The sequence below is a fragment of the Numida meleagris genome, chromosome 2 (genome assembly GCF_002078875.1).
Source record: "Numida meleagris isolate 19003 breed g44 Domestic line chromosome 2, NumMel1.0, whole genome shotgun sequence".
In the NCBI taxonomy this organism is placed as follows: Eukaryota; Metazoa; Chordata; class Aves; order Galliformes; family Numididae; genus Numida; species Numida meleagris.
In genome coordinates, this window is record NC_034410.1 from 127664056 (window position 1) to 127794625 (window position 130570).

General features: G+C 40.7%; 2 protein-coding genes across 2 annotated transcripts; both read right to left on the reverse strand.

Moving 5' to 3' along the window:
- On the reverse strand, positions 28497-44259 carry RRM2B (ribonucleotide reductase regulatory TP53 inducible subunit M2B). Its single transcript, XM_021385559.1, has 9 exons — positions 44115-44259; positions 40193-40348; positions 38485-38601; positions 37443-37576; positions 36361-36455; positions 34012-34145; positions 32197-32301; positions 31077-31190; positions 28497-30622 (listed from the first exon to the last, which is right to left on the reverse strand). The coding sequence occupies exons 1-9, from the start codon at positions 44166-44168 to the stop codon at positions 30470-30472; spliced, it is 1062 nt and encodes a 353-aa protein (XP_021241234.1). The 5' UTR covers positions 44169-44259; the 3' UTR covers positions 28497-30469.
- UBR5 (ubiquitin protein ligase E3 component n-recognin 5) lies at positions 48621-121093 on the reverse strand. The gene is made up of 60 exons (XM_021385558.1): positions 121087-121093; positions 118568-118612; positions 117967-118048; positions 117704-117780; positions 116810-116929; positions 113380-113569; positions 111174-111333; positions 105043-105192; positions 102851-103044; positions 98970-99086; positions 98778-98888; positions 97915-98069; positions 95154-95271; positions 94102-94286; positions 93225-93334; positions 91732-91844; positions 89295-89438; positions 89093-89204; positions 88747-88901; positions 87621-87818; positions 86353-86563; positions 85691-85735; positions 82977-83103; positions 80093-80244; positions 79618-79713; positions 79129-79252; positions 78693-78790; positions 77260-77408; positions 76783-76874; positions 75724-75870; positions 75506-75624; positions 75283-75409; positions 75053-75182; positions 74469-74629; positions 73236-73475; positions 72234-72357; positions 71437-71548; positions 70183-70314; positions 69026-69283; positions 68380-68648; positions 67077-67288; positions 66488-66718; positions 64881-64954; positions 64208-64380; positions 63995-64129; positions 63239-63459; positions 61385-61505; positions 61197-61295; positions 60660-60903; positions 59972-60083; positions 59318-59462; positions 58894-59024; positions 58601-58661; positions 58100-58275; positions 57661-57745; positions 56193-56348; positions 54720-54833; positions 53363-53507; positions 52694-52779; positions 48621-51528 (listed from the first exon to the last, which is right to left on the reverse strand). Exons 8-60 carry the CDS (start codon positions 105182-105184, stop codon positions 51316-51318), a joined length of 7701 nt encoding a protein of 2566 aa, XP_021241233.1. The 5' UTR covers positions 105185-105192; positions 111174-111333; positions 113380-113569; positions 116810-116929; positions 117704-117780; positions 117967-118048; positions 118568-118612; positions 121087-121093; the 3' UTR covers positions 48621-51315.

Sequence of the window (130570 nt, forward strand, 5' to 3'; positions counted from 1 at the left end):
ATCTATTTTTCTTTAGAGAACAGACCTCATAGCCACAGGGCTAGGAGAAACATGTCAGTAAGCCGTTTTCATTGCCATGTGTCAAGGAGAGCTATTTAAAGCGTTGAAAGGGATGGCCAACAGGGAGAGGCACTCGCCCCCTGCTCCGCGCAAATGGCAAGGTTAGGCAGAGCTGGTGGCTCCTGCCTGCTGCCCAGATCACATCGTTTTCTTGCAGCATTTTTCAGTGAAGCTTTCAGAGCACCCCCTGCAGCCTGCCCCTCCAGACGGACGAGGACACAGGCTCAGCACAAACCTGCTAAAAAGGGCCATTTCAATTCACAGAAAATCCACCCTATTAGCAGGTCTGTCTCAATGCATATGGTAATTTAAAGGCCATTATTGCACCATTTAATAGGCTCTCAGCTAGTCACAGCAGAAATCAGTTCTTGTGACAGATTTCTCATTAGGAAATAAACATACTTCATTAGGAAAGCCTCTGCTGGATGTACATTGATACAAAGCCTGGGAGGGAGTATAAGTACAAATGCAGAGTTGCTCAGTACTGGGTTGTAGGAAATCTACTCTATTTCCCAGTTATTTAGAGGGTCTGGTCTGAAGAGAATCTATACAGAAACGTGGTGAGCATTTCTGGCAACCCTGTTTTCAATGATTTCTTCATGACTGCTTATTCAAAATGTTAATGAAAAGTTCAAATCAAGCATCTCAAGAAGGAAGGATGTAAATCTGATGGTTTGAGCCCCTCTGTATAAGAAATGAGGTCTCCCCACAGCCTTCTCTTCTCTGAGCTGAACATGCCCAACTCCCTCAACCTTTCTTCATAGGACAGGTGCTCCAGCTCTCTGAGCATCTTTGTGGCCCTTCCCTGGCCCCATTCCAACAGCTCCGCATCTTTCCTGTGCTGGAGGCCCCAGAACTGGACACAATACTCCAGATGGTGCCTCATGAGGGCAGAGCAGAGAGGGACAATCCCTTCCCTCTCCCTTCTGCCATCCTCTGTTGATGCAGCCCAGGATACCATTTCCTTCTGGGCTGCAAGTGTGCACTGCTGGCTAATGTCCAGCTTTTCATCCATTAGAACAACTAAGTCCTTCTTCACAGGGCTGCTCTCAAGAAGCTCTTCTGTCTGTACTCATATCTAGAATAGCCCTAACCCAGCTGCAACACTTTGCACTTGGCCTTGTTGAATCTTATGGAGTTCACATGAGTTTACTTTTCAAGCTTGTTCAGGTCCCTTTGGTTAGTGTTCTTTCCTTCCATTGTATCAATTGCACCACTCAGCTTGGTGTCATCAGCAAACTTGCTCAGGGTGCACTCGATCCCTTTTGGTCTCCCATGTGTGTCACCTACACAGCATCCTAGAGATATTCACACAGCTGGGATATTTACAGTATCTACCAAACTCCATACATGATCTCTGGCTGCTGACAGGACACAGGCTTTCACACCATCCTTTTCCCTTGTGGATCTCTATCAGGTTTCTCTTCTACCTGGTCCCACATTTACATCGAACTTGTGGGTATCTAATAGCTCTGAGGTGACTGCTTCCACAAAATCTTTGTTTGAAATGTGTAAACAGTTTCAAAGTTGACTGTGGATATGGGAAACATACCGAGCATTCTCCTCAAAGCCATGGAAAACAAGGCTAAGAATTCAAGTACACATTGAATGGTCCATGGAAAGAAGAAGAATTCAGGGGAAATTGTGTTGGGAAGATACCCCTAGGCGACATGCCTACTAATAACCATATGGATATTTTCTGGCACTGAAGTCTGCTGACACAGAGCAGCTTTTACTGACTCATCAATGCATTTAAACACACTCAAGCTCTAAAACAAGAGGGTCACAGACATAATGAAACAGGAAGGCTATTCATCACTAATTTGGAAAGGTTTTGGCATTCCTGGGCTGTGCCTGGGAGTTCTTTGGGTTGTTCCATGGCATGGCTTGGGCAGGGACTGTGCTGGTGATTGAAACAGCAAGCATGTGTGTTCCTGTACCAGTGGAGTTCATATTTGGAGACCTCAAATCCTATTACAGCTGGCAAAAATTCTGCTCTGATAAGCCACACAGCTGGGCTCTGATGATACGGCAGAGGCCTCAGCATGGTGCTGCGTGTTGGAGTCCAATTGTCCATCCCATTTCTTAAGTTTGGTAAGGAAAAAAATGGATGAGTGGGACTTAACGCTGACCCCTGCAAATCTCAGAAACTCTGCTTTGAGTGAGAATAAGTACAGAAAGTTTCAGACCAAGTGATAAGCTTGACAGCATATCAAGACAACTTGTTTAGATGAACACTGCCATGTCGTGCTGCACTGTGCTATGTAGTGATGTGATGTGCTTTTCCTGCATGCCACAGGCAGAACAAATGCCAGGACTGCTCCACACAAGACAGGACAGGTACATGGAAATGAGGGAATGCTGGCTGCTATTTTGAAATTAAAATGGGCCTTTTGAGATTTCTATATTCAGAAACAGTACAAAACCACAACTTTGAATAGTTATGGGAATTAATTTGTAGAAATTCTATTACTGATATGCTGGAATATTAATTTCACTCTCCCACAGCCTTACAATGCATGAGGCTGGGGCTGCCGTGGTGTCCTCACTGCACCCTGATACCATCATTTATTTCAGAAAAAGAAAGCCTGGATAGGTCAGGAAACCTCAGCAATCTCCAGCAGTGTTCCAGCATAAGGAATGCCACCCATCAGACTCTTCACACTCTTTTTATAGGAGAAGCTGAAAGTATGCAATATTATTCAAACTACACTTTATTATGGGTCCACCCAATCTTTGTCTCCTAGCTTTCACAGGTATATCTCTACAACATGTTCACCTTGATGTTGCTAAATGAGAGTGATCTCAACAAGCACAAGAAGGACAGAAAGTAATTTAACAAAACTGTTGTGTTTTCTTGGGGACACTGATTTTACTTCCAAATTGATTGTAAAAAACAAATTAAAATACACAAATAACAAGCTCTGAATGAGAGAAAAACGCAGCTGCCTCCCACATTTCCCTCCCTGCAGGATGGAAACCTTCAGAGCCCACTGCTGCTGGATGGAGAACAATGCCATGAGAACGCATGGAAGCACTGGGGCAAGTCAGGGAAGCTGGTGTTACCTTGTGTTTCTCTCAGGAGGTGCACATGGCTCCTAATATCAGCCCATTGCCCAGCTTGGGTGTGATGTAAATGGGAGGGGAGAAGAAGAGCTGTCCAGAGATCTCCTCCTCTTTAAATTAACTTTATGTTCATTGCCATGAAAGTGGTTGTTTTTGCCCTATGATGTACAATGCAGAATACATACACACCAAGATCAAAATTCCATTTTTGGCACTTGAGAAGAGGCAGCCCAAGATCTCCCACCCCATGTTGGAGGCAGCCCTGGGCCTGCACTGCCTGTAGCTGGTAGGCTCTGCAGCTGGTGGGCTGGGCTCAGCCAGGCTGCCAGGCCTTGGTCTCAGTGGGGGAAACTCTCCTGGCACTCTGGCTTGGCCCCCATGCCCTAACCCTACAGGGTCCCACCAGCAGCCTGAGGGCACTTCCCAGGCCCCACTGGAGATCCTGAGGATGCCTTCACAGGGGTGCCTGACATCTGAACTCGCCCTACCAGACTGAGAGGAAGAGCTGACACTAAAAATAGAAGTAAAATTTCTACGAGGCCCGAGCATGCATCTCCTGTTTGCTTGTTTAAATTACTTCCAGCTGAAAAGGCAGTTCCCCTGACAGCTTTGAGTGACAGGAACTTCGTGCTGAGAAGCCCATGTGAGCTTTGGCAACATTCAGAAAGATGCTTTGAAATTAACACAGAGCTGATGTCTCGTGGGAACAGCCTTAGGCGTTGTCTTTACAAAGGGAAAAATGTGTCACGGCCGAGCTACCGTGCACACTTACAACACAAATGTTGCTCAAAGACAGAGCATGGCCTATGCGCATGCACGGGGAACCTGAACCAACCTCCAAGCACTGCCCTTCTCCCTGAGCCACACCGCAGCAGCAGGTGCAGAGGGGCTGCCCCGTGCCTTAAGGATGTGCCATACAGCAAAGGCTGCCACAATCAGAATGATCAGCTGAGCCCCTGCCTGCCTGCCTGAATTTGTGTTAACTGATCTGCAGTCCTGACAGTGAGTTTTCCATCTCATGAGGCCGTGCTGTTTTCAGTGGCGGGCTGGGAAGCTTTGATCCAGAGACACCTTGCACTCCAAGTGCCTTCATTCAGACACCTTTAGGACACAAGAAACAGCACAAGATTGGCCCTGAGAGGTGCATGCCATGCAGCAACATCCCTAGCAACATCTCTGTCCTTAATAAAACATCAAGAATGGGTTCTTGAGGCCCATGAGAAGAAGAAAATGGGCACAATATTTTTGCTTATCTCCTGGAGGTGTATGAGTGATATATTGTAACCTTCACCTGGGCACCACACTGATAATTCACAGCGACAGGCAATCTCATCAGCTCCCTGGGAAGATCATTTCCTCTACTCCAGAAAGCCCCTCATCCACTTGGATGCCCTTTTCCAGCCCTGTAGCATTAATCAGCTGCAAAGTACTCCATGAGAAAATGGGAATTTGGGTCTTTAATTGGATCAGATTTCTTTTTTCAGACATTGTCTGAAAAAGTGATTCCATACTCCATTGTATGGACAGGAAATACAGGAAGAAAGAATTTATTTTCATCATTGGCTTTCTCCGTGAGCTGGGTTCTGGCAAAAAAAAAAAAAGAAAAGAAAAAGAAAGAAAGAGAAAGGAAAAAGAGAACAGAGAAAGGAAAAAGAGAACAGAGAAAGGAAAAAGAGAATAGAGAAAGGGGAAAGGGAAAAGGGGAAGGGAAAAGGAGAAGGAAGGGAAAAGGGGAGGGGAAAAGGAGAGGGAGAGAGGGGAGGGGGAAGGGGGAAAAGGAAGGGGAGGGGAGACCTCATGTGGTAACTAATGTGTAAAAATAGAGCTTCTTGAATGTATTCTGAAAGCTAGTTAAGCTAATTGTAAAATCACAGGTGGAGATAACTAACACCACAGCTCTGTGACATGAATTCGTTCACCCTAACAGGGCACTGAGTGCTGCTAAGAGTCACTGTTGACCATTTAGTTAATGGTCACAGGATGAAATGAGTGAGGTATCATTCTGATGTCAAAAACACATGATATTTGGGAGAGAGAACCACAGAGTATTATCAGGAACAGCTGCAGATTTGACATAGACAAACCCCTACTGATAGCAGCAAAGTGATTCCTGTGAACTCCTGCTCATCATTAGGGAACAAAAAGTCCCCAGACTACAGATTTCACAAATCTTTATTGATTTAATGGGAGAAATAAATGGCTCTGCCTTAGGCAGCAGAGCTGAATGATGAAGAGATACTTTTGCGGGTTAACGAGAAAATCACCCAAAGCAGAAATGCAGTAAGCTGTTGAATGTGTTTCCCTTCACTCCTTCCTACCACGTTTTGGTTCTGATCAAGCGTTGCACAGAAGAGAACACCCCCAACATTCACCATCTGAACCCCACTTCTCAGAACACACAGCCCTTTGGTTTTGCTGTACTGGAAGCCAGAGAGCGGCAGCTGGGCAGGAATCCTGTGGGAATGGAGCTCAGTTCCAGCCCCATTCATCCCTGTGTCCCAGGCAAGCAGTGATGTGCTCCCCATGCCTGGGTGGTGACAGCCAGGAAAGATGCTCCGCTCTTCCCTTCACAATGAGGAGCTGCAATGTGAGTCCTTTCCCATGTTATGTCTGTTAGTAATACTTTCCTCTCAACCTCTCTACCCCGTGATCACATACATATGCTCTGCAAAACCCTAACAGCAGGACAGCTCCACGCTTTGCCTTGGAGGCATGAAACACCGAAAGGAAGCTTTTACTTGCATCTCTTCTTTTGCTCAATAATCCTTTGAAAAACATCCAGAAATCATTGTTTTCCTTTCTCCCTTTGTGTTCAGCAGCCCCAACATAACCACTGTATGTAGGGGTGGTGGAGCTCTGGGTCAGCCAGTGAGGATCTGCTCTTATCTCTGCTTTTTGCATTCCTGCCTACAGCTGCTAATACTGCACACTCGGCACATTATTCTTGCAGAGGCTGAACATGTAAACGCAGAGACCTGGAAAGGAAAACTATTTTTCAAGGTTGCTTCCAAAAAGTTTTTATTTATTCTTTTCATCCAGAAGCTTCCTCAACATTGGAAAGAAACAAAGGATGACACTTGAGAAAACAGCAAGTTGCTGCTCACTGAATCATAGAATATCGCAAGCTGGAAGGGCCCCACAAGGATCACTGAGTCAAACTCACAGCTCCACACAGGACTGCCCCAAATTCATACCCCGTGTATGAGATTGTTGTCCAAACACTTCATTTTCATGAATTTTGGGTGCAGTGTGCCTCTCCCTGTGACCTTCCATGCACCATTATTATGCCCTTTTTGTGCAGCTCCCGTTTGCTAAGTCCTATTTTTCCCCACAGGAATTTCTCCACCTTTAAATAGATTTCACCGTTGCCATTACAAACACCTGACATTTTTGATATGTTTTTCTTTAGGACTACCAGCAGTAAATGCCATATTCCAGATGAAGGTCTCCATGAGTTTATGGGTTATCACGGAAATCTGGAGTTTTTTTTCACTCTTTAGTCCAGCATTTTCCTTTTTTTTTTTACTTTTTCTTTTTAGGAATTGAACCGGATCCAGTCCTATCACCAGGAATATTTCCAAACTATAGATGAAACTCTGTGATTCCTACTGACAAGCAGTCCTGCATGTAGGCCTGCCCACGGCATGGCTAGTAACTTTTGGGAAAGCAATATTTCCCTGTCTGAAGCATAAGCTGATACACGTTGCCCTCCTCTTTGTGATTTCTACTGGTGAGATGGAGTGGAGTTGAAAAATCACAGTAATACTGCTGGGATATTCAGACTCTCAGATCCTCTTTCCTCTTGGGACAAGTAGTACATCCCCAAACCTATTGATCCCACCTTCTCCTTTCAGGAGAACAGCATGGTCAGCCATGACAATCCAATACCTGAACACCAAAATGGTACGCTTAGCAATAAAATAGCCAATAGCCAATTTCTGTTGCTTTCAAAACACAGGATAAGCCACATTAGTAGTGCAGCCTCTTTCATTGCCTCCTGCAGCTGCATGTGTTTTAAAAAAATGGTGTGAGTATGCACCCTTTGTATGGATTTCATCGTTCCTTGAGTGGACTTGATCATTCCTTGCATAGACTTTATTGTTCCTTTTGTGGACTTCATCATTCCATGCTCTATTTTCAGGATGTCAAGATAGTTCAGTGACAGACACCTTGGAAATAAAGAACAAATCACCTCTTCATAGCAGGAAATTATAGAAAGTCTCTTAAACCAGTTGACTGCAGCATGGTAGAAGCACCCCATTTCTTCAGAACTCACCATTGCTTTTGGCACTGCTGGTTGTGTGCACACTAGGGGAAGTTTAATTTTGAAAAACATGGTAAACTCATCAAGTTAAGAGCTTTAAAATGACATTGCTCTGAATGATGCAGTTGTTTTTAAGTTTGCCTATACTAACAAAGGCTTTTGAACAATACAGAAGTTGCATAAGTGCTGTATAATCCTGCTTTATAACCTTTTAGAAAGCACAGTACATTTTTTCTTCTCTTCTCTTAAAATGTTGCTATGGACTGAAAATAAAGAAAAAAAATCCTTCAAGTATTTTACTGTTGATTTTGTAGATTTCAGAATTCGCAATGTCACAATCCCATGCAGCTCTTTACAGATGTTCTCGATGGAAGGTCGCAGCCAGACGACTGTGGTCAATGGCTGTGTTCAGATGGAGGCTAGTGACGAGTGGTGTCCCCCGGGGATCTGACTTTGGACTGGCACTGTTTAACATCTTTAACTATGACATAGATGATGGGATTGAGTGCCCCTTCAGCAAGTTTGCTGATGACATCAAGCTGAGTAGTACAATTGACACAGCAGAAGGAAGGGATGCCATCCAGAGGGACCTTGACAAACTTGAAAGCTGGGCCCATATGAACCTAATGAAGTTCAAGAGCAAGGTTTTGCATTTGGGTTGGGATTATCCCAGTTATGTATACAGACTGGGAGAAGAACTTCTTGAGAGTAGCCCTGCTGAGAAGGACTTGGGGGTCCTGGTAGATGAAAAACTTAACATGAGCCAGCAGTGCACACTTGCATCCCAGAAGGACAATGGTATCCTGGGCTGCATCAACAGAGGGCGGCAGCAAGGGATTGTCCCCCTCTGCTCTGCCCTCGTGAGGCCCCTTCTGGAGTAACGTGTCCAGTTCTGGGGCCTCCAGCACAGGAAAGATGTGGAGCTGTTAGAATGGGGCCAAGGGAGGGCCACAAAGATGCTCAGAGAGCTGGAGCTGTCTTCTATGAAGACGGGCTGAAGAGAAAGGCTTGTTTAGTCTGGAGAAGAGAAGGCTGCAGAGAGAGCTCATTATGGCCTCCCAGTATTTAAAGGGAGACTATAAACAGGAGGGAAATCGATTTTTTAGACAAATAGGTAGTGATAGGACAAGAGGGAATGGTTTTAAATTAAAGGAGGGGAGATTTAGTTTAGAAGTGAGGGGGAAGTTTTTACTGAGAGGGTGGTGAGGCACTGGCACAGGCTGCCCAGAGAGGCCGTAAATGCCCCATCTCTGGAGGTGTTTAAGGCCAGGTTGGATAGAGAGCTGGGCAATCTGATCCAGTACTTGCTCTAGCAGTTGGCAACCCTGCCTGTGGCAGGGAGGTTAGAACTTGATGGTCCCTGAGGTCCCATCCAACCCAAGCCATTCTATGATTCTGTGATTTACAACATAGGGAATACTGACATGTCAAGATCTGAGCACAAATGAAGAAGCTCCAGGGCATTTCAATTATGAAATCACTGAAATTATTGCAGTTTGATGACATTTTGAAGAAAAATTGTAAATATATCTTACGTAGTTGATTAACCCCAGTGAAGTGATGAATGCCTTGAAATCATATTAAAATCACAGCAGTTTAGACTTAGCATGACTCAGGATCAGTTCATACTTTGGCCTAGAAACATGAGGCAATTTTCATAAAAAACAGCCGGAGCAACGCTAATGACAGTTCCTGTACTGAGCATTGGAAGAGTTCCGTCAAAGGTTTAATGAAAATCAATGAGAACAGGTAAAATATCATACTCAAATACAGCATTACTTTTTGAGAACAAAAAAATCTAAAAATCAATACTAAGTAGCAAATAGCTATAATCAGAAAAAGAAAATCTAAAAAACACCTTCCTGTGCTAAAACGTTAAAAAAGCAGATTCTCATATCAGTCTGAATTAGCCACGCATTGCTAGGGACAGGGTCGAAATACTAACGAAGACAACTTTGCCTGGCTTTGATTTAAGTTTAATTGCAGTCTATCTACAGGTTTTGGTAAGATCTGTGACCACGTGCTGAAAGTGGTTTTCACCATTGCCAGTCACAGGTACAGCTCCACCTTTACTACAGTTAGAAACAAGAGTCCCCAAATTTGCAAGCACACTGAAATCTTCCAGTAGATTCTGCTTCTAGATTTGTCCTGGAGCCAATAATGTATTTTTTTCCTTCTTTTTTTTCTTTTTCTTTCTTTCAGTGAGCTGGGCAGTTTTCCACCAGCACTAAATTCTACTGAAATTTCCACCAAGGCTTTGTTTCCCTGTATTTCCACTCCATCTGAAAACAACAACCAGAAGGGAAAACAATATGAGGCCCTTGCACAGGCTGGTATGAAATAGCATTTAATCTTCAGTGATCAGGATGAGATATAAGGAAGAGGCGCAGAGGGAAGAGGTCAAAGCAGGTTGAGAAGAGGTCAAGAAAAGCAGCATTAGCCAGGAGCGGGAGGAAAGGAGGAAGAAGCTGCCATGTACGGTGGGCAGACTGTTTGCAGGTGTCTTCCTCTGAGGAGCACAGATCTTCAAGGCAAGTCCTGTGAGCCACTAGCTATGCTGTTGAATATTTCTGCACTTCTCTTACTTTTTGATTTCCCACTCTAAATGCATCAAACCGCCTTTTTCATACAAAGATTGTCAGAGATGTGCTTTAATTTTTCCATTTGTCTGAAGAAATTCCCAAGAGCAGCCTGTTCTCTCCTGCAGCAGGAGCCATCCTCTACCCTCCCTGCTCCCTGCATCCTCCATCTGCCTCCCACAGCCTTTTCTCTCCCCTCAGCCTGCCTCTTGGCAATACATCGCTCACCACATCACCCTGTGAACCCACTATGCAATGGCTGAGCAGGGCTGGCAGTGACATGTGCTGCTGCAAAGCGCTAACGAGCACCGCCAGCTCCTGCAGACATCAACAGGGATGATGGCAGAAGGCTGATGTGCCCTGTGCAGGGGGCACACAGTGGTTCGCTCTTCCCCTCCTCACTTTGTGATGTGGTGCCCTCAGCAGCCCCCACGCTGTGATGGCTGGTTGCCCACCCACAAGACAAAGGTTTTATTCCGTTCAGGTGGGAGGTTTCTATAAACCGGCAGTCAATGGACAGGTCTTTAAAACTTGCTGGAGGAGATGCGGATGGGAATCGGTCCGCAAGTATGGCAAGGGCATCCAGAAAGACATCACAGCGTGTGTGAAAAACTGAGCAGGGACCAAAGAAAAGAGCAAATGGATGAGGGAAGGATGATAATGCCAAGGAGCTGCGTGAAGTGAAAGACACCAAGGCAAACAAAATGAACGTTGATTTGCTCAAGGAAGGTCAGGACTGAAAGAGAAATTGTCAGGAAGAAACAGAAAAGAGCAGGAAGATTACACAAAGATAAGGACTGAGAAATAATGGGGGAGGCCATGAGTGGGTGAACATGTGGTGCAAAGAGAAAACAACCCACTTTCAGGAACCAGGCACCAGAACAGTAGGAAAACTGGTGCTTCAGCTGAGATAATCTCAGAGCTTTCCCAGAGACCGGATGAACTGTCATGAACGGGAGCTGAAACGATGTGTAAAACGGAGACAAATTGGTCTTGCTGGTTGGAAAGCACTCTGCTTCATGGCGCAATAGCATCAAGATGCTTTTCCAGTAAAAAAAAAAAAACATGGAGCATAGAAAAGGTATAACATGGCCATGACACATGCTGAGAACCAGGTAGCTCAAGAAGCACCTTATTTGTGTAGACATCAGCCTGTTTAACACTTACACTGCTCTGGTATGCCAGACCTCAAGGGAAATGGAGACTGATTCGTCTGGCCACCACACTGCAGAACACTGACTTCATTAATTGTCAGGAATTTTTTCAGTTATTAGGCAGTATCAATCCTCCTTCAGTTACAGTCTTTTTCAGAGAGTCAAGAAAATGGATCAACTGAACAGAAACTACAACCCAGTTCCCCTGATTTTTGGGACTGAGAAGATAAGCTAAACAGACATCTCTAATGTAGCATGAAAATCTGTCACAGAGAAGTATTTGTGGGCACAAGAAGACTTTGAAAAACTTTGGCACCAAATATGAGAGCACAACTGCATTGTGAGATAGTGAGTGAGGGCCATCAGCAGGTTGGCCTGATCTGGGTGCGACACACAGGAACAGACTTTTGCCATCACTCTCCATCTTGGTCCGTGTTGTGCTTGTTCATCAATGCCAGAGAGACCTCCAGGCAATGAGGGGAAGGGACCATGGCTGTGTGATTGAGTGGTGTGTGTGATGAGGGGGCCTGGGTGGGTGGGCCTGGGGCAGAAGGGCCATGACACCTTCAGACCCACTACATCATGTGCTTGCAGAGCTTGCCAAAATCACGTCAGTAACAGGATAGTTTGGTCTTGCTTGATCATTGCAGCTCTCCCTTTGGATCAGGGCACACTGGGCCTTTGTTCAAGGGAACAACTCGATAACACTAGCAGGTTTTCCAATCTTTGCAATGGTGTCAGTGGAAATGAGTCTGATTATTGCTCTGTGACAGACTTCTGCTTTTATGGGCCCAAGGAGATCTCTCTCTCCAATGTATTTTCAGATCTCTGTGTCTTCCAGGAAAGTAAGGCAGGCCTGCACATCTTTGCTTATCAAGCAAAGTGTTGCTCATCAGGGTGTGGATTTCAGATAATGTTTTCACAAGTTCTGACGGCTCCAAGGCATTTATGTGAAGTTCTGCCTGTGTCAGATTTACTGCCTTTTTTCTTTCTTTTTACTACCCGAGCCCAGTCTCAGAGATGGACGTATCTACCTCACAGCAATGAGCAGTGCTGAGTTTACTTCGGTCTTGCTGTTACATGCACAGCATGATGCAAATAGGCAGGACCTTAAATCAAACTCTCCTCAGTCTACAGCAGCTCTAGCTGTCCACTCAGCCACATTCAAGAAAAGGTGTTCAAAATGGAAGTGGTGAAGAAAAGGGGAATTGCTGGGGAAACTGAGGGTGATTGTCTTGCTTAGCCTAACAGAACAAAAGCTGAAAGGTGAGAGGACAGCTTTTTATAAATATCCCTGGGGGAAGGGCAATACCAGGGAATAAGAGGAGCTGTTTGTACTAAAAGATAGCTTTATCACAATAAAAAAAAAACGGGGATAGAAACTGGTCCCAAGTGTATCTAGGATGGAAATAATTTATTTATCAAATGGAGCAATGAGGTTCTGGGACCATCAAGTCTATGAGCTGTGGACTGAGGCAAACGACTCGCTGCCTGTGTGGTAGTAACATTCCTTCTGTCCTTAACTCCTTCTGACAATTTAAATTCAAGGAAACTGGGGGACAGGGGGGACAAGAAGAAGCCCTCCCCCTAAGTCAGGTGGGAAAAAAACACTGTGGCCCTCAAACAACAGAAATGAAATTACTCTATGACTTCTTCAGGCACCTAATCTTCCCAAAATCAAAGATGCTGAAAGAGTAACATCAACAAATATGACTACAGATCCAGAACTTATTTGGCACTCACTGGGCTTAAATATTTTTTCCTCATATTTACATTCATAATTTCCAAATTAACGTTTAATGCAGTCTTTTTTCACCTCAAGAATAATAATCTTACGCAAAGATGCTCATTGCTGCTTCCAATCCTTCTGCCAACTGCTCTTGAATTTGCCTTCATTTTTTTTGTAAATATTTGAAGGGCAGCTATCTCCCTGTAAACAAAACACAAGGCTTCCCCTATTTTCCTTGGCTAGGATAACTGTGTTTATGAATGTGGTTAAACCTCTGCTTTATGACTATATAATATCCTCAATTTTAATCTTTCTGCTGGTAAACAAAATTTTTTGCATTTGGAAGGACAGCAGGAAGACACTGCCAAAAAATAAAAATACTCCAAAGTAGCATCTTTTGCAATATTCCTTAAATTTTTTATCACTTCTACATTACTTCTATTCATTTCTAAGACAACTCTATGTACTTCTGAAGTTGGCAGGGAATGTGCTTGAAAGGTCACAATATGTCTTGCTAAACTACAGAGACAACTCTTGATTTACAGCCCTTCATCCACATTCCAGAAAAAGAGACTTACATGGCTGGGAATTGGTCTTAAAAGTGAAGTCTGAAAGCTTACGTGTGTTTTTCCTTCTCTCCCCCATAAACCCTGACAATACCCTGACTGTTCCAGGAGCTATTGTGTTCTATCAGGAATTGTGAATTTACTTGCAACATTGCTATGTGGTGACCACTGCCTGCAGAAAACCACCAAAATTAAGAAACCTACATCAACATTGCTCTGCTCATCAAGCCGCTCTAAATCCAACCATGAGCAGAAGCCATAGCTTTGCCCCAGTTGCAACATGACACAGCATTACGGACCAGTGCCATGGCCTGAGATCAGAGCAAAGTCCCTGTGTAGACCAGGCTGATGGCTCTGCTCTGCTCTCTGGGAGAAGAACACAAGGGATCCAGATGAAGTAGCCATTTTGGGGGCTTTGGGAAAGCTCCTGGTTTCAGGCCGGTGCACCTCAAACAACCAAGCCCTGTGTGGCCACCCTGTGCTCCTCCAGCTTCAGCTGTTCAGACCATGTAGACAAGTAGATATTATGAGTGTCTTTTAAAGATGCTTCTTCGTGTCTCTCTCCATAAGTCCTTGAACAAGATCAAAACAGGGGCTCCAGTGACAAATCCACATTCTCTGGGGGTTGGAACTAGATGATCTTTGAGGTCTCTTCCAACCCAAGCAATTTTATGATTAATGTGAGGTCCTGCCAGCCTCCAAAGCATGCTAATCACTGCAGCTGCACACAGGGCTGTCCCAAAATGTCATCAAAGCCAGAGTGGCTTTTTCTATGAACAACATATCTACACAGAGGGGAGCCCAGTTCGTTTCTGAATGCTTACTGGGGAAGCTGTAGTGCAGCTGTATGCTATTGACATGTTCATCTACAGGAAGAGTCCCGAACTGGCCATCCAAAGAATGGGTAGGAGTCATTCACACATGCAGTATGGTGTCTGTGCTTCTCTTGCTTACATCGACCCTTTCCCCACAGTCCCCAGGCTGGAGATATCACCTCCCTAGGGCAGAACACCTCCACTTCATTACAGAGCAGCAATGTAATGACTCTCTTTCTGATGGTTTATTGTACCAAGTGAGATTTAAAAAGTGTTCCTTGGAAGCTATCATTGCATTAATAGTACAATTCAGCTGTGTAATTCATTAGGTCATTTCTGTCACTTCCTGTCACCTTTAACAGCTTTCTACTGCTCCAGAGCTTGGCAGTCTGAACAGCTGCAACTGTCTGATCAGAGGCTTGAAAATGTAAGTGCATCTAATGGACCTGCCGTGTTCAGCCTGTGATGGACTTTTGGGTTTTCTTTGCATTTATTCTGCATTCTATATTCAGCAAATCCAGTAGCATCTGTAGCCGATACCCACTGGGTTCTTTCCCAAAATCTACAAGTAGTTTCTTGGGCAGTTTTCCACCAAAAATTCTTCACATAAAATGCTCTTGTAAATATTTTAAGAGGGAAAAAATAGAGTTTGTGCAAACAGAGATCAGTAGAAACAGTCTTTTTTTTTTTTTTGCTTAAAGAGTACAATTAGAATTCATTTGTAAGAGATGGTATTGCCAACATTAGGAGCTAGTTTTGTACAGAAAGATCTTTAACCAATAGTTCTGGGTATACTTGTCCAAATTTCACTCCATCTTTGCTAACAACCAAATATCCATGAACTAAAGAAAAAAAAAATCACAGTGCTACAGCCATTAAATTTTATTATAGCAGCTTTGAGTAGTTGCCATCTAGGGAAGGGGAGATGGTTAATCTAAGAACTGAAATTAATTTATTTTACATTATCCTTCAAACTGGAAAACTACTTTGGCATACCAAGATTATTATCACATTCCCAGAGTGCATATAAATGTCACTTTCTGAAAGTCAAAGCTGGAAATGTAAACCACAAAAATCCAATATTGCTACCACAACTTTTATTACAGCCACATATCTTTATACTGCCGTTATAACTGTTACACTGTTATTCCCTTGCTTCCTAAACATCTGCTGAGTGCTGGAGGTACAAAGGAAGATGAGGTGTCTGCCTTGGGGCGGCCATGCGTTCAGACAGATACCAAATCCCACCAGGAATGCAGAGGCAGCACATTGTAAGTCCCATGATTATAGAATCATAAAATCATTAAGGTTGGAAAAGACAACTAAGATCATCAAGTCCAGTTGCCAGCCCATCCGCACCATGCCCACTGAACCATGTCCCTAAGTACCACATCTCCACATTTCTTGATCACCTCTAGGGATGGTGACCACCGCATCCCTGGGCAGGCTGTGCCAATGCATTCCCAGAAAGTCACTGGGGGAAAGACCGCCCTGCTGTATTGTAGCTGTTCTGTTGTAACCCGCTGGTATAAACATTGGTGTGAAATAAAAGCTTGCATGGGGAATTATTCCAAAATCTCTTTGACAAATGGTTGTTAATAAATGGTTCGCTTGTTAGTTCAGTTCTACAAACTGCCTCTTAGCGTGTGTGTATATGTATGTGCTTAGGAGAGGAGAGTGAGTCTTCTCTACCGACCCAGGATATCCTGAGAGAGAAGGGAATGGGACTGGCAGCCAAGACCTGAATGTAGATGCCAGTTAACGCTCTGCAAGTACTTTAGCTAAAATCTGATACATAAATAATTCTAATTCCTGTACTAGATATCAAAGCTCATAGATGGCAGGGGACTTAAAATAAGATTCTGAGCTTAAAGCATGGAAATGTCACCAGGGCTTTAAAGGTGCTGCTCCTCTTTGCAAGACGGGCAACAGTTAAAAGGGTTTTTCGTGCAGTGATTAAGACTTCTCTGTCATCTCTTTATGTAACCCTACTGCCAGGCAGGGTGGGCTGTTCACACAGGAATGTGCATAATCATTTCCGTGCTGCTGCAAGAGTACATCTGATGTGTGTGGGAAGAGGTGCCATGGGAAGCTATCACAGTCACCGCTGAGCCGGGCACCGCAGCACGGTGAGGACAGGCTAAATCCGAGTGGTCGCAAAACACTGAAATGTGCCATAGCATCGCGTCCTCTCCTCTGCAGGGAGGGGATGAGGAGGGTCTGCAATGTCATCTCCTGCTTCATGTCTAGGGGCTGCTTTTGGTAACAGCTCCTTTGCTTTGGCTATATTTGTCAAGCCAAAAGGAAAGTAAATTGCAAGTAATTTGCATTAGGACAGAGCTATGAGAAAACTTTCACCTACCCAGGCAGAGTTATGTAAGCCTTGTTTTTCTTCAAATCATTTGCCAGAAAAACAAACCATTTGGAAAGGGCTCAGCCTCTTTCTTCATGGGATGCAATCCGCATTGAATCCACACTTCCTACCATTATTCCTCGCTGTGTTTTCGCAGCCTGGCAGAAGACAGGAATTAACTTCTGCCCTGGCTGGAAAGGAGCACACATGGCTGCGCCAGGGGCTCAGTACTGGCATGGGCAGCTCCTGGGAGCAGCCACAGTGCTTTGGCTGGTGAGATTTCAGCAGGAGGGAGCCAGGCCCCTGCACCAGCTGGCCTTGGTGGGAGAGGATGTGCCTTGGTGGAGCTCAGGGATGCCCAGCAGGGGAAGGGAGCAGGAAGGAGTCTGTCTTGCAGGAGCACACCAATGTGTATCCTTATAAACGTTCAACACATCTGTCAGGGAGGTTTCCAACATCACACTTGCTGTACGGAGAGGAAAGAGGTCCTCCCATCCATGTCCAGGTCCATGCCTACAGCCATATTCATGTCTATGTCCATGCCCATGACTATGACCATGACCGTCCCCATGACCACCCCCATGCCCATATTCCTGCCCATATCCATGACTATGACCATCCCCATGGCCATGACTGTCCCCATGCCCATGACCATCCCCATGCCCATGCCCATATTCCTGTTGATGTCCACACCCATGCCCAGGTGAACACCAAGCCCTTCAGTATAGAAATTTCAGGTTCTAGCAGGGAAAGGCTTCTACCTGTACAGATGTTATCACAGCACAGAGACATCTTTGAGATGACAGAGCTGCTGTGTGGTAACCCTCACTTCCACCTTTCTAAATGCTCTCCCTGACCAAGGGACATTTTAAACCTGGAGCCAAATCTGACTTGTAAAGGCTTCTGCTGTAAACTAAGGCATAGCCAGCAGCCTCCAGGTCATCATGGGAACTTCTCTGGTGGTTTGTCCAGCCTGCTCCTCGTGCCAAGTTGGTGGAAGGCAGATAATATAAATTCAAAGAAGGCAATTTTCATTCCTTAAAATATTATTGCACAAAATGTAAATACTGTTAACATTTTCACTGTTAGAGGTTTTGCTATGCATGTATACGCATTCAGAGACCTAGTTCTGACCAATACCATGAAGTTTTTCTGTGAAAATTGCTGGTCTGGGGAATATCCCTGTCTGTAGGCTGAAAGGGATGACTGCCTGACTGAGAGTAACGGCCAGCTCTTGGGCCCTGTGGATGCTGACTGGTGTACATTCAGCTTGGGGAAATCAGGCTGGGAGGGCTGTATTTGGATAATGGAGAAGGGTGACACGAAAACCTTTACCTGAAAACAGGGAAGGAATGACTGATGGCCAAAGCTGCCTTGCAGGCAGAGATGTATTTTCTGGTGCTGTGAGAAGAATGTGGTCAAGGAGTGCCCCAGGCTGTGGGGCCTACACAGGTGGAAGTTACACTTATAGGTGTCACTCACTGGCTGATTTGTGTCCCTGGGTCTGAGACCTGTTATTTTTATTTTGTTCATTACAGCTCCCTCAAAAAAAAAAAAAAAAGAGGGAAAGAAAAGAAAATGAGTATTTATACTCTTTAGTGTACATATATATATATGTCTGGCTAAAGGTCAGTACTGCTAATGACTAGCTCCAGATGTGTACAATGCACGCAGTGTGCCTGTCTGTAAGCAAATGCGTTGCATCAGCTGGCAGACCCCAGGTGAAATGGCAGCATCCTGGCCTCTGAGGTCAAAGCTGAGCCTTCTTCATCAGCTTCAGTATTTGCTCTGATAATACAAAGTTCTGCCTGGACCCCTGGGCTTCAGATGTTTCTGAGGATGCTTTCATCTTTAGACCCTGCACCAATGGTTCACAACTAGCATGCCTTTATGGGAAAAGCACTCAAACTGTGCAAGAAAATGAAGAGAAACATCATAGGTGTGCTGAGAAGATGCAAGGTAAGAGTCCTACTGCTTTTGGATGGAGTCCTGTTCTCTGCCCTCTCCTCATGTACTCTGAACCCAAGGATGGAGAGGAGTCCATGGCACTGCATAGCCCATAGTGCCCTTTACACCTGTCCCCATCACACCCCTGACAGATCCTGCAGTCAGTGGGGAAGGGTGCTGAAAGCAAAGAATAAGCAGTCTGAGAAATAATGATACAGGGAATCCTGAATAGCATGAGGTAAATCCTTAATGCAAAGACAGAGCTGCCTCCCACTCCCAGAGACTGTATCTCACACTGCATTGTCTTTAATCATTACCCAGCAGCTATGACATGCAGTAATCTACTTCTTCAGCTTCATTTAGGACTTACGTGACAAAGTCTTATCAAACTAGAACTACAGGAAACGCAAAACAAACACTTAATTAATGCAGAGTATTTCTAATTAAATCCAGTAGGATGAACACATTACATGAATGTCATTTCCAATGGTGCCCTGAGAAGTGACAAAGCAAAGTGGCCATGAGGTGCACACCCCATGGAGCATCACCGTGCTCTGGTTTCCATCAGAGATATCTCCAGAAGCTGCTGGCAAACCACAGCTGGCAGCACGGCCTCTGAGAACAGCACTTCTCTGAGTTGTCACCATCACAGTCGGCTTCGTTCTGCAAGAGAGTCTGGGTGAAGGGAGAGATTAAGAATGGGAAAGTAACCTGCATATCCCTTGCAGCTGCAGCTGAACATGAGTTACAGTGGCCAATTTCAGTGCACAGACCTGGAATCATATACATCTTGTTCTCAGAAAATGTGTGTTCATAGACTAAAAAAAGGGATTAGCTGCAGAGACAGGGACTGAGGCAAGCTTTTGAGGAGAATCTTTCGGACATCCTTCCAGAAAAATACCCAAAATTGTTTTTTTCAGGAATGTATCTGTTTGATTCTGTTGGTGAGGAGCCAGTGGCTGAGTAGGTCCAGAAGGATTAAGTCAGTGGTGTTTGTGTAGTCTATGGCAGTGCGGTGGTAATTTCTTTCAAAAATAATGTCCCCCACCTTAAAAGAAGATCTTCACAAAGTACACTGGAAGCTGTATTTCCTCTCCAGCAAAGCATAGATTTCAAATAAAACCAGCCCAGAGTGCTCCCATTAGGACCAGCTTTAGAATACTTGTAGTCAGTCACTCAGAGAAACTTGTTCTGGGAGGTTCATGTTTCAGTTTTTGTTCTCTCTCTGTGTTCACTTTTTCTTCTTTTCCACTGTTTGAGGGATCCAGTGCTGGAGGTTGTGTTACCCTGCAGTGAATACTGGATGGCACATACAAACAGCAGGAGTGTTCTTCACCCTGCCTTGCTCCAAAAGAAGGACTGGGGTGATAACAAGGCCCCAGGAAATCCTATTTTTCCCTGCCTTGCAGTTGTTGTTTTTCTACCCCTTGTGCCCAGTTGCAAGAAGACAACATTGTTCATCGCTGTTCACCTCATGCTGCTCTGTTTCTCCACACTGCATGAGAACTGCACTAAAATCAAGTCTCTACTGATGACAAATTTGCCAGCATGCCAATGGGACTTGAAGACTCTGTATCATTGTATCTGTACTGCAGAAAAGACTGGCAGCAAGATATTTATAGTAAGTCCATATGTAGAAGAATATTGTAATGCACTGGAAATAGACTTCTGACAAAGAAATGACCTTTATTCACATATTCTATACTGTAATCTTCACTAGACCATCAAATGAGGCCAGCCCCTATAATGTCCATCACCAGGCAGTGATGCTGAGCTCCCTGACCAGGAAGATGGGATTGGAGCCACCATGGAGCCTGGGGTCAGCAAGGGATGAGCCATTTTTTGTTAAGTCCGAGTAAGGTATCAAACCAACCATAATGTCAGGGGGAAATGTGTGGTGAAGCCATCACAAGATTAAAGAGAAAATACCAGAACTACTATTTTTAATCTTGGTTATCTGCAAGACGCTAAGAAGTGTCTGATAGGTGGCAAACTAAACAAAAAAGGCACAAACAGATGTCACTTGACCATGAAGAAAACACCCCTGGGCACCTTTAAGGAGTGTAGGTGCAGCCTGAAAGCCTACACTGGAATGAGTGAACTTCATGAAGCCAACAGGACTTCACTGCAGCACAGAGAAAGAGGCCAGTCCTGGGGACAAGAGAGGTGGGAATTTCTGGCTTAGTAGCACTTATGCTGAGCAGTTAATCACAGTATGTTTCTAAAAACTCAAATGTGGCTTTCAAGGCAGGAGTTCATGCAATAACGAGCCTTTGTGGGACACAAACATTAAAGGTGTCAAAGACCATTCTTCGTGCCGCAAAGATCTTGTGTACTAATTATTTACTTTGTGCTGAGATCTTTTGTGATTGAGTCAAGAAGTGTTTGGACAACCGTCTCAGATGTAGGGTTTGAATTTTGAGTGGTCCTGTGTGGAGCCAGGGGTTGGACTCAATGATCCTTGGGAGTCTCACCCAACTCGGGCTATGCTATGGTTCTCTCTATGACTTGAAGATCTTCCTATTGGCATTTGGAAAGGACTGCTACCAGTCGTGGTGTGGTACCAGCGTGCTCTCAGCTCAAAAGCTCCAGCTTTGCACCACCACCCTGCAACATCAAGGATGAGCCTGTGCTGCATGCATGCAAGCTGGCATTGTAGACAAACCCAAAATCTGACTCATTGTATAATTACTTTTAGGAGATAAAAATCTGCTCTTAATGCAAAATTAATTTTCAGTGACTCACAACTCCATTGAAGCCTATAGAAATCTTTGTGGTGGTGACATTTATTACCAAAGTAACAGATATCACCTTGATTATTTAGGGCCAGTTAGAATAATCTTAATGAGTGCTCTTGTCAGGATTTCTCGGATAAACTTCTCCGCACAAGAGCAGTTCACACTTGCAGACCGAAATAGACCTCCATCAGCCCACAGACTCCAATTATAGGCTTATGGATTTGGACACTGCCTTGAGGCTGAGCTATCAACAGTTTTATTAACAAATTGTGATGATAAAAGTACACCTGTGTTGAAAGATTTTCCATTTTATTTTTTTTCTTTTCTACCATGTTATTTTCTTCAAAATAAAAGGTATAATTTTCTCTGTTCTTTCACAGCATATTGTTCTAGTCAACGCTATTTACCTTTCCTTTCGTCTATTTGCACCTCAGAAGATTGATGAAAACAAAAACAATATTTTACCAGATAACAATTGACAGTGGATAGTTTTAATTTAATACAACCATGGCATTATTAGTCTGGATAAGACAATTTAGCACCACCATGTTCTTACCCAGGAGGGTTATTACAGACCTAGCAAAAACTGCACATATAACAGGGTAGATCAGATTTAATCCTATGAACTTGTGCTCCAGTTGGAACAACACTTCTTACTGAACCTCTCTGACGTCACTGCAGGAAACTCGTGTTCAGACCAACACTTAACAGTTAATTGTATTTCTGAGCACTTTTAAAAAACCAGGCTATCTGTGCCACACTTTACCCAAAGAGTTACATTCCACTTAAGAGTTTTAAGTAAAAAAACATATCTATTAGTCTATTAGAAAGATAGTTCAGAAACATCTTAGGTGAAAGGAATAACATAAATAAATATTTTTTAGGTTACATCAAATATTTTCCTTTGGGCATATGTTCTTTTACAGGGAAGTAAAAATTCTATGGCTCTCCAAGAAAGATACCAAAGGGGATTACTCTCTGCTTTCCTTGTCCCATGGTTTGTGCAATGTGTTTTTACATTAACCTCAAAAAGACAATGAACCATAACAACTTTGAAATTTGTTTCGCATGAGTAGAAAATTCATTTGAAGTCTAATGAGAAATTAAATTATGACTTGTTCATGCAATTTCATCTTGTTAGCCAGCACACACAGTTCTTCAAACTTAATCAAATACACGTATTGAATTTTTAAAATGGATGCTACTTATAACAGCTAATTTGAGATTTCACTTTAAGTTGCAGTGGCTTTGCAACCTTAAAACCCACCAAGAAAGGAATAGCAGATCTTAGATGCACTTTATTTTCGTTTTCCATGGTTTCCATGGCTTGAACTATGTCAGTGATAATGAGGATGACCCTAAAAGCATGAGCAGATTGCCTTGTCCCTAGCCTGTAGGCAGTGAGGAAACAGCCAGCTGAGGCAGCCAAAGCCTCACTGTTAGGGGCTCCTCTGTTGGTTGGCAGCTTACACTTACCTGAGACCCTTTTCAACTTACTGAAGCAAACATACTTCTGCAAAAATCAAAACAAAACCTGAATCACTGCAGGTGGCCATGGTGTCCTTCTCGTGCATGTCTTCCCATGTAGCTGCACCAGGAAGAGGAAGTGGACCTGGGAAGGAAAAGAGATGCAGAGATAGAAAATTGTTGTTTAGAAAAAGGATGTTTTGGAGAAAGAAAAGATCTATCAAAATGGTAATAACAACCATCTTACAATTCAAATATGTATGAAGTGAAGCGTTATAGTCTTGTAAAATTACATACAACATAGTTCACTAATGCATACAATAAAAAGCCTTGGATTTAATTGTGACAGTGAAATGGAAGTTCTGCATGGAAGAGGTAAAGCCCTTCCAGTATCCTGCAGCATCCATGGGCTTCTCCCCAGCTTACACTACTGTAGGCAGAGGTGGACAGGTCAGATAGCCAAGTATTAGATACATTCTTTTCTCCCTCTACAGCATACCGATATCTTCACTTTCCAAAAGAGTATGAGAATTTGGAGTTTTTTTCCTTTAGATGGAAGTGACTGCTCAGAATAGTGGCAGGTAACATGTCATGTGCAGAGGTAATTCCCAACTCTCCTCTGAGCTCCATCCCTGAGGAGCAAACACAGGAGCTGCCAAAGCCACTGAGCTAAAAGGTAGGGAAGCAGGAAGCTCAGGAAGAGCTGACACCCCACCGTGATAAACACTTGGAAGTATCAGACAGACAGTAGATTCCCGGTGTGGAAATCTATGCAATCCAAAATAAGCTCCCTGAGCACTTACTCTGTGCAGAGACAAGTCTTTGCCATGCAGCTCATCTAACAGACCAGATGAGGCTGATGTGACAGAGCTAATAAGTTGAGATATGCAGCAGGAAACTGGGGAAAAAGGCATTGCCTTGAATGACCCAGGGTAGAGCTGTACTGTAAGAAGAGATTTGGGGCTTTTTTTAAAAATTACTTTCTTTCTGAAGAGCATTGTTTGCTCATCTCCTAAGCAAACAACTGCCTTCCAAGCAAAGCCAGGAGACACACAGAGCAGAAAGTGAATTCCTCCATGTACAATGCCCTGACTGTACTCAAGCCCCGGTGTCCCTAAGACCTGCAGCTGGGGAGCCCATCAGGGGGTCACTGAAAGTTAAGTTGGGTCAGCCTTGAAATCATCCTCACCATGAGACATTTCTGTTTATGAAGGTTCTCCATCATGGACTGATAAATTTTTAAACCAGATGCTGACCATCTGCTCTGATTTCCAGTATGACTTAGGACCAAAAATGCATACAGGAGATTTCAAGTCCAGTCCAGCAGCTCATGATTAAACACAGGCTGATCTCCAGGAATCCATTCTCTTCATTGGCTTGATGCAGAGCCAGTGCCAGACATATGGGCTGTATACCTCAGTGTACAAAGGGAGTTGAACAGTTCCAAGCTCTGTCCTGCAGCACCTGCAGTACTTAACCACCAGCACAGACTCAGCCCCTGCCCAGCACGAGCACAGAGCAGACCTACTTCTGGTGAGGAACATGAGCACAGTCACTGTGGGTGTGGGACTGGAGAAGGGAAAGGTTTGACCATATGGGCATGAGCCATGTTTTCTCATTCCCATGGAAGAATATAAAGAGAAAGAATTTGCTGAACAGATGATGGCAATGTGATGACTACAGTGCAACCGCAGCTGGTGTACTTGATACCTACAGCTCCAAATTGATGTAGCCCTTGGCAAACATTTCATGATTTCTTTCTGGAGCTTCTAACACAATAAATGCTGCTCCCTCATGCCACTTTCAGGAATGGCAAAGTTCTGCCAGTGAACACCAAAGACACTGTCAGAAAGACCCAAAAGTACAGCAGCTTCTCCTCAGTGGTGAACAGCACCGGTCTTTCAGAAAACCCAGGAGATATATATCAAACCTGCTGCATACTCATCAATGCCCCAGCTTCCATCAGGCTCTTGCAGGATCCCTCAGTCTGGAGACAGAGGCCTGCACACCATGCAGTGCTGGGGCTGTGGGCTGGATGTGGCCCACAAATGCAAGAGGAGGATAATGCATACCCCAAGGGAACCAGAGTTAATGAGCTATAACTTCACCCTGATCTCTCTGTGTTGAGAGTTCCATGAATTGTATTCATCAACAGATGTGATTTACAGCAAGATTGTACTGCACCTCGCTGACACTCTTGAGCTTGGAAGAGAGCTGCGCGGATGTGAGCAAGGTGCCAATTACAGCGCGTCACATCGGGACTCCTCTCATTCACCTCTCCTGGTGCTTGCAGAGCTGGCTTCCGCTGCAGCTCCCAGCCCATAATTCACACTAATTAGGCTCCTAGTGCAAGACTCACGTTATCAAGTGGGTAGGAATACAGATGCAACATGACTTTTCCTACTGTCCAGCCCGGCACCTGCCCCCAGTGCACTCCGTGGCTTCACCCTCCCCACTGCAGCCCCATCTCTGGCTGTTCCCACCCTGAGCAGGAGCTCTCTCTACCCCAAGCAGCCGGTGGCTGTGTCCCCAGGAAAAACAACAAAAAATAACCACCCGTCAGTGGCAGGGCCACTGAGATGCTGCTGCTGTGTGGGAGCGGATACCAGGGAACAGCTGAGCAGGGGGCTGGGGTTTATTTTTAATTTGTAAAGTAAATTTGCCTTCTGCATGATTCTCTCTTTTTCTCTCACAGGAGATGTAAGCAGAGAGTCAGTGAATGGCACAGACCGAGCCCCAGCACAGAGCTGCTGCAAATCATGGTGCTTGCCATCGCCACCACACCCACAGACAGCAGCTGCCTTCATGCCACCCCTTGAGCTGACACCACGGCCCACTCAGCCCTGCTCTGCCCATAGGTCTGCACTTGCTCACCAGTGCCCAGTCCATGAAGCACGGCCCCACAGCACAGTCTGCTTGGCCAGAGGGAACCCTCGGGATGCAACCCTTTACCCAGAAGAACCATGTCTGCGAGACCCCTGGAAAGTTTATTGGCTAATCTAAAAATCCCTCAGATACATTTATGGGCCTGTAAATGTTCCGCGTCACGGAAGCGGCCCCAGGAGCCAAGAGCAAAGTACATGGGGTTTCCTGCCAGCCCTCTCTGCGGGGCTGTGTGCCGGCAGCTGGTGCCCCGCGGGATGGACGCAGCCCCGGTCATCCCGAGCCAAAGGCCCTCTTTTATGGCTTCATGTTTCCCCCTTTCATCCCAGTCGCCATAAAATCAGGACAGCTGCTGCTGACAATTAATCAGCTCCAGATGAGGTCTTCAGGGTGGCCACTGGGAACTAAAGGAACCCCCTCCCAGCTGCGCAGCCCCTTTGGTAGCCACCTGCCCTGTGGGGCAGGGCACGCATGGCCTGGTATGGCTCAGCAGGGCCCAGGCCAGCTCATGGACTGCGGGCCTCCTCATGGGATTCTGCTTTAAAAAAAATTCTGCAGCTCTGCTCTATTGTGCTCTGAAACACTGCTGGGACTTTGGAAGGGCAAACACAGGCCAGCGTGGTGCAAACCATGCCTCCATCCCAGATTTGGCAGCATGGGAAGTGCTGCTGTCTGTGCCATGGTGGCAGGCCCTAGGCAGAAAAGTCCGCTGGTCGGGCACTGTGCTGCAGCCAGGCGGCTCCTGCGCCCCAGCCACTGCCAGACAGAGGGATCCCCCCTTCCTCATAACACAACTCGAAGGCAGTCCCTCCTGAGGCTCAGCTGTGCCCAACGCTGAGCATCACAGGGAAGTGCTTGGACAGTGCAAAATTTGGAGCTGCGCTAAGAAATTTCTCTGGGCAGCCAAAAGTCTCCTGCAGCTCTGAAGTTCAAGTTCACTGTGGTGCCAGAGGCTTTCAGCAAACGAATAGTAACTATTTGCCTATTAAGTGTTGTTCTTAACGATTCTCCTGGATCTGCCAACTGCTAAGAAGAGAAAAAAAATCCCACCAACTGCTCTGCCGCTCCTCTGGGGCCTGCTTCTTCCCCCAGCTCTGATTTCAGGTACAGGTAATGGCTACCAATACATGCACTGTGCTTCCCTACCTGTACGTACTGACATGCACTTTATTGTGCATATATGCATATTTCTGCAGAACGTAGTGCAGAGAGCCATCCCCATCACACAAGCAGCCCCTCTGGCAAACACACACTTGTCTACGGGTATTGTTAATGCACGGGCATCTTCAGCCAGTTTCTCTCTCAGAACCAGCCCTGGAGAACTTAGCAGCTGACAGATGAGTATTTGCTGACTCGAGGGCTCCACCAGGAGGAAAACTAGCCCGGGTCAGCTCTCAGCCTACCAAGACGGATGGGAGTGGTGTCAGCTTGCCAGGGCTGGCTGCGGCTCAGGGTACAGCTACGCACACTATCCTCACCCCACAACTCTGTCCTCCTTTCCAGCAAGAGCTGGGAATTATCACCCACCTACAGAACTCCACAGCTGTTTCATGATGACTGGGAGCATGCCATCAGCTTATATCAAGCATCTGTGGCTACTGTTGATCTGTTTTTCCTCGGACCCACGTTTCTCTGCTTGAAGGAAAACAAGAGGAGTTGCAAAGGTGGCTGTGGATGTTAAAAGCAGGGGTTGGCCTTACTCAAGGCTTCTGAACAGCTGCACCTCAGCCCACAGAAAGTGGCTGGCATGGGGCAAGCAGCAAGGCCTCATGTGGGATGGCAGGGCAGGAGACGATGCTCGAGGACTGCCTGGTGCCACACAGCACTAACCCATCCCAGCAGCACAGGACAGAGCCCACAGCTCCCCTACAGGTGTCCCTTCACAGATGGCAAGGCACAATGCTTCATTTCCTCTGACATCTCCTTGTAGCAGCAGCACGGTGTTCACTCCTGTTGAGTTCGGGCTCCTTCCCGTAGCACTGCTCTTGAACCCAGCAGACTCCAGCACTCCCGGATCATGCCATTCCAGGCACAGGATCTGATGCCTGTTTTTGCTGACCTTCACATGGTTCTGGTTGGCTCGCTCCCCTAGCCTGTCAAGGTCTTGCTGTAGGGTGGCTCTCCCTTCAGAGGTGTCTGCTTCCCCACTTAATTTGGTGTCACCAGCAAACTTCATTGGGGCACATTCAATCCCACCATCCAGACAGTTTATGAAGATACTGAATAGCACAGGGCTTAGTATCAGTCGCTGGGGCACCCCACTCCTAACGGGCTGCCAGCTTGAAGAGAAGACATTGAGATCACAACCTCAGTCAACCACATCTGTCTCCTGAGATCTGGGCATTTTTCCCCAAACAGGCAAACATGTTTTCTGAGACACTGAACTGAGAGGAGTACCAACTGCCCTAAAAGGCAGAGGGCTGCTCCCCTCCAGCTCCAGGTATCAGACACCGCACAGTGAAATTACATTTCTGGAGTCCTTCTTCTTTGAATCTGAAGGACTCCCAAGAGATTTCTCCTTAATCCAGAAAATTCCAGGACAAAAAATGTTCTCTGTTCCCTAGACTGCATACCCTGGAACAAGAAATGGCAAGCTGAGGGCTCACAGAGCACAAGACAGCATACAGGCACAAGTAGCTTTGTCCCAGAAACCATCAGCTAAGAACACCAAGTTTCTCTGCCTTGGCCTAATTTTGTCCTTTTAGACAACAATAAAGCACACAACTAGCAAATAAAGGCACGTTCCTGTTCACATTCAAGTGTTTTTGAGACTACACAGATATTTTACGCGTAAACAGAGTATAAGCTGTGGTCACTTTGGTATCTCATGTACATGTAGAGAATCTGAGCACAGAACAGTTTCATATTTGAACCGTTTGCATACTCTCAGTTGACAGCACTCAAAACAAATGCTTTTTATTTCTTTCAGTGACATCAAAACACTTTCCATTCCTCCAACAACTGAACCATTTACAGCATCTCCAAAATCAATACAGTATTTGCAAAAGGTGCAGGATTTTAACTCTCGATTCCACAGTTCTCTTGCCGTTATAGAACATTACTCAGCAACAGCAGATCTGTTTTTTCTCTGCATTCTCCAGGTTTCCCTCTCTCCCCACAAGTACCTCATGTCAAATGATGCAGGCTCTTCTCTAGGAAAAAAACAAAAAGCTGTCATGCTCATATGCTCGCTACCTATTCCATGATCTTACTGCAGCCAAACAAAAAGTCAGTTTTGCTGCTAATGTTCACAGCAAAGAAAGAGGTTCACTAGGATCTACGCTATCGCAGTGAACCCACTTCATGGAGTGCAGCTACCTGGGGCTATGGCTAATCTGGGCTGGTGGGGAAATAACCCTATACCACCCCCCCAACCACTAAATGCTGCCAGCTCATCTCATGCCAGGTATATTTAAAGCAGCACAAGGTGTTTGCAACAACAGAAAGGACTTATAAAAGCTCTTAAGCAAATTGCTTAATCTTGTGAAAAAATGCTTGAGTTTAATAAGGTAGAACTCTTTGTCTATCTCATGTACACTTATGTCATCCTAGGTAAAAAAAAAAAGCTCTCTATTTGCAAACAATCCACCTGTACATGAATACTACCCCTTCCATTCTGAGTATCACTGCAATATTTTAAGGTTGTCTTCAAATGCTCCATTCTCTGCATGCAGTATAAAGAAACTTACAATCTTGGGGGCACAAACTGGAACGCGCTAAAAAACCAACAGCAGTCCTTTGTAAGATGCTGCCAATCCGTAGTACTTCAAGACTTGTTTCTGAAAGGTTTAATACCTTCCTGCAGAAGCTTTGCTGTGACAATACTTTTAATGGTTCACATTAAACAAACAAGCTGAAGTACCTCCAGTACATTACTGGTGTTTCTCCACAGCTCAAGCAGCATCGTTTGTAGCACCCCAAGGAACCATCCCTTACAACAATATGCCTTCTCCCTCTCATCAGTGCACAACAAAATGGAGGAGAGAACATCCAACCGTCTAGCACAACAGAGAGAGGACAGACAACACCCAGTGCTCGCTGCTCCAGCTGCGCAGCACAGCAGAATCACAAACTGTGTTATAAGGCACTTGTTCATAGAAGCAGTGAAAAACAGCACAAGCCAGAGAACTACAGGATGCGTTTTTTCTCCACGATTAACAGGCTTGCCTTGTCAAGGACCATTCAAGGTCCGCTGACATGCTTGATAACAGCTGCAATACAAAACTCATATATATTGTTTTGTACTCCTACCAACAGCCATCATGTTTGCCAACTGAGTAAAAACTTTTGCAGGTAACAAGGGATAGCTCCTACCCTATTGAACTCATGTCTTCTCAGAGTCCCCTATTACTCTACCTGCAGCAGGACAAAAGGGAAGAGCTTTTACTGTTGATCAGATTTATAAACATGAAAATGTAACCATGAAAATAATTTATAGCAACATATATACATAGAGTGATACCTCATCTGTTTTTCAGACTAAAGTACTACAATATGAAGTAAATAAGCTGCTCGCTTTCTTAAAACACTACTGAAGTCTTTAAAAAAGTAGCAGTACCCAGATCATCTTTAAAGACAGCAGTTACAGCAGATTAACCACGGGAATCTTAAAAAGGCCGTCCTTTTAAAAAGCTTTATAAATTTTTTAAAAAGAACCCCTTTCTCTTTTTTTCTTTTTTTTAAAGACACAGAGCAAAATGCATTTACTCTTAAAAAAAAAAAAAAACAACATGAAAACCCAGGAAAAAATCCCAGTAGACTCCAACTCCAGCAGAGGAAATGGAGACAACTTCACAGCAGAAAGTGAGATGGGGAGAGGGAAACAGTCACTGTTAGTTTGCCAAGGCATCAAAAATCTGCATCCAGAGTGAAAACATTGTCCATTGTTTCTGCCATAACAGCAAAACGTTGATACTCCGAAACTCGCTTCTCAAAGAAATTCGTTTTTCCTTCCAGAGAAATATTCTCCATGAAATCAAAAGGATTTTCCGCATGAAAGACCTGGGGAAAATAAACATCATTACACTGCTGATTCTGAAAAGGTAACAATGCTTAACAACAACAACAACAACAAAAATTCAGATTAGATCATCCCTCACTGTCTTACGCTGTAGAATTTATGGGCACAACGTAGGCAAATCCAGTACTGTGAGCCCCCAGAAGTTTGAAGTTCACTCGTGCAAGGCACTCATCAGCCTTCTATGAGCACAGCACATGAGCACAGCCTAATTTCCCAACAAACCTGCAGAGCAGCTGAAGAGAAACAATGGCCTAAATTGTTCTTGCTCTTTTAAATAGGGAAGCACATATATTAATGTTGCGGTTTCATCTGTCACTCACAGAAGCACAAGCACTAAAAGCAACCTGCTCGCAGGTACGTCAGGAAAGCACCTTGTGCTGACAGCTCTCCTGGGCTGTTCCAGCAGGCCAGCATTTCTGCAGTTTCATCCCTTACCTTCGAGAACCCGAGCTCCATTAGTAACCGGTCTGCGACAAATTCAATATACTGCTTCATCAAAGTGCAATTCATTCCAATCAGACCTACAGGTAATGCCTCTGTGAGAAACTCCTAGAAGTTAAAATACAGATGACATTTAGAGAAATGAAATTTAAGAGGAGAAAAAGGAGAGAAGACACCTGTGTTTCACAGTAACACAATTTGTGATATTCCAGGCTCCCCAGGCAGTTGTCTGAATAAATAACTTGAATCACTAAATTCAACAAGTGCCTTCTGCTTTCAGTAGTTGCCTGTATCTTCCTTTATTTTTAGCACGTTTTTTCTGGAAAAGGTACAAGAATTTTTATTAGTGCTCCCCTTCTTTTTTTTTTCCCACAAGATCCCAAGCTTCAGTGAAAGCTTGAGCTCCAACTTCAACAAAACCTACAGACCAGAGGAGTGGGAGAAGGAATAGATCCAGAAATGTTCAGTTTTCCTTGGCTTCCAGCCATTATAGAACAACAAACCAGAGGACAGTGATACACAGCACTGACCTCAGCCATGTGCATGTTTAGGCACTGCTGCAAGACCTTTCATTGCTGTAAGGCAAGGCCAGGGCATTTGTCATCATCACAGCAGTTAGATGACAACAGAAAAGAAAGAGTAAACTACAATCCTTCAAAACACTCTGCAATGCAGAAACGTGTAGCTGAAGTTGGGTAGCACTTCCTGTGAAGGAACAGCGATATTTTTTAAAGTTAGAACACAGCATTGTGCCCACATCTAGAACAGACCCTGTGCTCTCACAGGGGACAAACAAGTATGCGTATATGAGTAGGGAGAGACAAAGATCCTAAAGGTCAGAGGTAAACCAACTCTTCTCCAAGAGAGAATGCTTTCTTCTATTTGGTTTTTAAGGAAGAAAACAGCCTGCCAGCTTCAGCTTCTCACAGTTACTTGACAGCTGTACCAGGAAGCGTCTGCTTTTTATTATCACAGTTAAGGAACAGCAAAAGGATAGTATAATGCATCAGGGATCCAAGCATTAAATATGAAATTCCAAAAGTTAGAAGTTAATTTATTTTTGCATGTACAGTTCTTGCTGTGCTGCTCATGACGCTGTCCTGGCCAGGCTTACCTGTTCAATTTCAACAGCGTTAACAATGATCTCCCGGACTCTCTCTTCTGATGGTCTGTTCACTAAATAATGGAACATTAGACAAGCAAAATCACAGTGTAGACCCTGAAATAACAGAGAACAACAACAAAGAGAGTTTTTCTGAACTGCACACAGTTTGCTCTTAATTAGAGGCAGCCTCAGTTCAGGTTTCAGCCTCCTACACATTTGATTCTTGACAGTCTTAATGTTACTACATGTACATAAGGGCATTTTTGGGTTAAAAACTCCGTTAGTAACATCTGAAATCCAACACACGCCACACAGACTTGAGAGTTAAAACAAAATCAAGAAGCAAAAAGTTTTTCAAAAAGGCTACGAAATCTGCATTGCTTCAGGTCATGAAGTAGTCCTGAAGCCATATAATTTGGCACACACATCCCTGCCACGGACACATCAGCTGTCTGCTGCAGGGCAGAACCATCAGCAGGATGTGACTGGCTTCTTGGCCAAACCAGTGTGCTTTGCTGATCTGTGCTCCAGGCAGCTTGGCACCTCTAAGAATGAGGAGCAGCTCGAAACCATACTGAGCATTAACCATCTATCTGCTCAGATGCATCAGAAAACACTCATGTTGTAATTTTCCAGTGTAGATTCTTTTACTGTCACTGCTTTTATAACAGTATTTCCTGTTTTTTGACGCAGGTGCTCTGTGTGCACCGTGCCTTACTCTTCATAATTAACAGCTCTGCAGTTGGAAATATGCCAGCGGAGCTCAAAAAACCCTACACCTTTCTGTGTTCAACACTATAGAGAAGAAGTTGTACTGCTGTAAAGGGGAACTTGCATCCCATTCATCTGCAACTCATCTTTCCAATGAATAAATACTTCCTTATTTGAATGGATCAGCTCATGATGGTGACTCACAGAAACAAAAGACACAAGGAAATCAAGGCTGAGGAATTGTTTGGCTATGTTTACCTGTCGTAGCATTTTCTTCAACAAATGTCTCTCAAATTAAAGGCATCTCACAAGATGCTTCCTTTCAAATCAGTTTATCTAACCCACAGAGATTACTTTCATGATGATAAAGCTCTTTATTCTTTTAGACCTTTAAAGTTCTGATAAGTTCAACCATTGGTATTTATCTTGCAAATAAAACTGATCTTGCTGCTTTTTCAGCGCTGACAGTGCCATAAACTGTGTGCTGCCTTACAGACAGGCCTCAGCCATAGGGAACTGCTGCCAGCTGGTAGACAGCAGTGAAAAGAAAGAGCACTTGTGAGGACACTCCCTGACAACTCACCTTCAGTGTGCTGAGATGCACCTCTCAGACACCTCACATCTGCAACTGAAAGGCAGTCTCCGCTAACACAGACCTGCAGTTGCTCCCTCCCAGGAGATTTCATCCTTGTGTAGTAGCATAAGGACATAGAGGGGAACAATATCCGCTGTTTCTTCAGCAGCTCGCCTACAGCTGGCCAGGTGATGGAGGTAGGTGGCTGTCTGCAAGCTCTGGGATCCATAATTGGGGGGAAATGGGAGTGGGACAAGAGACCTTGCCCCCCGGCACTTTCAGCTGGGTTCCACCACACCCAGACATGCATCCCCTACTCACTGCTGGATTCGCTTTTTGACCTGTCCTGCCCAAACGCTACTTCCGTACCCACTCACCTGCTTCATTCTCTTTCTGCTTTTCAGCCTGCTCCATGCTTACCTACCTCCACAGAGGTGACCTGCTCTTGCAAAACTGTGGATTATTTACAAATGCAGTTCTGCCCTTCTCCTTGAAACTCACTTTTCTTCATAGACAATACATAGGACACAATACATTACCTCATCTCTGCTAATAAGTTCATTGGAGAAAGTCAATCCAGGCATCAGGCCCCTCTTCTTCAGCCAAAATATAGCAGCAAATGAACCCGAAAAGAAGATGCCTTCAACTGCAGCAAAGGCAACCACTCTCTCACCTGTTTAACGTAACACATTTTCCGTTAGACATGAAAGAGTGGATTGCCAGTCAGCACAGTGCACCATTTGCATCAAACAGATCAATGCTGGAGGGGAGGTATCTGCTGCCACAACAGGTGCTGCAGCCAACCACATCTTTCAGCAGATCCTATGGCACAGTAGGTCGACACGTGCAACAGCACTTAGCCACAGGCAACCCTAGCAGAACAGAAGCAGGGCACCCACTGAAACTGCCGCAGGAAAATCAGAAGGGAAAGGCCACAAGTGTCAGAGGTGGCTAAGGTATTAGTAAAGCTTTATCTCTTACTCCAAAGAGGCAGGAAAATGGCTGTGTAACTAATATACAGAATGGGGAAAAGCTCCCAGAGATAAACAAAAAAACCTCCACCAAGTCACAAACAAACATTTATGTTATCCCACCTTTCATCCAAGAAAATCACAGCGTTATCAGTCCCAGTTCTTTCTGTTCCCTACAGGAGTGTGTTTCTTAAGACTACAAGACTATCTGATTGCATATGCTCTACTTTAAACAACTCCACAAGATTCCTGAGTATATTCCAATATGCAGAACTTTTGCATTAAATGCTGCTGTCTTTTTTACCACTGAGAACCGCACAGATTTTTGTTTTTAAAAAATAATAATAAAAAACCACCAAATTCCGTCTGTTCCGCTTCCTCAAATGAGATGCAAATGCCACCTGCTGGTTTATCTGAAGAAATTCAAGTTAGGAGAGAGGCACGAAGAGCAACATGCACTTAAAAGTATCACATAAGTTACCACGGAAAGAATTTGTCTGACAACACTGAAACCTCCGTGGTCAGCTCTAGACAGGAGGAGAGATGCGCTGCGTTAAACACTCCCTGGACACCAATATGTTTTTTACTACATTCCACCTGACTAACAATCATATAAGTGAGTTACGCTGAAACAAAATCTCCTGTTAGTGGCACCACGTAATGACTGCGCACACTGAGAGGCTGAGAGTCCACAAAATAAACACAGCAACTGAACCCTCAGCATAAGAAATCAAACACAGCTACCCTGTTGAAGGCCAGCCTTCCAGTCCGGAAGGAAGCACTAAGCGTGCCACTTTCAGATAACGTATCTCACAACCCATATGAGTAAGGCCTGAGCCCCCAGAATGTTTTAATATTGGCTAATTTTCTCAGAAAGATTAAAAAAGCAGAAGAGCAGAAACACACTTTACAAAACTTGGACAGGATGAAGTTTAGAGAGAAGGAATTAAAAATGGAAAGAAAGGAAAAGGACATTGCTTTTTCAGTTAGGGAACCTTCTGATTCCTCGCACACCCCATGCTGACAGGAGCTGAATGAAGGAGATGAGGAGGCTCAACATAAAGCAAGCAAAGCCAGACTAAGGAGGCAGAAGGACACTCCAAGACAGCAGAATCTACCGCTCTGAAAAGAACCACACTCAAAACAAGGGCCGCAAACAATGGATGTTGCAAAACAATGATATGTAGAATTACATTCATTTTCTTAGTCTTGCTGAATCTCACCGTCTCCTACACTTTCTTCAAGTATAGAGGACATTTCTTTTAGAAAATTCACCTGTCTGCCTATCACTCACTTCAGCTACAACACATACTTTAAAGTTAACATTGCAAGCTGAACACTGGCACAGATGTCCTGCACCTATGCTGATGGAAACTGACTTAGTGACCCAGCTCTGAGATGAGACACGATAGCTGGAAACCTAGTCACAACAGTAAGCCAGAAAAGAGAGAGAGAGAGATGACTCTTGAATCTTTTTCATAATGTTGTAAAAAAAATGCTATCATCACACACAAATTTGTCTATCTGAGTGTGCGCACAAAGAAAGCCTGGACTTGAAAGACTTCAGCTGTTCAGTTCTTAACACTGGAGTTCAAAATAGGAACCAACTGGAACTGACAATCAAAAGTCCTAGAAAACAAGACCTACCTTAGAAAAAATTGAAGAAATTAAGGTTGTTTAGTATGAAGTAAAAAAAAAAAAAGCATAGCATTCTAGTGGGCACTGCTATTAATATATTGCTTTATCAGAAGATGAAAAGAAACAGAAGTTAACTTCCAGTTCTTCAGCTAAACCAGCGACCCACAAGATACTGTGCCATCCGTGAAGAATTTCACGTTGCATTTCAGGGATGCAGCTCACTCCCACAAGACTGCTTTGTGATGTGCAACAGAAACAAGTTTTTAAGAAGGTACACACCAAAAGTTGATTCTCTGTCTTCAATCCACTTCAGAGCCCAGTCTGCTTTCTTCTTGACACAAGGCATTGTTTCAATAGCATTAAATAAAAAATCCCTACAAAAGAAAAGAACATCAGAATTATAAAGTAAAGAAGGGATTTATGTTTATCTGTCCTGACTGTCTCCACCAGACAGTGGAACCCAATACGCTATGAGCTCTGAACTAACCCAGGTAAGAATTCCTGCCCTGAAGGGTTGATGATGGCTGAGAACAAGAGGCAGAACAGGGAGGCAGATGTGCAGAAAGTGGTGTACCCAAGGTCTCAGAGGAGCTGCAGAGCTCCAATCCCAGTGGGACCATCCACCAGACTCTGCTGGCTCTCAGACCAAGACAGACAGCAGCCTGACCCTGCTCAAGGTGATAACCCTCATCTCCCCCAGTTCCACAAAAGGAACCAGACAGTTCCCACAAGCACAAGTTCTGCTCCCATGCTAGGCACCTCAAAGAAAACCTTGCAGTCCTGCTAGCCCTATACTGTGCAGGACACTATTTCAAGACATAGGGTATCACTGTGGGAAACCAAGCTCTGTCTGACCATCACTACAGTGGCATTTCTGATGGAAAGTACTTTTTTTCAAACGTATTAACATTTCCACTAGGCACATCTCCAGACCACAAAGGTGCAGGGGCTCTCCAAAGGAACCAGCACTTTAAAAATAAGTCTCTCAAGTTGCATGGAAAAGCAATGATGATAAAAAAAGCTGAAAGGATGCAAGGCATTGATCAACATATGTTACAAACACCAGTTGCAAGCACCTCAGGAGCACAATAACCGCAAGGAGGCTGTTTAATGCTTAACAGAGTTTCAAACAGTCTGCATTCCCCGCAATCACAGCTTGATACAAATATTAACCAGCCTTCTGAACACTCCTATGGAAAGTCATCGGTCACTAATACTTCGGGGGCCAGGAGTGATGGACCAGAAGGCTTTAAGGAAGCTCCCCAGTAAGTCGATGTGACAAAACTGTTACCACCCAGCCACAGTGCCACTGGACTAGCAAAAAGATTTCCTTTGGGTCTGCAGCACGTTCAGAGACTTACCTTTTCTCAGGATCTTTGATGTAAGTGTCTATAAGCAAGCTGTACATCTCCGAGTGGACATTCTCAATGAGAATCTGGAAGCCATAGAAACAACGAGCTTCTGGGATCTGCACCTCCTGACTAAAGCGTGCCACCTACCAAAACCAAAAAGCATGACAGTGAGTACAGAAAAACTGGTCCTGCAGGAGCCTAGGAGGAGAGACAACAGATCCGTGCCGCAGAGAAGGGATGAGAGCAATTCAGCCCTACTTTATTAACAGATATGTCAATAGGATAGGTGTGATGCAGAATCAAATACAGAAAGCCAGCTGGAAGTGAACACACCTGCTGCAGATATTGTGTAAGAAGTGCAGTTATGTGTGATGGCACAGACAGGAAGAAAAGAGCAAAATGCTGCAACAGTAAAAGCTTCATAGAGAACAAAGCCTCACATCATCTGTTCACCATTAAAAAGTAAATAGCATGACATGTTCATGCAATATATATATATATTATCACATATTCTGTGTTACAGATATTTAAGATCTAAAATGAGTATTTCCAGCCTAACGACTGCCTGCAGCGAGACATTCTGCAGCCCAGCAGAGATTTCAGCAGAAAGGTTTCCCCACCGTTTTAACAGCACCCACCTGTATGCCTGAAATATTCCAGGATGCCATTTAGAGAGAGCAAAATGAGTTTTACCAAAATAAAGAACACAGAGCATGGCACAGCACAACCCCCCTGCTACTTCTCATCTAATACAGGTATGTGAAGAAGCATGGGTTCTATTAATTCACCAATAACTGCAAATGAACATAGTCAGGCAGAAGGCTGAGCTTCAAAACTGTGTTCAAGAGACATCAGTCAGAGTCCTGCTGACAACAGTGGCTCCGACGTATCTCAGACAATGAGCAGAACAAGCTGCTTATTTCCTTTGGCAAAGGTGAGACGATGGGAAGAAAATATACTCATTTAACAATCTTATGCATTAATATGAGAAAACCAAAATGAAAAGCCAACAACTAATTAAGTAAGTATTCGAACTGCAAGATTTTCTCACCAGGTTTTCATTTACAATTCCATCACTGGCTGCAAAGAAGGCGAGAACATGAGAGATAAAGTACTTTTCATCTGCTTTCAGCTTGTTCCAGTGAGGAAGGTCCTTTGATAAATCAACCTAACGAAACGAAAAAAAAAAAAAAAAAAAGAGTTACCATCCCTTTGTGCTTGTCATTCTGTCGAACAAAAGCAGCCTCGTGAAACTACTGAGACAGAGCTTTGGCACTGGCTTTCACTACCTTTGCAGGTAGAGAATTTAAATACGTGTGAATATAAAGCACAACAAACCACTGCAGTACTGCTGTCTCTCTGCCACAGCAACATCCTGTGTTTGTTCTGCAGTTTACACTTTTGTAATTCAATAGATATTGTTTTTTATTCCACATTATAAATCAGATTTTGAAAAGCATGAGTGTCTTACTGGCATGAGTATGAACACGTATCAACAAGCAGATCTTGCTCTGAGACATTTACAAACTTGAAATAAATGCCGGTACTGCAAGAAACTGCGTGTCCAAGCGTGACAAAAGAAGCACCAATGTTGCCTTTGACAGGTACTCAGCCTCCATCCCACCCCAGAACAGCACTGTTAGATACTGTGTAACTGCACTGCCTGTGACACCTGGCCCTCACCATGGCAGAAAACCACAAGCTCCTTAGCAATGGCCTTTTTTCTTTGTCCATCTGTTTCTGAGGGATTTCCAAGCCACAGCAGCAGTTAAGCAGGGCCAGATGGGAAAACTGCAGCAAGGCCTACAAAAGCTCTTAGATTTGTATGTGTGTGCGTATAATTTATGTACAAATATATATGCACGCTCATGCATAAATACACACTCAAACCAATTCTACGTCTTACTTTCCAATTCATTTGGAAACGTGCTGACAAATGGTAGGACAGGGGAAGAAGGAACCAGTGATACAGTAAGAGTAGTGCTACTCAGGCAGGAGTTTCAGTGCTTCATAACTGTTTAAATCAACCTCAACTGACAGCAGACAGCAGCCTCCCCTGCAGGCAATGGAATGAAGTCTACATAGTACTGCTACCCCAGGATGCTTTCTGGGCTATTTAGAGACTGTCATTCCTCAGCAGCTGCAGACTTCTGCTCACAAATGAACAAAGACTGCAGAAGCTTTGAGCTGCAACAAGCTGCTCACCTGGCAGGTAATCCATGCAAATCCAGAAGTCTCCATTGCTGCGAGTACAGTGAACTAAGTACTGCTCAGGCCTTAGTCAGTCTCAGGGAAAATGAGATGTCCTAACTCACAGTCAGTTCCAGCATGGTGACGAGCATCTAACCAGGGCACCTGGGAGTAAATTATCTGCACTGCTAGCAAGTATTCCTGATTATCACCACCCTTCTGAAAAATAAGTGCCTAATATTAAGGAGCAGCATTCTCATGAAATTGCTCAGAACGAGCAAGGAGGTAGCTGCAGACACAGTGACCACAGCAGGTCACAGGCTGACGCAGGCTCCCTCTATACCCAGAAAAGTGCCCCAGAATACAATTCCACCTCATCCTAAACCAAACACTCAAACCTGGCCAGCCGAACCACCCGATGGAAGCAGCTTTCCTTCCACTGTCCCTGAAGGGAGTTCTACTCTGGCGCGGGCATCTCACGATCAATAAAACTAACTTCAACCCGTACAAAACACAAGCCAGCAGGAGAGCTAAGAATGAGACTCCAGGCTCCGTGCCGCAGAGCTCACCTCTTCTGCCGTCCAAAAGGAGGCCTGGGCCTGTTTGTACATCTTCCATATGTCCGGGTGCTGGATGGGGAAGATGACGAACCGACGGGGATTTTTCCTGAGAAGAGGCTCCTCATGAGGTTTCAAGCCATTTTCAGCTGCAGTTGGAGAGGAGCTCTGAAGATAAAGCACAGTCCTGGTTAAGGCTGCCGTTACTATCCCCTGCTTTTCCCTCTATCACAAAAATACAGCTCAAAAGCCCCCTGTATCAGGTAGACACTCACCCGCTCCCCACAGGCAGCTGCATCACCCTTCTCAGGGGTGCTCGCCCCTTTGCCCTCCATGCGTGCCCTGCTCGGGAGGCAGTGCTGCCTTCCTGCCCCGCTCTGTCCTGCACCACTCACACCAACCAGCCCCTGAGCAGCTGCACCTCTTGAGTGCCAAAGGGAACGCCTTTCTGCAGTACAAGGAGGAAACTGCAGCTGCACATGCACTGCCCCCCCAAAAAAGATATCATCAAACACGGTGGGGATGCACGCAAGGTGACAGCGCTGCCTCAAGGCTGGCCTGCACCTGGCATCAAAAATCCCCATCCTGCTCCCTAACCCCACCGTAATGTTCCTGAGCCATTCAAAAACCATCACATGGGGCCCATCGTGTAGAATGATAACCTGGAAAATCCTTCTGCTGTATAGAAGTGGAAGGGGGACACAGCAGGAGAACTGGAAACCAACACTGAGGCAAGAGCGTGTGTGCTTTTCCCAGTGGCCTCTAACAGCACGCCAGCAGTGCTGTCAGTACACAGCACAGAAAGGTAACAGAAGAAGCAGACCACGAAGTAGTGCATACAGTCTGGAGAGTCTCAGTGGCAGGGAAGTAGAGGATGGCTTCCAGGAGCAAAAGGCTCACGGTGAGAGCTCCCTGAGAAGGACCATACTGCAGAACTGGGAAGTGATACCAGTTTAAAAAATAGTTTTAATTTTAAAAAATATAAGAACAAGGAAGAATTAGGCCGCAGAGAACACACCGTGCTGGGAACTCCCTCTCAGTGCATCCCCCATATCATCTAAGCTCTTCTGAGGATAGGGTTTTGCACACGTGCTCTATACCTGCATTCACAGCAGGCAACTCCCGCTGTGACACGGTGCTGTCCCTCAGTTCTGAACTCCATTCCTACAAGCAAAAATTTTATCAGAGTAATACTTGCCACCTAGCCTGTTTGTTAACTTGGTACATCTCTTGGTACAATCCAGCTGACCCTCCAATTTCGATTTCTGAGGTACTGTAGATGCTGACCGCTGCCAGGGCTCCCGTTGCTGTCCCCTTGCACTACAAGAGCATGATACAGTTCCAGTCCTGCTTTTTTGACCCCAAGAAAGCAGCGGGGATACGCAGAGCTGGGGAGGTAACCTTCACACAGCCTGTACACATCCTGCTTCCATTCAGCATCCCGGGTCCTTTCCTTAATCTCAAGGTGGTGCTCAAAGCACAGTCGGCACTTGCTATAACAACAAGGAGCATCCAGGCTACCAGACTAGAACGTGCTGCTTTCTGCTCAGACACCAAGAGGTGAGGCTGGCAGGCACAGCCTGAGCTCTGCCCAAGCAGGGACAGCTGCAGCAGGTTGCTAAGGGCAGTGTCCAGTTGGCAGTCTGAGCATCTCCAGTGATGAAAACTCCACAACCTCCCTGTGCAACCTGTGCCAGTATTCGGCCACCTCAACAGCAAGAAAGTGGATCTTTAATGCACAAGTGGAACCTCCTGTACTTCAGTTCATGCCCACTGCCTCCTGCCCTGTCACTGGCACCACTGAGATGAGTCTGGCTCCATCTCCTCCGTTCTCACCCACCAGGCTGAGCAGTCCCAGCTCTCCCAGCCTCACTGTGTATAACAGAGGCTCCACCCCTCATCCCCAGCCTTTTGCCAGACAAACTCCAGTTATTCTGCAACTGCTGCAGGTAAGTGCTGCTGTTTAAGTCAACAAACCCAACAGATAACTAAGATTGCCTAGTGGTACTGAGATTCTCTCCATGAATTTCAAATTCAGCACACCAGGAAAATATTAGTATATACACACAGAAAATCACTGCCTTGCAGCAATAACTGCTAGGCTATGTATGCAAGTATCTCAAAGAATCATAGAACAGTTTGGGTAGGAAGGGACTTTTAAGATCATCCAGTTCCAACCCCCTGCTATAAGCAGGGACACCTCCCTCTAGACCAGGTTGCTCAAAGCCCCACCCAGCCTGGCCTTGAATGCACTCAGGGAGGGGGAATTCACAACCTCACTGGGCAACCTGTTCCAGTGTCTCACCACCCTCACAATAAAGACTTTATTCCTAATATCAAATCTAAATCTATTCTCTTCCAGTTTAAAGCCATTTCCCCTCATCCTGTTGCTACCTGCCCTTATAAAAAGTCCCTTCAGCAGCTTTCCTGCAGGCCCCCTTCAGGTACTGGAAGGCCGCTATAAGGTCTCCTTGGAGCCTTGTCTTCTCCAGGCTGAAGAGCCCCAGCTCTCTCAGCCTGGCCTCATAGGGGAGGTGCTCCAGCCCTCTGATCATCTTCGTGGCTCCAACAGCTCCATGTCCTTCTTGTGTTGGGGTCCCCAGAACTGGCCACAGTACTCCAGGTAGCGTCTCACAAGAGCAGAGTAGAGGGGCAGAATCACCTCCCTCGACCTGCTGGTCACGCTTCTCTTGGTGCAATCCTGGATACGGTTGGCCTTCTGGGCTGCAAGCGCACATTGCCAGCTCATGTTGAGTCTTTCATCATCTGAAACTCCCAAATCCTTCTCCTCAGAGCTGCTCTCAAGCCACTCTCCACCCAGCCTGTATCTGTGCTTGGGATTGCCCCAGCCCAGGCACAGGACCTTGCACTTGGCCTTGCTGAACTTCATGAGGTTGGCATAGGCCCTCCTCTCAAGCCTGTCCAGGTCCCTCTGGATCACATCCCTTCCCTCTAGTGTGTCAGCTGCACCACTCATCTTGGTGTTGTCTGCAAACTTGCTGAGAGTGCTCTTGATCCCACTGTCTGTGTTGCCTACAAAGATGTTAAATAGCACCGGTCCCAGCACTGATTTCAGCTACATGCCCTGCATCAGCTACAGCAAAGGAAGAAAAAAGAGGAGCACTGGCAGGGCTGGCACTGTGATACAACACATCCACGTCTGAAAAAGCCCTTGAGATGCTCGAGAAAGGATGCCTTCCACACCACAATGTAAGCATGGGTCCCTGAAGGCACAGGGCAGCTCTGGGCAGCGGAGGCTCCATCTGCAGCAGGTGGGTTTCCCTGACCAGGGAGATTGCCTGCAGTCCAGGTAGACAGCATCAGCCCGGGTGCCGGGTGCGCAGCACAGCACCTGGTGGTTCTGCACCTCAGAGGGAACAGCACAGCTCTGCTAAATTGTTTCTGGCAGTTCAGAGTAAACCGACTAAACTGGGGATACAGCACAACACTATTTAAATAAATAAGCATGTGTATATACATATATTTCAGGCTTGTATTTAATACAGCTCATCCCAGTTTCCATCAGCTTGGGTACTGCTGGAACCCAGCTTTTAGGAGGACCAGGTGTGTTTCTCCCCCGTACACCTTTAGCCACACGCCCTCAGGCCCAGCTGTGCACACCTTGTCCTGAGGACGCAGAAAGGGCCTCGGGCAGCTCAGGGCAGAACCCTTCTGGCCCACAGGGGTAAGGAGGAGAGGACTCTCCCTCCCGTTTCCTTGCACACGGAGGCGGGCTCCGCCCCGCCCGCAGGTAGCGCGGAGCCCGGCCCGGCCCGGCCCAAGCCGCGCGGGGAGCCCACCGAACCCCGAGGCCGGGCCGGAGCCTGGGGCCGCCGCGCTGTTCGTTGTGTAAGCACTCCGCAGTCACGCAGCGCCCAACGCAGCCTGCCGCAACCCGCCCGCCCGCCAGGCTTAGCGCCCAGCCCGGCCTTACCCGCTCCGGCTCGGCCGCCTCCTGCAGGGCCGCTCGCCCCCGGCGCTCCCCCATGCCCGCGGCGACTGGGCCGCAGGAGCGCCGGCTGAGGGCGGAACGGCCGCGGCCGCCCCTCCTCCTCGAGGCGGGGCCCGGCAAGCAGCGGCGGCGGCACGGCCTCCTCCCGGCCCAGCCTTTACTCCGGCCTTGACCCGGGCGCGGCGTTCCCCGGCCGCGCCGAGCCCTACCTTCGGCAGATGTGCCGCAGCCACCGAGCTTCGGCGGCGTTACAGCGCTGACAACCAGCAGGGACGGTTACTAAGATAACATTCTTAGCTGGCGCTCATGCATTGCCTCTACTTGCTTGCAGGAGCCTGAGAGAGCAAGCAGCGTGAGTGAAAGCACTGCTAAAGTGTTTCCGTCATTTATTGCAAATCACATCTTCAAACAGAAATTTCTGTAAGAGACTGTAATTGCCAGAGTTCATTTCTTCCTTGTCTCCATGCTGGCCAGGCCCTTGGGCTCCAGTTCCCTTAGATGCACAAGTCATTTGTCAACGCAATCCCAGGGAGGTGAGAAAGAAAAAAGAAAAGCTCTGCTCCATGCAGTAGGGCCTGGTTTGGCACAAGAGTTTGAAATCAGACATATCTGAAAGCAAACACCAGTAAGAGAGAAAAACAGTTTAAGAGCACCCAAGACAGTTAGCCGACACAGATCCAGGACTGAGCCCCTCTATAAAGGTAGAGAGAAGCACTTGAAGTGCCAGGGAGGGACACTTGAGGAAGAGGTGGAGGACGTGGAGGTCTGATGTTCCTCATGGAGAAGAGTCCACGCTCACTGCACCATCCCCATCGCTGCTGCTTGGTGCTTGAGTCCAAGTGCCGGCCAAACATCCCCAGCTGACTCCCAGCCATGGAAAGGTCCATATACGAACAATTATGAGCTTCAAATTATTTGTGTATCATTTCCAAGATGGTACCCCCATAGGTTTTGTTAGCTTTGTCATGAAAAGTTTTTTGTTTTTCTTTTTAAAAAGGCATTTGGGACATCTCACAGATGCCACAGAGCAGCTGAGATCTCCCCTTTCCACTAGTTTCCAGGGCAAAATTCTTAAGCGTGAGAACTGGGAGCTGGAACACGTATTCGATTCTTCTGGACCGTATCTACCTTGGTGGCTTTTTTATTCCTTCAGCCCTCTAGGAGGAGCTCAAGGATGGGGGTTAGGAAGCCTCAGTGGTGAGATCTGCACAGCAGGGTGACTGCGCTGGTCCTGAGCAGTTTGGTTTCCTTAAATGGAGTTTTCTGACAAGAAACACATACCTAAGCATCACATTACTAAACAGTGTACCAGAACATATAGCAAGCATAAAATGAGAAAATACAGTTTTATACTAACACTTGCTGTTACCTGGCTACTGCTCTTTTTGAGTCAGCTTTGAAGTCTTATTACCCACACATACCCATACATCCTGCATCCACATTCAACTACAGCTTCATTCTTTCTCGATCCAGAGCAAATGATGAGAGGAACTCTGAGTTGGAGCAAGCCCAAACAACCCATCAACACCAACAATTACACTGGGGCATCCAATACACTGCTGATATCCCAGGAACTCATGCTTCCCCCTCAACAAGAGCAAGCACCAAAACTCAAGTACCAATCATATTATTTAGTAACACTGACCTGCCTATCGATGGTTCCAGATCTCTGCCCCAACCCAGGCATCCCCAAATAAGGGACTGCCCTTGAAAAGGTTTTCTAAACCTAAACCGTACCAACAATTCATGTAATTAAAAACAGAAAGGAGTTTGAATATTTGGGGATAATTTCTTAAAAGACGCACTTTCCCTTCTACAGATGCACAGCAAACACCTATTGACATAGTGCCTGAAGAATAATACATGGAGCAAAAACATGGCAAAGGACGTGTACCATGAAAGAAGATTAAAAAAGCAGCAGTTGGTTCTTCTTGCATCTTCACAAGAATCCACCAACTTCTGTCACCTTCATATAAATTAATTACATAATGTACATGATACTGAAACATGGAAAAGCACTTGTGGAATAGTAAAATAGTTTACGCTCAGATTAAATACATGTATGTAGTACTACGCATGTTTTTGCAAGACAAAAGATTACCAAGGCATACCGGTACTGTCCTATTTAAAACATCACCGAGGTGGACGGCGTGTTTTCCTCCCGCTTCAGCTCCTAACCCACTTGGTGGCACAGCAGCTGAACTCAGGGTTGTATCTGCACTTTCTCAGGACAGCACACAAGCGCCAACACAGTTCCTCTCATCATTTGCTCTGGACCAAGAAATGGAATCCATGGTGCTCATGTTCACCAAACTTTCGTAGACATCTCCTGAAAGCGCAGGAGCATTATCCAGAGGAGCAGGACACAGAACTGCAGAGCAAGAAGTCCCCAGAATTTAACAACTATAACATCCAAAATGCAGTCATCATCACAGCTTGGGCTACAATGCCTCTTCCCTCCCTCCCCCTAAAAATACTATTTATTTTGAGAATACCTATCTGTATTTTAAAAACACTTTATAGAGATCACATTTTATATAAAGAATGCTGTTTCAGGTAGATGGAAAAAAATTCATTTATAAATCAAATCTTCCTAGCTGAAAACTGTTCACTGTGTGCAAATCAGTTTGTGAATAATTTCAGTATGTCCAAAATAAGCATTTCCTGAAAAGCCACCTTAGAAGAGTCTCTTTGCACAGAAGCTAACATGGGTCGTGGCAGCAACACGTTTTCCAGTAAGTTCACATTGATTATCATATTCAAACATAAGCTGTGGTAATTGTTGTCAAGGATGAAGGACACTGAAGTTTCAACATTATGGAGAACAAAAGTTCTGAGACTGGGTAGGAACCAACTGCTACTTACTAAACAGTATATTACAATGGTAACTTGTGATTAATGACAAAATGACGATTACATTAAGAAAATCACAAACAGTCTCAATTACAGGTTTGTGCTTCAAGCAAGACAGAGTTATCCACTTCAAAAGAGAGCTCTACAGAAAATCAAAAATTAAAGCCCTCTCTTCTTAGTTCAGCAAATCTGCTCAGTAATAAAATGATCTAAACTGCTGCCAATGAAAAGCATGAAAGCAACTTCCAACTAGGAGAGAACCCACTGATGCTCCTGATGATGCTAAGAACTTCTGCTCACACCATGATGCAAGTCAGCTTTAGAACAGATTTTGATTATAAAGCGTATCCATGTCCTCCATACAGAGCACACACAAACTTCTAGCACTGAGAGTTCGAGGTGCTCAGAGAAGCTTCTGCAGGACTGATCTGCACCCACATTTGTGTGCGTGGACATTCAGAGCTTAGGATAAACAAGCTGAAATCCAGTTAATTAGGATTTGCTAAGTTTTATATTCAAGTTTGGCAGACTCAGTACTAAAAAGGATTAGGCTAACTGAAGAGTTTAGATTAAAAGATCAAATTATACAGTTTAAGGAGAGAAAGTAAAACAAAGCCAGTAAGCTAGGTAGCTGTTTGCCATAGGAAGAGAAAGATGAAAGAACAACAGATAAGTTCCCTCAGAGAACTTAGAATCCTAGAAGGAACACTGAAGGTTGTCCAGTTCCACCCCCTTGCTGTGGGCAGGGCTGCCATCCCCCAGACCAGGCTGCCCAGGGCCCATCTGACCTGGCCTTGAACACCTCCAGGAATGGGGCACCCACAGCTCTCTGGGCAGCCTGTGCCAGCACCTCACCAAGGCCCTTAATGTACTGAGCAATCTGTCAGTGTTAGAAATGACCAAGCTGTGCTGAACTAGGCCTCCAGAAAGAGTACTGCGTGAAACAGACCTGCCAGAGACAAGGTGGTGTGGCTTGTACGTTTCTGCCATCCGTACAACTGAAATCAGAAGCTCCCATGCGTTATCCTCTGTGCATTTCTATCTGGACACACACAGTGAAGCAAACTGTTTTTTAAACAGTAGATCTGTATACAACTGCAGTCTTATCTTTTAAGAGATAAATATAGGTTTAAGAGATTAGGCAATTTTCATTTCTTACACCTCCCTGAATGACTGTTTCTGTACAAGACGGGCAGTGCTTTAGATTCACAAGTTTGCCAGTTCACTTTTTTCTAATAAATGCAACCTACAGACAGTAACTTACTTGCAGGAAAGTGACTCCCAAACCAAGCGGAAAGGAAAGGCCACTCCATAAGAAAAGCCCGTATAATTTTTCACTTCTGATAAGGTTACGAATATGAAGCAATCTACCTTCTGGACTGGACAGAGTGAACTAAGCAACAGAGACTAACTGAGAACTAACTATGGGAAGACCACGCTAGGGAGTCAGCTCTCTCTAGCTTCAGAATAGGAACTGGCACGTTGGTGATAACATTTCGTTAGCTGCTACCTCTATCTCCTATCTCAGCAGTTATTAACAGGTAATTACTTGGATATAATAAAGAGTATTACAGATTTTTGCTTTAACTTATTTTGCTACCACATCTTAGAAGTGAACTAATAGAAGGGCTTAAGTCAAAGGGAGACAAAGGTGTATGATTTTAATAAACATTTTTTCTTATTAAAATCTTGATATAGTTTAAATATACCATACAGAGGAAAAAAGCTATTTATACACATTTCAAGTCAATGACCACAGCATAAATCAAACTAGATTCCCTCTCCACTTGTGTCATCAGAATGCCTTGTGTGTATATATGGTGAGCTACTATGAGTTACCTGCATAATTTTTGTCTAGCTATACATTACAGGACTTAAAAAATGTTTAAGCTTTATACAGAAATATATATACATATAACATATATTTATATGTTATACATACACATACACTTATATACATATACACACAATACATATATATACACACAGTACTTTACAATTATATATGGCCTTTTATCCAAGGACTTTGAAAATTTTTTAATACATCAAGTCTGACAGAGCTTTGTGAGGGAGGGAGCTTTACTATTACAGACTGTAGAACGGAGGCCTATTCTAAACAGGTTTCTGTTGTTTGTTTATTCCTGCTTTCTACTAACTTCACAACATTCCCATTAGAGGCATTTTTGGTCACGGAAATAATTATACCAGTTAGAAATCCAGGCAAAAGACACACAATGCTTTGTACTTCTCTAACTATACTCCGTTGTATAAGAAAACAGTTGTGCCAGTATTAATTTTCTCTGTACTGATACTTCAATTCAGAGTTGTGTAGCTGTACTTTTTTTTTTTTTTAATTACAAAAAAGAAGTATTAGCATAGTGAAATCAGATATAATTTTGAACTTACACTGAAGATCACAAAAGAAAATCCAGGACAGACTCCAACCCCCACACGCTGAAACTGTTCTTTTCTAGAATGAGTATTTAGGAACTATCAGTAAATGCAGAAATACTTCTACATCTGTGTTCTTCATTTATCTGCAGATTAACTACACAAGCCTGAAACAGTCAGTTTTATCTAGTAAGTAAGATTTTCAGCATCAGTTTGGCAACTGGTCATCATTGCTTCTGATCTCAACCATGTTCCACACCTGTAGCTACTAAGTAATGAAAACTGAAAAAAATAGAACTAAACAAAACAACCGGTGACAGTTGTAGGTAACTTCTGGCCATCCTCAACTAGCCGAGGCAAAGGAAAATCTAGTGGAACCACAGCAGAGTTGAATTCCACTCAGATTTTAATGAAACATTAACTAACTCTCCCCAGAAAAAGAAAAAAAAGTTACTAACATACTCATGGCATTGGAAAAGCAGGAAAGAGCCCTGTAAGCTCTTAAGCTTCAATTCTTCAGACCACTATGTTTTCAGAAATCTATGATACAGGAAAAAAAGCAGCTTCTGCCTCTAGGAATCACTCCCTAACTCTCAAAAATCTCTCATGCATTAGGAAAACCAAGTCCTAGGTCAGGTTCAATGACTGCCCTCCCCAAAGCAACCACTTCAAAAGCCAAAATACAGTAGAACTCACTTCAGCACAGTTTGAAAACTTTATTCTGAACTAATAACCTTGAGATTTTTCAGAACAAGCCACCTTCCCTTCAAACCAATACTGTCAGAAGAAGGGGTTGCCTGGCCCATTTGATTCAAGATTCTCTGCTAACTGTAAAATGTGGGCTGAATATCTTCTGCATGACAATTTTTCAGTTACAAAACTCAGATTTTGATGAACAACTGTGCTTGGTGTATGCTGTTAGCTAAAGTATAAATGGCTAAATAAATAAAAACTATTGTTTCTTCAGTATGACTTCATATTTTGTCTGTAATTTCTTTATTAAAAAACTGTAACAAGATACTTAAAAAAAGGCTAGATACAAAAGAAGTTAAGCTGCTCACGAACATTAAAGTTTTCCAAAAAGTATCTTCAATAATCATGATCTTATAAACATTTTACAGTTACCAGAAAGTGCCCAGGCTGAGTTTACATAGTTAGGTAATGTAGTACAAGTGTTGGGTTAGAACTGGAAGTGGAACAATCTCCTGACTGTCTGTTCACTGAAACAGGGATACAAAATGTTGATTGTGAACTATGAAATACTGTGCATTGGCCTCAGCATATGTACAAAAAAAAAACCCAAAACACTGGAGGTACAGATTACATGCAAAATATTAGTGGTGGCATCTGATGTGCCAGAGCTCAATGCAGCTAGAACAAAAATTGCAATGAAAGTGGTTTCATAAGTGAACGATCACAACTCTGGGATCTGAGCTGTCAGGAACTTTTTCTTTTTTTCTTTTTTACAAGGTCAATATACATGGTACACAACCGCAGCCAACCACAAATTAAACACCATAAAAAAAGTTAAAATAAACCACAGAACATACTTAATTTTTTATTTCGAAATTCCCTACTCCCTCTATACAAGAACCTTTGCTGAAACACTTTCCACAAAGGCAGCAGTGAATTTTCAGAACATTTTACATATTTTCCCTCAGCAAAAAGATAAATCACAGTGTAAATTATATTGTTCTGCTGTCATCTTTGGCTGGGGTTAGTCCAAGGAGTTATTGACTAGCAAACTGTTGCAATCAGATATTGCCAGTGCTCCTTAGGCCTTTAGATTACAAATTTAGTACAGGAATGTTTGCATTTAAATCTCTGAAGTACCACCAGGGGTATGACAGCATTAGCTTTCATAAACTTTTATAGACAAATGGAAAAATCTACAAAACTTAGCTAGTAATATTACACAGCAATACACACTTTTTATACTCTACACAAAACCAAAATTCTTGGTCTTAATGGCGAGTAACAACTTCTGTTTTAAAATCTGCTTAGAGGAATAGAGTGGGACATAAAGGCGAGAAATGCAAGTGTTTGCTGTAGGAAGGTGTTGGTCGTCTGGTGGTCTTATTGTGATTGATGGCATGGGCTGGAATCCCTCCTCACTGGCTGGTAATGATGGACTTGATGTCCAGAAGTAAACCTGATAAAAAGAAGATAGTATTTAAAATTACACTGGGCAAGGCTACAGTTCACACTGCATACAAATGACTGTTGTGGCACGGGTTAAAAAAAAAAAGAACTGCACAGAATAGTCGCAGTAAGTTTGACCATAGTACAATCCTTTCAACACACCAACTAAACTCAGTAGTCATGCTATATACTTCTGTAATAGCTTCCCTCATTTCCTTTCCTGTGCTGCTCACTACATTATACACTTCTGCTAAAACTGATAAAAGCAGCACTCAAGATGATCCTGCATCAACAAATCACCAATAAATATAATGTCCCCAGCTCCATTTGGGAAGATTTAAACTGTCAACAATATGAAACTCAAAAAAAAACCTTTCGCATCAGAAATCAGTCCCAAGCTAGTTAATGGCCAGGTGACAAAACACTTGTACAGACAGAAATCAACAACGGAGAATAACAGGTTTGTTGTCTCAAGGGTGAGATACTGACTTGCAGAGCAGAGTCACTACCAAAGTGTAATTAAAGATATTCCTTAACAATTACGCTCCAGATTTTCCACTTTTCAGATTAGTCCTTGTTTCCTGTTAGCAAACTGTAAAGGAAAGATAGTACCTTAAGTAGTAAGTTAAACGCAAGTAGTTTTAAGAAGTGAATGGATACAATGTACAGGCAACTTTTCCAAAGTGAAACAGTATCTTTTTCTTTCAGGCTTCTCATCAGCTATTCTGAAAGGGCTTTGAGAAAAAGGAGATGGTATCATTACTGACATCTTATAGACAGGAGGCATGCACTGCCCTCAGGATACACAGAAGTCAAGAGAGCAACTGACCCAGGGAAAGAAATCAACCAATCTCAAGAAATCTAATGTAGCCGCCCACAAAACAGTTGACTAACAGCAGTAACTCAGGAACTACTTTGCAAAGACTGTAAGCATGCTTCCACGTAACAGATTTGTAAATAAGGGCACGGAAACACCACATTTACTTTCAGATGCAAGGTCTAGGATTCACACCTAATGTTTCCAGAACTGAAAGTCTAACCAATTCTTACTACTATACTCTGCCACCTTACTGTTCACATATGGAGTCTTTTTAGACACACACACTGAATGAACAGTAACAATGCGAAAGTAATCCCAGTTGTTCTGCACGTTTCCACTGGAACGAACAACTTACCAGATCTTGTCTTTCTGTCATACTCATCTTCTCAACTATGGACCAAAACCAACGCTTGAACTGCAAAAGCTTCTCAGCATTTTCTCCTATACAAGAAAAAACAATATGTATTACGTATTTATGTAATTCAGATGGGGCACTGAACAATAAATATTAAGAGATCTGTTCTAAATGTACTGCATGAAAGTTGGATCTCAGCCAGCCTCTGATACTGGAGACAGACTGATTTCAGAACTAATATACACGCTTTTGAATGTAAAGGTTAAATCTGACACACCTCCGTGTGTCACATCCTCCCAACCAAGAAGTCCAATAAAAGCTAAATACACTTCAAAAATTATTTAAGACATTAGACTGCATACATCATATTTATAGTTCTACAGTTAGGTCAGAACTTCCAGAAGGAAAGACACACTACCAGTAACATAATTCTTTTTTTTCATGCCAAGTGACGGTGAAGTTGAAAAACGTGCCTTTTTTCCCCATGACTGAAGTTGCATGTTTTAAAAGGTATATAAAGAACACAGAAATTTCATTATCAATCTGAGTGACTTAGCAACTGATGACAAATTTTAAGAGGTAGTTTCAGCTTAAAGCTGGTAACTTCACACAGAACAGGCAGTGTTAAGTTATTCAAAAACAGAGTTGCAGAGATAAGTTATTTCATACCTGACTCATCATTGAAAGAGGTAAAGCTGATCAGCATTTGCACATTTACTTCACCACAGCCATTTACCAAAAGTCTGAAATCTTCTGCTGTCAAATCTTCTAATGAATTCTTTGGAAGTACATCCAGGAGACCCTTCCTCATTGCCTTAAGTGAAAACCACAAGATTCACATTACAGCCATATCATTTACTGATAAGTTCCATGTCCAATTACCTATCAATTCGGAATTTACTATACTCTTGGTTGTTCTTTTCTGTCAAAACTTTATGATCCGAGATGCAAATCTTCTGAAACAAAGAACTGCAGCAAGCAGTAGAGTAGTACTAGTATACTACTGCAGAAGAAATCAGTAACGGTTTGAACTAGTACTGCACCAACTACAGGAGCAGAAGTAAATGTATAGTCTATTACTGAAAAAAAAATCAGGTATTTTGCTGACCTATGCTGAATCTAATGAGAGTTACAAAATGTGCATCGCATATTAATTCCACTTTGCTTCCTCAGTCACTCACATGGCTCTTCTGCTTTAAAGATGTAATATATGTGTGTATGCATGTACACACAGACATACACATTTTACACAATATCCTGAGGAGGCTGGAAACCTCGTTTTCAAAATATGATAATATGAATAAATTTTCAACACAAGTGCTAAAATTTTCAACTCTTACAATAAAGAGAGAGTTGAAATACTTATTAATTCATGCAGACATGGAGACTGAGTGACTTAATTCCAGGAACACATTCTTTTTTTGTAGAATTTTGGACCTAATCCGCACAGAAGTTATCTAGAATCAGCTAGCCTAACTCAGGACTGCAGCAGGAATTACCAAGTTTAGATGTAGTATGCCATTCCTTAAAAAGAGCCTCAAACCTCAATTTTGTAATACAGTTCTACAGCCAATTAATAGGTTTTTTGCTATACCAGTAAAAAAAGAACAAAGTTTTGTTTCCCAACAGATTTTTCCTTTCAAAGCAAGAATACAATCAACTCAGAAGTTTAATGTGATTTATATAGATTTTTGCTTATAAGGCTAAACAAATCAAAGGTGATGGAGATCACTAGTACAAAGTAGCTGCTAAACACAAATTCCAAAAGGCCATTTAAGCCTAAGGAACGATCTTATATACTTAACCAATGAGATCACATTTAAAAGGAATTATCTTTCATCACATTAAAAAAAATTGGTCACTCTTCACAGCACTGCATACAGAGAACTGCAATTACAACAAAAAAAGATTAAGTCTTTTTAATCAAGCTGTCACACTTCAAAAAGAACCTGATTAGCAATACGATTATGAGGAGAGAGGGTAAAAAAAAAAAAACAAAAACAACAACACTCCACCAAGAACTTACATGCAGAGGTTGCTCTGCTACTACCAGCATTCGGTGTTCTGCATATTTCCGGACATATTCATAAACATTCTGAGGAGTGACTGGTATATTTACACCATTGGAAATAAGTTCAACCTATGGCAAATTATCAAAGATCATCGGAGGAAAAAAGACAAAATGAGCTTATTATTACAACAGACATTTATGTTCATCAGCAATTTATAGCTTAACATTTCTCCAAAATGAAACAAAATTTACTACTAGTACCATTATTACTACACAGTAATTTTAGAGATTCTCTAGGACTGATTATGCTCTCCAGGCTTTATGGTAGGCTCTACCTACACCACCTTCAAGGAAAAACAAACAAAACCAACCAAACCAAACCCACCACACTTCAATGTCTAAAGAGAATTCTGCATTTGAAACTAGAAAGAGGCAGACAATTCGCTCTGAAACCTTACAAGATTATATGCACACGACAACATGTAGTTTAAGAATGTCTCTTCAACATCTTTATCAATGACATAGATGATGGAATCGAGTGCACCCTCAGCAAGTTTGCAGATGACACCAAGCTGAGCGGTGCAGTCGATACATTGGAAGGAAAGGAAGCCATCCAGAGGGACCTGGACAGGCTGGACAAGTGGGCCCACGAGAACCTAATGAGGTTCAACAAGGCCAAATGAAAGGTGCTGCACTTGGGCCGGGGCAATCCCAGGTATTTATACAAACTGGGGGAAGAACTCCTTGAGAGCAGCCCTCTGGGGAGGGACTTGGGGGTCCTGGTGGACGAGAAGCTTGACATGAGCCAGCAGTGTGCCCTGGCAGCATGGAAGGCCAACTATGTTCTGGGCTGCATTAAAAGAGGAGTGGCCAGCAGGGAGAGGGAGGTGGTGGCCCCCATCTACTCAGCTCTTGTGAGGCCCCATCTGGAGTACTGTATCCAGGCCTGGGGCCCCCAGTACAACAAAGATGCAAAGCTCTTGGAACAGGTCCAGAGGAGGGCCACCAAGATGATCAGAGGGCTGGAGCACCTCTTCTATGAGGAAAGGCTGAGGGAACTTGGCTTGTTTAGCTCGGAGAAGAGAAGGCTCCAGGGAGATCTCATTGTGGCCTTCCAATACTTGAAGGGAGCATATAAACAGGAGGGGGGAACGATTGTTTATGAGGGTGGATAACAATAGGACAAGGGGGAATGGTTTTAAACTGAGATAGGGGAGATGTAGGTTAGATATTAGGAGGAAGTTTTTCCACGCAAAGGCTGGTAATGCACTGGAACAGGTTGCCCAAGGATGTTGTGGATGCCCCGTCCCTGGAGGCATTCAAGGCCAGGCTGGATGTGACTCTGGGCAGCCTGGTCTAGTGGTTGGTGACCTTGCACTCAGCAGGGGGGTTGAAACTAGATGATCTTTGAGGTCCTTTTCAACACAGGCCATTCTATGATTCTATGAATTTTACAGCGTCTGCAGTGAGACAGCTTTTTGTCCTTACCTGCCCTCCACCCTCCTCCTTGCACAAGTCTATTGCAAATGCTAAATCCATTGCTGCAAACACCGCATCAGCATCTGTACTTTGGGAAGCCAGTATAAGTTGCCGAAGGCTTTCATACATAACCGGATCAAAAAAAGCAAAGTCATGCCAGTTCACCTATAAAAAAAAATATAGATGTTTGAAACATACCTTTTGTTTAAGCATACATTCAAAATTATGCGACCTGTGTCTAATCACTAGCATTCAACAGTGCACATGTAATAACCCATAACAACTCATGTAACAAAGCACACGAACACTTGAAAACAGGACTCTGACTGCTGTTATTTTGAACATGCTTTTGAAGATGCTTAAAAATACTTAATTCTAGTGCATTAACAGAACATACAGACTTGTAAAATCTTTCCTGCTATAATGGGCATAGAGCTTATAAAGAAATTTAACAGTTTGGGGATTTTTGTTTGTTTTCTTGTTTTTGGAGGGGACTTTGTTTTTAACAAATTCTTCTACATATCACTCAGATCAGTACAAATTTGATGGTGGCTGATCAAAGTTGGAAACAATTTGCATCAGTGTTCCAAAACACTGAAAGACTATTCTCCACTTAAGCACATACTGCTGCTATACATTTAATGACTGATGTACACCACAGCTTCCAACAATTAGTATAAACACCACCTATTTTTTGCTGTTTCTTGCTTTGTTCATTATCAGGCTATAAGGAGAAGTCATCCATTATTCACTAACTAAAATATCCTTTGATGTATTGAACATTTAACTGGAAGGAATATATATTCAAAAAGAAACCCCTCAAAGGCAACTTCTCTTGAAAGGTACTGTGGGGAGACATATCTTTTTGTCACTAACTCTTTTCATTAACATCATACATACACTGAATAACTGAATAACTGATTATGTGACTAGTACTGTGTTGGGTTTTTTGTGTGGTTTTTTTTAAAGGCAACAATAACAAACGATGGTTTAAGATTATTGCATCAGAAAGAACTTACGATGCTCGTGACTAATGAATGAAATGTGCAGTCTTAACTGGTGGGTTTTTTTGGGGCAGGTGGGGATGGGAGCAGGAGGAAACTGCATTTCTGCAGTTGAGACAAAATCGTAATTATAATCCAATTAAATTAGTTGTACCCAGTAGAAGAAAATGCTTTTGTGTAAGATGTGATATTGCTGACTAATATAGTCCAGCAGTACCTCTTCAAGTCATCAGTCTTAGGGCTAACTCAAAGGCTAACCTATTGCAAATCCTTCCATCTTAGTCAAATACTCAACTTCAAGTAGATATACTCATTTCACAGTCTAAAATAAAGTAATTTCTTCAATTCAATTTAAAAGCATACTTGCAGTTCCAGGACCAATTCTACTAGTCTATGCATATTAGGAGGAAAAAGCAGTTAAAGATGAGTTTCTATGTGAATAAATCAAATTCAAATTTCTATGATCAACTTACCTTTCTGCCAAGAAGAACTTTGATTACATGTCTATTTAATGTGATAGGACACAGCTCATTCTGCAACAGGCACAATCCTAAGATTCTGAAAGGAAACATAATTTTTGTTTTAGTATGACACAAATTACATTGGGGATTTTTCAGATTAAGGAAGTTAAAATAAGAATCAAGCTTCCCAGTCCTATCAATCCACAAAAGAAAACTGTGGACATTGTATTTTCTGCAGTATAAAACCTTCAGATTGTCAAAAAAAAGATGAATTTCAGCATGAAGAGAAAACTTTAAGTGTGCGAATTCTTCAGTATTCTGCACCAGGAGCAAGATACAGAGCAAAGAAAGTGCAAATAAAGTTTTTGCAGCTTAGATCAGTGGCACTCTTCCTTGGTGCTTTGAATACTCATCTTTTACACTTTTTCAGACAAGTGAGTTAATCACATACCTGCCAATATTTCTGAAACAATTCAGCCTTGCTTCTGTGTTTTTACCAGGTCTTGGTGTATAAAAACCTCGTTTTCCAGGTTGGTAGAAAAGTGGTGCATTATCATCTCCATCATCTGTATCATCCAATTCCATATCTACTACACTGCGGCTGGAACCATGTCGTTTTCTATTCTCCTGTTTTGAAAGTCAGATTAGTAATTAACAAATGTACTGCTAGCTACTGATCCACTTCAGCAAGCTCTTGCATCCAGACCCAAAGATTATATTTTCTAATGGTAATGTTTTATACGTTTGTGTGATTACTACTTAATCTTTTCAAAGGCATAAACAAATAGAAAAAAGAAATCAAGGACATATCTTTACTCAGATAAAAAGATAACTCCACAAGATAATTAAATAGAACTTCACCTCACATGATAAGAGAAGGCTCCAGCCAGTTTTTAAAATGAACTGATAACTGGATCTCCCGTAACTTTCTATTTACACATCAGTATGTTACCTGCACTTTATCTGAAGAGTCTAGCAATCCAAGATCCAAAATGCTGTCAGCACCATTCTCTCTTGACAGGGGAAAAAAAAAAACAAAGGCAAACGATGATTTAATTTCACAATAAGAAACATTCTGAAACCAGACAGACTGATTAAACCGAAGTCAACGAGTCACTTATCCAAAGAAAAAGGTCTAGAACAAAGCAAGAAGAAATGTGGATGTATCGGTTAAATTTATCACATTACAAAATGCTTTGGCCACAAAATCAGTTTTCATCTCTTACAGAATCCTCAATACTTTACCTGCCATGTGCAATAATGAGTTCCATTGCTTCATCAACTCTTGCTCTGAGGGAATCTTCACTAGCTAGTAACAGAAGCAGCTGAGCAGGGGACAATTCCAACAACATTCCTGTGATCTTACTTGCAAATGCCTAAAGATACAGAATGTCATGTTAATATTTTCTGCCAGTTCTCTCATTTTCAAATACAGTTTTAAGAAAGTTTAAGGACTTAAAATACAGAATGCATTACAAGATACCTCACAGGCTACACGACAATTAAAAAAACAGGATCTGAAGAATATCCTAAAGAATACAAAAGCAGGCATACATGTTCAACTATGTTCAGGTAAGTTAAACAATAATTAACTAGGAAATTATTTTTTCATCAATTCAAAGATGCAGGAGTTCTTAACATATCATTTAATGTACTAGGTAAGACATACTGGCTGCATTGCTTGCACTCGAGGGTAGAGCCTTTCTCCAAGGGCTTGTCTGTGTGCTGGGAGTGGATCAGGGTCATCACTAGGATTTCCTTCTGATGCTGGTCTAAAAGGCCTTGTGTCAATGGAAAGTTGTCTTCTAAAGTCCCTTAAAAAAAGTTAGAGCAGTTTGTACTAATTTCAGAGGACATAAGAATACCCTGTAACTTTTTTTTGCACACAGACTCTAACCAGCGTTAGATTTTACACCAGGAGTATTTCTCATAGCTACTTGGAGAGAATGATTCAGAATTAGAGAATCAAAATGAACCAGGTATTTTGATACTACCAGTACTTTTGATAAAGCAGTCAAATGTGTCACCAATGGCAATGCTGTTTCCAAACCACCTTGTAATTTTATGCTAGTACGCAAGTTGTTTATTATTGCTCTAGCAGGAGAGGTTTATGGCATGTAGTTGAGACCATCTATCAACACTCACATAAACTTCGTAATTTTTAAAAAAGTAAATGTGGTAATTACTTTAAATTCAAAATAACTTGCTCTTGAAAGTGAACAGACGTTTAACTTGAGCAAGCAGAAGTATCTTTCTGAAGATAAGCAAGGCAGTTATTCTATTTGAAACATCAGCTCCAACAAATTGAAGATGTATCACTTACCTATCCCTGTCTCTCCGAGAACCGGCTCTTAAGCCACTACTTCTCCGCATTTCTCTCTCACGCTCCCTTTCCCGATCTCTCTCCCCTCTATTTCTCAATCTCTGCATCAAACCTTAAGGAGAAGAAAAAAAGCCAGAACCTTCAATATCTTTATACTTCTCTCTCCATCCCAAGTTTCTGTATAAGAAGGACACAGCTTTGGGAGACAGTTTGAAAGACATTAATGAGACAGAACCACTCCACTTAACGTAGTGATCTAGGTTCAGCCAAGCTGAAGAAAGGAACCTGAAGTGTTTGTACCAACTTACAAATGCAAAAATATTTCCAAAGTTTATACACAGTTTCAAAAAACATTTGCAAATATTTGTGACAAGCTAGATGCAGCAGTCATATTAAATGTACGCACAAAAATCTTGACAGTGAGTATCTACTGGAGAGAAGGATGCTCAAAAAAAGCTAAGAACTTCTAAAGCAGACTCGTTTCTAGAAAAACATGAGGCCTGTTTCTGAAAACAAAAAAGCCATTTTCTTGCCTAGAGAACTAAAATACACAATTTTCATAGTTCCTATGCTGATTGAACAGCAAGAAATTCCTAAAGTCAAACAGCAAGCATTTTAACGTATAAAAAGAAAGCGTCCAATGATTTTATGAATATTATCTAGAAATTAACTGTTGCATTTCACTTACTTGTATGGGTACCCTTGTTGGCATTCTGAATACAATCTAGATTTGGCAGTTTCTCATTTGACAGAAAAGCCTGTGCAATGGCAGTATAAAAGCTCCGTGCTACACCGCTGCCTTCTCCTGGCTCATCTTTAAACGTAACTTTTACTCTGTGGACAGCCATTGGAGTGGTGGCACACCTGCGACCAAAATGATTGTTGAGCTGCCTCATGGTCTGCTGAATTAGAAGATCTCTGTCTCGATCAACCTAGTGGAAAAAAAAAAACAAAACATAAGAGATTTTCTGTTCTTTACCATTCATCATATTGAGAGAATTTCAGCTTCACAAGGAAGTGTCTGGACGATTCTGCACAGATTCAAAAAATACCAAATAGACCATGAAAAACCAACCACGCCATAATCGTAACACAGCTCATACAGTAAGGTTTAAGACAACTGCTTGCAGATTCTGAAACACAGCTTCTTCTATTAAGTTAGTGCAATGTCTTACGGTTCAATTTCTAATGAGACGAATTTGGACTAAGAACTAACATTTTTTACCTCCAATGTTAAATCCCTGGATTGCTGGTTTCTAAGTTTTTCCATCTCCCTGCGGAACTTTGATTCCTTTACTTCAAAGCCACCTAATTCAGTCAGGATCTTAAAATAAAAAATAAAACCAAAATCAGAATAACAGGAGTTCACAGTTAGCTGGAAAAGCAATTGCTCTCATATGAAAAAATACATACCGATCCAGGCTCTGCTCCAACATCTTCCATGAATACTCTACCAAACAGCTCTAAAGAAAGGCGCCAACGTCCCAGCAACATGTCATGAGATATAACCATGCCCATGAAGCTGCACTGTGGCCTGATAAAAGAAGGATAAAAAATAAAATTATTGGTGTACTTCTTTTTTTACATAACCTCTTGATTTCCAACAAACTGGACTATCAGCCAACTACACTCTAGAGGAATGTGCAGAGCTCAGATGACTATGTTAATTTCTTGATTACAAAGTAAGTAAGACGCGAGTTAAAATATTCTATGGAACACTGACAGATAAAACTAATACATTTTAAATAATAAAACCTGTTATGTACAGTAAGGTAATCTGATTATAAATCCCCTTGAGATGTGTAGGTTTTCCAGGTACTGCACAGTGTTAACCAATAAAACTTGGCTTAATATATATGGAATTCCATACATTGAGCCCAGTCTTACAATACCCTAGAGTGTGGCCAGTTAAAAGTGGCTTTTGCCTACTGTGCTCATCAGTTACTACGTATCAGCATATGAAGGAACTAATAACTTGATATGCATTTGGAATGAACACAGAACAACAATTAAGAGTACTTGACAGCAACTGCAATGAAGGAAAAAAAGCCTTCAAAATAAACGGAATGGGAAAGTCTAGCAGATTTTGATATTTTTCTCCTCAGTAAAATGCTGACATAATGGAGTCTTTCCTCCTCCACTCCAGTAAACTAAGTAAACTGGGCTCACAACCTGATTAGACATTGTCTCCAGACTGAGAAGTTTCAGTAATTTAGATAAGTTTATTTTTCTGATTCAGAATTCTCAAAATGTGGTCATGAGAAAGAGGCATATTATCCCACACTTCATGCCTCAGGTGAAACAAAGATGAAAAAACTTTGTCTTCGCTCTTTTTATGTGAAGCTGCATTATAGCTGTCCTTTTTAAACATCAAGAGCAGACTGGACATTCATGCTGAAGTGCTAATTATAAACCTTAAGAATTTCAAGAAGTTAGTACTTTTTGGTACTATGCTATAATACCCAAACTTACAAATGTAACTCCTTGCTCCTACAGCTGTGCTTGAGAATCCTATATTGAGACTTAGGATTTTGTGTATTGTTGTACCAGCTGCAAATTTTAGCACTGATTTTAGGGGTTCTAGGTTTTAAATATTCACAAGTACTTAAGTATGTAATTTCTATGAAGCCAGTCAAATGAACTTTAATTTCATGGAAAGTAATCAAGCTGGATGTCTACTCTCCATGACAACTTAATGGTTACTTACTCTAATCCTTCCAATCTTTATAAGGCCTTTATTAAACTGTCTCCTATAATACATGTTGACTTAATCAGACAAGTTAAATTTGCATTAGCTAACAGTGGCTGAAATACAACACTACCACAGCTGAAATTCAAGTCTTGCTTCAAAAAAGATAATTACTCCAAAAGCATGCAACTTCATTGCTACTTGGAATTTACTCTTCTGGCGCTGCCTTCAATTGAAAACTTTGTTTAAAAAAAAAGCTCTAAGTGAGGACTGTTCAGTCTCTAACTGCATAAAACATAGTCAGTATCTCAAGACACAGATGGCAAGCTGTCAATTCCCATTTTTAACATGGCTTACTAATAAGTCATAGTATGTATGCAGAAGAAAGGTAGTAAAAGATTTTTAGTAGTTTGCACAGACTTCTTTTGAGACTGTTCAACTGTTCATTTTAAAAGACTTTAAATACAAGCAACACATTCAAACTAAACAAAACTATCTATTTTAAAAGATTTTTAGAGTCCTAAATATCCTTTTATCAGTTCAGTAATATTTCATATAGTAATTTAAAGTCCAACTACCTGAAAGATGTGAGAGGTGGCCCTTCACTTTCGGTCAGTCCTATCTCTGCCAACAAGCTGCTTTTTAGTTGTGCTGCAAGATCATGAGCTGAAGGCCCTGGCTTTGAACTCTCAGATTCTTCTGTAGGCACGTTTTGTTCTTCCCCTTCTCTCTTCTGCCGATTTTGCATGCTCATAACATTTTTTAAGTTGGCTGCATAAGACATTTTTGTTGGAAGAACCTAAATGAGGAAAAGTAGAAGTTAATTACAATTTATTGAAAGCAGCCCAGAAGGCTTCCTCAGGAAACACATTATTCTTAAAACTCAGAAAAATTAGTACTGCAATTGCTTTGATAAAACACAGTCTCAATGGTTTCAACAAACAGGATGAAGTTTTCCTGTTTTACATTTGTATTTCATATACTTGCTTCATAATGCTCAGTCCGTAGGCATGTCAAATCTACCACGCACAGCAGTATTTCTTATTACAAATAATTGGCTTTTCAAAATTAACATAGATTGTACTGCAGCCTTTAAAAATATTGCCTGAAATCTGCTATTAATTAGTAACCATACAAATTCTTACATTTCAAAAAAATTTAATACAAAAGTAGAAATTAAAATAGAAGTCAAAGTTTTCACACAATGTGCTTTTGAATTGATGTTTTGAAAACTACTTAATTCTTTTCTAAAAATTGAAGTGTCTTTCTTGGGAGTTAAGGTACTAGCTTATATTATCTGCATTGTTTAAAAATAATAAAAACTTTAAATTTACCTCAAGGCAGTTTCTATCCACTGTAACTTCCATTAAGCACTTCCCGCTGTTGGCAGAAGACGAATACAGGCCCTGGCTTGGTCGACCAAACAGATCTTCTTTGCGAGCATTTGGCTGAAAAGTAACAAAAGCATTCTGGGTAAATAATATACTTCAGTTAGAAAAGAAAAAGTAAACTTCAGTTATCTTCCTGAATACTATCTCTGGTGTCACCTGTAGCAGGTGGGGCTGGTCTGCCAAAGGAATGGCTTCCGCCAGAGGAACCTCAAAAGGGTTGGGTGGAATGCAGCCGAGGAATGTCATCGAATCTGATCGTCTGAAAAATGGATGGTTTTGGCCAGTCTCTGCTGGAAGGGAGTCGTCATCTTTGTCATTGAGTGCAGCACCTAAGTGTCAGAGAAAGTCACTTCAATTTTCAGTTATAAAAGCAAAGGAATACAAATTATCAAAAATTAAGCTTCCTTCATAGCTATCTGACTGGAGGAGCAGGAATGCAAGCCACCCCCCAACAATTTTAACAGTTCTATAGGATGTTTCCACTAACCCTTTTTTTTTTTTTTTTTTTAAGTTGTTTAGTTGTCATTTTTATACCTTTTATTGCAAGAAATTTTAATTAATGTGCACTGCTCCTCTACATGCACTTCCCTACTTTTGGCAGTATTTTCAACAGATCAAAACTGTTATAGTTCAACTCAAATTCAAATTTTAAGCTCTGCAATTGTGCAGAACTCTAAGTAAGGGCACAAACTCCGCAATTTCGAGAGAAAGTAAATGAAAAGTCAAGTATAAAAACAATTTATTCAAAGTCTCAACTAACTAACTGGGACAAAAACACCACAATAGTGTCGTATTTTAGCATACTAAAGGAGCATTTCTGTATACTAACTTTGATTTGTGTCATCATCGTTTTCATGTTCTGAATCTTCATTGTCAAGACCCAGTTCCAAAAGCTCTCGAGTTCTAAAAGAAAAAGAATAAAAAGCATTTACAGCTGTACCCGTCAATAAAAAGCCACACCCTAAGCAAGAGTTATATCTGCAAGCTATAATAATAAGAACTCTAAAATTACTGGTGAGCAAGCAGAGCTGTTCCATGAGGAGGTGGTGTTCAGAGCTGCAGAGTACTTCTCATTATATAATCACTACATTACTCACACAGTTACCCCATTTGACCACCTACAGGGCTCAAGCTGAAGTTAAAGCTTAAGGCAGTGATGAGTACGTTCCTTTTTGAAGACTACGCCAATATTTAAAAAATCTGGGAACCCTGAATTAGGGGAAGATTAGAAGTGAATACTAGTCCATAATATATTCACTTGTGTAGAATACGCTAGATATCCTATAAAAATAATGCCACCAATCACATTTCAAAAGGTAAGCAGGTTTTTTAATTGTTTACTAGACAAATGGATTCCACTGTACTATAAAAAAGATCAAGAACTTTGATTAGTCTTCACTTGTGGCAGTGCGTGCATTCTGAAACATGTTCTGGAATTAGAAGGGCTGTCTGAAAGTAATGCCTCCTATTTCATTATGTTGGCCCATGACGTCAGAGGTGGATGCTGGTGGTACAGCAGTAGAGGTTGAAGTTTCCTACCAATATTCCTCCACATGTTGTTGGCATGTGACAGACAGAGGGGAAATCCGACACGGAAGTGTGTATGGAGCAAAGATGCATCACTGAATTCCTCCATGCAGAAAAAAATAGCACCCAATTGAACCAATACAAGGCTGAAGCTGACTGTTTCCTGGATTGCATCATTAGCAATGACAAGATGTGGTATCACCACTACAACCTGAAGTCAAAGCAGCAGTCCAGTGAGAATTCCCCAAGGAAGAGTAAGTTCAAGACACAGCCCTCAGTGGGTAAAGCGATGTGCACTCTCTTTTAGGATAGGAAAAGAGTGATCCTTCAGGATTTCCTGGAACCCAGACAAACCATCAACTCTGACCACCATATTATGATGCTGACTAAACTGATGGCTCAAGCTTCCAGAGTTAGGCCAGAGGAGACAACCCTTCTCTTGCAACAAAATAATTTCAGGCCCCATATCACACCCAAAGTATAGTGTGGATTTGGCACCGTATGACTTCCATCTGTTCAAGCCAATGAAAGATGGGTTGTGCAGGCATCGTTTTCCTAGCAATGATGCCATCATAGCAGCTGCGAAACTGTGGGTCACCTTCACCGGTACAGACTTCTACAAGTGTGGCATACATGCTCTTGTTCATCACTGGCAAAAACACATACTTAATGGTGATGACCATGTTGAAAAAGCATTCTGTAGCTGAAAATCTGCTCTATTACATAGTAACACTATGCTCTTTGTATCTGTTGTAGTTTCCATGGAAATAAATAGGAGGCATTAGTTTCAGAGTGACCTATGTATATAAATGTATTTATTTGAGCTGCTGATTAGCAACTCCAAAGATGGAAAGATGGGGGCATATGCAACATTTACAAAAGTTTGTTTCTGTGAGTCAGACTTGATACCTTTTCCGTTCCAGCTGAGGAGTATCCAATGTTGTCTGTTGATTCATCGCTTTAATCCAATAAATAAGCGCTTGAAAAACGTAGGCTACATGCTTTAGTGAACAGACATCGAGAACAGGAAGAACATCTGAGTGCTCATCATTGTGAGAACGCATTAAAGACAGCGCGTAGTTCAGGAAATCACCACGTGCTGACATCATTCCCTGACGGGCACTAAGTAAAGTAGCACGCCTAGTGAAAGAAAAGAAAGGAATACAGAGGGATTAGGCACCATGGGCATCCTTTCCATACTAGTCTCTATATCTGAAATACAGATGTCAAAATACAAAGAAGCGAGATAAGAGTAGTGATCATGATTTCATGCTTCACTACATATAAGCAGCTCAGGTACAATATATTACAGTTAATACTTGAGATGAATCTAGTAAATCTGAATAAACTAAATAGTAACAACAACACAAAAACCCACTTTAGATCAAAACAACTACTGCTATGTTACCAAAGTAAATCCTTAAACGTCAGTGAATGTAAAGTTTTGACTGTAAAACTAGCATTCATACCACATCCAGCAATCAAACTATTTTCATACCTTCTACCCTCGAGTGTTCTTAAGCTGGCTTCCTCCCGAGCTGTCATCCTTTCCCTTCTGGCTGAGTTCTGAGAAGCATGGAGAGGATGATTTGGATGCCCAGGATCACCAGCAGATGCTAATGCAGAACCATAACGCAGCTGAGCTTCTGTGGAGTCCATTATACTAACCATCCAATTCCAAGTAGGAATAAGCTTTTCTTCTACATAATTCTATACAGAATGAGATTTAGTGAGTTTTACAAACAACAGATTTAGATGATAAGAATGCAATTTCATCATTTCAAAAATAAGCCCTCACCCTGGCTCTTACAGTTACATTATTTTTCCCACAAAGGGGCTGCAAAAGCCCATTCAAAGGTGAAAAATGAACAATTTCTGAGATCTCTACCGAGACAGCTGATTTACTGTAGATGTATATAGCTCTCATCACTTTCTAGCTTGGTGTAAAAAGTATTCTCACCATCCCTCTCTCTTCTTTGGGCACCTTTGCTAATCCTCACCTTATGACCACACAGCATCTCCCAGGTGCACACATGTGGGGGACTTTGGTCTAACTCTCACTCTTTTGGTAGCTTTTTAGTCCTCATTGGTATGTTGTTCCCCGTCCTTCACTACTCACAACCAATTCAGTGAAGACGACAAAATTAAGACTTGCATAGAGAACTATGCCTGCATACAAGATTTTCCCTCCTAGTTCAGACCTCGTTTGGTCCCAAAACTAGCTCTGCAGCCTGCTTTTCTTGCCAGTTACTAACTCCACCGATTTTTTTTTTTTTTTTTAACCTTACCCCTCTGCCCTTCCTTTTTTTTTGTTTTGATCCTAACGCTAACTCAAGCCCCACTTTTGTTTCTAAATCAAAGTTCAGCTCTCAGGCTTCCACAGGCCAATACACACCACTCACTGCCTCAGCTAGACAATGCTCCTGTACACTTATGGCATAATAAGTGCAAAACATCTCTACTCAGAACAGACAATACCTTCCCACTAAGAATCTTCTAGACAGAAATTTACAAATTCATAAACCGAAATACTTGGAAAACTCATGAAAACATAAGAAAATACTGTTTTCACTGTGAGACCTGTCCAGCACTGAAACAAGTTGCCCAGATTGGTTGAGCAGTTTCCACCCTTGGAGAAATTCAAAGCCCTCAAAAGCCTTCTCCACTTACACTGCAGTGAGTTTGGACTAGCTAATCTCCAAAGGTCCCTTTCAACCTCAACAGTTCTACCTTTCTAGCTCAGAAAAAAAATTCCACTATATTGAAACTATGTTTATCTGCAAAGTTTTGGATATTCTTACCTGCAAGTTAACTGCATCTTGATAAGTCAGCTTCACTGCAGCTGGGATCTGGGAATACACTAAATGATTGTACTTGGGAATGAGACCCATTAGGTCAGATATCTGCCGTATCACTATACTGTATGCTCGTGCTAAACTGCTTGCAGATGTTAAATAGCTGCTTGCATTGCTGGCTTCAAGTGCTGCAGCTGCTGCTGCAGCGCTCGTACTGATGGTACCACTCCGACGTAGGTTTGATGGATCAATGTAAATCAAGCCCGCTGAACTTGCTAAATATAAAAGTATGACATTAATGAATTTAAGCTTTGCTATGCATTTTATGTATCGACCAGTAAAATTAACATTTCTAGGAAAGAAAAAAACTTGTAAATACTACTGACATTAACAACTATGCCTAGTAAAAAGTTACTGTCTACTAAAAAAGAATTATAAGTATGCTTACTGTAATTAGTCACATCTCAAGAACTAGACTAGATTCTTCCTTTTGTTAAATTCAAACCCAGAACTGGAACAGTCAAGACACATCACTGCTATCATTCTAAAACAAATACATAACATTTCATCCTTAAAAGAACAAAAGAAAACAGAGGAGAGAGCAAAGCCAGGAGTTAAGTGACATTCACACAGGCATTTTACTCATACTTGCCTGCTGGGGCAGATGTGCTAGAAGGAGCAGTGCTAGTAGTTCTCTGGTTCTGGGTATTACGTACAGCCCACTGCATCGAACGGGGAGCCTGGGCAGCACCAGTGGCATGTGAGCTATTTGTGGTTCGCTCCAGAGGCTCATCAAGCATGAAGGTCTCCTGTTCCATGTCATCACTCTGACTGCTGCTGCTATCTGAGTCACTAGAATCATTTGATTGAGAGTCATCTTCAGAAAAAAATGCTGGAACACTGCTAGCTCCTATTAAAGAAAACAAGCAATGAGCAGTAATTGACAACTGCAGTTGTATACACACACACACACACCACATAATCATTGTAAACGTTTTCATGAGAACTACACAATATAAAGGTTCAGGAGACACAACTGCAAATTTAACAAGTTAACCTTACGACATACTGTAAATTTTCCATAGCAGGTTCACAAAAAAGCACTACCATTATCTGAGTTTCAGAAGAGAAATTAAGAAATAATTCGATTCTTAAAATCTTCACTGATTTTTGTCCCCAGGCAACGAGTTCTAAAATAGGGCTTCCAAACTGGACAGCACAGTAGTTTCTTTCAAAAAAGCCTTAAAATGATTGGCCAAGTTTCACGTTTTGTTTTAAACCACAGCTAACTTCTACGCTAAAACTGAGCAAAAACATTTCATTGCCCTTCACAATAATACTAGATAATTTCTAGCTAATACAAGCAGAAGCTTCACAAGAGTAGAGAAAACAGGTCTAATTTTAGCACATGTTCTGAAAAAGTCTGCATAGCTTCTTCCAACTACAGGCAAAGGAAAAGCAAAGGAAAAACAAGAAATATGGGAAGATGAAGGTGGTAGAGAAGAAGGTGAGTGAAGAGGAAAAAGAAAGGGAAAATAAGATTACAAGGAAACGGTATTTGTTATGAAATGTCATAATCAGGTAATTCTTGCTCTGCTCAATCTAACTGTGAAGTAAACAATTTCTCCAGGGTATCTTTGGAGTGCCGGATAGAGTCCAGATCCAAATGTGAAGGATAATGTTTTTTTTTTAGACGAAAACACCCCTGCCCTTGTTAAAGCTGAATTAAACCACTAACATTCCTTTTTCCTGTATAACTTAGTTTTAATACCTCAACAGCTAGATGAAACACAAGATGATGTGGCATACCTGCTTCTGACCCAGCAGTAGCTGCAGTGACAACACTTCTGCGCCCACTAGCATTGTCCTGATTACTGTGGTTACTCTCACTGTCACTTTCTGTTTCAGCAGCAGCTAGCAAATCCAACTCCATATCACTGCCTACAAAAACAATATAAAAAAAATCTCATGTTTAAAAACGGAAAAAAACAGAATGGCTGTGGTGGATCAAAGACATTAAACTAAACCCAGAGCCTCTTGCTATAGCAAAAACTAACAGATACGCAGGGAAAGAGCATAGAGACAGTGCAAATATGCAGCAATACTTGTAGCTTATTTCCTCACTTTCCAGCAGTTAACAATCCCTGGCCTTCTCACTCAATACTGCACATACAACACACACATGCCGAAAATTAAGGCTTGAAGGATTCACAGTATCACTCAAACCAAAAGACTTCACAAATTTTCACAAACATGTACTAGGACAATTAACCATGTCCTTTTTCAAACAAAGAAACATCAAACATTCAAAGCCAAGAAACATCTGAAAACTTAAAATAACTAAGTAAATCTAACTAAAAATACAGGTTCTATTCAATTTTAAGTTTTGAGATTGAATGTCCTAAGTACTCAGCAAGTAAATAAACCCATTTCCTGTCTTGTAAATTAGTTGACTGTAAACATGAGGCGCAGTAAGAAAGAAGGTCATTTTTCTCTTAATCACAGCTTTGGGCAATCTAATCCCAAAGTGACTCATATAAGATAAGTCACATTAATGGCAAAATTTTTTCATACATTACAGATGAATTTGGTCTATTAAAAATTTGATCCAGAATGTAACGTTTCATGATTGGTTTGAGAACTGGCTCACCACATTTCAGATCCATTTTGAGAGCACCTACTATAAGCACTATTCTATCATTGGCTATTTGAGAGTCAGCTATTTTTCAGTCCAAAGAGTTAGCAAAAGAAACTGTACCAACACTGTCAGCAGTAGCAAATACAAAAGGTAAAACCAAAGTTCTTACCAAAACATAACATTTTTTTTCTTTATTCTTTGATACCTCAAATATTCTCTCCTCATGCAAGTAAAAAAATGCTTCTACACAGCCCTAATATGAACTGTATGTAATTTTGCCCTAAAACCATCTCCTAACCCCTTCAACTCTCTCTGCTTGCGTCAGCCTCATAGAACATGACCATTGGTGGCAATGAAGATCTCTTGTTTTTGATGCACAGTTCGTTAATCCAACCAGTAACGTGCACAATGTACATTATACATACCATCTTCATCATGTTCATCATGTTGCCCTTCTGCTTCAGCATTTTCTTCACCATGTTCTTCCTGCTCATCATGATGGTCTTCTTCACCAGCTACCCCCTCAACAACCTCAACCTGGAAAGAGTATTTTAATTTTATGTTACAATAAATTCCATGTAAAATATGATTTTTTATATTTTCAGAAACAAGTGCAACATTTGATACAAAAAAACTACTAAACAAGAAAATACATTTAAGAAAGATGACCTAACAATTGAGTTGACATAAATAGAAAATGAACTTTCAGCTACAGTAGTCGTTTACAGTTGTTCAGTCCACAGCATTGTAAAAAAAAAAAAATCTATGCCCACAAATGAAAAATAGCTTTGGACTTAGATTTTTATGTTGAAAGGGTAAAACTGACTATAAAACCTAGAAGTCATTTTAATCTACTTTAAGAGTTACCATCCATATGCTAAAATACTTTCTAAGTGCTGTAATGCAGAGTTACAATACAGTGTATAATTACATACAAAGGATACTACAGATGCATTTATTGGTAGACTAAAGCATATTCTGCCAAACTCAAGGCACATCTTATACCCTGAAGAGACTATTGTTGAATACAAAACAGTGGTGATTACAAAGTTCTGTGAAAGCAAAATACTTATGGCATTTCATGGACTCCACAGTACTGCAGGGGATAGTTTCAGTTTCGTAGACTGGAAGTCCTGATGTATGGATTTTCAGGTCAGGTATCAAAGCATATGCTAACGAATCAGGTGCCATGCTTAGGAAAAAAAATAATTAGAAAACTAACCTCCTCCACATCTGCTGAAACTATATCATCTTGTTCTTCATCCCTGCCACGAACTGGCTGTGACTGGCTGATTCGTCTTTGCTGAGGATTCCTTATGATGTAGGATGACTGAGACTGACTAGAACTTAAATTAATAAACAAATACAATGGGGAAGAGAGGGCAGGTGTTACAACAAAAAAGCATTAAGAAAGAAACAAAGCAACACTTCAGATCTCTTTTTTTTTTTTTAAAGGAAATCTAAAAACCTGCTGAAATAGCTAGACAAAAAACAGACTGAAGCAAAAATAACTTCTTCCGTAGGTTTATCATGAAAGTATGACCAATTTTTTTTTCACCGAGATGGGTGGGTGAGAGGCCAAATAATTCACTGACAGCAAAGCCAAACTGAACTGGTAAATTAGCACAACTAGAACACCTAAAGCCAGTAAAACCTTTTAAACTAGTAAGAGAAACTCCACGCTTCATGTATAAATATATCCAAAGTCAGTAGACTAATTATATTCAGATAAAAGCTGGCAAGAACATTTTTGCTATTTCTCAGAGGTAAACAGTGAAAGGAGAGAAGTAATAATTGTAAGTTAAAACAAGAAATTCCTGTTAGATTAAAAAATGAAATAAATTTTAAAAGATTTTTCACAATTAGGGCAGTTACCAATCTGAAAAGATTGCACCAAAACGCTGTGGAATTTCCACACTTGGAAGAGATTCCGAACCTAAACAGACAAGGGCCTGTATGACCTTACAAAGCCTAAGTGGGAACTTTGGGGCTACTGGTAGGAAAAGAGGCAGGGTTTTAATTGATGACCTGTTAGGTTGGATGGACATCACTATCAACCTAAATCACTTTAGAAAATCTGTCAGTAGGAAAGTATTTCCAAAATGCTTGGCCAGAATAAAAAGCTTCACCACTTTCCTGCTAGTAAAATGCTAACAACAAAACATAACATGAACAACAAAACCATCCTGAACACTCTCTGAAAAGAAAAAGCAGTGAGCTTTACCTGCTAGACTGGTCAGAAGATGGTCTTGGTGGCAGAGGCTCCACAGAAAACAGTTCTTCACTTCCCTGCATGGCATCTATACTAGTGCTAGCTAGAGTAAATGGTGCTGTTGGACGCGCAATTCCCATCCTGACTGGAATAATCAGAGATTCTGCTACGTTGCACAACTCTTCAACAGCATAAGGCAATAATGCCTGGAATACACGTTTACATTTTCCAATTGGCTGAGGGATAAAGTTGCTAGGGGGAAAAGAAAAGGAAAATAGAACGTTAAGAAGGTTGTCTTTCCAAAATTCTTCATATCATTTTCTTCTTCAGAAAGTTGAAATAATTATCTTTAATACATATTGCTGCTATACATACATATATGCAAAGCTACTGAAGTCAGTTAAAAATGCTCATCATTCAGTAATTTGAGATTAAGGCTGGTTATCTAAATTTCCACTGACACACAGCCCTAGACTGTATATATACATATATATATATTTTTTTACTAACTTCATTAAAAAACCTACTATCAAAAAATCTTGAAGTTATATACTGAACTTTTCTGCTTGAATGTTAACAAGAAAGTAAACTTAAGCAACGTTGCCCTCAGAGGAGGGCAACAAAGCTGGTGAGGGGTCTGGAGCACAGGCCTTATGAGGAGTGGCTGAGGGAGCTGGGATTGTTCAGTCTGGAGAAGAGGAGGCTCAGGGGGGACTTTATTGCTCTCTATAACTACCTGAAGGGAGGTTGTAGTGACCCGGGAGTTGGCCTCTTTTCTCTTGTAACTAGTGACAGGACAAGGGGGAAGGGCCTCAAGTTGCGCCAGGGGAGATTTAGGCTGGACATTAGGAAACACTACTTTTCTGAAAGAGTGGTCAGGCACTGGAATGGGCTGCCCAGGGAGGTGGTTGAGTCACCGTCCCTGGAGGTGTTCAAGAAGCATTTAGACATAACATTGAGAGACATGGTTTAGTGGGGTTATTGGTGGTAGGTGGATGGTTGGACTGGATGATCTTGTAGGTCTTTTCCAACCTAGCTGATTCTATGAAACTACGTGACAGCAGCAGCCATCATGCAGTTCACATGTACACACACTATCATAAATAATGCTGCCTACAGACTACAAATTAATTCAAATGTTTTCGTCTCTTGGTGATTAGCATCAACTCAGGTATGGAGAGAATTTAAAAAAATTAAAAAAATAATAAAAGCAAACAAATGAAAACAAACACCCTCCACACTTACTTTTTCTTCTTGGAAGAAGCCATTTCAACGCTAAGAATGACAAACACTCTTGCCACAGAGCGCAGGAATCTCATTGTAACAGCAATAGCTTCTTCTCTACGTCCTGGTGTATACTTGTTCTGTAATTCTTTTACAAGAGTACCCAGTAGAGTATCTAAAAGCTGTAGAAACAGGTCATTACAGTCCAATAATAGTATGTGTGAAACAAGCCAGATTAGGATTCAAAAAAAACAGACCACAGCCATAACAGTGTGATTTCCAAAAAACACAACTAATGTGAAGTTATTTTTAAATTAGTCTCCAAGTGTTTCACCCCAAATACCCTGGAATATCTTATTATATCACAGGGAGATTATAAGAAAGATGGAGAAAGTCTTTTTAGCAAGGTCAGATTCCCAGAGATGTTGCATATAGCAACTTACTGGAAGTTTCTGAAGTTGCAAAAGGTTATGAGCAACATGGTCTAGAGAAAGATGTCTGCCCACGGCATGCAGGTGGACTATGTGATCCTCAAGGATCCCTCCCAATCCAAACCATTCTATGATTATTCAGAATGTATGTAAAACATGGCTAAGCCTGCTTACCAAAATGTCTGCTGTGCACTTAACAATAAGGCAGTGTGTAAAACAGTCCAAGCGAATAGTTCCACTTTGTTGATTGAGGTAAACTTGTTCTTCAGGCAAAAGATGGCCTATCCTACTGCTTGCACTAAGACTTGGAAAAAAAAAAAAGAAATGAAATAAAATTTATGTAAGTCAGCAGGTCTCAAACATTAGATCAAATTATACATTGATGACTATTTGTAAATACACACGGGTCTTTATTTTCTTGGGAGCCAAACATTATCATAGATTTCAGCGCATTCCAGTCTTGCAAAACACGCTCCAAAGCAAGCTGGGCAAATCGAGGAGGCTCTAAATCATGATCAGGCATATCAGAATCTAAAGAGACAAAAAAAGCAATAAGAGAAGGAGGTACTGGAATACAGAATTTGCCATTTATTACAAATACCTTTTATTCAGAGAAAGCACTCTTACCCTCAGGATTTGCAGTTTTACGATTACGATCTTCTCTTATTCTAGGTGGTCTGTATTGGCAGTGTTCCACAGTTTGCCTGGCAACTGTCTGTACTAAAAACAGCAGAAGATGTTCTCCTCTATAAATGAAAAAAAAATAAGTCAATTAATGGAGGTACATCACATATTTTAAAGTAACAAAGATTAATCTGCCCTAGTCATCGCACATATCAACTTGCCTGCTATTTGGCATAGTTACAAGATTTGTGGTGGTAAGCAGGCGATAAAGGAGATCAAGGCGAGCAGACTTCTGTCCTGCAATTAGTGTTTTACACTTGCACTTTTCCCAGCAATCACAGTAAGCTGTGGGGGATGTTCGTTTCAGCCTACAAGAAAGAAGAAAAATAAACAAACTGTTGCAGCTCTCCGTAAGGTATCAAGTATTTTCTACACAGGCTGGGGTGTTAGTGGAGATACTAAGGTTCCTGCTAGAGTTTTTGCTTATTAGCAAGATACCAAAACATGGCTTAAAAGAGCAATGTAGAAACCACTCATTTCTACACTTGGCATTTGCTATTCTTGTTTCCTACGCTCACTTTAAGAAGGCAGTTTCACTGGAGAGCTCTTCATAGTGCCTTAAAGCTGATCCAAGAAAATATAGCCTCATCCAAAACAGAATCCAGCCAAAAAAGTTAAGTTGAGAATCCTTTCCACATGCAGCAAAATCTCAGCAATTGTTATATTGTTGAGAAAAATGTTTATCATTGTGCCTGTTAGTACTGTCACTATAGCCACACACTAACACTGGTATAAAACATCTGCACCTTCAAAGCTTTACTAGGCTGATCAGACATCCTGACTGTTCATTTAACTGCTAGCTCCCTTCTCCCTTTTTACTCCTGGTTTCAGGGATGAACATACTACACTTCTTTCTGACAGCTCACAGAACAATCTGTCATTGGGATTCACTGGCTTCAGAAAACTTTTGGAGATGCCCAAAATGAAGAACATTATTCTCAGATAATTAAGCACTTCTGGATGTTAGACTTATTCGTTTACTCTGAATTTTATGAAGTGGAAAGTAGAAGACCACCTTACGTTATTATTTCAATTCTGACTCATAAAAATCTTAAAGAGAAGAAGGGAAGGAAAAATACAGGTATTTAAAATAGTTTATTAATCTTATAGTATCTGATGACTTTAACCAAGGAAAAAAACAACCTAAAACAATTAATCACCAGTAGAGAAATAAAGCCACAAGATTAGTTTTTCTATAATAAACAGAAAAAAAGACTTACTTGCAGTCATGTCCTTTGTGACAGACCCTTGCACACTCTGTGCAACAACAAAGAGATTCTAATAGGCCACATGTTCGGCATTCAAATATATCCTAAAAAAGTTAACCAAAATTATTATGTAGTTCTTTCAGAACATCTGAGGTTAAAGTAAAATTGCACTTGTTCAGATTGATGTCTTCACATAGTAGTCAATTCTAGGAAGCGAAACTGTTGCTAGAATATTCACTGTTTTCAATGAGCAAGTTCCAATAAAATTTTTGCTGAAGTTAGTGAGAGGAAAGCCACACCCATTAACAGCAATAGTCTGACCAATACTGCCAGCCTTGAGAGTAAGATGCAATTAGGGAGGCAATGACAATATGCAATTAAAAGTTACTATAATTAAAACAATACCACTTTAATCATTTGAAAATCAGATCACTAGACTAATACAATACATGGCTGAAAAAGATAACTTACAGGAAAAAAAAGCCTTACTTGGTTAATATGCTCTGCACCAGTCCAGGTAAAACTGCACGTATCATTACAACACAAAACATACAAAGGAGAGTCATCCGGATTTGTACCAGAAGGACAAACCATTCCCATAAACACATCGTCTTCTTTTTCACTTGAAGTTGCTTCAGCTAAAGGAACAGTAAAATGCCAGTGTTAAAAAAAAAAAAACCAAAAAACAGAAAAACGCACCACAACAAAAAATCACCAACAGCACCCAAGCAGAACAGAAGAATGACAGTACAAAATCACATACAGAATTGTGAATTTCACTAAAGTCTCCTTTATGGATTTTTGAGAAAACCTTTTTTGTCCCTGTCTTAGTTTCAGCTGGGACAAAATTGATTTTTCTTCATAGTGTCTGGTATGATGCTATGTTTTGGTTTTAAGAGAAAAACACTGATGTTTCTAGCTGTTGCTGAGCAGTGCTGCACAGAGTCAAGGCTGTTTCAGTTTTCTCAGCTTCTCCTGCTGTCCTATCTGTGAGGGGCTGAGGAGGCACAAGGAGATGGGAAGTGACAGAATCAGGACAACTAATCTAAACTGGACAAAGGGATATTCCATACCATATGAGATCATGCAGAAGATACAGAAGGAAAGTTTAAAAAAAAAAAAAAAAGGGAGGAATTCATTGGGCTGTCTGCCACTGCTCAGGTACTAACTGGGCATCGGTGGTGAGAAACCGCTATATCTATGTGTGTGTGTGTGTGTGTGTGTGCGCGCGCGTGTGCATGTATGCGCGTATTTGCTACAACTATTATCTCCCTCCCTTTCCTTTTCTCTATCTCAACAAATAGTTATCATCTCAACTCACAAGTTCTACTTTTTTCCCTCCCCACTTCTCCCCCACATCCCACTGGGAAGTGGGGAAAGTGAGCAAATGACTGTGCGGTACTTAGCTACCTGCTGGATTAAACCACAACAGTGGTTTTAAATACCATTACAGGTATTTAGAAGCTGCTACAATCAACAGCTCTTCTCCTGTTTTAAATTCACTGATACTCTTAATCAGTACAAGAGATCACCACTTCGAAGGATTAAAAAAAATTATCTATGAGCAATATTCTTATAAGGAACACACTCAGTCTGAACAATATTGTCACACAACAGTCCTAATTTGCTTACGATCCTTAAGCTCAGCTTCACATATGACTAATTAAACACCGGTGCTGAAAGAAACAAAGTATGTGTTTGCAAAAGTCTTTTCTGTAACAGCATCTCACTTGGCATGAAATAACATTCCCAGAACATGCAGCAGTATACGCTGTTCTGTAAAGAGATGTTTAGTCCAACCATCAGTTGCTCAAACACACGCAATGTCACACACGATACACTGTTAGTAATGAATCTGAACACGTGCTAATGCCAAGCTTTAGAAGGAAACAACACACTAATCATTTGTGAAACTAGCATACCTTTAGCAATTTTTTGTGCAGTTTCTAGAATTGTAATTGCAGCAGGATACGCCCGGCCACTAACTGCCGACATAAATGGTGTCATGCCTCTTGCATCCCTGGGTGGTGGGGGGGAAGAAACCAAACAAATCAAAACACTGAATTTATTTCATTTTAAACAGGACAAGTACAAAACAAATACAAATGCTCAACACTGCTAACCTTGCGCAAACCAAGAAAACATTCAGTGAGATTAAGTACTCTTACTCATTTTACTTCTATGAAATAGATCAAAAAGATTCAAAAGATGTTAGGATACAAACATTGCCAACTTTGTAACATTCTCCACTTTAGCTAAATGTGCCTTTAAATAACCTTTTTAAAAAGGCTTCTGTGCAATACATTTAATGTGATATAACGTTACAAAAATAGCGAGGGTCCACTTGAAAACACTTACTTGGCTGAGAGCAATTCTCGAAGATAAGGTTGTAAAACAACGCTATCACACAGCAATTTCAGTATGAAATGAGCATTTGCCTTCCGATCTTTTGATTCCACTACAGATGGTTCAGTAGAAGGCCCTATAATGACAAAATGAAAGTGCACAGAAACCGTTTTCCCTCAAAAAATGACTACCTATTGAACGCAAATAATTCAGTGTTTCGCTTGGGTGATGAATCAGAAAGACTAGTCAGCAGTTTGCTAGGTGCAGTAACACTTCACTGAAGTACTGAGAAGTTCAGTTCCAAGTTACATTCTTAAATAGAGACAGTAAGTGTAATTTTTGCATAAAACTTCATGTATTCTGCAGACTCATGAAGTTCCATTTCAATCCAATCTTCATTTGGTAAGAAGCATTTGCATGTGCAGAAGGCCTGCGCAAGCTCTGCAGCTTTTCAGATCACCTCACTTCTGAAGCATTATCAGATAAGCACAATGTTCTCACCTGGTATCGTGGAGGTGCTCGGTCCTTGGCCGGTGCCGGTCGCTGCTGTGGTAAGAGATCCCACAGCGGGGGCCAGGATAAAATCAATGTCACCATCTTTCAGTAAACAGAACAGCAGGATGTATATAAATATATCAAGACATCCCTAACAATATGCTCTTTCTGCAATGTCTAACACACTGCAGGTTTTCTGTATTTAACTGGTACTCCTTCCTACAAATGGCCACATTCCTAGACTAGCAATCAACTACTAACCATGTTTTACTAAAGTCTGGCATCAGCATTAGAAAGATACACACTGGATTTAAAAAGAACATTTAAGTCTTCAGTAAACTCCTAAAGCACTTCTTGCTACCTCACTGACATTAAGCGTTTGAGTTTCCAAATGAAGTCTAATAAATTCACCTTAAAAGCCATTGGTTCCTTCAGCAGATCTCTCATTTTACAGTTCAATTTATTACAACAGCAGACTTGCCTGTATCTATCGCAGGAGGATCTGGAACCCAGCTGGGAGGAGCTATTGGTGGAGAAACTGGGTCCTGGTGATCACTTGATGAAGCACCAGCTTCCTGCCTGCCCAGTCCAGCAGCTCTCAAGGATCTTCTCATCATTTCCCTTAACCTCAGACTGAATAACAATTAAAAAGATTAAAAATAGTAAAATTGTAATCTACAATTAGAACATCTTAAAGCAAACTTTGATGCTGGAAAAAGAAACCAAACTCTTCTTCAGCATGGAGTAGAATGAGCAAAGAGGTATTTTTCATTCTCGTATTCCACTTAAGTTACAAAAGGATATCAGCCTTGGAAGAAAAGTCAGCCAGCTACGCATCAAGACTGATATGAGTCCAGAACATAACTACTTCTCCACAGAACTGTCTGTTCTAAGCAGCAGCAAGTGACATCACTATTTGACATCCCTTTAACCCCCACCTTTCTGCCAGGGCCCTTGTCTTAAGCCTGTAAAGGGATTTGGTCTTACTGCTGCATTTTTTTTGTTTGTTTGTTTGTTTTTAAATCTAACTTCTTTTTGAAGTTCATGAAGGAATAAAATAAAGGGGCATAAGAAATATTTTTGCCGGGAGTAATTCATCAATAGCTGAGAGACCTGAGACTCTCCAGCTTGGAGAAGAGAAGGCTGAGAGAGGATCTCATAACTGTTTATAAATATCTAAAGTGTGGGAGTTAATTAGATGGGGGTGGACTCTTTTCGGTGGCATGCAGCAATAGAACAAGGGGCAATGGGCAGAAAATAGAACACAAGAAATTCAATACCAACAGAAGAAAGAAGTACTCTGTCAGAGTGACAGAGCACTGCAAAACGCCATCCAGAGAGGTTGTGGATTCTCTTCTGGAGATATCCCAGACCCATACAGACACTTTTCTGTGTGACCTACTCTAGGGAACCTGCTGTAGCAGGGAAGTTAGAATCTGTGATCTCTAAGAGGTCTCTTCCAACTACTACAATTCTATGATTTGAAATTATGCAACATGAAAGTAGTGTTTTACTGACGACAGTCAATACAACAGGTCAAAGAATACGTTAAAGAAATTCTATATCATCATACAAGGAAAGGTGGTAGGAATAATGTATACAACAAAGAACTCAGTCTGTTGTCATTTGTTTGGCTCTGTTTCTGTTCTTTTGTTGTTGTTGTTTTTTGGAAATGTACTCTCTCTTAAACAGAGATGTCTCTTATAGAATATGGGAGGAAAACTGCAGTCCCTACCTTCCACGTAAAAAAGACAGACTCACAGAATCCTTAGAGTTGGAAGAGACCTCTAAAAGTCATCTAGTCCAACTTCCTGCAAAAAACAGGCACATGCACAGCTAGATCAGGTTACCCAGCACCTGATCCAGCCTCGTCTTAGAAGTCTCCAGGAACTGGGCATCCACCACACCTCTGGGAAACCTGTTCCAGTGCCTCACCACTCTTGTAAAAAAAAAAAATTTCTTCCTTAAATCCAACCTAAACCTACCCACTTTAAGCTTGAAGCCATTTTCCCTTGCTCTATCACAACAGACCCTGCTGAAGAGTCGGTCCCTTTCTTTCCTGTAGCTCCCCTTTAGATACTGAAAGGCCGCTGTCAGATCACCTTGGAGCCTTCTCTTATCCAGGCTGAAGACCCCCAGCTCTTTCAGCCTGTCCTCGTAGGGGAGGTGTTCCATCCCTGGGATCATTTTTGTGGCCCTCCTCTGGACACTCTCCAACAGGTCTATGTCTCTCCTGTACTGAGGACTCCACATCTTGACGCAGTACTCCAGGTGAAGCCTCACAAGAGCCAAGTAGAGGGGCAGCATCACCTCCCTCATCCTGCTGGCCACGCTTCTTTTGATGCGGCCCAGGATACAGTTGGCTTCGTGGGCTGCGACGGCACACTGCTGGCTCATGTCCAGCTTCTAGTCCACCAGTACCCTCAGGTCTTTTTCTGCAGGGCTGCACTCAATCCTTTCATCTCCCAGCTTGTAGTAGTAGTGAGGGTTCCCTCAACCCGAGTGCAAGATGTTACAGTTAGATTCGTTGAACCTCATGAGGTTCACCTGGGCCCACTGCTCAAGCCTGTCTAGGTCCCTCTGGATGGCATCCCGTCCCTCTGGTGTGTTGATGGCACCCCACAGCTTGATGTCATCAGCAAACTTGCCGAGGGTGCACTCAACCCCACCGTCAATGTCATGGTGATGAGGAATGCAGTTTGGGAAGGATAAAGACACGATTTATTATCAATTACCCCGAGAGCTAACTGAAAAAAAAATTGCATTATTTCATATCCAGAGTGCTCTCACCTTTCGGTTCTCTTGAAATGAATGCTACTCAGTTACCATCACGGAAAGAGGAAGTTGAATGCAATCAAACATACTAGGATTCTGTCAAGGTCAGAAGCCTATCCTTTAGAGTCACCTCAATAAAAACAACTCTCACTATGACAATGACTGTTTAGGATAAAAATAATCCAATTCAGTTCTTCCCCACTCGTGTTCTACTTATCTGAGTAAGTGGCCACTTTTCTTCAAAAATTCTCTTTAAAGAAGAAACTTGGGCACCACTGAAGTACTTCCAAGATACTTAATTCATCTTGAAGAACATGAGAGCTTATCCTCAAATTCTCTTTCCCCATAAAGAGAAATATTTCCGCTTTACTACCAAGGAGACAAAGCCCAAACCCCAGAAAACTGAGTTAGTTTAGAAATATCCCACCAAGAGCTACCAAGCCAGACAGGCTGTTTGAAGGTCAGAGATCTGACTTCAAACTATTAAGAGAGTCAATTTTTGAGCTACACTGAAGGAAAGAATTAAGAGACTGGTAATAATACCAAAAATCAGAGTACAGAAAACAAGAGGAAAACATTAGTCAGTTTACCTTCTGCTGCTTGATGATCCTGCTCGACTTCCTGGACCGTTACTTGACACAACAGAAATTGCATTTGCAATTGCTTCCACAGCTGAGAGCCTTTCAGCAAACGTATTCCTTTCAGAGCGCTCTGCTTCTGAAAAAATAAGAAAAATTTTAGGGTTGAACTTTCACTTTTGAAAATTATAAGGAAGGAGCATAAAGTATGAAATGCTACTAGTCATAATATGTTCCCTGCATTTTATTTTATTACGATTTGGAGGGACATAGTAGGCTCAAGTAGTTTCTTTTTCTTCTGATTTTTTTTTCCCCCATTTTTGTGCCTTTTTTTTTTTTTTTTGAATGGACAAGCATCAGCTATGATATTGACAGGGTTTGATTTCTAGAAGGATGGAAATTCAAAGTACACGCGTTCCAGAAGAATTTTTCAGTATCATCAACAGACAAGGATCTAATAAAGCTGATTGTAGACACTTGCTGAATACAAGCTTCCAAAGTAATGACAGTTAAAAAAACAGAACAAAACGAAACAAAAAACAGAACACAATGAGCAGCCACACACAGTTGTAGGCCTCTAAGATACACGCTTCACTTACGAGCATGCTTACGAAAACTATCTGTGGTGAGATTATAATACAGTACTACAATCAGTTTAAATTAAAAGTATGAGCATTACTTCTGATATTTAAAACCTGAGCACCACAACACCTAAAAGTCCTAGTCATAACCAGGTGCTGTACAAACTATGAAATCCTGCATAATTGTATACAGTAGGACTTGAAGCAACCACTTGAGCAGGAAACCTAATTTGGATTTCTTTGCAAAATAAATACACAGATAAAGTAGTAGAAGTCAGCTGTGCATGAATAATAGCTATCCCTTCTTCAGGACTACTGGCAAAGATGACATAGCCATTACATGCAAATTACAAGTCACTATAGCAATGGATCTAGAAAGAACTGAAGGAGAACCTACACTGAGCAGGACAAAGGCCAGGAGAGGGACAACTTTCACATCAATAGAGCCAACAGCTATTTTTATTACAACCTAGAAGGGCGCCTTTCTGACTAAAAAAGAAAATCTTTAAAGTGAATCTGAACATTCTTTCAGAACATTTCTCAGAGCTGCTACAGCTACTGCTGACTCAGAAAAAAAAAACTCAGTTTATAGGTATTCATTAAAGTTATCTGAAATTTACTATCATAAGTTTTCAACCATTTTACCTACTTTGGACATTTCCTCTAGACCTGTCTTTTCTAAATCACTTCTGCTAGACTCGGGAAATGTCAAATCACAGAGAAACACAGTAACCTGTCCCCAATTTTGTATGGTCTACGTCCACTTCTTCTTCAATTCTTTTACCCAAAGCATGAGGTGGGAGACAACTAGACAGGATTTGAGAAGACAAAAAGCTTATCCCTGTCCTCACTTATTCCCCTTCTGGCACCGAAGGAGGTAGAATGAAGGATCTCAGCCAGGCACCACCTGGGAAGGAATCTTATGTTCCATAATTGCCAAGGGACATCATATCCAGAGCCTGGAATTGAAGCCTTTAGTCCTACATCAATCTTCTTTCGCAGTTCAACAAATGGCTGTGTAACTTACAGACAGTAACATTAATCACCGCTGCCCTCCAGATGATGCACAGAAAATAAGCTTGTCCTAATATCACTTGCTAGCAGTTACAAGTAGAAGGTGAATGTGATTTGAATATAAAGACATGAATACCCTTGTATAAACAACATTTGTGAGAGAGAGGCAGAGGGGTGTTAAAGTCCATTAGGTTCACATTTGTCATATTTCAGAAAGTTAAATTACATCCAAATGAAGCTACTGAAAGAATGTCAAGGTTGCAAAGACAAGCACTCAAATTAGGAAAAGTCAGATTAAATTTGCCCATGCATCCTTATTTCAGCTTCCTTGTGTGCTTATAAGCAAAACAGTCTTCAGCTACACAGATAGCTTTTTGGTGCAGGTGGTGGTTTCACTTTTTTTGTTGTATTTTTTTCCCCCTCAACAAGACCCCTGCCTCAATCAGTGCACAGGATGGACGACACACTAGAGATGAAGAATTGTACGATGAGCAAGCTGTTTGTGCCTTGTTTGCTGCAATATCTGAACAGCGTGTAGTAAGGCATTAACAGCTTGGAAAGGAGAGGGGAAAGCACTGTACTGTATTTAACGCCATTGAACACCACTTCGGAGAACAGGACCCTACTTCCATCACATCTAACAGCACAGAGAACTTTATTAAACATGTTTTTATAAATCATAGCAATACATTGAACTCAATTTTGGACATGTAAAAGGTGCCTGACTCACAGAAATAATTAACATTCACAAAACAAATACTATTACTATTGAATCCATCTCTGGAATAAAATGTTTTAAAATAACACCTACACAAAAAAAAGTGAGATAATGCCCTCGGTTTCTCCAACAGAACTCTCAAAATTAGTCAACAGCTTTGAATGCAGAAAAATTTCAAGCTATACCACCTTCAAGAGATAAGAAATCTGTACCATTATCCCTATTTTATAGATAGGGATACTGAGAAACAATTGAGGTCTACAAATGACTAAAATCCAATGACAGCACCATACAAAAAAAACCTCACAAGGAAGTTCATTCATTATTCAGTGCAGGGTTTGTATGGTGTGCGTAAGTAAGTAATGGGGCCACACACTGAATGATGAGGATAAAAAGAAATATTGAATAGCTACCCATTCGGTGAGCACCGTCCATCTTGTGCACTGAATGAGGTAGTCCTGTGGAAAAAATAGCACGACGGTGTAATTAAAGACCATTTCACAATGCATGCCCACGTACAGCATCTGGGTCAGCTTAATTCTGGCATCTCCTAATTTATTTTTTTTTATTTTTTTTTTTGAGTGCTTGACTTAGCAACCTTGTTGTTCTGTTAACATATTTTATACATAATCGTATTTAATAGACATTTTTAAATGGTGTCAGCGACTAACATTAACAAAGAGTCTCTTTTATGTTTCTTAATATGTCAACACTGTAAGTAAGATTGGAAGCATTCATATAACACTTGCAAAATATCGAATACTGTTCCTTTAAAAGTTTGCTAGCGACATAATGGGGACACTAGCAATAAAGGAGAAAAAATAATTAATACAGGGATGCAAAAAGTTTGCCTTTTATAATGAATAAAAATACTTCAGTATTCCCAACTACTGAATTCTTACAAATCTTTATGAGAATAATAAAAATGTCATCTCATCACTTTTGGCAGGTTCAGAGACGTTTTAGGTGCTAAATTTTAAGCTACTCCTATCTGAAGAATGCAGATTTTAAATCAAGTTCTCTGGACAATGCATAAACGTTTACTTTCAAACTATTTTCATGACTCTGAGCTCACCCTCTTCCTCTTTTGTTTCTTTGTTGCTGGTTGGAAAGCATACAGACACACAAGCATGCAGAATATTGCGGTTTCCATCACATCTGTGGCCAAGGAATGTCTGCAGCACTTGTGGGTTCTGATCCAAGACAACTGCTTGTTCAAGATTCATCAGGTATTGTCTGCAAGCCTCAAAGTCACATCGGAGAATGTGCTGCATTAAAGTTTGTTTCTGTACTCAAAAGAATAGAGTAAGTTAAATGAAAATACAAAAACCATAGGCATACAAGTTTCATAGATGTTTCTAGTCTTCCATTTTTTAAATTAATACCATGACCTAAACATAGGACATTCTCAGCAGGAACTGCTGAGAACACATATCTCAAGTACAGCACTATTAAAAACTCAAAAAAAAGAATGTATTCCAGCACAGGAGTTAAAATGAAGGGCAGGTTCAAGCAGCAGAAGCTATCAAGACTTGCAAAAACACACCCTTGGCTTCACAGATGGGTTCTTAAGACAAATTACTTCAATTTCGTTTACCACGGGAAAAGCAGTATGATTGAAAAAAATAAAAAAATAAAAATAAGGGGTCTACTAACTAGCTCTTATATATTTGTTTTAGAGAAGTGATAATTCAAGCTAAGAAGTAAATTACTAGAAGCTGCTGAAGGTCTGGGAGGCTCATCCCCGATATAACATGGTTTCCACAGCAGTTAAACACTCCACCTTGAAATCAGTTCCAGCCTAATGGGTGCAGAGTGCTTCCTGGTGACAGCACAGCGCACAGATCTAACTAAAAACCAATCATTGCTTTGGCATTTATGTAAGTATAATAGATAAATTCACAGCACAAACTGTTCATACAGCACCACGGATGAGCATAGGACTACATGAAATTCAAGTGAAAAAAATTTGTGCTTGATTATTTTAAATTGCTAATTTCTGGTAAATATAAGGTACAAAAATGTGCTGCATTCATAAGAAAATAAGTTGCTGGACCTCTCAGAAAAGCTTTGAGCCCACGAAACAAAACCGTATACTAGTTGTACACACATGAAGAAATAGTATTTATTAAAACTTGATACAGAAGCCATGGACTACCAAAATGGATCTTTCACCTTACTACATCAATTTATGCTTTCATGTTTCCATGAGAATCTTCTGCTGAAATTAGTTTATGTAGTAAAACCACAAACTGGTATCTAAACACAAAGTTCCCTAAAGCATAATTTCATAAAAGCAAGAGAACAATAGCATATAATTCTGTATTACAGAAACTATTTTACCTCAACAGCCATAATAATAATGGCAGCTTTCTTTTTGATGGTTGAGTTGGCAGGAAGATTTGTTAAGGAATGAACACCCATTCCAAGACTACTAATAGGTGGAAGATCAAGCCAGTCAGGGTCTCGTATCCCACCCATGCAGTCTTTTGCCATTGGATAGATTGTACCATTTCCATCTCTAAGAATAATAGGAGATTCCTACATTGGGGAAAAATATTTTAGAATTAAATTCCAGTTTAAAAACCATTACCCTTCACAAAAGGGTCCATTTTATGCTTGACTGCCAACAGAGACAACCGTTCACCCAAAACATCCACTTATGCCATTGTATCCTATAATTACAAAGGGGGCAGCAAAAGATAAGCAAATCCCCTTTTTCAAATGCCTGAGATTTGCTTAACATAGTAAATATTACTGAAGGTACCTATTTTACAACAAGTGTTCACAGAGAAACATTACTAATGAAACATACGTATAGTACCTACGATACACTTTCAGATTACTTAAATACTCCCAAGAAAGCTGAATATGCTAAAATACAACAAAAATTCAGTCCCTTTACCAAAAAAGTTTCTTTCAACTACCCTAAGCAAAGTTTATCACTGAAATAACTTCAGTCTTTTCCAGGACCTCCTCATGTATACCTGCACAGTGTAATCAGCAGCATAACCAGATTAAACAGGATATTTAACAACAGATAGTTAAGAGTTGTGCAAAACCTTAACATATCCTTTTTGTTAGCAGATTTTTTGTTAACACTCCCATTCAAACATTTCTGAACTTCCACCTTAACAATTTTACCTGTCTCACTTCCAAAACTTAGCTAAATAGCCAGTTTACGCTAACGTAGCAACCACTGTCAAGTTGCTTTTCTCCCTTCTTAATTTTTTTTAAAACTGTATTTTAAGTAATATAATTAGAAAGTGCTCAAGTGTGCTAGACTGCTATTCCACACATCCCTTCAAAATATTAGTGGTGGTGCCAAGTTTTTCCATAATCTGCTCCTTCATAAGCTCCTCTTCACCAGTATTTGGAAAAGCCTTAGAAAAAGACTGCACCATTTCACTTAAAGATGACAGGAGTGAAATGCAGCGAGGTTAAATGATTGAAATGCAAAACCACAAACCTGTCCAGCTGTAAAAATAGCAACACTTCTCTCATTCTGACCCAGGAATGCAATGCTGCTAGTAGGGAAGTTGTTCTCCTGTTCGGCCTTTCCAGTAGCAAGGTCAAATATGCAGTATCGAACCCAATTCCCAGTTTTCAAGACAGCATGAACTCCTTCAAAGACACATGAATAAAATGTTAATGCCTTGGTGGCATTCAGTAAAAACTCTTAACTACTGCACTTTTACTAAGGTCAACAAAAACAACTATTTAAGTGAGTCTGACATGTCACAGTTTCCCGCTAAGAAGAAAGGCGACTAGTGAAGGACATAATGGAGTATCTTTAAGGGTTAGGTCCTAGTTACCTTTTGAATCTACATTTACTGCTAGAATCTCTGTTTTTTCAGGAATACACAGCTTTTTAGGTGTCCTTTGAAAACAGTCCGGAACTTTCGGAGTTCCCCCAGTTTTTACGACCTAAAAACATCCATAAAATGTTAAGATGCAGTAAAACACACATTGCTGATATTTCAAAACACCTTTTTTGAGTATTTCACAAATACATACCTGCAGTTCATCTATCCTGAGCAGCCTGCAATCTTGAAGAAGAGAGGAAGGATCTGGATCTGAATTAGAACTACTCTGACAGTTTGCATTACTGGAGGTGCCTGGAAATTTGACAGCAACATAAGCACCATCCACTTTTAGCACCTACAAGCAGAAAACATTACAGCTTTAATAAAAGCTTTGAACAAACACTGTTTAGCCTAACTTTCTTCAAAATAAACCAGACGTTTGTCAGGAAAATAAAAAAGCTGACAATCAGTGATAAAATGCTACAGATCTTGGCCATTAGCCTTGTTGTTTTGCTGAAGTTTCTGAACACTTAAAAACTGTATTTCTTAATGATTTAATAAGCAGATCAAAGGCCCCTTCCCTTCAGCATCCTGCCTCCAACAGGAACCAGTGAAACTGACTGGAGAAGTTCCTACTGTTATTCTCCTAGTACATCTTTCCATCTACTGGAAACAGCGGGACAACGTTAGGTTTAAAAGCCTGGACACATACTTATATTACTGATTTGTTTAATCAATTTTGGAAACAAACACTATCTTGTGGCAGTGAATTCTGAACATTCGCTAACAGCTGAAGAAAATCAATGTAGACTTAAACTGCCTATTAGCTCTTTTACTACAGGAAACAGGAAATCACTTTTTTTCTGCTGCATTTTTGAGTTTTTGTTCTGAGTCTGTTCCGTTCTGAGTCTATGCTACTGAACCTCTGAACATTCAGACCTAGACAAAAATCCATGAACACTAACTCTGATCTAGAACATACAAACATTTCTTCTGAGACTAACAAGACTCTTGACAAAGATCATAGAATCACAGTATATTGACTAGGAGAAGATCCACAAGGATCAAGTCCAACTCCTGGCTCTACACATGACTACCTGAAAATTAAACCATATGTCTGAGAGACCATTGTCTAAATGCTTTTTGTTTGGTTACAAAGTTTAATCAAGATTCATTTACATTTTATTTTCTTCAGTCAGTCAAACTAGCTTGAAAGCCCAAAGTCACATGCCAGTGGTTCAAGCACAACTTCTAGTTTAACATGTAGAATTAAGTACTTTTTTTTTTTTTTTAAATGACCAAAGCTTTTACACAAAGCTTTGTAAGCTGAGGTCACCCACAGCAATACATAGAGGATGTGACTTTTTAGAACGTGATTCAGCAAACAAATGGCTGGGGACGACCAGCTGAAGGTTTATTTATGACTCTGAAAGGGCAGGACTTCTTAACCCAGAAAGTTTTAAACAACTCCCAATTCATTTTAATACATTTCTGCAGTCAGAACTTCTGTATGCCTCAGAAGTTAACTACACACCAACCAGCTTGATTCTTCAGAAGTCAAATTATCTTTGTTTAATTTAGTAATTTACCTTCTTGTGATCCAAAAAAAAAAACAACAGTTTGATAATGAACAGAACAGCAATTCTGGAAGCCTGCAGGATAACACTGCAAAGAGTATCCCTTCTGCAGACTGAAGTGCCTCCAGTCTTTTCCACAACTGATCCAAATTACATGTAAAACACATAACATGGCATGAACTGTGTTTCTGTCCTTAACATAGGCACCGCTAGGCTTCTTTTTTTTTTAAATGGTTTTGTCTGCGGGATTTTATTTGATCTTCAAAGATGAAGTGTTAAAAAATGTAACAGGAGAAAAATGAATGACCATATACATCACTGAAAACAACAGCAAGCTCTATGAGGAAAGAAGCACCTTTATCATTAATGACAGTTATAGAATAGACTTGGAACCAGTAATTGCATTCAGAAGACAGTCTACTCATTGTTTTTTTCTACTTATTGGTTTAAGCATTTCAGTGAAAATATGAAAACATCAAAATTCAAACTGTTCCGTATTTCTCACAGTACTTCTTCATGATGCACCCCACAAAGACAAACACCATTAGAAGTAAAAAGCTTTCTGAAAGCTGGTGTAAGAGGCAAACAATTGTGTCAGGGACTTCAACTAAACCTCAAAACCTCACTTACAAAAATTGAAGTGTTTTAACAAATTGATTTGCACAATGTTCCCCTTTGCAGAAATGATCTGAAACACAACAACTCACTGTGGGCCTCTTCCACTCAAAGATACTGCTCAAGGTAAATCTTCCGCTTCTGCACAAGTAAAACCACTAAGTATGTAACTATAATAACCTTGACTAAATCTACTGCCTTCTCTTGGGCAATCAGTTCCCCTTCTGGATTTTTATATACTTTTTTAATATTATGTATGTAAGGTCCTCCATGAATGAAACCGAAAGTAATCTGATCTTTAAAATTCGTGGAAAACTTCTCTGGGCCTTCCTATTTTTCTTGGTTTGGAAAAGCTTAGCAGAGAACTGCGTAGATGATTTAATTCCTATACCACTTTAACAATTAGCTTATCTAAAGTAATTATAAAAAAAATTGAATACCAGATTTTAGACAAACCTTGCCAACAGGAACATTTTTAACGTCTTCTACAAACACAACTTCCCTCAGAGACCACTGCTCTTCATTCACTTTCTCCTCCTCCTTTGGAGCAGGAGTTGATCGTCGTCGCTCTGAGAAAAGAAAATGTAATTAATGAAAAAAGGGACTTGAAATATTTAATCAAAGTACCAAAAAGGCATTGTTCACCAAACTATTTCCTCCCCAAAAGAGCATCAATGTTCAAATCTAGAAATTAATGACAGGTTAACAGGAAGCTGGATTTACAAGCATTAGAGCTACCTAATAACATACCATGCCACTTTAATGTTTTTTTTTTTCCCACCTATGATACAAGCGCTAATAAATGCCATCAGATAAAAAAGCTAATTTTAAGGACTTTTAAACAAAATAATTACAAGAACTTGTTTTGGCAGGGCTCAGATATTTAAGTTGCAGGTAAAAAGACTGACATTATAAGACTCTTCATTCAGCCCTGCTACAGTGCATTCTATCACTCCCACAAGAAGCCTGCATGTCCACTAAGTTATGGATTATTTGGTAAGCAACTAGATGAGCAGTACATGAGGCAGAAAATAGTGTCACCACAGCAAATATTGTTGTTGTCCAAACACGCATCTGAACAGCAACAACAGTAAGCTCAAATCCACTCAGGATCAAATTTAACCTTTTGTGGCTAAATAAACACTGACAAGAACATTTATATACTGAACTTTCTTTAAGTATAATTAAGATGATCAAAATATTTAAAGTGAAAAGGGGAGAACTAGCTATGAGATTAACTTCAAACACTACATCAAAATCTCAAGCAAAGTTATAATCAGTAATTAATTACAGATAGAACCATGTAACAGAACGCATCAGTAGCGAGCACTTGTTCTGGTTCAATAAATTAGTTCTGCACATCTGAGCATAAAAGATTTTTGTCACAGAATCCAATTCTTTAAGTGACACTTCTTAAAACCGCGCTATGTAGAAGAAATAAAGGCAAAGAGAAGATTCCTTCCATTGATAGTATTGTAATTAACCACTTATAGACATATGGGTATAAATGTTAAAAAACAAAACACTAAGTACAGTTGTTGCTATAAAGCTTCCCTGACTGCTTTTATATGTCAGTAAATAATGTCTGGTTTTAGGCATTTTGTGTAAGAAAGATGACCAACTTTATGCACCGAAATTTAATTTATTGATTACATCCCAAAGATACTTTTGATTCTGACAACTAAATGTTTTATCTGCTTAGATACACCTTTCATCAAGTAGTCACTGCTTGTACTACTACATTTAAGTTTAACAGTGATAATTCACTGCTTATTTAAAGATTATTAAAAAAGCCTTTACACATATTGCGGGTCAGACTGTAATATGAAAAAGATTTCTAGTTTTAATCAGATTCTTAAGTTAGTACAGTATCTTTCTGGAACTGCCTTTTACAAGAACTTCTTATCTATAGAAATATTTTATGTTACCATGAGCTGTACACTACTCACTATATGGCATTGATGCGCTGCTCGCTATTGAAGATGCGTCGCTGCAAGTGGAAGCTGGGGAAGGTGGAGGACCCATCTCAGTTTTCACTGGTTCCTGTTTGCTTTCAGGCCTAGAATAAAAAGCGTTACTTAAAATTAAGGAAGAAAAAGGCAGTCTTTTCCATGGTAGTGGATGAAGCATCACTGTGCCCAAGAAACCAGCCACGTTCTATACTTTAAGTAGTAGCAGCACTTATAGTGCTTTAGCAAAAGCTTTAGTGAAATAGCTTCACACTTTGGAACAAACATCCTAACTTACTTGGCTATGCATCCAACATTAGGAACGATGTTCTGCTTCTTAATCATTAATTACCTTTTGTAACATTAAAGGAACATATAGATAACATTACAGTGCATAAACACCCTTTGTGCTTCACTTGGAAACAAAGAATTATTAGCTTTATGCTATACGCAGAAACAGCAGAACTGCCGTTCAGGTTTTTCATACAAGAGTTTAAATTTGTTTTGAGAAACTGGCAACCATTGATCTAAACAACCACCCCCACATCCCAACCTTGGAGGGGCTGGAAAAGGTTTCAAAATGCCATGAAAACTACATTTTCAAGCCTTCAAGTTCCACAACAAAACCCATTTCAGTTATTCAAATATAAAACCTCAGAAACATTGCAGGAAAAATTCTCATTTAACAATCCTTCTGCATTTCACATTTCCATAGTGCTTTTACATCACTGAGACACCTTTCAAGCAGTAAGCATTTCTGCATATACAGCAGTTTTTCAGTTCCTAGCTTTCTTGTAAGCATGACATCAATCAGCAATTCAAAAGAATATCAAATACAGGTTCTGTGTACGTGCATTCTCATTCCCAACACACTTACTTGGCCTCTGTAGTTTTGCTAGCTTTCTCCATATTTTTCAGGCTCTCTGGTGACCGAAGCTGAAATCGACAGCTGTCATTCATGTTCCAAACAGATTCCATTAACACACCCACTTTAGGAATTCCAGCACTGATTGAAAAAGCAACTGCTCCAGCATGGTAGAGGGGGTTATTTCTTAAGCACACCTACAGACAGAAATATTTACTTCCATGAGAAGAATGCATTATGCTAAAGGAAACCACATATGCATGCATTTTCTTGGTAACATATGTAGTAATCAAAAAACAGGAAAGAAACCTTATGAAAGCGGGTGAAAAGAAAAGGCAGCATGACTTACTATGCACTTTGCTAGAAGAAAAAGACTACTGTGCAATTCACAGCTGAGAACAACAGCTTTCCCAGTGTAACTGTTAAATACACAATATTCAGATGCTCAACAACAAAAGGAGTGATTCATCCAAAAACAAAGACTCATCCCAGAGCTGACTAGAATGGATTGGGAACCAAAAGAAATGTGCTCCCTAGGAAGGGACTGCTTCCTCTAATACCAGTTCTAATAATAATCACAAACAGAACGTTCTGTCTCTGAATCAGCTATTAACCATTTAGGGAAAGGCTTCAAACCAAATGCATTTTCCATTGAATATGTAATAGATCCCAGGTACTGATTTTGCAGGTACTTGAAATGCAAGAAAAATCTACAAAGCCAGGTACCTTATTGAGAATCATGGTATTACTAAGATTTCATCCTCTCAAAGTACAAAATCGGTGGTTGAGTTAAAAACAAACAAAAAAACCCACTTTGTATGGGTACTGTTCATTTCTCCGCATTTGCAGCAATGACCATACCAGTAAGAAAGAACATTAATAGGACACACCACCTCACTTTAGAGGCATGTAATTGAAGTATACCACCTTAATACCGAAGTTATTGATACACCTGTGCACAAGAATGGAACCTGACTTTCATATTATTTTTTTTTAAAGAACATTCTCTAAGCTCATGACACAACATTGTAAAAGCATCACACATGATAGATAGCTGCACTTGCCTGGGTTCCAACAGTTATATTTGGCATGGAGGAGATACCAGCACTAGACTTGGGCTTTTTATTTTTTGCTCTGGCCTTTTCTAGCATTTTCTTCCTTTGGCTGAAAGGAACCACACCCCTGTGGAAAAAATACACATTACTGTTAAAAAGGCTGCAAAAGAAATTTTGCTTCTATCTTTGAACAATTTGTTCCTTCTGCATCATGTAGTTATGATCAATATACAAGCCTCTGTATCACTTTCTCCAAAAACCTAAAGAACAGCAAAAATGACGTTTCTCACTCTTCATCCTCACTTTCCAAATTCACCTCCAACAGCTAATGTATTAGAGAAGGAGGAACAGAGAGAGTACACAAAACGTGAAGCTGCTAAAAGGCTTTCATTTTAGCTTGAACCCTCCTTCATGTTAAGTAAAAGACAAAAAGCAACAATTTCCAGTGTAGCAGGGACCAAAAATCTTCTCTAAGGTATTACAAGCAACTTAAGATTGTTACATTACTAGTAACAGAAGGCTCCGACAGATTACGTTAATCTGTCTGGTTAACATAAAACCACCAATACTGACAATATTTCCAGAATGGACGCACTGATTAACAAATAAATGTAGCCTTCAAAAGAAAATTAAATTATACAATCATAGAATGGTTTGGCCTGGAAGGGACCGTAGTTTCATAGAATGGCCCGGGTTGAAAAGGACCTCAAAGATCATCGAGTTTCAACCCCCCTGCTGAGTGCAGGGTCGCCAACCACTAGACCAGGCTGCCCAGAGCCACATCCAGCCTGGCCTTGAACGCCTCCAGGGATGGGGCATCCACAACCTCCTTGGGCAACCTGTTCCAGTGCACTGTCACCCTCTGTGTGAAAAACTTCCTCCTAATATCTAACCTAAACCTCCCCTGTCTCAGTTTAAAACCATTCCCCCTTGTCCTATTGTTATCCACCCTCATAAACAATCGTTCCCCTTCCTGTTTATATGCTCCCTTCAAGCATTGGAAGGCCACAATGAGATCTCCCTGGAGCGTTCTCTCGTCCAAGCTAAACAAGCCCAACTCCCTCAGCCTTTCTTCACAGGAGAGGTGCTCCAGCCCTCTGATCATCTTAGTCACCTTCCTTTGGACCCATTCCAAGAGCTCTGCATCTTTCTTGTGCTGGGGGCCCCAGTCCTGCACGCAGCACTCCAGATGGGGCCTCACAAGAGCTGAGCAGAGGGGGACCACCACCTCCCTCTCCCTGCTGGCCACTCCTCTTTTAATGCAGCCCAGAACATAGTTGGCCTTCCGTGCTGCCAGCGCACACTGCTGGCTCATGTCAAGCTTCTCGTCCACCAGGACCCCCAAGTCCCTCCCCAAAAGGCTGCTCTCAAGGAGTTCTTCCCCCAGTTTGTATAAATACCTGGGATTGCCCCGGCCCAAGTGCAGCACCTTCATTTGGCCTTGTTGAACCTCATGAGGTTCACATGGGCCCACTTCTCCAGCCAGCCAGGTCCCCCTGGATGGCTTCCCTTCCCTCCAGTGTATTGACTGCACTGCTCAGCTTGGTGTCATCTGAACCTTTAAGATCATCTGGAACCTTAAACCCCATCCGCTTCCAACCTCCATGCCACAGGCAGGGTTGCCATCCAATAGATCAGGCTGTCCAGAGCCCCATCCAGCCTGGCCTTGAACATCTTCAGGGATGGGACATACACAGCTTCTCTGGGCAGCCTGTGCCAGTGTCTCACTGCTCTCCAAGTAAGTGCTTGCAAGACTTTTTATAAATTGGACCAACTATTCTAGAAGCAGTAAAAGCATCAGATTCTAACAGTCAAATATCTCCGATGTTAACAGTTTCCACAGAGTAACTATTCTAAGTGAGGTATGTCAGTGGTGACACAGCAAAAGCACCAAGAACCAGAGGAGATGTAATTTCATCGTCTGAGACCAGAAGTTAGAATAAAATACAGCTGTGTTTAACTACAAGCCTAGCAACAATTGTCCAGAGTAATGAGAGTTTAGTAAGAAAGATATTTCATAGAATCAATTTTCAGTGCTCCAATTTCCAGCTTATCTTCAAGCACTTAATTCATCCATGTCTAAAAAGCTACTGAAGCTTTGGGTACGATGTATAATGCAGTGTGCTACTCCTAACAATCTGACAAAAATAATGCATACTGACAATGCATTAATAATATTCAATAAATTCATTCAAATTACAGATAAATGTCAAATCTCATGAGTGTGTTATTTCTGAGGATTCTGTTGAAAATAAGCCTTGTAATTATTAAAATACTTTAACATTCTATATCTATCTCATAAACATTGCAATATAATTTCAGCAACAAGTTCCAGAGGGAGCGTTTGATGTTGTTCCTCTATTCTTTAGAGTTTGGACCACAAACTAACAGACCGGAATTTCTAACAGAACTTGACAGACAAACGTGAACCTCATACTTGGGTAAGTTTGCTTCACATTTATAATCCAGAAAAATGTGCGAAAGGCCTAAGAAGGGTCTTTTTTAATATTATGCAGTACTTATACAACTGAATGCTAAAACACTTGTATACATCTCCTAAAAGAATAACCCTGTTCTCTCAAAGATGTTGAAACTCAGCTGAAAAGCTTTAGGCGTGAAGGAAGAGAATAAATACATTGTTAAAAGGGAACCTAACCTCAAGAGTAGAGTTTGGGAACCCAAAATAACTGGAGTCCAGTAATTTTGCAACATTTCTCAGAATTGAGGACACGAAGACAGCCACTATTCTATATGAACAGTATTTACTTACCACCAGTACAAGTTATTCTCTAGCTGAGCACATGTATAAAGAGCACAACAATGTAAGGAAACAATCCGTTCTCCCTGAAGCTCTGAGTATGTCTGTGCAGTGTGTTCTAATTTAGATGCCACTGAGCTTAAAGTTTCATCCACCCAGGTAGCAACCTAAGGGAGAAAGGAAGAAAGGAACGGAGAAGATGGAAAGAGTGGGGGGGACATAAAAAATAAAGATCAATAACATCACTTCAAAAATCAGTAAACATGACAGAAGAAGGTGACCAAAAATACAGACAAGCGTCATAAAAATACAGCACATGGCTATAGTTCACCAAATCAAAAGCTTCGGAGTTTGACGTTCACTCAATTGGGTAGAAAAGTGAATTTAGATAAATTCATTTGCAGTACCGAAAGTTTCAGTGTCCTTAGTTTTTCCAGTAACTACATACAGAACGTTAACAAGCATTTTTGATCCAGAATCCAGATCCGTTTATGCTGTAATAGCAAGAACTCAAGCATCTCAGGTAATTAGGTTAAACAGACATGCTTCAGATATTCTCGCATTTGTTCAATTGTAAATCTACCAGATCTGAGAAGTTTTGGTTGTTTAGTTGCGTTTTTGGCTTCACTGTTTGTTCCTGTTAACTTTTTGCATTGTTACAAGACATCAATTGGATATTTGCTCTCGTTCTTTTTTTAGACCAACATAGGGGAAAATGAAGAGAGATGAATAAATTAGTGAAGTACTTTCTACTACTGTTGAAGCTGAAGGATCAACTTCTCTACAATACACTGCAAGCAACTGAAAAAAAAAAAGAACAGAAAAAACCAACACCCCAGCACTGTCAAATTCAGAAACCAGCACACATCCCATACCTTGTTATTTTCAGTGGCAACAGTTGCTCTAATACTATTTGCAGAGAGAAGCACAATCTTTTCATTGGTTAATCCCAAGAACATGGCTCGTGGATGGTGTAGGGAAGGATTCTTTGGAAACAATAAAACAATATTTTAGACATTCAAAGCATATAAAACATTCTGAAGATAGGACTTAAAGATGAGCAGTACCTGTGCATTTCTGTAAGGCTCCGATTCACTCCACTTCCACTGATAGAGTTCTCCTTTACTGTTAACTGCCACAAGCTCAGAATATAGGGCTCCAATTGAGATAAACTTTGTTCCATCCTGCAAATACAGACATATGAAGTCTGCTGAACTTGAAAATGAAGATGTATTCAGGTTGTCTAAAACTCAACATTCCCTCAAACAACAAGAAAATCTGCAGTATTGCTGTTGATAGGGTGAGGAAGGAAAGAATGGATGTTTAGATATACTTTATTGTTTAATTGCAGGAAAATATTATTTGGCAATTAACTCTGTCAGTTTATTAAGAGTTTCCACAATATTTTAAGAATAAAACATTGTTCATGGAATTAAAGATGGGAACATCTCTTGATTTCTGGTATTTTAAAAACAGTTTGCTTCTAAAATACTAGCTTTTTGAAATGAATAAAAAGGCAACTAAATTCCATTATTCCATTCCTAAGCACTCCCATGAAAATATCTCCTAACTGACCAAGAATTTTCAAATCCACTACCTCATTAATAAAACAATTCTTCTACTTCTGAAGGGAAATAACAGCAAACAAGATAAAATTAAAAAAAAAAGTTAAAAAATCTATGTGCTAAATATCACTTTAACGCACCATTAATATGTAGCAAGCCAGACAAGCTTTCCACAATGGGTTACTTTTCTTCCCTCCCATTTTCTTCTCATTTTAACGAATGTCATACAGCATCTTTCTTCTACTCAGACAGCACCAATCTGCTGAATGCTTTGTACTGCACACCACCTCCACCTTGCATGCTCCTTTTTTTCTTAGATTTGGTTGACTATCTGTGTCACATCAACTATTTGACAGTTATAACCACACTCCTCCAAGTTTAGGTTTCCCCTTGCACTGAAAAGGTATTTCAAACTACAGACTTGTGAACAAGGCTAACTTCTGCCTATTGACAAATATTTGCAAGGCCAGTGCATTTAGCACTCCTCAGCAATTGCAGCTATAAGGAAAATGTTTTTTCTAAATTTCTCTACTGGCAGGAAGTAAAAATTTGTTTGAAAGAAAATACAGCTCTTAAAATGAAACAATAACCTAAACTAGTATAACATCAAGTGATACAAAATTTTGTCTTCTACAGCTTCAAAATTTGAAGGACACGCATGTGATGAATAGTGTAGGTAACCTGCAATAGATTAGAGATCTTCCAGATCAGCATATTTAACTGCCTCTTTGAAATTGAAAGATAAGACATATAAACAATTCAGCCACCTGAGGGGAAGCTGAACCCATGTCAGACTACTAACAAAGCCCACCATCCTGTACATTCATCCATCCCCTACATAACAAGGCTTTCCTTTCAGCTTCGGAAGTTTACAACTGGAAAAAGAACCAACTATTTTGTTTGTTCATAAACCTGGATTAACTTCTTTGTAAAATATTATTTATTTATTTTGCTATTTTCATGCACAGGAGTCCACGTTTCAAGAGGTATGAGCGTATCCTTCAATAACACAATTTAGTATGTCTCTTATCAGTAGTTCAAAATGCTCAACAATACTTTGAGAAAGAAGAGAAAGATGGCAGCAGAAAAGGATGGATGACATCAGAAACAACTCTCTTTTATAATATGATACCAGAATCTAAAATTAGTTAAGTCATAAGAGAACAGTTTTGTTCCAGAGGGTATCTCCCATGCCCAGAACTTGCATGCTAATCCAAGTCAAGATTAATTGCTGTCATGTAAGCATTGCATATTCTGAAAGAGAACCTACTGCAGCCTTAACAAAATGTGCCTCTATTTCATCAGCACAAAGGAATCTTCAGAAGTTAAGTAGAGATAGCAATTTTTCACCATGATTTTTTATTCTTGCTAATCTGTTTTATAATTTTTTTTTTTTTTACAAGCAGATTTATTCCACAAATGCAACACTAAAGAGACTCACCATTCACAGTCTTTTCTCCCATCTAAATATCAGCAGTTCTAATCTAAAAGTCAGGACCATGGCTACATACACCTCCGTAAGGCCATTCAAAAGAGTGACAACACGAAGATGCACAAGTGACATGACAGCTCTGGTACTATAACCTGAGTCGCATGTATTCAACTCTAAATTCTGAGTTCAGACCAGAAAATACCTTGAAAATGATTCAGAATTCAGACTGCTGATTAAAATCTTTACATCTCATTAGCTAAAAAGAATATACCCACTTCGAACTGTCTAAATAAGGCTCAGTTTGCACCTAACTATAGCCAAGGAGGAAAAAATTGCCATACAACAGAGTGGCTCTGCCATGGACGGCACAAGGTTTTCACTGATAAGAGACACAGATTAATAGTTCTACTGTCTGATGAGATTTGATCTATTAGAATTATTTACTTGAATTCTTGGACATCTGACTTCACTAATTTGGTGGAAAAAAACTCAGTATGCAACATGTTTCACACCATTAGTGTTTTGCTGGTACTCTGCCTCTCAAACTCAAATTTACCATCCATCCTCATCACGGTGTACTATAGCTCTGTCTCAAATGCTAAATGTGAAAGTAACAAAAAATAAAGAAAACAAGACTGGTTATTCCATAGCAATTTTTCACACCCTTGAATCTCTCATCTAACTTGCTCTTAACATCCATTAACATTTCAGCATCTCCTTTAGGATTCTCAAAACAGAAGAAATACTTGAGATGGCCTTTCAACTAAATCAACTCCCTCATGATTTATCATGAAGAACTTCTGTCAGGCAATACAACCAAAAGAACTTAAAAATGGGGCTGTGAATGTTCAGCTGAGGGACAGAATAAAAGGTCTGACTAACACTGCACAAAGATGAGAGCCCTTTCCAGTAAGGCACACCTTCATTTAACTGGAAGCCAGGGTTTACAAGAGTGCATATGCAAAAATGTCTGTGGTAAGAGGTTTCTTATATTTAAATTGAGCAACCATGAAATTACATAATCTAGCAAGTTAATTCCATAAAATACATCCAATAAAAGACTGCAATAATTATCCTAGGGCATAACTTGCTGCGTCTGCAAATAAAATAAAACATCTTGAGGGGGAAAGAAGAGGGAACAAAACAGCACAAACATCCTGAAGTTGCACAGTAATAAACAAAACAGTAATAATGATGACGATAATGTTACATTATCAAAACACAGCAGTGTTTTGGATGAAAAACATAGTTTAGTATTCCAAACGTGAACTAAATTTATTCTTTTATGCTAAAAACTCTAAAATTTCTCTCTTCTCAAGCTAGATGACCTTTTCATTCTGTCATCATGACAAAGGAAGAGGGACAAGAGCTGCTAATTTTCACTGACACAGAAGCTAAAAGCTAAATGCCATGCAAGGTCTGGCTGGGAGAGGAACTATTTGACAAAATATTCCTTTGTTGGGTATCTACATTTCTCGGTTTGAACACCAAAACCAATATAACAGGGATTAGAGGTGAGCTGCTGTAAACAGAAATAAAATCCTAAGTTCACCGTTCTCTTCAATCTGTCTATACTGAGTCTAAAGGAAGAAGAAACAAAACAGAAACACAGGAAAATAAAGCACTACACTGAATCAATTGTTTTATGAGTTTCCTACTGCCTATTAAATTTTTTGAATACTTACGAAAAGAAGAGGGGAAAAAAAAATCTTATGACCTTAACAGGGAATTCAAAACATGAGAAGGAAATAAAAACAGGATTAAAGAATAAGCATTAACTATCAAAAGGAGTAACTAGTTATTTATAATCTTCCTAACCTCACAACAAATAATTTACTTTATTGCATTCTCACAAACTAAGATGAAATATTCATCAAGAAAACACACTATTTATTTAGGGAAAAAGAACAAGAGGTTTATTGCAAATAAAATAGACAAAACTTTTCAGTACCTTATCTGGCCACCACTGCAAGTCTTCTCCTAGAGAAACAGGACTTTGAACAGGTGCATTCTTCTTGTCCAGGTTTGGTTCCCCCTCCTTACTTGTAGAGCCTCTTTCATTATCAAATGAGGCTCCATCAAGCCACCTTCGTTCACGCAAACGTAAAACGGACTCACGTTCACGCAACAGCTCAGAGTCTCTCTCTAAGGGAAGAAGGAGAACTGGTATGCAATTGGGTCACACCAGTGGGATAAAAGTAAGCCACTCTCTAGTAAAGACCCTTCAGGATGCAACTAACAGCAGTTAAATCTACTCACAACGATTAAAAATAATGAAGTCCTGACATGCAACATTCAATATATTAACCCTTCCAAGCATATGTACTTTAGAATTACTAAATATAAAAACAATAAGCTAGAAATAAAGAAATCTCACAGTTTTGTGTGCTATCAAAAATGCTACAGCATTTTTACTTGCATCATAAGAGGCCAAATACATGAAACACAGCAATTTCAGGTTTTACAGTAAAATATGCAGTTTTGTAGTATTGTTTTTAATCAATGAAGTAACAACAACAAAAAAAATTCTGATCCATACTGTCTGTTAGATTCATTTATGCAAACCAAAAAGAGTATTTATTAGAGAGTTTCGTAACAACTTTCCCCCGAAAAACCAGTAATTTGAAAAGGTTAAAGAAAGCAAGCATTAAAAAAGCTCTTGGTATACAAGCTTGATAATCCAACCCCTTTTGTTTAAAACAATATTCTACAGGACCAGATTTAATAAATTAAAGTGCGTCTGTTTTGAGTAGATCAAATGAACACTTTTCAATAGTCAGACAAGTTTTAAAAAGGATCCTTGTAGGAAAACGTTCCTTACCAAAATGCTTCCCCTCCAATTGGCCTACAAACTGTCTAAAGCCAGTACTCTGCAGTTCGCTCATGCAGATAAATTTTTTAAATCAGGTAATCAAACTAACTTTCCAAGAGTCAACTATGCATGGAAAATAAGGATTATAAAATTCGTGGTAACGTCTTATATAGAATAACCTTAGGAAAGGAAAAAAAAGGAGGAATTTAGAAGGAGTTATGTCAGATGCTGAATATTTGTACATGCACATAATGCATTTAACCTATTAAATACTTCACTTACGCTTACAGAAGTCAACTGGAATTACACGTATAAGATGACCACATTACTACATCATTGTTTCAATAAATTATGCCAAGTCTTGGGTCTTTTGCAGTATTAGAAAACTGGCAAAGTTTTTACATAAGCCAAACACAGCAGCTTGTTCTTACAGACGAATTACATAAAATATTCTACTTCTCTTCTGGCAAACATCATTCTGACCCTTGACTAATTCTGCAATTCGATCTTACTTCAACCATTAATATACTACAACAGGCTCATAAAAGGCAATAAAACTGTACTAAACAAAAAACCACAGGAGAGGTTGGATTAACAGTTTGGAAATACTCTAGGCATTTGTACAATAGCTTCAGAAAGCTCCAAGTCGCTGCGTGTTCTGTTTAAATGTTATAACTGTAATACGTTTTACAAAAACAAACAGAAAAATGCTTTGATCAATAACATTGATCAAAGCGTTTATATCAACTGCCAATAGTGCTCCCGAACCAGCTACAAAAATGCTTTCCAAAAAAAAAAAAAAAGTGAAAAAAAATTAGATTTCTTCTCCCTCCCTGATAGTTAAACATGTTAACTTCATAGAATGAGGAGGAATATCTGCCAGGGATTACCTCAGGAAATGTGAAAAACACTGTGTAAAGCATAACCCAAAACAGGGAAAAATAGATTTAGAATGCTGCATGTCATCAACTGTTGCTAATTTTTGAACCAAATTAAATACTTGTAATGCATAATATATATTAGTAAGTACGTACACTACAGAGTTTAAAATAAAATTTGGCATGCAGAAGTTTTACACCTTGCAACATCAACAATCAACAATTAGATTTTTAACAACACATGATCATTGAGGTTCTTATAGAACTTACCTGCTGAGACTCAGAATTGGATAATAATTTTGATGAGTAACAAAAATCTACTTGTCTACTCTATATTTGACATCGCATCACAGTCTACTTTCACATTAAATTGGAATCTAAACCACCACCGTGTACTACCACTAGCTTTGCACAGTAAACTACTTATTACAAAGAAAAAAGGTGCAAAATTACCTCTGGATGAGCCTAGCCTGGAAAGTGATGAGCGCCGAAAGGATGGATAACCAAAGTAACTAATATCTTCTGAAAACATAGCATCAGCATCAATAATGACACTTGGGTGAGCAGAATGTATGTCAGCATCCAGAAGAGACATAAGATCCTCTATAAGAGGAGACAAGGGTCTTAAGTGAATAATCAGCTACTTAAAACATCAGCTAGAGAGACCATCAACTAAACAAACATAAAAAATAAAAATCCTACCTATTAATTGAATTTCTGCTCTTCAGATTCACCAGTTCCAACTCATGTGCCTCCTACACACCCACATTTACAATCAAGCATTGTGGTCTAGTGCACAAAACTAGGTTCCTTACAAGAACTGCTCTTTGTCACTTATCTAACCACATTTCACAAACAAGTCTTACCCAGAACAATTTTTTTCTGTAACCTGGGAATTCACATTTTAGCCTTTCACTTGGAAGAACAAAGACCTAGAGTAAGGCAGATACAAGCACATAGATGAGCATACACACTCACGCACATGAAACTCTTAAAATGATCTAGAATTAAGGAAGGATGGTGAAAGCTGGCCTTCACAAAGCCACATCTTTGATGTGAAAGACTGTAGCTCCTCCACTGAACGTTTCTTTCAGAGAATTATATGCTTAATTCCCGAACTTTCAGCTCTTGGTACAAATCTTCATTGGTAGCTACATTAAGAACAACAACGGTTATCTGGAAGAATGCATTCGTTTCCATTTTTTAATACCACACAGTTAAAAAAAATACCCAGGAGGATGAAATTATATGATTTTGTGACCACCCGAACTCCTCTTTTAAAAACCCAAATTTCTCTAAGTACTGAATTTCACTGAACTATCAAACCATCTCCTTCTGCTTACTAATCAATAGATACCAACCACACACAAGGCTACTGAAAACGCACGTAATTTAGCAAATTCTGGGAACATTCCCTGACAAGACAACTAAACCAGACTACCATCTTGCTGCTACAGAAGGAACAGTCCTATTTCTCTTCTTCAGCCCTATGGCAAGGCCTCTCCTTGGGCCAAGGTGGGAAATCCAAATCTACAAACAGCCATTTCAGGGCATTAATTTGCCAAACAAACAAACAGCAACGTACAAACAAGAGGGTAACCAGAAACTGAAAAGCTGCCCTATGTCCTCGCTCGCTATGAGAGCTCACTCAACTGTTTCATTTAGTAGCACAGAAGGTATTAGAGACATACACATCCCTGCAAATCACAACACTCATCCTTTTATTTTTCAGAGAGAGTTCAGAAATTTAAGACATAGAAGCCATCAGCTGTCCCCCGCAGAAATGAGTTCACATTAAAACAGTGCTATAAAAATTTGAGCTCTACGGTCTTCCAAACAAGCTGTGAGAGTTTTTTGCAAAAAACAAGTTACCCACTAAAAGCATAGTCTGTGCTGGAAGCACAGAGTTTGGAACTGGGTGGTCCATGCAGTACGTTTTAGAAAGCCATCCTGCTTCCAAAGCCTACTAAAAGAAAAAAGTCTTATTTGGTAAACATGCTCCGTCTTGCCAGAACATTTTAGATGTCCCAGGGTGGTCTTACCCTGCTGCCTATTTTATCCATATTCCAAAAGAACATGGAAGTGGCAGAACACCCCACCCTAAGAGCGTCAACTTGTAGGAACCATAGTTCAGAAGCTGTAAAGACAGCTAATATTCTGTTATATACTTTAATGTTCACCTGCTGCTGTTGTTCCCTCTTCCCACGTTCACCCCTACCACTCATCCCTAGGTAAGTTCCAACCTCCATACAGCCTCACAACTTGTTCTTGTATCCAGGCATAAACTGAAAGAAAATCTCTATCTCTGTTAGAATTGATCAGCACAGAAAATTCAAAATGTACCATATGTCATTTAAGCTGAGCTAAAAATTATCTTCTAAGAAAACAGACACTAACTTGGAACACTAACACACAAACCCCTGGAAGCACTTTAAACATCTTGAGGTTAGCCTTGTTTCTAAACAGGAGAGTTAAAATTCAAACAATCAGATCCAAGAACCAAAACTATGCATTTTTTGGCTACATACGCGTTAATATGAGAGAGGAAATCAAGCCTTTCTTACCCTCTTCTTTCAGCTTCAAATCAAATTTTAATTTTCTTCCAATATTTCTGCAAGAGATTCCCTTTCTTCCATCCTCTATACCAGCAAACAAAGGTGCTAAAACCAGTAGGGATAAGAGCCAAATCCACTCCCCTTCAAACATCACTGGAATTTTTTTAGTTCTGTGAAAACACAGATACTGCAAGGCTAGATCCAGTTTAAGAATCCAGTGGGGGGCAGAGGAAGAAGGGGAAAAAAAAAAAACACCAAACCTTTTCTATGACTGTTTTGTTTTGTTTTTGTTTTTTTTTGCTTTTGAGGAAAATCCCTTAAGATGGTATCATTCATTTCCTGTGTAGTGGCAGACCAGAATCAAACCCCTCAAATACTGATTAAGATGTGAGGATTCTGATCAGTCTATTTAGGTAAGAAGTCATAGGTACTTCCTCAAGTAAATTTGAATGAAAATTGGCATGAAATAGATAGCCAGGGCAGCAGAAATGAAAAAAGGGTGAGGAAAAGACACTTTCAATAAGCACATAAACACTAATTCAAGCACTGAAAACATTTCTATTTTCCAAAAGCTCCGTGGGCAGCGTTAACACTGTTTTTCTATGGATCCATTACTTGAAGGCATTGCCAAGACTGATGTGGACATCAAGCTGAGCTCACATTAGATGTTTTCGCTTAAAGAGGGAATCATGAGGTCTTCCTTATTCTCAGCTGCATATTTTTATGAAACATTGAAAAATACAATGCCTTCAGTATCTCCACTTCTTTCAAACTGGCAAAACTGTGACACTGAAGACAAAAGCATGTATTTTGGTTTCCTAGGAAACGAGACATATGAAGAACTCCAGGACTCATTTCTTAATAAGTTATATTTATTCAAAATATTACTGAACTTGATGTTCATCTTCAAAATCAAGAGGGAAAACAAAAAGCAAACCAAAAAAAGCATACTAACAAAGCCGTAACAAACACACACATAACTGTCCTCCCTAAAGGAAAGCCACTGAACGCCCAGGTTTTAAACTGATCCCTACACTGTGTGCTGGTTCCCATCTCTCCTCGCTGCAAACCAATACAGTAAACACTGCTGACATAAGCCGGTCTCTTCTCTCCTCCAAAAAACTGCATTTTTACTTTGTATTTTGAAACAAGTTCATCTCAGATTCCAAAATTCAAAGCAGTCCGGATACTGCCAAAACTAAGCTTCACCAATTCCACTAGTGAGAACCCAGTCTATGAAGTAGGAGTTACTGAGCAAACATGCACACATCTGAATTGTACAAAACCAGAGGCTGATAAAAGAAAGCCTGGAAGAAGCCTCCAGCAAAATTTGAAATGAGCAGGAAATTTATTCTACACAACTTTGAGTCTTTTCTATGAAAAATTATTTTCCTCTATGCAGCTTCTTCCTTGATTTTTCCTCACGTATTTGTTATTTATCAAATGAAACTACATTCTATTCACCTAACCACCATAAAACAAAGAAACAGGACTAGTCAGAAAAGTCAAACTACGTAAGGCTCTAGAAAATAAAATTCCTGAGAGAATTTCTTTAAAGCAATCTGTACAGAAAAGAGTTCTTCTCTTAAGACATTTTTTATTCTCTTAAGACATTTGGGAAGAATTGCTTCCTTTATAAAAAATAAAAATCAGATGATAACCCTTACAAATACTAACTGAAACTACAGCACAACTGATATATTAATGAAATTCTGATGTATTAAACAAGAACTTATCTTCCAGCCACAGTGAAATTTGTCTCTTTCATTTATTTTAAATCAAGTGTAAGTTTCTCTTTAAAAAATAAAAATAAAAAAAGCACAAATTTCTCTGCCCTGAGAAGTTTGGAGGAGTAACCTAAGGGGCTTAATTTAAGAAAAGAACCAGACATGCAAAAGGGAGAATGTAAAAATTAGCATACTCTTTTTAACTAAAATGCAAGGACTTCCAAAACCCCGAGGCAAAGAGCAGCCTTGTCATTTACTTTTGTTGTGCTTGGAAGGAATAAAACCTATTAAGTATAATTTGACATCATAAAAAGTAAAAGTTCTTTTATCTTTCAGAATCACTTATGGATACATGACTAAAAATAGAACGCACGTAGCAATTATTGGTTATCTACAATTTTTCCTCAATGAACGTAGTTATAGGTCCAGAAGAACATCCAGAGGCAAGACATAAGAAGAATGAAAATTTTATAGAGCAAAAAACTTGAAAATTGGTTCTATGTTGTTCTGAAGGGCAAAACGTTATTTTTTCCCCCTCAGACCTACAGGCAAGGATCCCTAGCCACCAGGTTTTCCTGAAATCTAGCCTGCACAATCACACGATACAAGTGGAGACCGGTAATTCGTACTATTTCATATACCAGCAGTAGAGTCACAACAGCACTGATCACTGCTCAGCTCGACTTCTCCTCGTGTTTTGATCACATTCAGTTACCAAGAGCATTTCTGTACAGCAAAGTTATTCGAGTTCTACTGGCAAAAGTAACTAAGAGACACAGAAAGCACTGCAAGTTCTACAAACTGTGAATTTCATCTTTGCAGACTGGGATTAAGACGTAACAGATTTTATTTCAATTGAAACTTTTATCTCTTTTCCCACAAAAACCGGGAAAAGTTAGCTCAGTTTCTCTGTGGGTAAGAGGGAAAAAATATTCATACTAATCACATAATAATATTCATCTCTAATAGGAAATATTAGTCTGAACAGGTGAGATGCTTCAAAAATTTGGCAACAAACAAAGCTGTTTTCTAGACAGCTACCAAAGACAGTGAAACTCCGCACACCGATTTAACCTATCATCTCAATTACAAGAGACAGTGCAGTGCAGGTGCCTTGAAAATAAAAGCGGCTAGTTACAGGTTGTCAGACGGTCCCATATTAACTGACCTCTGTGATCCCAAGAGGTATTAAGAGAACAGCTAGTGCTGTAAAAAGCTGGTTAGTACAGTCAGAAGGAATATTTACTGTAAATGATTACTAACGGTCATTAGTCTTTTGAAGGCAGGACCTGGTACATTTACAGTAGGAGCTACTGCTTTGAATACATGCAAAGTGTTAAGAGAATTCAATTACACCAATGCATCTAATGCTATGAAACTGATCACTAAAATAAAGAGTCAACTTAAGAATTAAAGAAGCTTGACAGAGCTGCAGCTTTGCCGCAGAACAAAAAACCCTTTGTCTAATCGCATGATGGACAAGATATTGATGAAGGAAGCCCATGAACCTTCCTGGTGAACCAGATGAGCAGAAAAAAAATAGCTATTACAAAAATAGCAAATGTCATTCTGACACACACAGAAGGAGAACTAATATGTAGCCAGAGTTCAGATGTGTTCTTATCATGCAGTGCACCTAGTATAAACATCAGATTTGGCTGCAGTTTTCAGATGTTTACTTGGCAGAAGAGTAGGATTACCTTATTTAGCCAATGAAAAGACTCAAAGTCTTTCCTAAAAAAACAATTGCATGGGGCAGACAGCGTTTCAAGAATAGCTGGACTTCAATTATAGCATTAAATCTGTATTGCCAAATACTACAGTATTTATGAGAGGTACTTGAGATGACAAATAAATTCCCAGTCTAACTGTAACAACTGTAAACCATTCTGCCCTCACTTAACCACTGCGCCTTAAAAATACGTGTTAGTAGTAAAAATAACATGCAGGTGGACTGGAAAGTTTTAGAATTAGCTTTTACAAGCAAGCCACATAGCAGTCTCAGTATCTCATTGAGCAGCAAAATACAGATGTAAGTAACGCTCGTGTTACAAAGCTAGGGTTCTTAAAAAGATAAATCACTTTCATGCCACCCACTGAATCAACAGTTATTCTTCAACGACTAATCTAATCCCTCAAAACACCCCACTGCATCTTTTGTTTCGTGCATCTTTACACTTTTCTCCTGAAAGAACAGTCTTCATTGCATACCTTGCACAGCACAGAGCACGCTGTGAGCGTTCAAATACAGAAAAATAAGAACATACTGACGTTTTCTTATCAAAAGTTACAGGATACAAACCTCCAGGAAGGTATGATTCACTTGCTGTGTCATCCCCATCATCTCCATCTTCATCATCACGACTCAACAAATTATTTACAGCAAGGTTTACATCAAGATTTGTTCGCTGGAGTTCCCGGATGATAATACTTCTGGACTTCCCTTGTAAAACAACTTGTGCCTGTAAATGCAGAGTATAATTGATTACTAACCACGGTCAGCTCATCTTTCCTAAGATAAGAATGCTTAACTCTAAAGGAAGTCTAACAAAACCCAAGAGAGTCTCAGAAGTCAGACTATACATACACGTTAAGGCTCACTTTTTTTCTCAGCATCTTGTACCAGATATTTAACTTTCTCTCAGACTCCAGCCTTGGTGCTGAATTTCCTTATGGGTCACCTTAGAATCTACTTACTGAAATACTTAATGTGGTAAGCAAGAAATAACACTGAAACCATCCCTTTCTGAGAATTTCCTGGATATTTCTATAGAAGTGTTAAAGTACATCCATCAGCAGACTTCTGCAATCAATTGTTTTCCAAAACTACACTTCAATCCCAGTCTTTTTGACACTGGATCTTCTTTCCAGTGTCCTCCAACACATGGCCACCTCCTCTGTTTTTTCATCATTCTGTTTCTAAATGCTCACCTTCAGCAGTTTCTGCATCATTTGAGTTTATACTAGAAAAGCATAAATACAAAAGAAACCTTCCAAATATTAACCAGAAGCATTCTGGTTCCTTCCACAAACTTTAGGCCCCAGAGCTCTGACTACCCATAACTGAATACCAGAGAAGACAGAATTCTGGAAGTTTACAAGCAGTGTGAAGGTGATTAAGAAACCACTACTGAACGTTCTCATAATCCTGTAAAAATGAGGCACCAAATAAAATGGTCTGGTAATAGGAATAGAAAAGAAAGAAAAAAAAGAAAAACAAAACAAAATTTAACAGGATACAAAGGTAAACTTTGTCGTAACACTCAATGCCAGAAGTTATTTACAGATTTTTGGGATATAGTAGAATGTATGTTTCACAGACCAGCTCTGGAGCTCTTTCCCACTGGTTTGTTTCAGACATTTTTGTTTGAAAGACAGACAAAGTATGCTATTTAAAAAATAAAACATACCAAGAAAAAAAGAGAAAGATGATAGGAATGGAAGCAATGCTAAGACTTCACTGACAAGCCACATATTAAAATACAGAATAGGGCAGTTTTTCTCTTTTATGTAAGGTATCAAATACATCCATAAACACTCAAAGAAAAAACTGGATATGAACAATGTAGGCAAAACAAAAAGTACAGCTTAAAGAAATATCTGGAGGTCACGTAGCTTCCTGAAAGCAGGGCTAAGTTCAGGGTAACTAACATGCCCAGTATCTTGTCACTGTGAAGACAGAAGCTCCAGCTTTTATTAGGTTTGCAATTAAAGAAGAGACAGGAAGCCCATCTGCCACAAGTGTGTCTGCAGATACTAAGCCTGCTGGCTCCTATCTTGTGCCAGCCATGCTACAGGCCACACAAAGCATGCGAGCAGATTATCTTTGGCCTAGCAACTTAGCATCTGTATTCTAAATGTAGTAGACGAGCAACTCGTCTTAATTTAAGAATTTAAATGCATTTACCAGTCCTGTATTTTGAACGTATTTTGTTGAAGCATGGAGAAAAACTGTTTCAAACTAATGAGTCACATAAAATCCAACAGCTTATCCAGGTTTTAGAGCATTAACAGGTAAAAGCAGAACAATTTACACTAGAAAATAATCAGTTCAGTTTACTAAATAATTAAGTGCAGGTTTTAATGAAGAAAAATTATTTATGAGATTAAATGTGTTTTTCATTTAAATCTAAAATGGATCACTCCTTTATTAAAAAAAGTCAACCAGCCCCCTTTCCTTACACTCCCTTCAAGAAACAATGTTGCTATCTACATGCCTGATATGATTCTCAAACATTTGACTTCTTCAAATGAAGAACACGTGACATTCCTCATCAAGACTAAACAGACTATGCATATACCTTGTCTTAGTGGAAGTTTGGGAAATAAAAATGCAAGCATCCAAAAAAAAAAAAATAGAATTCTGTTACTCATACTATACATTTCAGAATAAAAACAATTCAACTAGAGAAATTCAATCTTTTCAATTATATACCATTACTCCTTGGAGAAAGCAAGTACTCTGAAAACACTTTCCTGCTCAAGTTCTTGAAAACAAGCTCAGGTACCTGTGAAATGAGTTCCTCTGGAATGACTGATGCTGGAATCACTGGCTGTGGCTGACTCCCCAGCAGTCCAGATCCTCTGTCGCGCCCTGTGCGTATAACTCTGGTCTGCCTTCGAGAATCGCGAGCTCCAGCAGATGATCTCCCAGAAGATCCTCCTCCACTTCCACCAACCCCTGAACTCCAGCGACTCCTAGAAGGATTTAGATATATTTATTTTTATAGCAACATTTCAAGAAACACGGCATAAGTTTTATTGTTAATAGCTTGTAGACTGTCTGAAAAATACAGGAGATCAACTTCACAAGCAGATGCTATTGAAGTCTCTCTCAAAACTAGTAAGAGCACCACATTATTTGATAAAGTTCTGAATCAAACAAGAAATACAAAACCTCCGATTGGAAGTTGCATTTTTTCCTACTCATATAGTTTTGTGAATGTTGACACAGATGCCCAGATCAATTCCCTGAGTTTCTAGAGGCAACAATTTCAGAAGCATAATGGCTAACACTCAGCTGTTAACTTTTTACTATAAAAACACACAAGCAATGCCTCAAGGTCAGTGGATTATTTGACATAATGTCTCTATACTCCTGTGGCTCTTTAAAATTTCTGGGACTTGATCCACATTAAGAAATTACCTTAGATTACACTGAAAAAGATCAAGTAACAGTCCTGACTGCAAGACAAATCTGACACCAGACAGTTCTTTGATTCACATAGGTTTTGAAGAGATGCTCTGCTTTGGACTTATTGCTACTGAAGAAATCAGCATCAACTCTACAGCAAAGGATGTGTAAACTGACTGAACAAGCAGCTTTTTCATTTTAATAAGTCAATATTAACACAAGAGAATAAAAAGCAGTTATTTGTGGAAACAGACAACTCGCTATCATTACAACTTTCAACTACTCTTAACACCACAGAACTGAGTCAAATAAATCTGCTCTGGAAGTAAGACTAGACACCTCGTTGTCCTGAAAAGCTAAAGAGACTCTGGTTTGTCTTCCCAGTTATTGCGCATACCAACTGTAAAGGCTATTGCATATGGTATTACTGTTATCTAAAAAAAAATAATTTTAAAAGATCTAGCATAGCAAATCTAGCAAAAGAGAACCATTCTCTGAAACAATATCTAAAAGTCACATTAAAAGTATATCACCTGTAGAGGTAAAAGCTAGTTAAATAAAAATAATTGCCTTCATTTTGTAGTTTAGTTAATTACTAACATCCTTCTCTTTTCTTCTGACAAGACCATAAAGTTAAGAGTAACTCAAGCATCTGCCTAAGGTGAGTCCTTTTCACAGACAACTACATCTTCAGGATTCTAGTCAGCAAACACACAGACAACAGCTCAATACAAGACAATAAGCAATACAACGATGGCATCAGCTAAAGTCTTATGAGTTAGAAAAAGGGCTCACAGAAATATACTACTGGGGGGAAAAAAAAAGACATTTTATTTAAAGTAAGCTAGTTATTTTGCTTCTGCAGGCAAGTAAAAGGGCTGAGGGACGAAAGATTCCAATTCAACACTTGGCAGGGAAGATATGGGTTTAAGAAAAGCTTATGTACTAGATGTTAATACTTGATTACAGATGCATCTCTCTACCTCAGTTAGACAGTACATATACATATATATACAAAATGACTCAAATATTCCAAGTGTGTCCTCCTTGACAACTAAGAGGCATCAGAAAACTGTTTTCTTTAAAAATCACACCATACCAGCTGTGTACTGTACTAGCTCAAGTTAGATCAGGTCTGGGGACACCCACTGACTCAGCACATCACCATTTTCAGGTATTAATTTTAGTTTAACTAAAAAATAATTAAAATGTGGTTGAAACTTGTTCTTTAAAAAAAGTGACACGAGACAGGCTTAATTCCTTGAATTCTTTACAGTGTTTAATACACATGCTCCTTTATATAACCCTTGGCACAAAAACATCTTCATAAAATTCACCTCCCTTTAGTTTGCAAAGCCTTCCCCCCCCCCCCCCCCCCCCATCTGGACACTTTTCAAGTAAACTTACATTCACCCGACATACTCCAAATCCCTCGTTATACACCCTTCTTTAGCTTAACAGGTCTGTGCTCTCAAACAGTAAAGGAAGAAAAAAACCATAAGGACATGATTCTGGCCGAAGCTCTCTAAACCTGAACAGATCATTGATGTTGAACTTCCTCTTCTCACATCTCTCCACTGCCCACTAGAATGACAGCCATCTTCCAAATCCCATGATCTAATCTAAGGACTCCACCATTTTCATGTTTTCAGATTCGGTTTATTATGACAAGCACTCTCATTTAACAGAGCAGTTATGGTATCCACTGTTATTCTGAGTTTGGCGAGTTCTAAAGCATGCGCAGGAAGAAATTAGCAACTCTTCAAGCTAGGTCTCCTAAGTACATAGCTTCAAATAATTTTAATGGTTATGGTCAAGTAAAAATAAATTCAGCACATTCCTGATCTGAGGAAAAACATCTTACACTTTCAACAGCAGGTTTTTAAACGCGACAGAACCAATATGCCTTCAAAGTTTGACAAATCTAGATTCAGATGCATGAAAGTTTCACAGGAAGCTGGAGTATGGGGTATCTTTCATGAAACTAATCCTCCAGCAAAATTAGCTTCTGTGGTAACAAATTCACACTGAGGGAAAAGCAGAAGTTCTTCTCCTCCTTTAACAAGACGTTCACATGCAGAAAGTACATTTTCTAAAAGCAAGTCTCTTTATTATGGTTAGTTACCTTAGAAAAGCACATTCAACTTCTAAAAGCATACAACTAAGAATTCACTGTGATTATGTGCAGAAGATACATTTAAATTGCTACATGGAGGGACACCATCAATTTTAAAGCAAAGGATCAAAAAGCTGAGCCTGTAGAGTTGATTCAGTACATAGTAGAATTTTAAAGGCGCTAAGTGATAACCTTTTAAAATGTTTCCTTCCTTTTAATATGCGTAAAAAGCCCAACAAACAAAAAGCAGTTTATTACTCAGGGCAGGAGTAAGGGAAGGCACAATAAAACTGAGTAAACGAGCCCAGAAATATACAGAATGATGACTCTTCCTGCATTCCTTTTACTTTACACTACTGTCCTATTAGATAGCTTAAATTGATAGCGTCCCTCTAAAATAACTGTATTTCACAATGAACTAACCCAAAAAAACATTCAGAAGACAACACAGCCAAAACAAAGTTACTCTCCACACATACACAAAGAATGCTCCATATCCTAAGTACTGAAGGGTCACTTGCATATCTGTCATTTTAACCAATAATGTTTATTATACCCTATCTACACAACTGCTGTATAATTAATTATACGTTCCCTTACACAAACTGCATACAATTTATATATGTGTATACACATATACTCAAATATGGAACAAACAGATTGCAGCCTCAATCCTATCAAAACTTACCCAAGGGTGTTGCCTGCCAGTCTGCCCAGAGTTTCAGAACCAGACAGAAACCATGGGGAGTCACTAGTCCTGCCTGGCCTGGATGTCCTTCCTGCCCCTGAGCCACTGCTCAACTTTGAACTGAAAGTAAAAGATGGTAAATCAGTCACAAAACAATCCCAAATGGGTTAAGAACAAAACCTGGAATCCCAGGTCTAAATTCTCAGGGACTTAGTCTGGTAACATACCAGCTTAAGCAACACCCTTGGGGAATATTCCAAACTAATCTAACTGTATATTAAGAGGTAAACTGAAGAAAGAAAATGGAAAGCATGTCTGTAGATTGTATGTACACCAGCAATCCGTAACAGCACAGTTGCAAATACACATTAAGCTAATTAGTGATTTGAGATAGCCACTGTGCTTTCAGTTAGAACAGGCAATTATAATTTGCACATATATGCTATCTGTAGACCTGAGCCTGAGTTTGCTCCTTCAAGATTAATAAGCATTTTACATCCAAATAGTAACTGTTACATAGTCCTGTTAAGGAGGACTTACCTGGAACTGAAAGTAGCGGATCTAGAAAGTAAGCCTTTCCAGACGGGACCACTTCCAGAGTGGATTCTACATTGGGCTTAACACTTTAAAACAATTTCTTTCATGACTATTTTTTTTGGTGGGGCATGTTTCTTTAATTTATAGACATCCTGTCTCACTTGTGTTTTAGAGCCAAATCTAGTGTTTACTCCTACACCAGTTTGTCAAGCTAGGCTGTTTGGCTGCATCACCATAACCACTATGTATCTACTCAAAGTACCCATTCCAAAGGCAAACAAATACCAAACCAAAAAAGCAGTCAAGCTGCTTATCCACTTCAAAGAAACATTTAATAGAAAGAAAAGTGTTTCTTACCCATCGCTATTATCAGGTTTACCCAATTCCAATCTGTCTGGCTGAACTGAAAAACCAATCCTGCAGACTCTACCATCCTATATTTAAAAACAAGAAAATCAAGTGTCCAAAATTGAAATGCAAGACAGAGTTATGGGGAAAAAAAAAATGCAAGCAAAAACAAGTCTTCAGTTGCTGAAGAATGTTTATCAATTTGATGTTAGAAGAATTAGTTTTAACCGTATGATATCAAATTTGTTATCTGAACAGATTGAGTCATTTACCTCAAGAAGAAATGCAGCATGATTTGGTCCCACCACACACTGTTTAATAGTAGCCTGTTCCAATACATTCAAAGGGGGGTGGCTGAAAACAAAAAGTGAGCATGTATAATATTTTTAAACTTTCGAAGCCTGGAAAAAAAAAACAACAACAAAACAAACACAAGAAAAAAAAGCAAACAACAAACAAACAAATGGCATTTGGAAGGAACAATGTGCAGCCATGGTCACTGATAAAAACATTCAAGAATGACTAAACACGTAGATCGGCTGAAGCAACTTGATGCGTTTCCAGTCATTAAGCACAGAAAATGAAGAATAAAACTTTAAAAGATGACAGATTTTTCACTTAATTTGATCATTAACAAACGGTAAGCACCATACTTCAAGAGTCATTTAATAAAGTGGGTATTTAATAATTCAGTACATCTTAACTGAAAATCTAACATTTTCACCTTAATACAAGAATTCTCTTACATAACGCATGTCTGAACTTCAATACTAGTACTGAAGCTTTAAGGCTACAGGTATAATGCAGTCTTAATTCTTGTTGGAAATATCATACTTCCCTAAATTACTTACACCACCATGTAATACACCTTACCTGTTTAAATTATATTTGTTCAGCTTCTCTGATACTTCCCTTAACCTGAAAAAAAAAGAAAAAAAAAAGAAATGAAGACATTAGATGTTGTTTGAGAAATATCCTCTATTGTACATAACACCCACTTAACTGGCACAATTACAACGCGACTTTGTTTAGTTGGCAGGGATACTTCAACAATATTACACGCTGATTAAACAGAACATCTAAATCCCAAATTTAACTATTAACAAACTGTTGAACAGCAAACAAATCTGATGACATTATAGCAGGGGACAGTGAAAGTACATTATTGGAATCCACTTACTACCAGATGCAGCGAAGCTTAATATAAATGCTACTCAGTGCTGGGAGTCTACATCAGAAATGACAGTGTTTTGTTTCAAATTAAGTTTTCTATCTTCTACCTGTTACCTTGCCCCAAAATCCATATTCTCCTGCATTTCAGTGTCTTTTGCAAGTCACTACCAGGAAGGTGTCTTGTTACAGCATTTACAACTTCACACACAAGCAGAGGAAGCAACAGGCACTATCTCTAGATACGAGTAGAAAAAATAACACTGAAAAATTCATCATCTTATACGGGATTACCTAAAGTATCACATTTACTAAAAGGGAAACTGTTTCCAAAACAAACTGCAAGTCACTTTTATGGTACCTCACCGAAGTGAAAGATAAGAACCCAAAAAGTTGGTCAATCCACAGACCACTTCTGCTTAGCCAGTAGAGCCACCCGAAATAGAAGGAGGAGGGTGCAAAGAAACAACGTGTCTGGTAGAGAAACAAAATAATTTACGCTGATAAAGATAGCTTTACACCCAACACAAGCGCAAAATAGAAGCACCCCAGTGAAAAGGGAGCAGGGAGGAGGCAAACACATTGGCAGCCAAGCTGCTGTTCTGTAAGGGGGCACTGGCAGCATCCCAATCACCAGCCACAGCTCCTTCACACATACAAGGTAAGATTCCGTGGAGGCCATGCCCAAAAGGTGAAGACTGAACATGAACTTCATATGCCATCTGTGTAGAAGGTACTCCACGCAAGTGATGAATTACTGTGGGATACTGAATGAAATCCCAAAGATGAACGGCACATAGTCCACAACACACTATAAAGTCCTATAAACAAGCAGGGATCTGCTGCGTAACGTCTGGCTAGGTAAACAACCTTGAGGCTTCATGTCTTAAGCATATCACCGGGGGCTTCCAAGGAACGCTGACCAGGTTTCCATTAGCATTCCTCCTCCTGGCGAGCAGGAGTGGGAAAACCACCTTTAAGTTCACAGCACCGCCTGAAGAAAAGCTGGCAGCACATGAAGCAACGCTTCACTGGGAACAATGAACAGTCTACCCGCAATATCTAGCTCCTGTATCTGAGCTTTATGTCATGACTATAGAAAGAGATTTATCCAATTTGCAAAAAAGCATCCTTTTTTAACTTTTTTTTAAACAAGTGATAGGGAAAACACTCAGCAAGGTAAAAGTTGCGTGCTCTATGAGACTGTCAGTAACGCCAATCTGAAGAGTAGGTCTACCTGCAACAAGTCAAGATCAAAAGAGAGCTAACGGGACTCAAAGAGGCTGCTGACAACACCTATGGTGAGAGAGCAGAGGAGGTTATAAGCTACAATACTGAAAGTATTACACTTGCACAAACCTTCCCATCTGTTGTGCAGCTGCTGTTAGCAGACTTGAAGAACCACAAGGACTTGAATTTCATATAGAACATCACTAAGTTCAAAAACTAAAAATTAAAAAGTGCCGACCGAACAAAAAGCCAGAGGGAGTTCAGTGCTCTGCCCTGAGCTGCCACCAGGGTCCGTGCCAACTGCGATCACAGAACTAAGCCCGCTGAAAGGTAAGCATAAAACCACCACGCTCAGACGTTCTGTGCAGAGGACGTGTTTGAGCAAATAAAAATTCTAAAACATTTCACAAAAAACTGTTTCCCGCAGCAATCCATTACTCTGCTTGCAGAGAGCTGCTGGGTACTGTGCTACAGACCCTGCGCAGGACAATCGCTAAGCGCAGCTTTGAGATCAGGTTAACTGTAACAATGAGATTCCATCATCTCCACCGATGGTGCCCTGAAAGCAGAAAGACAGGCAGAGATGATTTAATCAATTCCTGCATTAAGGAACGCCAACACTGAGACCTTTTATTCAATCTTTCTTATCTCTCACCTCCAATATGAACGTCCAGAGAGGTTAAGCCTTAAAAAGAAAAATCTTATTAAAGGCAGTTAAGCCATTTCAAAGGATAAAGATGGAAGCACCACGTGTTTGGCTCACAAGCAGATTTTTGGTGAAACACACTAGACAAAAATGTCAGTGTTGATGGCTTCTGTGTTAAGATGCACATTCTTTAAATAGTCCAGCCAAAATTTATGCAAAATCAGTTGTGAAGAAAGACAAGCAGTCAGTCTGCCCGAGACAAACTGGGATTTCCTTTATTTCAGTTTTAGCAGCTACAACCTCTAGCTTCTCCAAACCGAGCAGAAGAGAAAGGAACAACACTCACACCAAGCAACAGCAAAGGCTCCAGGTCAGGACCACAGGAGCTCGGCCTTCACAGGTGGCACTTTATGCACCAGAAGTTGTTATTTTTCCTCAAAACACACTTATCTTTTCAGGGAAATTTATCTGAGGAGCCTTCCAACTGTGCCACCTCACTACAAAAAAAAAAAAATCAAGTAATTGAGTAAACTCAATTCATACTACTGTGTACTGTACTGAAGTTCTTGCATAAACTTTAAAGCAATTTTAATTGATTTAAGCAAGTGCTGAAATTCATGTAAGTTAAATTTTGTTTCATAACTTTCATCCAATTGGTAAGAAGAGAAGTTTTCCTCATTAAAGTAGGCAAGCTGGCCTAAGATTTTATTTAACATAGACTTTCATTGTACATGTTCACCACACTCAGCTTCCAAAAGGCATCCCTTGCTGGTCATCCCTGGGGAACAGCCATCTTTCAAGATGCCAGGCTCAGCTCACTGACCAACAAACCAACCAGAGGACATGAGCAGAACTACCTGACCGCTCCAAGGTTTTTCACTTGTTCCATGTATGTATGCCCATCTTTCTCTCCAAGCCACGTGTTAGGAAACTAGTATTAAAAAAAGGCAAGAAAAACATTTTTGACACTCACTAGACATGTGCAAGACCTTCACCTGGCAAGTATCATGAAAGCATGAAGCACTGTAAATAGGAATCTCACCCAATAGCTGTAGCAAGAATTGCATCATTTTCTCTTCAAAAACTTACTCACCATTGAATAGCAACTAAACACTTTTACAGGTGCTAATATCTGACATGCTGCAGCTTTAGGCTAATAAGACTACATTAAAACAATTTCTACCATCTCCAAGACGAAATTCTTTACTGCAGTAAAAGAAGCAACTTTTCACTTTTCTCTGTATCATTAGCCTAAATTTGTAAGTGTCAGCTGGATATTTAAAGAACACACAGTAAAGCTCACGGAAGTGAAACAACCCAAACATGGGATTTAAATACATAGAAGTAAGCTAAGATGTTCACATACCGCACATCTCCAGAAAGAAGAAAGCCCTTCTGCACTCTGCAAGGAACACTGCGGAGTCCCAGGCACAGTATCAAAGGATTCTCGTTTTTTTCCTGAAGTTGTTCCTTTGCAGCATTACACTGTAGGTGAAATCCCTCCAAAGCAAACCCAGCTTTCTGAGGTGCACAGCTCATCACAACACTCCTTCTGCAGTGTCAAAAAGCAGACTCTTTCTTCTCCACCCATACTGCAGGCACAGCACTCTAGGTGCTTCCCCTCAGAGCAGCTAGCATTTTGGCTCCTCTACAAGAGCTCGTGAAGCAGCACAGCAAGTACCTCCTCCTCCTTCACATCTGGCCTACAGCCATCCTATTTTAGGTCACAGCTTCACCCGATACAGCTGCAGTGCCACAAGAGAACCAGGCAGCGCACTGGCTACCCCAGCAAACCCTCTCGATCCCCCACACCCAATCATCCAGGGAGGGCAATCCCCAACACATGATCTGTCCCCACAACATGGTTCACATCACTGGAATGCTTTATTAAGGACCTTTAAATCCCTGCTGTAGAGACAGTTAGAGTTCGCCAAAGTCAGCAAATTGCGTCAATGTCTTTTGGTGGCAGGGAGGGCTGCAGTTAGTGATGCCTTAAGTGAGCTCAAAGCTGAACAGAAAGATCTTCATATCTTCACTGAAGGTCAGACAACACCTCTGTTCTCTGAAGAGTTGAAAAAAAACATGAAAAAATCATAAATTCTTTTATTTTCTCATTTTTCTCCTTTTTTGAACTTCTTGGTATTTACCAGAAAGAAAAAGATGTAGCTCTGATCATTTTCACAGTTGGTAGAGAACATCAAATCTTCACTTTATAAAGGAAAGAATAAACACAGAGATGTTTAAGGAAACAAAATCTTGCAAGATGAAGAGAAATTCGATTGATCCCACCTTCACCAAAGGAAGCACCAGAAACCTGCAACTTCCAGCGACAACAGAGTAAGGCCTACAGTTCTCATCAAACCACTTTCACATCGGTAACTATTTCTTTTCCAGTTAAAGTTTTGGTAAAAAAAAATAGCGTAGAACAAATACTTCTATATATTAGGTCAGTGTCAGACTCCACAGAGGAAAATACATAATGAAATGAGAACTTTTAGTAGCATTCAGAGGCCCCAGTCAAGATCCACCTCACTGCAGAGATGATGGCAAACACGATGCAGACAGCAATACCACTAAGTCCTGCACACAGAGCGCTGAAGCTTCCTTGTGAGCTGTTTTCCAGTGAACAGGAAAACTACAGCTGTATGACTATCACAGCCCTGGATCACTCATGATATTCCCAAATGCCTACAGCGATGGTTGGAGCAGGAAAAATAAAAAAAAAAAGAAAACAAAACCAAGAAAAAACAATCAAACAGAAAGCATGCTCCTTTGTACTTCCCCCACTCTGCTTTCCTAAAGACACAAATTTCTCAAAACGCTGAGAGCCTCCAGCAGCCGTCATGCTATCATCTGCTGAGTTACACTACTGCTGCCACAAACTCAGTTGGCAGACCTCGCGGCTGGCAATAAACCAACACTGATAGTTGGTAGTTCCAACATAGTCAACTTCCAAAATAGTGTTAATCATCTGAATGTTTTTGGCTTTTATTCCACGTTCATTATGAAAACCTTATAATATAAAGTTAAATATCAGAAACGCAGGGGATCAAGGCTATTTTGGAGCATCTTTTCTGGCAACAGGTAGTAACTGGCTTACTGAAAAAAAGCTACTCAAGTTTCATCTCCTTTTGGATATACACAATTTGAGGAGTCTCCAAGAGACACCTTATGGTATAACATCAACAGACTTGGGATTACAAAAATAGCCAGTGAGCACGTCCGCACTGCACAGAAGAGGCAAGCTCCATACCTTCGTATGGGTACAACTTCTCTGTCAAACGTACCAAAGATTTCTAAATCAAAACCAAACAGTTCTTTTTGCCCTGGAAGGGAACAGTAAGAGTGAAGCAAGCAGTACTGGATGAATGCTGACAGACAAACTTTTAAAACATAGAGTTAATTGTCAAAACAGTACTAAAATAACACTAGGCCAGAAAGATAAAGAACTTATGACGTGAAAGGTGAAAAACTGTTGCTATATTGGACTAATTAGTGCTGTGACCATCTTCATTTAAATTGACAAGCTTACAACATTGCTCCAAAAAACATGTATATCTTGAAAATTATATTTTCATGCTTAATTCAATACTTTTTTCCTCCAATTTTTTATTTCCCACTTTAAAATCCCCTAGCCCCTGTAACTAGGCCTTGGCCCCATGTTCTCCGGGGCACACAAATGCCCACTAGCTGCAGTCTTCTATGTGAAAGCGTTAATCAAAGCCAAGCCCATACAGGAGTTTGTTGAATTCAAGTGTAAAAAAAAAAAAAACAAAAAAAACCAACGACTGAAAAGCAATTGAAAAGCACACGTGGTTTTTCTATCTGATTTTCTTTTGCTTAAAGTGGCTGTTAAGTTGATGCAGGGAAAGACAGAATTTTTTATATAGAATATCTTGTAAAATTAGCTACCATGACTGCAGACAGCGTAATCACCACTACAGAAGGTACTTGGAAGCCCCCTCCCTATTTTCAAACACATCCTATGTTCTATTTCATTTAATTCAAGAACAACTAACCATGCCATTAAGAATAACAGCACAGTTAGAGCACACTGCAAAGCTTGCTGCGCTCCAGTACGTCTTCAGTTGTTTTATTCAAGCATTAAGTAACTTCTTACATAACTGTTTGGTACACAATTATACTTACCTACTCAAACTTTAGAAAGTTTAAGAAAAAAGGTATTACGCACATTAATTAAACCTATGTGGCTTAATTATATATTTATGACATATCTCCTTTGAGACTCCACAAAGGATACCTCTGCAAGAAGTAATAAACACACTTACTATATCAAAATTGCCTTAGAAGTGTGCAATTGATTACAGATTCTAACCTTTACAAAAAATTAGAACGTGGACATTGACTGATACCTTAGATGTCTCAGAATTAAAGTTGTTTTCTGACAGCTCTAACATAAACTGCCATCCCTACAATACAGCTATCAAGACGTCATCCCATTAATCCTTATTTATTCATTGGCAGAATCAACAAAAAAGCCCAAACCGCACTGATAATTTGGGAAGGGAAAAAAAAAAAAAAAAAAGAGGCTGTGTTTGCGTCCCAACTGCTATTTTACTGAATTCCTCGTGACTGGTCACAACTACTCTCATCCCAGATCACATTCACAGTGCAGTTTCACATTACAGTAGCCAAAATAAACTTGCTGCTTTCAAAATGGAAGGAACTCGATCCTGTTTCCTCTTCCCCTGCTCTTCACTCCCATTCTCCCTCTTGCAGCACTGTCCAAAACCCTCCCTTGTTTAGTCCATCTACCCTGAGGGATACTCACTCAGGAGTTATACCCACCAATCCACAAAACTGTGCTTACTGCACAGTTTACTAAGTCAGTTTACTGTGGGATCAGACACGCAGCTGATGGAAGGTGAGAGGTGAGAACAAACAAACCGTTCCCCTTCCATGAGAGCAGTTAATTTCATTTACACGTTCTCATCAAAGTTTCAGCAAGAACATTCACGGCCAATCGCACGTGCACTCAAAGGAAACAGCTTTTGGGGCACAGAGCAAATTACAGCCAGAAAAGGACCCTGACAAAGCAAAGTCCAAACAGGCACAGATAGTCTATGCGTAAGTAACCTTATACAATCAGCTGGGTATCAAAGGATGCTCACAGGTAAACTGTGAGCAGCTAGTGAGAAATTTGCCTTGGAAGTTATAAAGTATACATATATGCAATTTATTTAAGCTGTTTAAACAACAGAAGTTGCATTAGTCTCAGTGTGGAATAAACCACATTCTTATTTACCAACTAAATTAGAATGAGGCTGCCCAAAGATAAAAGTCAGACTTCTTATTCAGATCTACTCAGAAAAAGAAAAAAAAAATGCCTCACATAAGTAAAGAAAGAACATGCAGACAGAATTTCCACTGAAACTACTTTGGTTCATAGATGAAGATGCTCAAGTTCCCAAATTATTATCCTCAAGAAACAATACTGAAATAAATAGATCAAACCTTAATGACCTGCTTCCTAATGTATGAACCACACTGATGTTACAAACCTGAAGTCCAAACACAAACCTAATAATGGTACAAACCTAAAGTCCAAGTATAAACCTAATAATAACACCATGACAGCCCTGCCATTCCCTCACTCCAGTCTAGAAGTTAATTCAAATTAGTCAGCACATCCCTGGTCACCAAAGGCTCACGAAGCAGTTGTAACTCATGGAATTCAAGTGCCACGTTAGCAATGTTTCCCCACAAACAAACTCACCTATTTCTGTTTGAAGCAAGCTAATTTCGCTTGTGCTACATTAGATTAGGAAGCAGTTTAAAGCACACCAAAATAAACCACTGCCTGGAGCTCAAGTATTCACAGAAGGCTGTAGTACTGCACCCCCTCTTCTCCCAAGCAGGAGGTGTCCCGGTAGGCCCGAGGACATGGAAGACGGAGCTCTGCACTACAGACATGTGGAGCATTCCCCCTCCTGCAGGCGTCTGGGGCCAGGACACAGCTCCTCGTCCCCGCTGGTTCCCCACACAGAGTGACACCACACCCTGCCCCAGCTCCTTCCAGCAACATCTGCTTGGGATTGTTAACCGATTTGCTCATCGGTATACACAGAGGGGGTAAGAAAGTCTGCTGGAGCAGCAGCCCACAGATCCACTCTTCACTAGCCCGCTACTTTGAAATGATGCTTTTGGGTACCCAAGCAAGGAGATACACAGGCACAGACTGAAAGAATATCTCTTGCCAGGTACTTTTTCCACAGAAGCTGATTATCAGAGGGCATAAACAACATGGACTATGTAAATTTAGAATGCGACTTCATTTCTCAGTTTAATTTAGGCCCTCACAGCCTAAATTAAGTAACGTTCAAATAACAGAGAAAGGCACTGAATGTATTAAAGGAGAACAAACTCACTTAAAAGCGAGAGACTCCTTTCTTCCCCCAAAGCTGACTGTGCATAAATACCCACAGAAGCCCAGAATGAGCTTTCTCAGTCCCATTACTTACTTCAAAGAGCTTACTGTGAGAAAACGTACTACACACCACTCACCTTACATTCTGAACACTCTGTTTAAATTCATTCGGTCTCATCTTCACAGGGGAGAAAAAAAGCCCATTAACCATGTGTCAATAACCACTTCAGAAATGGCACCTTACCCTCTTCTCAATGCTGTAACTTGAATAGCTTAGCCGGTGAGAATTTTCTTATAATAAAGTAAAAGCAAGGGCAAGGCCTTAAGACAAATCCTGTCCTCAACAGGAGTTCATGTACAGAAAGCCACAAAGCCTAATGCAAGGTGAAAGACTCCCCTTTCCACACAGTAGCGAGTTCGGCTGCTCCTGTGAGGTTTCGTAACAGCCAAGAAATTGTTATTTGTCATCATTACACCCATTTCCTACCCTAACATAAAATTAAAAAAAAAAAACCAACACAAAAAAACACCAACGAACATTTGCTATCTATCCATTTGCGCGCCAGGCTTCCTTTACAAAGCACAAAGTCCTCAACTGTGAAACACACATGGAACAGGTGGATAACCAATAAATATACTTAACTCGCACTGCAACAGAAGCTGGGCATCTCTTTTTCAAAGGTTAAAGTAATTATTGACGTCCCAAATACTTTATGGAGTTGTTTCTTAAACTGCAGGTCATACTGATTTTTCCCGCATTGAACTTTTCATATTCAGTTCAAATAGAATACATTGCTGGGGGGAGGAGGGAAAAATCCCCAGTCACCCATCCTTCCAGATAAACTTACCTTAAAAACCTTAACTACTTCATCCAAAAGCCAAGTGCAGCCTGTTACTCATTTCAAACAAATGAATCCTAATACAGCTTCAGAAGCAAATGTAACAGTGTACTCTGTGGGTCTCCGTCAGCGCAGCTAGCTTCTGGACATCCAAATGAGCACCACGAACAAGCAAACGTTGCTGGAAGTAGAGAGGTCTAATGACGGCCATCAAGGCACAACGCTAACCTTTTCCAAAAACGCTAGTTAAGGAGTACTGTCCCATTACACCTGTGCAATCAGGAGTCTTCCAAATTATTGGGTTCTACGCTTACTTTCCCACTGCATGGCATTTCACTGTCCTCCAAGTTGCTGCATGAGTAAGAGGGACAACTAATTACACAGAAAAGTGAGTAAAAACTGCAGGACAGAATGACACAAACTGCACCAAACCAAGCTGAAGAGAACTGCCTCTTCACATTTTGGAGACAGCTTAAGAGCAGAGCAATAATTCAAGACAAGGATGCTTTCCAAATTCAATTCACCCACTTGACATATCTATGCAGATGATTAAGCATAGCGTTATCAAATACTTTCTTATAAAAATTGAAAGCCATCAAACATCCTGAACACACCAAGATCACGTGTTTTAAATGTGATTACTGCATCCATGAAAGGAATACAACTGACCACGTTCTCATGCACTACTAACGAACCTATACAACAAAGAATCATAGTCCTAAATCCAAATTTTAAGAAGCGATCATCATTCAGAAAGAAGATAATGATCATAGCCTGAGTTGTTTTCTGTCTGCAGCACTGACTCAAAAAAGCCTGCAAAGGCCAAGGAGTGGAAGAAACATCATACAGGAATGATACGTTCCAAGATCCTAACTGCTACTTGCATAAATATGAAAAGTCATTAAGCTCGCTTGATCCTGATCTATAGGAACAGAACAGCTACCAATAACATCGACCTGGCATTTCCAGCACCCTATCTGTGAATCGTTGCAACTTCCCTGCACTACAAGTTCTGATGCGCAGCCACCACACTTCTTGTAAAATTACACTTATGAAATGGAAATGTATGCCTTGCAGCTCAGATCAAGAGCTACCTGATTTTTTCAGAACAAGTCACTACTTCAGGGCACTTCTGCTGCCTTCTCCATATATTAATTACCACACCTGATGAAGCTTCCTGTATCAAGTAGAAGTCATAAGTGCAGCTGCTGCAGTAAGGAGCAGAAAAAATAAACAATTTGGGAAGCACTATGAAGACCTCAGGGCCACCATATTAAATGGCATGTCGATAAAACACATGACATTAAAGAAAAGACTGACAAGCTCTCTCACTCCAAGCAAGGCGTGACAATTACATGCTTAATTTTTTTCCAAAGGGCCTATCAACATTAAAAAAAATAAAAATTCAAAGAAAGATAAAGGGAAACCACTGGGGTCTTTTCAAGTTCAAAGTCCTCAATCACTACTCTAAATCAAAACAGCCCAAGGAGGAAACAGAATTCCTAGCACAGCATCACCTGTCTGTCTGTCACTCTAAGGGAGGAGGACGCATGCCAGAGCTGTGTGGCACTGTGCAGGTAGCCAGGCAACCCCTTACAAATGGGCAGGCCTCCTCCAGGCAGGGTCCTGCGAAATGCATCATCGGGTTAAGGAATAAATGCATCACATCGACACACTGCAAGTCCAGGACCCATTTTATCAACAGCACTTTCCTCTCCCTCCGTAAGGGCAGGGATGATGCAGTTTGGCAGAAGTTTTATCTCTATGATGACCTATTTTCCTAGCCATAAGCTCTGGGACCTCAGCTGTGCATTAATGGAGATGTCTCAGCAGAGATTCATCGCTTCTCGTAATGCAAAGTGCCAACAGCAGCGAAGTTAGCTGGACCCTGACCTACCCTGCAGCCTGGTGAGATGAGAAACCAGAGGAATGTTACCAACAGCCTGCACTTCTAGAAATTATAAATATCAAGAAGATATTTATAAAAACAACTAATATTTTTCAGCGGTGTACAAAAAATGTAAGTCTCTTGCAGAGATGATTAAATATCCTGAGTTATTTGCACATACATCCCTAAGAAACAAAGATTAAGACGTATACATTCTTAAGAACAACCAGGCAAGTGCAGCAGTGGCATTTACAAACTATAATGCAGGCTGTTTGCAATTACTGCAGGAATACACCGGGCTGCAACGCAGAGCACTGTCAGACCTGCACCAAGCAGGCAGGAGAACTCGCTTCCAAAATGTCTTTTCTCCCGAGCGCTGCTTTGCCCCCATCCGCAGTGACAAATAAAGTTGGCCATGAGGTCTCTCGGCTGATTCGGGCCGAGCCGCCCGCAGCGGCCATCAGGAGACGGGCCGTGCCTTTATCACCTCCGTACCCGCCCGGCCCGGCGGCAGGCAGCGCGGAGCACGCACAGCCATCCTCCCCGCAGCGTTCTGCCCGCCGCGAAAAGCTCGCCCCGCGTCGCCCCCCCACCCCCCCGCAGTCCGGAGCTCCTTGGGGGGAGGGCGGGGGGAGGGGGGCAAACTTTGGGGCCGAGGTTGCGCAGAGACGAGGGTTCCGCTCGAGACGGGCGCCGAGGCCCCGCGGGACGGCTG

Excerpts from the sequence above, each read along its gene's own strand:
- RRM2B (XM_021385559.1), bottom strand. The coding sequence starts at position 44,168 with ATGGGGGAGCGCCGGGGGCGAGCGGCCCTGCAGGAGGCGGCCGAGCCG. Across the intron at positions 40,349-44,114 it reads AGGCGGCCGAGCCGGAGCGG|AGCTCCTCTCCAACTGCAGC; the intron begins GTAAGGCCGGGC and ends CTTTATCTTCAG. Across the intron at positions 34,146-36,360 it reads AGACAGAGAATCAACTTTTG|GTGAGAGAGTGGTTGCCTTT; the intron begins GTGTGTACCTTC and ends TACGTTAAACAG.
- UBR5 (XM_021385558.1), bottom strand. The coding sequence starts at position 105,184 with ATGTCTCTTCTGGATGCTGACATACATTCTGCTCACCCAAGTGTCATT. Across the intron at positions 98,070-98,777 it reads TTGCCACTGAAAATAACAAG|GTTGCTACCTGGGTGGATGA; the intron begins GTATGGGATGTG and ends TTTCTCCCTTAG. Across the intron at positions 70,315-71,436 it reads TGATGAACATGATGAAGATG|GCAGTGATATGGAGTTGGAT; the intron begins GTATGTATAATG and ends TTGTTTTTGTAG.